This window comes from Aythya ferina, assembly GCF_964211825.1.
Source record: "Aythya ferina genome assembly, chromosome: 9".
NCBI lineage: Eukaryota > Metazoa > Chordata > Aves > Anseriformes > Anatidae > Aythya > Aythya ferina.
The window spans coordinates 25,612,782-25,751,319 of record NC_140305.1 but is presented as its reverse complement, the minus strand read 5'-3'; the positions used below and the strand labels follow the sequence as shown (position 1 = coordinate 25,751,319).

General features: G+C 38.6%; 1 protein-coding gene and 1 long non-coding RNA gene across 3 annotated transcripts; both read left to right on the top strand.

Annotated features, from left to right (window-relative positions):
* Positions 1-51,408: 51,408 nt before the first annotated feature.
* On the top strand, positions 51,409-102,019 carry LOC311441508. 2 transcript variants are annotated; one of them, XR_014695998.1, is made up of 13 exons: positions 51,409-51,616; positions 55,291-55,444; positions 60,907-61,036; positions 62,416-62,525; positions 66,106-66,172; positions 70,675-70,801; positions 77,388-77,442; positions 84,986-85,139; positions 93,220-93,362; positions 95,300-95,423; positions 97,575-97,778; positions 101,437-101,559; positions 101,969-102,019. It is a non-coding gene; the product is annotated as an uncharacterized lncRNA (long non-coding RNA). The 2 variants fall into 2 exon arrangements; XR_014695999.1 differs by lacking the exons at positions 51,409-51,616; positions 55,291-55,444; positions 62,416-62,525; positions 93,220-93,362 and having other exon boundaries at positions 60,905-61,036.
* Positions 102,020-102,557: 538 nt separating this feature from the next.
* Positions 102,558-137,360, top strand: LOC311441507 (uncharacterized protein). The gene is made up of 5 exons (XM_084529757.1): positions 102,558-102,586; positions 116,599-116,657; positions 116,865-116,956; positions 134,984-135,100; positions 135,657-137,360. The coding sequence occupies exons 2-5, from the start codon at positions 116,624-116,626 to the stop codon at positions 135,738-135,740; spliced, it is 327 nt and encodes a 108-aa protein (XP_084385883.1). The 5' UTR covers positions 102,558-102,586; positions 116,599-116,623; the 3' UTR covers positions 135,741-137,360.
* The last annotated feature ends 1,178 nt before the right edge of the window (positions 137,361-138,538 follow it).

Sequence of the window (138,538 nt, the reverse complement as noted above, 5' to 3'; positions counted from 1 at the left end):
GAAATTGCAGGCAATTTACATGTTCTCAGCTTTTCCTGAATCCACAGATGATCTTGTGTTGTGGCACTTTCCCTCCTGTGCCTCTTGACATGAACTATCAGCCAGTCACGTTTTTATTTAATATTTTAAAAAGTATTTTTAATAGTTGAAAAGAAAAGCTGAAGTTGGTATTTCATACTAAACTGTGTGCCTTACCTTAAGCACAATATTTTATCTCTGTAGTCAGAATCTGCCACGCACAATGCTGCTGCTTACGGTGATCTACATGGGTGTACCTACATGGAGCTCAATAAACAGTGTGATTGCAGAGAAATAGGACTTAAAATATTCTTATTGGTTGTGTTGGTCTTGCAAGCTATTGGGAAATAATAAAACAAGCGAGCTAAAAAGTCACTTAGTTCTGAATAATGCCTGCTGGTTAAGAGGTTATAGCTCAATTACATTCAACACAACTGCAATTTACAGTGGTGATTTTAACTGGCGAGTGTACAACAGCTCGGGATGGAAACATGCCAGCCAGGGCAGCTGTTGCTGGTTGTTGGATCCTCAGCTGGCTCTGGTTGGGGAGCTGGGCTGCTTGCAGCCACCTTCTCCCATGTTATGTGGTTAGGGAACCATATGCTGGTGTCTCGTGCAATTTGTGTATGGTTCCTCTCCTTTTACCTAGTCTCAAGAATAAGTCTTGCCTCAAATACTCCTTATACATCAGAGTAAGAAAGCAAAGTAAATCACAATAAAATGTGAGGATTTTTTTGCATGTGCTTTAATTACTACATTCTCTGTCTGGAAATTGCACAGATGAAGGAGGTTGTTAAATGGAAGACAGTGAGATGAAGTATATATTGGAATGAGTGACAAGGCATTATTCTGACTGAAACATGCATTTAGTTGCAGCATTTGTTTGTTGCTAATAACCATGATAAGTTAATGGCTCTTTGTGGAAGACCCAAAATTAAATCTTGGATGATCTTTATGGATCACCTTGGGAATGGTTACAGGAAAAGATACTGCTTAAAATGAGATCCAAGTTCTTACAGCTTTATTTATATACATATATATATATATAGACAAGATTTTTGTATCTCTTCAATGAGCACAAACATATGGGTCAGCAAATTTCAAAGCACATGAGTAGGCTGACAAAACAAGACATGGTTATCAGCCTTCCACTTTTGTATTGATGTTGGTGCAAGCTTTCCCTTGTTCCCTGCAATATGAGGACAGAGTAAATAATTTACAAGACTCAATGTTAGACTCAATGTTAGTCCTCACGGCAGTGCTGAATGATTCTTTCATGGCTTGATAGGTTTCTTCTGGGAAGGGCTTTGAATGCTTTAGGAGCTGTGGTGTTGAGGTGTGTATTCCTTTGGTCTATCTACTTTCAAATGTGTTTTATCCTACCCTTTTAAGATGTGTAGTTATGCAGTTCACTATATCTTAAAGGTCATGCTGAAAATTCTAATTACTTGAGTAAAATATAATGTATTTTAATGTACAGTTCAACTTGTTATTGAAATGTAAGGCAAGTCATTAGTGAGAGTGTAAAGCAAATGTTAACTGAGTCAGAAGTCGCGTTGCTTGTACTTCTTTCTTCCATCTGCATGCAGCAGAAGAGTGATGCTAAGCTAAAGCACATAATCTTTGATAGACCTACCTGTCTGCTCAACCCTTGTGAATTTATTCTGGTGGCAAAGTTTCTGGAGCAGGCTCTCCCTCGTTTGTATCAGACATTCATTTGTGTAAGTGTTGGCATTTCCATGGCTGGTGTGCTCAGATGGTCCCAGTGGCAGGCCTGTAGTGGTCACTGCAGCTCTATGTGCTGGTGACCGCTGTCTGGAACATGGTCACTGTCTTGGGGGTCAAAAAGCGTTTAGGGACATGTCCTGTTTATCTTAACTGCTGCACTGGGGTCACTGCCAGAGAAAGCATGTTTATAGCTTGAATACTTTATTTTAGCGTTGCCCTCCTGAAGGCATCTCTGATTTCTTCAGGTTCATGGGCTCCACAAGACTACTTCTAGTTCCTCTGCTTCAGGCAGAGTTCCCTGACTCAATGCCAATCTTCCCTGACAGTGTTATTCTTCTACATTTACATTGCCCTTTGGATTTAATGTCTGATCAGCACCTTCTGGTTTTGGCACTTTCTTGACACCCTGAGGAAGTTTGAGGAATGATGTGTTTTGGACTATTTCCCCTTGTTTCCTTCCTAAAATCCTTCTATTAAAATAAATACGTTATTTATAGCAGAGCTCTTTAGCCAGGTCAGCCTCTAGTGCTTAGAAATGCAAAGCTGCTGTGAGTCCATATCGTCAGTGGTTCTCTTACACGAAGTGAGGAAGGTGAGCAGTGAAGAGCTGCTGCATCTGCATGGACCACCACCGCCATGTAGCCCTCCCCTGGAGATAAGCCCTGGGACATTTATAACACCTCTTTTGGCCTCTTTTTGGCTGTGGATTTCCTGCTGGATTTTCTGCTTCTTGGGAGAGAAGAGCTGTAAGTTATCTTTGTGTGATTGTCTTGTGTTTCAGACCTTTTTTTCTTAGGGAAATCTATACATGAAGTAAAAGTACATGTCTAGGCAAAAGCAGTGTATTGATGTTCCAGATCACATTCTTGCAATTTTCAAATGAAGGGAATAAACCCAAAGCTTGGATGCATGCTCTAGGATCAAAGCTTTCCATCCTGTGTTTTTTTTTTTTTTTTCCCCAACTCACTTTCTAGATCTACTATTTACCAGTCCTTTCCCTGCCTCCCCTAGGTTTTCTTCCCATTTTTTTCTCTTAAAAAAAAAAAAAAGAGCACGGGGGAAACTTGCTCTTACTGAGCCCAGGAGATGGCAGAACACAGTAAATACATCTTGGTAATAGTAGTTCCTTCTTTTTCTGTATAAAAAAAATGGAAAAAAAGATGTGTGGGTCTCTTCTTCTTAACTTGCATCTCTTTGCTCTTTCTAACCTTGTGTATCTCTATCACTTAAAGAACTTGAAACTATTTGCATTTAGTGCAAAAATTCTCAGGCTCGGACTTCTGACAAATACTTGCTGTTGACCTGGTGATGGAAGAAAGTCTCCATGGGGGAGACTGGCAAGCAGGGATGCTCGGGGTCCTCGGAGCACCAGGGAGCAGATCTCCAAGGGAGATTCTGCTGGGCTGCCTCCAGCATAGATTTGGCTTGAATTTAAAGTGGCTGCTTGGTTCAGAAACCCAGCACTGTGTTGGCCAGCATCCCATGCTTGAACTGCCTGCAGAACAGTATTGTTCAGATGCTGTTCCCCAGCAGTGACCAGATGCACCTACTGAATAATCACATTTGGATTTTATTGCTTCATATTTTTAACTTAAGCCCTAAAACGCTGAGACAGCTAAATGTGTTCTGAGCCACTTCATGAATCCCAATCATTCAAATACATGACCTGTGTTCACTTGGTAAGGATACACTCTTCAATGTTTTTGAAAAAAAAAAAAAAAAAAAAAAAAAGATGATTTCAACAGTATTTTAGGCTAGGATTTACAAGATTTTGTCACTAAAATATGCATTTTTATGCTGTTTCCCCAACATGACTTTCATTTTATTGCTAAAGTGGTATAAATTCTGCTGTGAACACTCCCAATCTGCTAGGAAATGCTTTTTTAGGAAGAAACAAATGTAGCCGCAGTCCTACACTGATGCTTTAGTGGCCCAAGATGAGCTGTGTTTAATACCTGACTATTACGAACAGAAAAGCAAGGAAGGAAATGTTGTTTCGAGTGATTGTGGCTTTCATGTGACGTCGTAGAAGATAATGTCAAATAGTGACTAACAGGACTACCACCTATCAGGATTATTTGAAATAACAAACCAGGGTGACAATAACAAATTGTCCTTTTATGCTATCTCTGTAGGTAGATGAAGCATTGCCAGTCACTATCACTGCGGTGGTGTTTACAGACGGCCATGGAGCTGCTGCTTTAGCTGAGGACTGGTCTTAGAGCTGCTCATCAAAAGATTTGGGAAGGGATGCTGAGCTCAGGAGTGAAGCACAAAGAGGTGGGGTGTTTGTCTCTGGTGCTGCTGTAGTGTTTTGGGAAGGGCTGTTTGTGCCTGGACTCATCAGTATAAATGAGCTCATCTTCTGAGCAAACAGAAGCATTTTTCCTTGCTGTGGTGCTGGAGACCTTAAAGGGAAGAGTGTGGAGGAAAATGTTGGAAGGTTCCCGTGCTCTGTACTGACTGCATGCCTAGTCTTGCATTTTGAAGAGGGATGTAGATCCCCGTGTTCTGCTCATCCCCACAATTATTCAGGTCTTCAACTTCTTGTAGTACATGTTGAAAAAATAGCTGGTGGCATGTCTAAGTGCACCAGTGGCTCTTTTTTTTTCCCTTTCCCAGCTCATCAGGCTGGGGATGGCAATAAGAACTGCGAGCAACAAGCACCACTTGCAGCACCTCAGGTTTCAGAGATCTCAGTTGTGCTGAGGGTTTCAATAATTGTTTGTGGTGGCCTTGGACTCTACAGTCAATTTGTTATTGAACTTCTAAACTAAATATGTGTCAAATATCCCCCAAAGCCTCTTGCTCATTCCACTCTCTCTTCAATGTTGCATAATGGAAGGAGAAAACTGCTGGTATCAGTTCTCAGAAAACCTAGGGCACTTGTAGAAACTGATGATTTTTTTTTTTTTTTTCTTCAGCTAATTTTAAAGTACTTTGTTCTGAATGAATTAGTTTTGGCTGTAGTTTAATATTTTTCTGCAGACAAAAATGGAAAGCAGGGAACTGCCCAAAAGGTATTGTCCCTGGCTGTCCCGCTGATACCCAACGAGTCACCCCAATGCAAGGATGCTGCTCAAAGGAACTTCAATGACAGCTTGATTCATCTCAGTTCTGGGCTGTGTGGGAGGCTCTGTTTCTCTGCATGAGATGCATGGACCAGGGAATGATGATATAATTCCTTCATGAATACTTCTATCAGACTTAAATATCTTTCTTCTTTCCACCTAAGGTGGAAATTTGCCATTTTTGCAGCTATCTTTATGGTTGTAGATACTAAACAATTTGGTGCTCAATGACAAATATTTCTTTATTTCCAAGTGATTTCCTTAAAGGTGGATTTTTTTTTTTTTCTTTCTATATATGTCATGTCTTAGAAGTGAAATCATACCAAATACAGAGCTTTGGATAGCATTTTAATGTGAGTAGGTCTGAGGCTTATGTAGAAATCACTAAAGACTTGTAAGGTTTAACAGGGATCAGGCAAGAAAACTCTTACTAATTTATCATTTCAAAATATACAGGAAATCAATCTAATATGACAGCTAAGTTCAGAAAAAATGCTTATTCATCTTTAATCATAAGATTCCTTTTGATGAAATTTAAAAAAAAAAAGAAAAGAATTTTATACTGCTAAGGCCCTGTAAACTAGTTTCTCTGCAATTTTCGTGTGAAGATGCAATGGATGGATGATAAACTCCATGTTGTGATGCCACAGTAATTGCACAGTTCTGAAGTCTTGGTTGTGTGACTGCAAATAATATCTTTGCCTGTACTTTCTTGACATACTGAGTTTGAAGAGCTCCTGTCTCCAAGCAGTCCATTGCCATGCTGAGATCTGTTTTGTCAATGACTACGGGATGCTTCACTCTGTATGCATATCTGTTGGGAAAGTGCTAATTTTCCTGGCAAGTGAAGGGCTGAACATCTGCCAGTCTTCACTTCCCAGGCAGCAAACAATGTGAGGGAACCACTTTCCGTGCTGTTGAGGTGTCAGTACTGTCACATTGCATATTAATACTGAACGGGGAACATATTCACGATGAAGCGCTGAATGGTCAGTTTGCTGAACTAGGTAGCCTGATTTTGTCAGTCAATTAAACCTTAAATTAATAGTAGTTTAAAACAAACCCAAAGAAACAATTAAATTATAGAGGTGCAAATGCATGAAATGCAGAACTTTCTGCCTCTATCAAAAACCAACAACCACCAACCCAAATCTATAAAACACCACCAACAAAACCCAAGGAACAAGACCCCAGCCACCCACCTCCAGTATTTTCTTTAAAACTTCCTTTCCTTGGTTAAAATCTTCCTTTCACCTGGTTAATACATATTCATGATGAGGCTGTAGAACATCTGTTATATTTGGGAAATAGAGGAAGATGAGGTTGTTTTGGGAGGAGGACCGTGAGGGAAACCCTGTCCAGAGAATACCACCCAGCTGTGTAATCAGGTTTCATTATTACATGCATAATGTAGCATTAGGTGTGGAGGAAGACTATAAAAGCAAATTAAATGGTAGCAGGTTCTTTTATAGCTTGGTTAATGTGACATGTAACCACTGTTACAAACCTCATTGAAAGAGAAGAATCTTTTAATATACAGACTTTACCTTTTCTTTAGTTTTTAACCTACTGACACTTTCATGATGTTGTGCTGTAGAGGAAGTGGGCTCCTCTCCTTGCATAGTGGAGGTTGGGAGTGAAAAATACACCTGCATCTGGAGAGAATGGGTGAGTGGTTCCCACTGCTGGCACTGGATTTTTGGTCTTGCTTCATTTTTATTATGTTCTTTCCTGCTAATAAATAATAAGCGTCAATGGAAGTAGGAGAACTAGCTCAGTATTGAGTGTTTTGCAAATCCCCATCCTGACCTGAGTGACTTAAGCATGCTATTAAATTTCTACATATATAGAGAGAATTCTATACTTAGGTCCATGAGAATACGTACTGCATAGCAGTGACTGAAGCTGGACTCAGGTTGTCCTTGGAGCACAAGTCACTTTTCTGGTGGCAATATTGGATGTTGGCAATATGAAGGACATATGTTCTTGTTACAATTACTAATCAGTTGTAGCTACTACATATTCCCCCCTCTGTGTGTGTGGAGTTGTGACCACTTCAGTTTTGGGAATTTGTAGAATATGTGTGCTTTGAAGTGAAGAGTTTGCAAGGAAAAATTAGCTGCACCTGTGAGGCTCAGGAAAGGAAAGTATTTGCAGTTTATTTAATAAGGTGGTTAATACAAAGCCTTCCTTTCACAAAATGGCAATGAGAGTTTCTCATTTTAGTGGGGGGAGGAAATGTAATTACTAAATCCCTTTTAAGTACTTAAAGGGGACTTGTCTGTCAAGCCTCCAAGCCAGAGGTACACCAAGCAGTTAAGAACAGGCAAATTAAAAAACAAACAAAAACAGCAAAACAGTCAAACTATCTGTCTTTTGGAAACCCTCACAATACCTAATGTATGTCAGTTACATGCCAGCAAAAGCCTTTCCAGAGGCACAGTTCTTGTACAAGTCTGGTGAAGGGCCCAGGTAAGATGCTTCTGTGCATCCCTGCAACTGATGATGTGTGAAGGCTTCACACTTCTCTGCTGCACAGGTTGAAATGCAGAATATGCATCTTTGATAAGATAGAAGGATGTAAACAGATCTGGATGAAGCTAAATGTCTTCTAGGATGCTTTTTTTCAAAGTTCCTATTAGCATAGAGTTGTCAATAAGAGTGCTGCTAGATGGTAAAAGTGATGCTACAGCAGATTTACCAGTGCTTCTCCAACATTTGTTTAAAGTTGCTTAAATAAAATCTACTTATCTTTTGCCCGTGGCCTTCCTTTCATGTGCCTCTCGCATTGCTGCCTGCCTCAAACTTTGTGATGAATTGTGCTGATGGGCTTGTAGATGTAGAAGTCTCTGAATGCTTAAAAATACTTTTTTTTTTTTTTTTTTTTTTTTTTTTCTGATTTCCTCCTTGACCTGGGGAATGTAAGGAGTCAAAACCTTTTTGCTTTAACTCAATTTACTTCATTAAGAGCCTAGCAGTGGCATAGATGAGATACATGAAGCCTAGCTAGTAACTACACAAAGCTAACCAGCACAGCTCAAGTATTTTTTAAAATAAATTTAATAAGAAATATTAATCCTTGGTTATAAAACACTTAACATTAAGATACTACCTTCTATACATAAAATGTTGCAGGAGCAGCTGATAGAACAGGGAAGGTTAGGCAAGCCATTTATATTGAGTACTTATATCTTATATGGCTCATCATTATCTCACAGTATCTGTGCATTAAACAAATACATCTGACCTTGAGCTAAGCCCTCTGGTTCAGGATGTTTCTGGTGAGGTGCATTAGGTATGCACACTGTGAGTAAAGAGGCCTCAGGGACAGTCCAACATACTCTTATGGAGTTTCACTTCGTCAAGTAAATGGCATTGTCAACGCTTTTTTAGAAGGTGTTTCAGGGTCTAAGCTATGATTTCTGAGCTACTGAAGCTGAAAAGGATGTTGATGTTAACCAGAATGAAACCCCGTGTTGTGCTGCTGCTGTGCAGGGCTGGTCAGAGATGAGGGCCCCTCAATGGGTGGCGATGTGACATCATTTCAAGCAAGGAACTGCAACTTCTTTTGATGATGTACAGAACTTGCAATGCCAATACTTACTGGGAAGAGAAGAGTTCTCTCCCCCTTCTGATTTTAACCAAATAAATAATTTTGATGGGGAAATAAGATACTTTAGAGTTTTGTTTTTTTTTTTTTTTATTGATTTCATTTCAGTTCATACGTGACCTGTATTTATGGAACTTGGGGAGGAATTCACATAGATTAAGCTGTTCAATCTGTTTGCTTGATCAGTTTTTCCTCATATGATCTTAAGAAAATTGATTTGCAAAATAGGGGAGGCAAATGAAGTTGTCAGACAGAAAGGGGAACCCTTCCCACATCCAAAATGTGTTTTTTAATAAGTTTTTAGAGTTTTTAATATTACTGCTATTATATTAAAAAATCACAGTGAAATATGAGGAAAATAGATATTCTAGTGATCTCTCATATTGTGAAGCAGTTGCTTTGGGTATTTATACAAACTTGGGAGTTTGATCCTTAGTTTAGTATTAAAGAAATAAAATTGCTGAGCCCTGCCCCAGTGGATTGTCTTGTTCTCAAATTATTAAGATTGACAGTGTTTCTGGTAACTCTGAAGCACAAAGCTTGGGTTGTGTGCCTTGGCATTTGGGTTTGTGCTCTGCAAAGTAGATATCTACCTGGGGATGCTCACAGCAAGATGGGAAACATCCCTGGGCTGTTTTTCATGAAGGCATGTTGACTAATTTTGTTACCTTGAGGAAAACGTTTTGCATTAATTACCAAGTTTGTGCTTAGGCAGCTTATTTAGGAGTGTACTAATGAAATGAGCATGGCTGCAAAAATCCAGAAGTGTAAGAACCTTGCTGAGCAGAGTGTAATAGGTTTTAATTTAAAGACTTGTTTTGAAGCTGTGAAGACTTACCACGTCCAAGAGTTTGTAAGATGCTAACAGTTACCTGACAGTCTCTGGGTGCTTCACAGATGAAGTACATTATGCTTTAGTCTTGAAATCTTGCATATTAAGCTCCTTTATTGAAAGAGAATGCCACAACCCTCAAATGAATGTTATGGTCTCCAGACACGAAGAAAATCTGAATATGTCCTAGCCCTCAAACCTGAGGTGTGTTTTTCCTGGTATTGTTGCCACAGCATTAGGCCAAGGTGACTGCAGGACCTCCTTGCACTCCAATCGACCGCTCTGTGGTTCTGCTTTCGGAGCTGCATTCCCCTTCAGAACAGAGCCCAACTTCTAGATGAGGGGTTATAAAATCATTGCTTATCTACAAAAATGACCTTCCTGAGAGTATTTCGTGCATCCTAAAGCTCAAAGGAGCATCTCATGCAGTTGTCTCTGATCCAGGCTGCAGCATGCAGCACACTCTGCAACCTTGCAAAACCCTTTCTGCAGCAACCCCGACGTGGCTGGAGCACCCCGTCCTCACCACCGTGGTATCTGAATCTTCATGAGATGCTTAGCGTGGGCGTCGGTTAATGTGCTAAGGGATGATCTGAAGCCACAGACGATTCATTGCCTCAATCTTTTGCTTCGAAGATGGTAATTGCTGCTGCTCTGAAACGTCTCCTTGTGGCAGGCAGCCAGGAGCGATAACACAGCACTGCACCTAGCGCGGTCCCAAATGTCAACACGGGGAAATGCCAACATTAAACATGAGTAGGCTCTAGCGCCAAACTAGGCTCACATTTTAAATTCTGAAGTGTTTAAAAGGCCCAAGGTGGTACTTTTATGAAACTTGTTTAATGAATTTAAAATATTTATTAGAAAGGCCCACTGAGATGTTACAATTAAAAAGGAAAGTCTGATTTATATGGATGATCTTTTGATTAGACATATGCTGAACTCTCTGAAAATTGGCTGGTGAGCAGGGCATTGCTAACAAGCTTTTCATGTCAAAAGCTTTTGATCCATTAGAGTATGAAGCTCAGAAAGCTGGGTATGTGAGGCACGTGACTTGCAGTTGGTGTTTTCCTTGGGCTCACTGCTGGGAGAGAGAGAAGGATGAGTTATAACAGGTGATACTATTGAACTTTAATTTGGATAGCAGTTGAGGTATTGGAAAAATCTGCTAAAATAATAGAAATACTACCCTTGGAAGTAAGGAGGAACAAGGAAAGGGGGTTGTTACTTCCATGAGTTTCTGAAGATTAATGCTGGGATGTAGGGAAGAGCTTTCTGTAGCATGCTCTGTAGATGTTAATTCACTTCAACATTATTACTTATAACAATCGGTGTGCATTATTGTTGCATATATGCTCTACCATTGCGGAGTAACTTACATTGCAAACCTAAATTCTATGGCTGCATGGAGGCTCTTTATAAAGTGCAGGCCTCTTTGGAGGTATGGCATCTTGGACCCTGTTCTTACCTCTTTAATTCAGTAATAATTATTTCTGACTTCTCATGGTACTTAGGATACTTGTATTTGAGGGTCTGTTCCAAGCAGTATATATGGCATATAAGAAATTAGAATTAAATAGGAAACTTTAGAAATTGAAGTAGAGTTTAACATTTGATCTCTGTTGTTCTTCTAAATTTCCACAACAAGCTATAGAAACTCCACGGAGGAAAAACAAAAAAAAAATAAAATAAAATGAGAGTGAATTTCCTTTGGAAAAGTTACTCTTGAAGATTCTCTTCCAGAAGGTTTTCTGTGTGGAGGGTTATTCTGATAAGATGAATATCCTTGTGTTATGGTCTTGTGTAGCTTTTAAGTTGCTATTAATGCAGTTAACTTTTGAAGTTGAAAAAGAAAAACTTATTAAAATAGTTCTTCTACAGAGGAAGTTGTGTGTCTATATTCCTATGATCATCCTCTGCATGTACATGCTGTTCACTTTTAGGATGTGATATAACTGAAATGCATTTCGCTAGGCCTTATTTTAGTTGCTTGATTTCCCTTCAAAGTCAAGTGACAGGCTGTGATGAAGCCTGAATTTAAAAAGACGAAAACAAAGAAAACAGCCTCTCTTTCCCTGGTTGCTCATTCTATCTCTGTGTCATTACAGATACTTTTAAAATCCTATTTCACCCCTGCTGAGTGGAGCAAATTTAAACAATCCCACTTTGTAGAAAGCCTGGAAAAAAAAAAAAAGTCCAGTACGTCTATAACAAATACTCCATTTATTAATATGTATGACAGCAACATAACACTGTAACATGAGCAATATAAAAACAGCCATTCTTTCTCACTGTTCCCCATTCAATCTCTTCTGTTAGCCTGTGGCTTACTCTCAACTCTTGCGGAGGGCAAAGGTTTTCTCCCTGGTGGTGTGGCTTATCTGGCTCCCCTGATGCCTTGTTGTCCCTTCTCCCCTGCTCTGTGGGGTGCTGGGCTCCCAGGGTGGTTCCCCAGCCCCTCTGTGTCACCCAGCTCTGTTAAACTTAGAACAAAATTTTTAAATTTGGATGGAAAAATGAAAGAAAATGTTGGGCAAATGCCCCAAATCCCCACTCTGCTGAGCTGCAGCCTTGCATACATCCATCAGCTGCTGCCAACAGCTTTTAGCCGCCTGGTGGTAAATCAAATGAAACCTCTTTAACTCACTTTGACAGTAGAAAGTGCCCTGCTGTAGAGGATAAACAGAAAATACGGTGTTTGCAAAGAGGGGGGTGGCAGCTGAGGAACACCTGGCTTTTTGCGATCAGGGTGTGCTCATGCAGAGAGTGATGGGCAGTGCAGCCTAGGGGGGACCTGGGCCTTCCCCTGCCATCTGACAGGCTGGGAGGGTTCCCTATTTAACCCATACAAATACAGAGCTCTGGGTTATAAATGCGGGATTTTCTGGGCTTAGCCACCATGTTGCAGCAAGAACTCGTGAGCTGGTGTTGGTGAGCAGAAGCAAAAAGTGAAGGCCAATGGGTTCACTATGGGTTAGCCTGCATACCCTTCTGCAGCAGGGGACTACCCATGGGTGAAGTGTGGGGGGGTTATGGACCTCCTTGGGCTCATCTATGTGAAGGAACTGAAATTCAGGACACAATCCTCCTTCTGTGAGAGGTGGCAGAGGATCAGGCTCCCTAGGCCAGACTTGGGCCTTGCACCAGGGCCTGCAGCTGTTCCCTTCTGCTGGAACATTAATGCTGCCTGTGTGGAAAATGGCCCTGATTTAGAAGTTGTTTGTTAAATCTTGTTTAGTCACTTTTTAGTAGTCATTTTTGTTAAGTTCTCTAGAATGTGTCTTCTGTTATTCAGTAAAAAAAAAAAAAAAAACAAAAACAACAAAACAAAATAACAACAACAAAACCCCAACATTTTTTAAACAAAATATCCCGAGTTTGAAGGGAAATGGAAGAATTATCAAGCCCAACTCCTAATTTTAACGTGCTGGTCTTCAGGCTCCTGATTAAACACAAACTATCCTGCCCCCCAAATGAGGCTATAGTCGTGCAATCCAAAGGCCGTGAGAAGGGAATAATGCCACTGTGACTGATGGGTGGAAGATGTCCCTGGCTGTCTGTTCAATATCTGCTTTAGCTGTATAAATCTGGTTGTAGCATCTGAGAGAAAAGTCATTATTTATTGTTGGCCTGGATTTATGTGTGGTATTTTCATGTGAATCTGGCTTAAATACATGTGCTATTTTTAAGAAGTCCCAAGAGTATATGGGATGTGGGAGAAAATGGGGAGGATGATCAAATTAAAACTGAAATTGTAAAATAAAGTGGATAAATGTTAGAATTAGCTGACATGCATAGAAAAAGTCCCTGTAATTCATCATGACATGATCCATATGGATGCCTTACCCAGTACTCCTGAGAAGCAGTTAGAAACTCCCTAAAGTCTTGTTCACTTTGCTACACGGTTTTGTTTTTTCTTTTTAAATTTAGTCACTTATATTTACTGAATTTCTGTTTTTTTTTTTTTTTTTTTTTTTTTTTTTTTTTTTTTTTTCTTATACGTGGCAAAGGAGGTTCCTTGAAGCATACAGGAGAAGTTTGGTTAGAAGAGGCCGGTGAGAAGTACACCGTAGCCTCAGCATGTGGCTGATGGGTGTCTCTTCCATCACAGACAAATGCACGTTAAAATATGTGTTCTGAGAAGCTGATTGCAAGTTCTGTGGAGTGGAGATGCTCTGGTTACACTGTTGACATAAAAGTTCTGGGATATCAAATTAAAGCTATTTAAATGATTTTCTAATGGGTGTCTGGCTGAATAGATATTAACTCCATTTTGCTTTTGGGAAACCAGGGCACAGAGATGAGAGAAGAGGAGTGAAAGCTAGTTTTCTGGAAAAGTTGGATACTGAAACTTCACAACATTTGAAGAAAAACAGAACTTTAAGATTGGGTTTTGAAGTCTTGTTTGTGCCTGCTTCATTTAAGTGATGGCTAACTTCTACTCTTTGGTTTCCCTCTGCCTTGGCCTTGGTCTCTGTTCCCAAGCCTTGCTGGCACCTCATTTTGCAGCCACTAGATCCTGTGGCATGCTGTGCTCTGCCTGCCTTTCTCAGGGACAGCTGGCTGCTCTTCAGGGGGCCTTCCAAGATGAAACATGCTGGAAAAAATAAATAAGTATTATTATTATTATTGTGCAGCTATCATGGTTATGAATGTTTAATTTACAGACTACTGGCTGTGGCCAAGCTCCATGCAAGGAACAAGAAAAGAAAAGGAGTAATTACATGCTGAAATGCCTGAAAGCCTTCTCCAAAGCTTTCTGTACTATACTTGTCAAAGCTGTGCTTTTCTTCTTAAGGTCTGTTTATCGTTAGTTTATCAAGCAATTGAGCAGGATGCTAACCGGATCAACTGCCATTAGGACCAGACAAACATGGAACATGTTTTCTTCAGGTTTTTCATCCTGTCCCCTGGTGTGACTTACAGATCTCTTTTGGGTTTCTCACCCGGTGTGGAGGAGCTGGCTTGCTCCACAACAGACCTCAGCATGCCCCATAAATATTTCAACACATGCTTTTGTTGAATCAGGACATGGAATTGTCTCCAGTATTTTAAAGTTGTATCTCTCGATGTGCCTGAAGTTCTGCCTTTTTTTTAGGCTTTTTTTTTTTTTTTTTTTTTTTTTTAACCTTCCTGAAGTGAAGGAAGGTGGTTTGTGTATGTTGGATGGGGGGTTGTTCAGAAGGGCCGCAACTTAGGCACCATGGAGCATTGCACTAAAATTGGTGTGATGGCCTGAGGGACCTGTGGATCCATGGAAGGGGATGAGAGCTTTTTCATGTGGGCAGGGAGAGAGAAGGTGGTGAGGCATCTCCCCCTTGCGTGGTCTCCTTCGCCCACCTCCCCTCTCCCACCCCACACCTCCTTCAGATGCCTGCTGCTGATGGGTGGAACAGCTTCACAGCACAGCAGCCTTCAGCTAGTCCTGCCCTCATCCTCTAATATATATTTTAAAGATAACCCTGAAATATACCTAGTGAATGCAGCTGTGGATTTTGGTGGGCAATGTTGTATCTAGCGTCTACCCTATGATTCATTCCCGGCATAAGATCTCATTAACTTCCAGCAGAATGACAGGCTGGATACTGTACTCCCACTTCTGAGATTTTTTTTTTTCTGTTTTTGGTAGGTAATATCTCACAATTTTCTGCTTGTTTAAATAGGTAAGGTTTGAATATTGTTTCATGGAGGAAAAATGTCTGTTAGACGCTTCAAAAATGACTTGTCTTTTGTTGCTTTCTGTGTTTACAAACTTCTTTGAGTAATAGTCCTGATCCTGCAGGGGGTTTCCTGAGGAACCTGGATTTCTGAGAGCTCAATCAGAAATGCATTTGGTCAAGTCTTTGGCCCCAAGCATTCATGAGACTTGGCAGAGCGAGTTATGAGAAATTACTGGATATTTTGAAAATGTCTTCATGTCCTATCCCAAGCATTGTTCTGCAATATCTTAAAAATCAGACTCTTTACAATATGGACAACTAAGACTATACGTGGGCTTTGGTTGTGTTTGTGCTGCCTCGCTCCATCCCCCAAATTGTGTGGTCAATAGCTCAATCTCGTATCAAAACAATTTAAGTAGAAAATGAAGACTGATATTCTCTCTGAACTTCTGGTGAGCTGCGGTGTGAGGCTGGCAGTAATCTATTTCTCAAACAGCGAAAATGTTGCAGAACAAAGCTTTATTTGATGCGAAATCCAGAAGGATAATATTGTGGATCATTTTAATAATTTTAATTTTGTAATGCTAATGAGGTTTCTATCTATTCCTTGGTTTTATTTGGTGGGAGAGTTGTAAATTAAGGAAGGCAGATATTAGAATTACAAGGGCAACCATGCTTCATAATCACGACCCAGCAGAGGCTTTTATTTCAGCAACGAGCAGGAAATATTCAGGATGGTTGCAGTAATCTTATTGCTTTAGCAGGCAGGTCCAAATTAACCAATTATAGGCCTACGATGAAGCAAAACTCACAATGGGAGCGCATCAGCTGCACAGCTTTTGCTGCGCCCCAAACTGTGATTCCTAGAGCCTAAAGCAGGATTCCTGAAGGCACTGCTGCTCCTTACTTCCATCTGAAAGCACCTGGATTTGGGCATGTGTTATAGACTTTTTTGTCCCGTATTTGTCTTATAAGATTTTCTTTAATGTATTCAATTAGAAGAAAACTTTATGCAAGTCCACATGCTCCTAGTGCAACAAAGATTTCTGGGGGAAGAAATATGGCTCTTTAAATCAGAACTCACATCTGTTGATGTAGCTGCTTTGTCAGTGCTATGGGGTTTTGTTTTTTCTTTCTGCTCAGCTTGGAGCAAGTGCAGATGGGAAGAAGTGTGGTTATTTCTGACAATGATTGTGTGAACGCTTCGCACATGACCTGACTGAATAGCGAGGAGAGGCTGAATGATGGAGACATAGAAGGATCGAAGGGCAGCCTTATGGCAGGTTCTGTTCTCCCTGACTTCAGGAGTCATTTGCAATATGTGATTATGTTTTATCTCACATCATTTTGAAAGCAGTCTGGGCTTTTTTTTTTTTTTTTTTTTTTTTTTTTCTCCTTCAGTTGTGTTCTTGGAGTGCCTGATACTTTTTTCTTCATTTATTTTTTCTGGAAGTGGTTCAAAAGACATTTGGAGAAGTTAATGAGACAATTTGTAATTTTTTTTTTATTTTTATTTTATTTTTTTTCTTTTGGGGGTGATCCAAAGCCATTTGAAGGTAATAGAACAGTCTCATTGACTCTGAAGAGCTGTGGGTTAGGCCCTCGATGAGAATTGTTGTTAGTCTACTGACAATTAGGTGATATCTCCATATGTGAAATTACAAAATACAAGTACAAACATTATAGCTCAAAATGTTTTAGTATTGCTTTGCAGTTGTGTTTTCCAACATGCTGCAATTGTACTGCCTGCCTGGCCCTAGATGCAGTGGGGCAGAATAGGAGGCTGGTACAGGAATGACTTGGAAATTGTCAGAGATTTATGTTGAGAAGTATTGGTAGCAAAATAAAAAAAAAAATAAGGGGGTTGTGGAGAGAGAGGATAAAGGAAAAAATCCAAAATTCTTATTGTGATGTGGATTTTCAGCAATAGTGAGGACAAGGCTGCTCTTCAGTCCTTATAGGTGATGTGGAAGCTGTATCAGTGGGTGCATATGTCGTTGTGCCTGCCTTGAGACTGGAGGTAGGCTGGCTGACCTCTTACAGCCCCTTCCAGCAGAGCTTTATTTACTTGTTTGTTGGAGCACTGATGCTCCTGAAAACTCTTAACAGCACACTGCAAGAATACACTAATGTGTAATTAAAGATTAAAAAAAAGGGGGGAGGGGTAAATATAAATGTGAGGGAAGAAACTGAGATAGAAACTGAGATAGAGAATGGAGAGGAGAATTGAAGTTGCTCTCACTGGTTTGTAACTGACAAGGCAGTTGGTGCATAGGGGTCCTATGCGTATGCTTGGAATTGTTCCCTGTTGCTGACTTTTTATTTTGGGGTGAATACATAGTAGTTTGGTTACGAGTGTTTGAAATTCTCAATGAGATTTCAATGTGAAGAGGAGGTAAATGTGGCCTGAGACACCCACTCCTGTATGTGTAACAGGTGATTTTTGTACAGCACAAAATAGCTTGGGAACACCCGTAATTAAAACACAATTTTCCCAGATTCCCAGTGTAAAATCTATTTTTTTTCCCACTATTTTCTAGGATGCATAATGATGAGAGAGCTCAGCCCAGCAGGGTACCACGAGAGGCAGCACAGAGCGAAGAGGCTGGTGTGTGTCCGAAGGGAGTGCTGCCCCCAGCAGTTAGCCTCCCCCAGCCCAGGCAGTGTTGTCCCCTGTACCCCAGACTCTGTGGGGTGTTCAGCAAGCCTTTGGCTGTGCAGTTTGTGCCGCCTGCCCTGGGAGATGGCCCAAGGCTCTCAGTTAGATGAGGAAAACATCCTGTGTCTGTCCCAGCTCCACCACCCCTCTGCAGGGTCCCATCCCTCCCTGCAGGACCGCGGTGCTCTGCAGCAGCCTCCTCTCTCAGCACCAGTGTGCTGAGACTGAGGTTTCCTCCTCGTTTGCTTGCTCTTCCCTGTGAAGTTCTGCTAAGAAAGAAGTGCTGTGTGCTCGGAGTTCTTCAGCAGAACTGTGCATAGCAGCCTCAACCTCCCATTGTAAGCCTTCATTTTCTCAGAAGCACCCGGCAATGACTCTCCTGATATAATTTTCTTTTATTCTAAAAGTAACATACAGCTGCTGACTAATACTTGGCCATGATTCAGCTTGCTTTGGTGGGAAGTATTAATGCTTTATAGCATCTCAAGGGTATGGTTAATAGCTTTATCAGATAATTACAGCGCTGGAAACAACATGTAATGTGTGTTCTGTCGTGGGGATTTGAGATGCACCCTATCCCACAGGACTCTTAGTATTAATATCTTTTCTTCTCTCATCCCTTTCAAACAGCAAAGGATGAGCAGGAACAGATGGTTACGCGTCGTCCCGGCTGTGCTAGCCCAAAGCCCAGACCTGCTTGTTCTCCCTGGTACCCCCAGAAAAGCTCTGTTCTAAAGCCTCCAGTAGCTGGCTTTTCTACAGTGCATGTGCCTGGGAGAAGTCAAGCAGGCAACTTCTGAGGGCATGTCACAGAAGTGACTCCCCTGTGCTCCAAGATCCAGGAATGCACGGCTGCGGATGTCACCTTCGTACTCAGCCAAGGCTTTGGTGAATCCTGCATGCTTGGTGCTGGATTAGGGTGGTGGCATAAAAGGTTCCAGCTTGTCTGCACACCCCTACATCTGCTGCGAGGACTGTGTAACTTGGGCACGGAGTATGATGCTTGTGAGCTGCCCTGGGGACTGCTTTGTTGCTGCCTGGCAGAGGGAAGGCTGAGTCACAGTTTCTAAAAATGATTGCAACGTATTAGGAACAAGTGGGGTAATAAGCATTAGGGAAGAAACAAAGCCTACAGAAGGGACGTGGTCTCCTCTAGCCTTTTTAGGCTGCAACCATAACTCACTGTAAGGCTAACAAGTCTTTATTGGAGTGCTCTAATGAAATCCAACCTTAAGTGCTCAGCTAAAGTGTAACCTGCTGCTGCAGAGGTCCCCTGAGGGCTGGAGAATTTCCCTCACAGGAAGGAGCAAGAAGTGGACCAGAAACCCTTTGCCATCCTCTAAAGCTGTCACTTGTGCCATTTTACTGCTTGGTACAACTGAACCGCCAGGAGACTTTGTGCCCTAAAACCAAGCCTGGAAGGCAGGTGCTCAAATGCTGCACTTTGCCCTGTTCCTTGTTTTGAATGGATTAAATGCCCCAGAATAGAAAATGATACTAACAGTATATTTCTGGGCTTACAAATATAAACTATCAAGCTTGCAGAGCCAGAAGATTGATTAAAACTTGTAAGAGGTAGATATAAAATTCTCCTCCATCATCAAAAGAAATGACATCGAGCCATGACCTCCCTGTGTCCAGACTTGCTGTGAGCCAGAAGCAGAATTTAAATGTTTCCAAGGCCTGTTACCTCCCACTTGGAAAGAGGTCCAAAGCTTTAGCTACTACTTCTCAAAGTCCCCCAGTTCTCCTATGTGCTCATCAGGAAAGAGGGATGGTGTGTGTCATGCTCTTGTGTGAGGCATGTGTAGGAGAGAGGTTTTCTTTCCCAGAGGAACACATCCATTCGGATTAGTGTCATGCCACAAAAAGGGACAGAGTTTTAGGCTGCAGGTGGCTGGGTGTTTTTTTGTTGTCATTTCTTTGCTTGCTTTATATTAACCCGACTCTCTTTCCTTGTTGGTAAATTTTGAAAACTCATTGATTTTCTTACTGAACTTGTTATAACATTTCTCTGTTAAAAGCTGCTTTTCCTTTCATTCTGAAGAACCCCATACAGAACTCAGTAATAAGACATACATATCATGGGCTTGAATGTCAGCCTGGAGTATCATTGCTTTTCTTCTGCACCTGCCAGCTCCCTGATTGATCACTGCAATGGTCTCATGGTGAGACCTGAAAAAATGGGAAAGCATCTCCCGACCCACGAGCTGCAGATAATCTTAAAGAATTGAGGTTTTCATCCCTGCTTTCCATTTGAGGCCGACATGCAGTTGGGCTCAGTGTTCACGAGGGTTGTGTAGCCTCATCTGGGAGGATGTTTTGTGAAATTCAGTGTTTTATAACATCAAGGAGATGAATCAAGTTCAGAAAGGCAGTGACTAGCATGATCTTTCACTTACAAACTGTTGGAAAACTGAGGGGGATAATGGTTGAGCTTTTAGTCTTTGCTTCTGAAAGCCTTGAACTATTTTCCTTGGTGAAGGACAAATTTGAAGTTGCATATCATCAAACATCGAATATATTCGCTGCTTATGTAAAAGAGTAACTTTATTCTGGTGAGATAGAGGAGATTAAAACAAGCAGGCTGCATTCCTAAATTCAATTGTTTTCCTGGGAGATGCCATGCAGCTCGGCAATAGATTGACACTGTGTCAAATCCGTTTCTTTAAAATTACACTCAGACAAGTTGCCCTCTAAATGTGTCCCTGAAAACTGCGCGGGCTGACGCGGTGCCTAATGAAATTAGCAAATTAAGCTTCTGAGAAAGTATTATCTGAACGCAAGAAGCTCTTTCAGACCATCATTTGTTTGAACATTAAATTAAACAATCTACCTTCCAAAGAGCTCAGAAGAGCACTTGAAAGGACCAGCAGTATGTCTTCTGCTCCCTCTGGAGGAAAACACATTTACTTTGCCTGTTTGTTTCCCGCTCAATAATTGAACTCTTTGCAAACGGTGTATCAACAATAAATTGACAAATCGGGGAGGACACTGTTTACTAAAGTAAAATTAGACCTGTGTCATAGGTCTTGAAATACATTGAGACACTCGATGAAAACGCAACGGCTGATGCCTGGAGCCAGCGGCTGCATGACAGTGCTAACTGCGCCCCGAGCGCCAGGCAGGAGGTCTGATGATGGCTCTGGGCAAATGCAGTCAATAGCCAATATATTCTCCTGCAGCCAGGCACAGCCCTTGTTTTACTATCAGTCCTTATTGGTCTGGACACTGCAGAAACAGATGCTGCGTGTGTGGGTATCAGATAAGGATTAAAGGCCACAATTTAAAAATATATATATATATAAATAAATCAAATCCAATGTTGGGCTGGCTGAATGGAGGACTGCTAAAAGCTGAATCTCCTGACCACCTGTCAGCGCAAGCCCAGCATTACAATTTAATATGTGAACTGTGATTAGAAAACATAATAAAATGCTAGTACTCCTTACAAATTCTCTTTCTTTCTGCCCTGTCTCCTGGCATGAAAGGGATCATATGAAAACTTTGCTTTAAAGAGGCTTGGCATGGCAAAGCCTGGGAACGGGGCTGTTTAAAGCTGAAGATATGGAAAGAGGCTCTCTTCTCTTTGTGATTAAAACATGAGCATTGCTGGTTGCTTGATTAAACTTTCCAAATCAGAGTACATATAAAACAGCGTGTGTTCAAGTATGTGCCACTGTGCACGTTGAAAAAACAAAGCTATAGATGAGGAATTGTTGGTGTGGAATAGGTAAGTCAAGTGCTCTATGGCTGAGGGGTCCTAATTTGGGGCATTGGTGTTTGTGTGTGAAGGATTTCTAAAGATAATAATAAGGAAGTCAAAGTATCTCAGAACAACCATGTTTTGACGCACTTCTACAGCCTGGGGAGTCTTTATTTAGTTATAAACCCAACCCCTGTCCCCTCCTTATTATCTTTGAAAAGCTTAACAAGATTCAGGGTTTTCAGGGCTGGAAAACATGGAAAGAATGTAATATAACTTCACTTTTGTACACGAGATCTATCCTGTCTGAGCAGCTTGTTAGGGATGCAATTTATATTATTTGTATCAAAGCATATGGTTGTTGGCTAGTACAGAAATAGTTGGGTGCTCTTAAGAATGTATATCTAAAAGGCTTTTGTAATGAGCATTTTTTTCTGGAAGTGCTGCCAATTAGCTTTAATACCAGCAAATGAATGACAACCTGGAGAATACTGTGTCTGAAGCAGATGTGGCAATGCTTTAAAGAAATGCAAAAAGGCAATTATCAAAATTAGCAGCAAAAAAACCCACCTCACTTGACGTGGTGCTGTCAATGAAATCTAAACCTTGAGTTAATAATGGCTTTTGATGATATTTTCCTCAACTGTAAAGTTTGTGGAGAACAAACTTGTTTTTCCATGACTGACTACGACCATCACCAGGTCATGGAAATGAGCTATCATCAGTCTACAATGTATGGATTAACTACCAGTGTTTTTATTGATGAATTTATTTTATTTTCACATTTTCACTTTGAAACAGAGAGGCTGCACTTTCAGCCAGTGTAGATTACTGAGGTCAACAACAGTATGCTGGGGAGATGTATTTCCCTCCTTTTGGGGGAGAGTATGGGCAGCTGGACCTATTGACCAAAATTCCCAATAAATAAGTAAATATCAAGTTTTCAGTCACTGGGTTGTTCCTAGGATATACTGTCATTGGAGGCAGGATGCCAGACTTTCTGCCAAGGTCACCCACATGTGGCTGGATGCCCGCACCAGCTTCCCCAAACCACTCCCTTTCCTCCAGTCTTTGCAAGATGCACTGAAAACCATTGAACATGGAGGTCCTATGAACTGACATGGAAGAGCAGTAGATCAGTAGAAGATGAGTTTGTGTGAAGTAATTAAAGCTTTTCCCAGCTCTGACAGCTGGATTGGTTAATGACCAATGGGGCACGATGCATTAGGTCCTGAACACACCACTGAGCATAATGAAAAGCTTATCTGTGCTTAACTGAAGCCCTTGTTGAGCTAGAGCCAGACACGAACAAGTGTGACTTAGTGCTCATGTTTGACTCTTTCAATCCAAGAAGTGGATTTCAGACAGCAGCTGTCAGTGCCGCCCTCTTGAAGCTTAGAAATCTTTCCCAGAAGAGCCACTGCCAAGGGTATGGTGCAGGTATGGTGCTCCTCCAGTGCCCTGAGACAGCAACGAGAGCTGTTGAGAAGGCTGCGACTCTTAATTGCTTTAAAAAGCATTTTTCATCCATTAAAATGAAAAATCTCACTTAGCAGCAGCGTATACAAATACGGTTTTATGGTTCTGTTTTTAGCTTTCCTCTCAATGAACACTAGCAAAAACCACACCTCGTGGTAGGAAATGCTTGTCACAGCAGAATAAGAACTGAAAAATCCATGCAGCTTAAAATAGATTATGATTTTAATGAAAATGATTCAGACTTGACAAGTTACATTAAAACAGAGGGAGTACACTGGTAGGTTTGTGTATTTTAGCTATGTGAATCATTTGGAGAAACTGTGCTTCAAGCGGATAACAAAAAAAATGTACCCTAAAGACACAGTGGTATTTTATTCTACATGGGTTCATGTTTCTTATCATTAGAAGTTAGTTCTCTTTACCAAATGCCTTTTTCTCTTCTGATAAGCAATTTCAAATTAAAGGTTGACAGGACATGCTAATGAAATAAAGCAATAAACATTTTCTGACAGGTGCAAAATACAGTACTTGTTCAATAAGATTATATTTTTGGAAAATTTTGATTTGTAAATCTAATTTGTGTCAGTTCAATATTGGCTTGAACATCTAGTTCTAATTTATTGAAAGCACCAGAAAGACTATGACCATTTGTTTAGCACAAAGTGTTCAATCTATGAGAACAAACTTCATGAAATTTAATCTTCTGAGCGAAAAAAAAAAAGACTATCAAAGCAGCAAAAACCCATGTTGGTTCTCCCTCTGAACAAAGGAAGAAGCAAAGTGCATTTGAAAGCACAGGGCCAGTGTTAGCAGCGACCTTGCCAATAGCATTCATGTGAAGAGGACTGTGCAGGAGCTCAGGAGAGGTTGCCAGATGTGCTATCAAATTTATACGCAGAATATTGAAGATTGTTTCACATGGAGAAAAACTTGGATCAGCTGTACTGGTATTGCTGCTTTTTTTTCCCCCTCAATACGGGCAGATTTAGAGATTAGGCATGCTCCAAGAGCTCTACAGGTGGTTGAAACAACATCCTTTTAGGATGTGTTTTATTTACCATGAGCTAAATGGAAAAACCTCCATGAAATAAACTTTGATTTTATGTTTGTTTGTGTTGTTACTACAGGTGTAACACACACCAGACCTTTTGGGGCTCTGCGATGTGACAACAGGGGCCTCAGTGCCCTTCAGGCCAGGTTTAACTCTCAAACAGCTTCGCCAGTGCTGCTGTTATCAAGTTATCAGAGCTGTTGGAGACGGGGATGACATCAGGAGAGAACTTCACTATTCCTTTAGTGTTTTATTTATTTAAACTCATATTTGGTTTTGGGTGAGGCTGTAAAGATCAACGAATGAGCACATCAAATACTATAAATGCATATTTTTCCCTACATGCTTGTTTAGGGCTCCCCTTTCTTCTGAGGGTGTGAAAGGGATAGAGTTAACCCTATTGCTCCATGGGTCTGCTTGGATGGCTTTGGAGCACAGAGCCTCTGGGGCTGGGGACGTATGTTGACTAGGAGAATGATTGTAAAGTTGTGTGTTTCAGCTGCCTCTCAAACACTCTGGGGTTAATCTCCACTGCCAGGGCCTTCTGAGGCACCTATGGGACCTTGGCTGATTGAAGAGTGTTGTCCTGATAACAAAATACCAGATGTGAGTTGGAGCACACCCATGGTAGGTAACACTCGGTGCCCGTTGACCTAGAGTCCTGTCTTCTGCTGTGCAGGAAGTGGTACGTTACTTCAGGGAACTTCTAATTCTTTACTCAGTTTGGCCTAAAATCATGACAAATGAAAATTCTTGTGGCCTTCTGCATGGTTGGCACATTTCAGGGAGCCTCTGGTTATTTGGTTCTCGTGACCTCAGGTGAGGCCTCAGCAGGAGAAGAAACCAATGGTTCTGTTTCAGCACTTTCTGTGAAGTTGTGTTTTTGTGCTGTTTTTGCAGTGCCAGGCTCGATGTAGCTAACGGATCACTTGTGTTTCTATTGATTGCCACTTCAAACAAAGCGGCAATAATTGAAGTTAGTGGAGGCCATCTGAGACTTCTAGCTTTCGAGACAGAAAGAAGCTGGCTGCATTGAACACTTTGTGTTGCTTTGTGGCATCATTTGGCAAATGCTGACTTTTGATGATAGCCTCAGACTATTAAACGTAGTCCACATCCATACTGCAGTCTGTAGGAAAGACTGAAATTTTTAGGCTGACTTTAATCCAGGTTAATCAGTTCAAGGAAACAAAAACAGTGAAGACACAGTGGCCAGAACATAATAATTCATAACAGTTGCATCTTGCAAAGAGCTTGTAGAGCCCCATGATCCCAAGGCCAGAAAACTTCATTTTTCTGGCTGTCACGTCTTGACTTTTTTTTTTTTTTTTTTTTTTTCTGCTTAAATTAGCTTTATTTTTCCTGTAACATCTCGTGGTTATATCATAACCACAGTTTATAGATTTTTCAGCATTATAAATGATGCCTTAGAGAGCTCAGTCATGAAATTTAGTTGAGAAGCAGATAAAATTTGAATTAATTCCTTGTATGATAACAAGAAATTGGTTCAGTAATGATGTGGAAAACAGAATTACTATTTTCCATCTAATAACACTTAAAGAACTTAGACTGCTTATACTATAATCAGTATAAAAAATATAGGTATGCCTACCTCCTCAACTTTAGAAGCTGCAGTATCCTTGTACCCAACTATACAGAAGGGGTCATCCCTTCTGTGTGTTTGTTTCTCTAAATCATCAAGCAAAGATCGAATCTAATAATTACCCTGAGCGAGCATCTGAAACCGGGTCTGCTTTGCTGTTGGTGTCAGCTACAGCCTCTGCCTGTGCTTGGCACCACAATGCGAGTGTTTCTGGATGCTTGCTTCTCCTTTCTTTAATGAGTTTTGTGGAGTCGCTGTTTGTAGGGCTGCTAATCTTTATATGTAAAATGATACAATTGAGATAATAGCACGGAGATGATGATAACGTCAGACCCCTGGTTTCTGCTTGCTCTGTCATTTGTATTTATTATGCTGCACGCTGACCTGCTGAAGTTGTAACAGCTACATTAAAATGATTGAACTCCAAATATCACAGCTTTATTATGTTTCCCATTGTGGTTTATTTTTGAGAGGAATATGTAATGAACTGTAGTGAAAACCAGAGGCAATCATCTCTCCTGAGCCCTTGGCTCTTGTACAGGGTTTCAGAAAAGTGTTAATTGGAGGTCAGAGATCATTAACATCGTTTCTGGGGAGGGGGAAGCCTGCAAATGATCTTCCTTTGCCCTCTGACTTGCAAGAATTTCCTTTTTTTCCTTTATGCAAACACTCAGCTAATGACCGAATCACAGTGAATAAATGTAGACCAACCTGACTGCTAATTAAGCATGGTTAACGAGACACTGTTTCTATTATATGCTGTCCTTTGTATTTTCTACTACTCTCTTATTGAATGCTGCACAAAGCTGCTGTTCCTTCAGCTTTATGAGATTTTCCAGAGTTGCTTATGGTGGCACTCTCCTATCTGCTCAGCACTGGACCTCGGCTGCCACCTCCTCGGGTCTGGGGCAGAGCCTCTGGCTTTGCAGAAGACTAATTCATGGCCATGAGGTCAGGGGATCTGCTAGGTTTAAAAAACGTCATTAGAATCACAGGGGTTGTATCTAATGAAAATAGCAAAGCGTGCTTAATTTGAGACACCCAACTTTGTGCTGTGGCGATGCTGGGTCATGAACAAGCACGAAAGATCCGTGATTTCTTAAACTGTGGCTGTCTTACCTGCACAGGAAAACTGTACATCAAAATCGCTCTGGCTCCAGCTGCCCACGCAATTGGATATGAATTGCCATCTCGGCTGAAGAGATGCAGCCTGAAATAGCAGCAGTGTTGCAAGGCCCGGCGCTGTGCTGTCTGGCAAAGTTATGTGGAAAGATTGAAAACGCATGTATGATATTAAGTAATACTTCTGGTGTTATGGCTTTTAGATATTGGTTCTATTTACTTCCTGAACAATTTCAGTTTTATATTTCTGTTAAAGAAAGTGTAAGGGGGATATTTCTCACTTTTATATGGTTAAAGCTCAACAAAACCCATAAAAATTCTCAGGAAAAAAAAAAAAAAGAAAAATCCATATGGGATATTTATAGTCAATTATTCTTCTGATTCTTCCTTTCTTCAACTCGCTTGCAAGTTTTATGTGAGCTTCAGCGTTATCCATTTTACACCCCAGCAGGCTTTGCAAATGGATACTGATGGTTAGGGAGAATTACCGATCTATTCTTAAGCCCAGCTTGATAGGAGCTGTAATATTTGGGCTGTCTGTATCGCATCGATCTGTGTTAGAGTAGAAGCTTGTTCCTCGTTGGCTGCTCATTTATACACCTTTTGAACATATAGTTATGAAGCAGCCTAAACGTTAACATGTATTAAAAAAAATATAAATTGACAGTATTTATCAAACTTACATTTTTTAAAATTTTTTTTTTTTTTTAAACTGAGCCTATGCTCAATTGAACAACTTAGTGCTGCAGCTGTGGAGTCATAAAATGAAGAGCAGACAACTCACAAGAGTCTAATGTGGGTAGGTTTTGCTTATTAAACTTCTGTGCAATGGGGAGAGAATCTTCTCATCCTCTGTCAAAAAGTTCCAGCTGTTATGAAGTTTGGAATTGCAGCAGCATCAATACTGAGTTCATATACACATGTGCTATATCTGTATTGGCAAGCAAAAAGTACCACCTCTTGCTTTTCAGAAATCACATTTCCAATTGTATCATTGTGATTCTTGGATTAATTAGTGTGTGGTCTTTGGCCTTAGGGTTTTGATCCAAAATGGAGTAGCAGTATATATAATATATCAATATTCCTGCCATTTGTCTAAGTAACCTTAGCAGTATCACAGGAATATCTGCATGAAAACATGTTATGTTATTTTTAAGGAGATTAAAGGAGACAGTTTTGGATAAGTGTGATACAGTAAGGATGAATCAGTTTGAAACTGTAATTCATTATATCACTCCCACTACTTAAAACAGCTTTATTTTATTTATTTATTTTTTGCACAGCTTTTCCACTTTTTTTTTTTTTCTCCTTTCTCAGGATGTGTCTTTGTTATGATAAGGCAATACGTAAAACACCTATTAAAATGCAGTTCCACCACAGTTCTGGGTCCTTGAACAAAAATGTCATTGTAATTATATATATTTTTAAACTTTTATTGTGGATTTTTTTTTTCGTATTCTAAAACTAGCTCGAATCATTGGCATCTTGTATGGCAAAGTACTGCCAAAAAAGCCGAATGGAGGGCCTGGCTGTAGTTAGTTCTGGAGCTCAGACCATGTCCCTTTCTCTGTAAGGGCTGGTGTGGTAACCTTAGATATCCTTCTACCCTGGTCTGCTATAAGAGTATGCCTGTGGCAGGGATGGCAAAATTAATTTTAACCACATCTTTGTCTTTTTTGGCTACTTTTGAATAAAAATTACTAGGTTCTTGTACATGACTGTACTCTGAGTGTGCAGTAGCACTTGCAGTAGTCCGAAACACCCAGCGCTTGAAGTAAAGCGATCTTACTTCTGGCTGTCAGGCATTATGAAACGGAAAATGATGAACTTCCAGATCAACACAGACATGCCGAGATAAGAGCCCAGATTCCTGGAAATGACATAGCTATCAGCACTTGTTGACAGAATTGAAGAAGGGAACTTGTAACCTGCAATAATAGACTTGGCTTTCAGCTCCAGCTCTACATAAGAGAGCACTAAGAACATGTTGTCAGTATCTCAACCCCTTTTTATGTTTGTGAAGATGTGGAAAGGACGTAACTGATCTTTCATTTATGTAGTGTTTTAGTTGCTAATTGTCTTGTACATGGGTGCAACTTAATCAGCGTGGACCACACAGTTCAGCTGAAACTACTGCCTGGTGTTTCTAAAGGTACTTTTGCTAGCTGATGCTCTCCAGCCAAAAAAATGATGCGTTTGATTGTCGGGTGTCACTTAATCCTCAGGATAAGAAGCAGATAGAGAACTATGTTTGCTGCTTGGGGATTATTTTTATATAATGAGTCTCTGTTTTATTTCCATTGTGTGGGATTTACCCCATCACAAACAAAGCACAATTTCCATCACTCGCAGCATCCTACCCATGCCACATCTGGAGAAGCGGGATCTGCTTGACCATGCAGTCCTGATACAAGTCAAAATGTTATTCAGCCCTGTACCTCCATCTTTTTTTCTTTCCTCATCAGTCTTGCATTTACTTTATTTATTTACTTTTTTTTTTTGTGCAAGACTACAGAACTGGGCTAACCCATTCTGTAGTAGGATGCAGGACCTGACATCCTCGGCCTGTGCAGCAATGTTTACTTTGCGACATTGTCAAATGCCTTATAATACTCCTGACTTACTGGGTTGTATTTTGAGTAGCATGTGGCTCTGCAAAAATGTTTTCTCTTAAGCAAAAAGTGTGGTTAGTATCACTGCAGTCTCTTGGGAAAATTTCAGCCCTTTCTGAAGGTGCCAATTGCTTTGCCCATTAAAGAAAATTTCTGTAGAAATCACGCAAAACAAACCCTCTCTCATGCTTTTGAGAAAAGGAGTTTTGTTTTCTTTTACAAACAGGAGGTTTTTGTTTTGTTCTGCCCTTGTTTGAAAATCCCTGCTGTTTTACCAAGTATGGATTGGTAAAGCAAAATTCCTGTTTTGCTAAGGAAGCATTTCAAAGTACTCACCTTTGAAAATCTGTAGTTTGAATTTGGAAAGGAAAAAAAAAAACACACAAAAAAACCTAAGACATTTTTGAAACCCTCTGTACGAGGGGTTATAGAAAACAGTAGGACCCATTCTGGCAGCTTCACTAAAGAGCCTTAGAACGAGAGCTGACATGGGGACATCAAAAATCTGGAGGAGCCTGATCCTGTCTGGTCAATGTCGTGGGCAAGGAGTAAAATAGGTCAGCTGGCACAGCAAACATAAATGGGGAAAATGAGCAGAAAACCATCTTGCCCCAGCAGATCTCAAAAGCTGTGACTGGAAATCAGACATTTGTGTCTGCTTGCTTGGCAACACAACTGCCAATGAAAGCTATTATTGGTATCATTATTTAATGCTTAGACCTTGGTATATGGATCCAGGATTTCAGCCCCATTAATGGCCCTTCACAGAATTCCTATCTTTTGATTTCTTGGCATTTGTTTTTGGTTTGCTTGTTTGTTTTGTTCAAGAAATTATTGACAACTCATATGGAGAACACTCGGGTTCTTAGCTGTCACCAAATTTCAAAGTGAAAAATAAGGAACTACCACTGTTGGGCTCTTTTTGTGCAATGATATCTTTTCTTTGATGGGATCCCACTGTTGTCCACGCAAAGGGAAGATTTACTCACTGAACAGCCCTTCCAGAGATCCAAGCAGTGCCTAGGATTACATGCAATACCAAATATCCCAAGAGGTTTGTGTTCTCTGGCTCCACCTGGCACCCAGGATTCAGAGGTCCTCATGACCTTAATGTCGCTCTGTTTTGGCTCTTTCTCTAGAAAATATCTGCTCATCTCACAGCTGTGTTGTAAAACAAATGTGTGTTTACAAAGCACTCGGATGCTGTTGTGATGAACTCCCAGGAGTAAAATAAATACTTATTTCATCAGGGTAATAATGTTAATGGGCAATAAATTGCACTTTTGGCCACAAAAAAAAAAAAAAAAAAAAAAAAAAAAAGTAATGTAAGAATGTAAGATCTGGAGGGTGTTTCCCTTCAGTGGGCATTGCTGCTTCCCTCCCCAGGGTGGAAGGAGCCTTTGTGCAGTATTCACTCATGCAGTTAATGCTTCCTCATAACATGTAAATGTCTTTAAAAGTAATTATGTATATATATTTTTAGCTCTTAGTTCAGGATAGCTATTTAAAAGGTAACGTGTCAATGAGACATATGCAATCACACTTGAAATCAGACTTTCAAATATTTCCGTGCAGAATTTTTCATGAGAGGGGAAAAAAAGGGCACGTGGGTATGTATGTGGGTATACACGTGTATGTATGACAAGCTTAAAACTTATATATAGACAAAGAGTGAAAGTTGTATTTTGATGCACAAACTACCTGAACATGTCTATTTTAATACGTGAAAGATACATTTGAATGCTGTGGTAATAGCACACCTTTATATAAAGTCTAAAATGATAATTGCATTACTTTGAGTTTTCATGGGCTTGTACAGGCATTTAATTTGGATTTAACAAAGCTGATGTATCAAATTAGCAATCACTTATTTGATAGAGATAACTTTAAATATCCTACTATTTAAAGTCTGACAGTCAGGAAGCATCCATCAAATGCACTGCTAACGTCGCACCGAACGTGTGGCCTACTCAAGTCGTCATGCTCCATGTTCCTAGGTTACTCGTTTACTTATTCAAGCTCTCTTCTGAAACTCCTCCTGAGCCTGATTCAGTTCCCAGAGTGGGAGCATTTCCAGTGACTACAGCAGGGATGTAGCCCTGGCTCCCCATGCTATGTGGCAGGGAGGACAGGGTTGTTACTGTGGGAGCATAGTGCCTGCTTGGTTCCCACCTAGCAAAGAGCCATGGAGAGATTGGAGCCAGCTGCCTTCTGCCCCATGGTGTTAGCCACCGTGGGAATGATGTCAAGAGTGTCCGCCCTGCCCCTCCTGTTTCCCAGGAGTAAAAGATGCAAAACCAAATAGTGATGAAAATAAGGAAGCGGGTGCAGAGAAAATAATGGAAAAGACTGTGTCCCGCTAGCAATGTTGAGTGCTGCCCTGCAGAATCCAAAGGAGTCACATTGCCATCGTGGTCATCTGTGATTTTTTGGAGGGGGTGTGTGTGTGTATATATATATACATAAAATATATATTTTTTTAACATCTTATTAGCCTTTATTAAACATTTTGCAATACTGCTCATCTTGTATGTGGAATTCACCTTCAGCATTTTGAAAGGCTTTACCTTAAGCTACCGTGGCAAATCATTGGTGTCCCACTTTGCCCTCCACCCTGCTTTGTTGGTGAGACAGCCCTCCGTGCTCCCCCCTACCTGCTGCTGAGCCCCAAATGAAGGAGCTTAAATGCATCTTGAATTCTATATTTGGCCACATCAGCATCCTGTTAGTGCTCTTTTTCTGTAGGACTGTTCCTTCCCACATGTAGCCATGTAACATTCATGGGTGATGTGAAAAGCAGCATTCTGAAAATAACTTTTTATTTTAATGTAGTAATGGTAATTGCTATTTGCTGAATAACAGAATAGTGAAGTAGAAAATGTAGTCCTAATTCAGAAGTTGCTTAAACATAAGATCCCTAAGGACAAAAACATTTATGGTTTTCTTGGTGTGGTTTGGGATCTTGTGCCAGTAATTTGGGAAGGTCTGTGGAAAAGACTCACTGATTTGCCTTCAGACTTTTTCTCCAAAGGTTGAAGATGCTTTTGAAGGGGGGGGAAGAAACTATAGCCCAAGAGTTTTGTACCCCCAAAATGCTACCTGAATTGCAATGTTTAATCACAAGGTGGCAGTTCTGTTTCACAGATAAGGTTTTGTGTGGTTTTCTGTATTTTTTATTTATTTAGTTAATCTGTCATTCTTTCAATCTAGCTATGAAAATGCTAGTGTGTCTATTCTGGCTAAATTCCTGTTTTCCTATATAGAAATATTCTTTAGGTTTGTGAAAGAGGACTTCTTACTCTGTCTGTAGGTTTCAGCTCTGTTTCAGTCCTATAATGAATTAGGATAGTATAACTATTAATAAAGTGAGGTTGCAAAGCTTCTTTATTTTTGTTTTCACATAGCTGTAGTCCACATCATGAATTTTCATTAAAATGATTTATGTTGAAGTTACTAAAATTTCTCCTATGGGTGTTTATTTATTTATTTTTTTTTATTTATTTATTTTTTTAATTTTGGTCATAGGTGAATTATTTGTTTTCTTTATCTGAATTTGCTGATATAGCCAGGTAATGGTATCATCTTACCTGCAGTAAACTTTTAATAGGATCTGAGTACAGGTATAAAATAACTTCCTGAATGTTATTTCACACTTGTGTTGATTTTTCTATAAGAACCAGGGGCATGTGAAATGCACAACTATTACATGAGCTGTTCTAGGGTCTGTTTTATTTTCCTCTTCTTGAATTCTTCTCAATCCTTCAGGAGCTGAAAACCTTCTGACAGCTCTGTGGCCCCTTTGGCTTTCCCTTGTTTTAGTTTGATTTTTGTGGGGGGAATGAAGTGAATTAGTTGCTATGGCTTTTTGGAACAGAACCTTTCCTTTTGGGATCATCTTCTGTGATTGAATTTTGAGCACAAGAACCAAAATTAACATGTTTCTCCAAGGCACCATAGGAAAAGGCATGTGGCTGGGTCCTGCACACCTTGCTCAGAGACAGAGCTAGCTGTGATAATATGTTGTTGTTGCACTTATTTATTAGTTTCTTCCTCCAAATGCTGGCTTTTGAAAGAGAAAAAAATCAAGCAAAAGTCACTGTGGGAAAGCCTGCAGCAGCTTTTAACTCTGCTCCTCCAGCACATCCCCGTGGCGAGAGCTCTGTTTTCCTCCTTCCAGGGAATTCAGTGTAGTCACAACCATTTACTTGCTACTTAACAATTGTTTAAAAGAAAACCGAAGGTGACCTTTTCCACGCAGCAGAGCTGCCTAAAAGCAGAGCTTAGCATGATGCCCGAGACAGCATCTGTATCCAGCAGGCCTGCACTTAGCAAAAGCCCTCCAACAGGAGACGGCAGGGGGACGTTCAGCCCTTGAGTGTGCTGTTTGTCCTTGTTTGCGGTTCTTCCTCTCTGAATGTGTACATAAAGGAAAGGCTTTCACTTATCATTACCAAACTGCATCATCTTATTACTTGATTTATTTATTTATTTATTTTACGAATGGCCAAACCATCCCTTTCAGCCTTTTGTCACGACTGTCACCTGGTTCTGCTGTGTCATTTTAGCAGCTTCTGCTCACGAGCAGCTTCAGTTTTTCTGATGCGGGATTATCATAAGTAAATGAATCCTTTTCACTGGAAGGTCTGCATTTCTCATGCAGCACAGAAAGAGGTGGTTGGTATTTGGAAGTACACACACTGGGTTAGTTTCAAACTGTACACGCTTTCTTCTGTAGCGGCAGGGGGAATGAGGAGGCTCCGATTGTATGCGCATATATCTGGGTGGTTGAGGCTGGGCCAGAAGTTATTTGCAATGCTTTTTCTTGTGCTGATTCTTACCACTGGAAATTGGGGGTCTTGGTGAAGAAGATTGAGCTTGGGTTCCTGGAAAAAAAAAAAATAAATCCGCAGTAGCTGTTAGTGCTACTAACACTGTAGATATCTAGTTGAAGTGTCACCAGTGATTTTTGTTTCCTTTTGCAAGGGATAAGGGTGACAGAGCTGGAAGGTGAGCTGTGTTTTCTGCAGCCAAAATGTGTGCCCACTTTGTTGAAGTCCTGTGTTCAATTTCTCCCTTTGCCTGGCCATATTTCACGACTTGCAGATGGTCTGTCCCAGTAAACACCTAATGGAGAATGGAAACTCTTGCTTTTTCCTCCTGATGGGTGCTGTCTGCAAATGCCTGATATTCTAAGCCCTTTTGAACATTTCTGTGTGCAGTTCTTGATCAAGTGTGTGCCTGTGCTCGTGCTGAGGTCAGAATGGCTGGGACAGGCCCTTGTGCGGGTGGAAGCTGAGCTCCCAGTTGTGGGAGAGCTGTGGAACTGTGGCCAAGCTGTGTGGGGCTTCAGCACTGTGTGAGCTGCTGCGCTTAAATTCCTACTGGTCCTTTTGGAAGTGACCCAAAAAGATGATAATTTGGTCATTAGACCCTTCTGTTCACATTCTTTCTGAAGAGAGTGTGAATAAGCATGCTAATTATCCTTTATCACGACAGTAATAAATTAAATTGATGTCTTGTTTCTCTTGCTTGGTATATACACAGTACCTTTCCCTCATGTCCCTACCCTGGCTGCTGTTGGCCTGCAACATCAAACTTCCATCCCCACTGATGGAAGCTGTGGACATGATCTAATCTTGTTCGTGGGAAATAGATACAGGCCCTGGATAATTCATACCAAAAACAATTAACTCTGCCTATCTGCAGCATATGTGTTTCTGAGAGGGAGCCAACTCATTTTGAGAGAGGCTTAGCTCAGGGACAGTTTGGTGGGATAACAGACAACCGACAGACAAGAGTCAACATCAGAAGTCAGCGTTGTAGGTGGCTTGTAGCTCAAAAGCTGTCTGACTGTTTTTCTAGGCTTTTCAGACACTTCCTTTTTCTTCAGAATAAATCCAACAGTTTTCAAAGCAACATTTATCTAAACAAAGCCCATGGTGTATAGTTCAATCTTAGTGCACAGCTATACAAAGATTACTTTTTTTTTTTTTTTTTCCCATAATAATTTCCTAAAACAACTTGCGTTCTCTTATTTTGTTTGTGAACTTATTTATTTATTTATTCTTTCAATGCCAGCCAGAATCAGTGTTTTCACCTTATGAAGCTAGGGAAACCAGAAACCCCCCCATTACAGAGCTGATAGCATGAGGTGATGCTGCACAGAGGTGCAATAACCTGAGTGGTGCTGAGATGCCATTCCCAGCAAGCACTGGACCTCCTTCATATGGCATGAAAGCACAAATATAAGATTGTGTTTGTGGTATTTATGTGGTTTTACATCTGGCTGTAGACCATATGTGGTATTTCTACTTAGACATGCATCTGATGTTTTTGCTAAATTGAAGGAATTGACATTTGAAATGTTTTGTGTCTTTGTTAAGTTCAATTTGACCAGCTGATGTCAAGACAAACATCTGATTAGATCACAAATAATGGAAAAAACTCAAACAGAAAACCGAGGAGCCACAAAGTGGTTTTCATTTATCTATGTATTTCTTTATGTTCCTGGAGAGTTAGTTTCCTGATTTCCTCTTCTGCCTAAAAATTTTGTGAGGCTCTGGGTGTTGCAGTATGGATAAAATGTCAATTCCAATAGATTAAACAAACAAACAAAAACCCTCTGTGTTAGCTTTATGCTAAAGCATCCTATTAGTGTATTTATGCTCATCAGAAGATTGAAGTCTGGAAGCGTTGGGCACACCCAACCCTACTCCATGTCAGGGGCTGGAGAAAGCCCTGCTGGCCAGTACCTGCTTTTATAAAACAGCTGATGAATGACTCAGTGGCCTAATCTATACACTGGTATCTCTAAACATTGTTTCTTGGTAGAAATAAATCTATTTTAATGATCTCTTGTGGGTTTTATTGTCAAAGCATTTATTTACTCATGCATAAATTAGTCAGAGGTGTGACTTGCTGCTGGCCTTACAGGGACAGGAGTGAGTGCAGTAGAAAATGTGACTGTTTCTGGGTGCCCCTCAAAGTATCAACAAACCTGAGAACTAATTTTCCATTTTCTCTGCTTTCTGGCCACCACATGTGTGTGAAACTGCTTGGAAATATTAATTACACTTGTTTACATACAAATAAAACAGATTTTTCAATCATGCTGCCGGCACCAACTTTCCATTGATGTATGATTTTTTTTTTTCTGTTTGTTCCTAACAGAATTGGGTGAAGGCGTATTTATTATTTATTTCCTCAAAATCTTATTGCTGTTATGGAAAGTTTTCATCTAAATATCTTTCCACATGTATTATTAAGTCCCTCTTAAAGTCATCAGTCTCCACCAATGAGGCCAAATAGCTAAGCAGGTATCCCTGATGCCTACTTATGTTATCAAGGGAACTCTTATTTTCCTGAACTGTGTGTAGTCTAAAATACTACTTAGTCTCTCTCCCTTTTTCATGGTTTCTTTGAAACGTGTAATAATTGCACTACATAATGCAATCTTCTTTTGTACCTCTTCATGAAGATGTCATGCATTGTCCAGCTCCTCTGTGCTACAACATATGCTTTGCTCTGTGTTTCCAAGACTGATTGTCAGTGTAGGCACACACGGAGTAAATAGCTGGTAAGATAATAATTGTGCCATATGGCTTCAATACTGTTTCAAAACTTGTGATTTTTAAATCCTTCTTTATTTTATTTTATTTTTTTATTTTTTATTTTTACTTAAAGCATATGGTGGTAGTGAGCATGCTAGATAACTTCTGCCATAAAGTGAATGCAGGTTAATGCCAAATATATCTACCATATGTATATTCATGGTATCATCACACAAGTATTAGACTGATAATACACATTTACAGAAATAGCTCCAGCTATATTTTCCCCCATGAAAGAGGCACTCGTTAAAACACTGAGGAGTAATGACTGCTTGCGATTCTCTCCTCTCCAAGTTCCACATAATGGAGTACTACACATTTTCAATATAAGAATAATGTCTCCCCATCTACATTTATTGCAGAAATGACAAATTGTGTTTTCTAGTTTTGTCTAAGTGAAAGCTGGGTATATTGCCTTGGTAAATTAGTATTTGAAAACCTGGTGTGAGGTAGATACTATCATTGTACATTAATAATGGACTATACTGGTTGATGGAGTGATCTTGTTTTGTAATGTTCTTAGCTCATAAAAATAATCTTAGTACCGATAATATTTATATTAGCACTAAGCATCCTGACAGAAGGATGTAACTAAATTGATTTTATTAATAATGCAATAAATCACTGATGACAATTGTGCTTGAAAGGAACATAGAAACACTGTAAATGAGCTTTCCTTCCATCTTGCTTACCATAGTGTCATTTTTAAAATTACTTATTTTATTAAGGGGAATAGCAAGTAAATATGTAATGAGAATGCACACAGCCACCTTATGAGAAGTACTGCAGAGTAATAGTGTGCTTAAACTGAGTTATGTGTGGCACTTCCCTGCCTTTTGTCCTCTAGCAATAGCTTGGCTGCTCTTAGTACTACAGAGAAGGAAGCTTTTTTCAGCTGGCGCAAATCTTAGCCTTAATAATCTGTTTATTCAAACTAATGAAATAATCTAATGTATTTTCAGGAATAACCCACGGTGCCAGTAATATGGCAGTGTGATGCTTTAGGAGGTGACTGGGAAAGAAATCTGCTCTGCAGCCTCCTGTGCTGTTCCCTCTCCTGTGCCTGCGGTGTCTGGTGGGGTACCTGATGTTTGAAAACAAAATATGTAAGCTTGTGAGAAAAAGGCAGCATTAAGTATTAACACTCTTTCTTTGTCAGGTCAGACTTAAAGCCAGGAAAAGTATTTTGAATGTAATGGCATAAATTGGGGTAAACTAGGATGAAGGGACTGATGGCTGTGTATATGAGGCTTGGAGTTCATGGGACTTGCCTTTAAAATTGGCCACTCCTTTTCATGGAGAAATTTATCACATTTAAAAAGACATGAAAGATATTTTGTGCAGTTAGGATTTTTTCCTGTGAACATTTTTCCTACTAAACTAGACCTAGAACTGAACAAAAACGATGTAGGAGCATAAAAATAGGCAAAACAGTTAATTCTGAAACCTGAGCTTCAATGGAGACCATCCACAGACAAGTTTTGACTCAGATCTGCTGAAGGCCAGGGAACTTCTCTTGTGGCTACTGAGATGGCAGAAAACAAAGCCAATTCAAACAGAAAAAGAATTAAATGAGGGGGAGAAAAAAAAAAAAGGGAAAATAAAAGACTATGGCAGGCAGGTGGTGGTGGGGAGACAGCAGGAAGTGGAGGGCTTCAGGAGATGGAAGGATGATAGATGCTGCCAGTGTAGCGGTAAAGGGATACATTAAGCAAATGAGAACTAATACAGCCTTTAGTGCTTTGCTTCCTAGGCAGAAACCACCTAGGCTGGGGAGGGATGCGCAGTGCCTGCGGCTCTGAAAGTCTGCTGCAATAAATCTCCTGCCTGCTTCTTGGAAAAGAGGAGTAAAGTGTGTGGGCTGGGGGAGACTAGATGTGATCCTCTGCCCTGAGCATCAAGAGTGGCCGGCTGTGTTCCTCCAGCTCCCATCTCCATCCTTCTCCTCCAGGGCTGGCAATTGCAAATTAAACAATTTGGGTCTATTATTATAGAAGCTATAAAACCTTAATGTATGGACAGGATTCAGCTGTTGAGCATGAGCAAGGGCAGTAAGTTTTATGTATAGGTAAAAGATCATTTAAACCTTTAAACTGCCCTGTGTGCTTCCAAAAAGGGCTGCAGAAGTGTAGAAACTGAGTAGCTAAAATGCTTGTTGGGAAGGGACTGCATGCACAGAAAGTGCAGAGGTAATTAAAACCAGTGTGACGCTATTGACTATTTTGGGTTAGAAAGGTTCTTGGTTTATAGCCCAAGTGCAGGGGAAACTGAAGAGAGGAAGGGATGTGCTGGTTGACCTGATTTTCTTAGAGCTCTAAAACAGGGAGAGCTTACGAACAGGAAACAAAAGTCTTCAGACTTCCTGAAAATGAAGAGATGTCTTTGTTCATAAGATATGTAATGTGGTCATACGTGTCTTATCTGTTTGTCTTTATATAAACACACTCAGACGCATGTTGCTCATTTGGGGTTCAACTCCTCCAACTCAAGTCTCAGCTCCTGTAGGCTGAATTTTCACAAGGAAACTGAGGATCTCCTGACCTTCAGGAAAAACCTTCCTGATAAACATTGAATTCCCCAAGTAGCAGTGTCGTAGGAGTGGGATGTGCCCAACATCCCCCCCCAGTTACTCTGTGATTCTTTGTGCCCAGCTTGTTCTCATGAGATTATTTTTCCATTCCAGAACTTTGCCATAAACTAAATGTTAGAAAAAGAGAAGAAAAAGGCCTTCAGGAGGTATATCTTTATTATCCTCAAGAAGATAACATTTCAAAAGCAAGGCGAAACAGGGAGACAGGTAAATAAGATTAGTGAAAGACACAGTATTATGGACCTGCACAGTGACAGAGACCGATTATAGTTTAAAAGATTCTGTCCTTAAAAAAGGGGAAAAAAAACCTCTAGCCTTTCAATCAGAACATTTCAGAAATATTACACAAAAATTTACGCACTATCTGAAGCTCTTCTACTCCACATGCTGTCTCTAATCTGCAGTAAATTTTGGTTTTGATTAAAAGCCTTACTAACATAAAAATCTTTTTTATTGGTTTAAAATAAAAACCTCTCAACTGATTTTTTTTTTTTTTCTCCAGTTCTGACTACACAGAAAAATAAATATATTGAGTAAAACAAAACTTCTTGTTTCAGTCAAACTGAGATTTGTTTTTTCCTTATAATAATGTGTCTTTTTTCTCCCACAATATCCATTGTGTCCAAATGAAGTGTTTCCATTTTGAGCATATGACAAGTGGATGGGAATTAACATTGACCCTCTTATATCTATAATACATATATATGTGTGTATACTGGTAGCTATAAATGAATGCACATGTGTATATACAAACAAAACATACTTCTGGAAGACATACTATATAACAAAGGGAAAGAAATGACTGAGCAGCCTGCACCAGGAGTATATTGCAGTCATTAAAGTAAAAAACAAAACAAACAAACAACCCCCCCCCCCCAAAAAAAAAACACAACCTAATGCAAATTACTCTTAGGACATGTGATGTGTGAGTATTACGCTTATGACCAAGATTATCTAAAATGTTAGTAGGACCTATGCACATTTCTGACTACCTGCTGTAGTAGCTCAGCTGGCATTGATCACTGTTGCTCATATTTCCTATGGCTTCTGCACTGTAGTTTAGTTTAAAATGTTTTTTGGCAGCTCACTGGGATGACCTAGCCCACTGGAAAGGAGCTGGGGTGTATCGGGTGTGGTGTGTTGAGCGGATGTCCCTTTTTGCAGCATGCTTTGAAGAACACTCATCCTGATAGCACTTGTCTGTTTGTGAGATGAGAAAAACGCAGGTTTGGGGTAATTTTGTGATTTCCACTTGTTTACCTCCTGAAAGCCTTGGCTAGGCTTTAGATTTTTGTTCTGCTGTGCTTTGCTTAGTGAAATAGGATGCTGCAGATACAACCTGTTTCTTTTTTCTGGTTTCTTTGAACAACGCTTTTATAGCTGCTTGAATGTGAGTTTTGGTGGAGAAGAGGGTTGCTTGCCAACTAACCCACGATATTTGTGCCGGGGCCTGCCGTGTGGCCTCCCCATTTCCTGGGAAGTGTAGTGCCTGGGGCTGTGCTGGTTCACGCTTGCTGGAGTTATGGACACCTCCGCAGAGGTTTAACGAACAAAAATGTCAGCTAAGCATCTTTGGGTGTTGTGAGCATGACCAGGTGTAGGCAGGGGACTGAAGAGCACACCTCTCTGATTATTCACTGCTGGGTTCACACGGTGTTTAAGCAGCACACAACCAAGAGCCAAGGACAGCTCGGTGCAGGCAGATTTGGGAGATGTGAGGTGTTAGAGCCACGTTGGCTCCTCTGTCTCCTCCTGGCAGGTGTCTGGGGCTGCAGCTGGGCAGCTCTCGTCCCTCTCATCGCCTGTGCATCTGGCTGTAGCTGCAGGCTGTGAATTAAAAGAAGCCATTTGAGTGAAATTCCCAGACATCATGAGTGCTTTGATCCTTCACCTCAAACCCTCTCAACTCTGAGAGGGAGAAAAATGCAGGGTGAATGCCTTTCTCTTCGAAGAAACCACTGAGAAGACCTATAATGCTGGATTTGTCCACAAAGCATTGCTGCAGATGTATTGCCTCATGTGGCCCATGGGTGTATCAATCTATCCTTCAGGAAAAGGCAATCACATAAAGGCAAAAAGCCTGGTTTTATGGTATGAGAGCTGTGAGTTCAAATCGTACTGTACACAGTGCCAAGGGAAGCTCCCATCACATACTTTGTGCAATTCCTTTAGCTTTGCCCTTCACCCTGTTTAAAGAAAAGAAAGCAAAAAAAAAAGTACAATGTTATTTTATTTTTCAACACAAGCATTTCCATATGGAAAGGTTCAGTAATTAGCTAGGGTAGGTTTCAGGAGGTGAACTGATTGCTACCTCCTACTTCATCCTCCTGGGGGAAATTCTGATCATAAAATTCAAAGGCTGACCTTGGTTCGAATTTTATAAGGAATATTGCATTCAGCCTGACCTTCACAATCTAGATTGAAAAAGATGAAAGGATTAGCTGGAATTGCACACTATGCCTAGCGTCCAAGGAGGGGAAAAAATAGCTTAAACCCTGGTACCTATAAATTATACATGAGAGGCCTTGTATGCTAATGTTGTAATCTTATGTCACCAGGCTTCTTGCATTAGCTGGATGTGTAGGTGTCTTATTAGGTGAATAGTAGCAGTCGCTTTAAAAATAACACTTGCAATGAATAGTCCTGGCGGGAGGAGATGTGTTTTTTTTTATGAAGTGAAAACCTAAACTGCATAAGATATTTGCAGAAGCCTCTAGTTTTCTGTAAATACAAGATGTGTCGGTAAGCTATAGTACTTTCCCACCTGACTTTTTTTTTTTTTTTTTTTTTTTTTTTTTTAATAAACGGAGCAAACTTTTTATGATTCTGGATTTAATGGGGGAACACACCCCTCTGGTTAACACCATTGTTACCATGGTTCCTTTTCCCCATTTCTGCCGGCTGGGGTGCATGGTGATGCTGTCATGCAGGGATGCAGTGCTCTGTGCCTGTTGGATTTCCAAATTGATTCTCACAGTTTGGATATTTTTTCTTTTAAATGATTTTTTTTTCTCTTTTAACGTGATGATACTTATATAAATACGATATTTATTGAGTGAAGAGAAATATCGGTGTTGAAAGTTGGCAAGTGAAGAATAGCAATTCCTAGAGACTTTCTGTTGGTATGATTTATGGTTTGAAAAACTAGTTTCTGTAGAACTTACTGTTCCTCGTTATAGGGGGAAAAAAAATATGTCAAAACTATTTTGGTGTTGAGCTTTTTCTTCTGTCTCTCTCAGGGTCCACATAGTGGTATCTTGTGATAACAACAAGAAGGACTATTGCTTTCTTTATATACTCATCCAGTGAAAACAAAGCATCATGCCAGTGTAAGAAATCACCTTTCTGTTAATCTGAAGATCCCATCTTGCAACTCACCTGTTAATTTGAAAAATCAGAGCTGAAATTATTGGAATGACTCTTCTGTAACCAAGGAACGCCTATTATTGTAATATGCTAATATTTCTTGAAATCTTTTGCTTTGATTATTGGCATTGATGCTCTGCTCTCCAGAATGTGCTTTCCTGTCCTGAAGCCTTCTGCTTTTGTACTGGTTAATGACATTTTCAGGTCCACTGACATACCTGTAAGTTAGCAGACTTTTTTTTTCTTTTATTATTTTTTCTTCCTTCCAGTCCTCATGTATTTCAATGTTTTATAAAGACTGGCTAATTCCATTCCCCAGGACTCGCATCGCTGATGCTGTGCCTCTGGCAAACTGCGGTGCCTTAGCTGTCACTGCTGGGACTGTTATCTTGGCAGCAAAAACTGGGCAGGCCTGTATCATCTTCAGCATATTTGTGCTGCTGATCTGATTTATTGTTGCTTCTGACACAGAGGTGCTGACTCCCAGCATATAATATGTCTATTGATTAAATCAGCGAGAGACGGCTCCGATGATAATGCGCAAATCAACGTGCCCCCAGGATGGGCCAGAGCTGGATGCTCACCTGGCTCTGCAGAAGCTCTCAAAATATTGAGATACACGTTTTGGGGTTTTGCATATGCTTTCTCTTCCCGTTTTCCATGATTCATTAGAATGTCAGTAATTTTAAGGGCATTTCAATGTATTTTCCAGTTTTAGCTATTTGTCCTACCGCTGTAATAAGGCACTGAGGCCAACTTCTATTTCTCGGTGCAGGAATTCAATAACGTTTTAAAGCAATGTAAAAAGTGGGTTAGTCTGTTCTGTGACCACGGCGCTGGCATCACAAACTTAATGTTAATTAATAAGATCATAATCTTATTTGTTAGGAAGCCCAAGATTTGGGGGCCTCTTCAGTACTCAGGCAGGTTAAACTTTTAGAAATATTCTGAAATGTGCCTTTTAGTTGCCAGTACAAAGTAGCTCTCAGCTTCCTTCCTGGTTAAATGAATCCAAACTTACTGAAGCAGACCCAAACCAAGTCAGGGGAAGCACCTGAGGCCCAAATACCTTATTGTTCAGCTCTCCTGGGTCACAGCTGCTGAGTGGCTGAAATCTTGGTCCTCTGACTGAATCCCCAATTACTTCAATGCCTAATAAATAGCTTGTGTTCTCTTATGCTCACTCTAAGTGGTGCTCAGGATGTTTTGAGTGATTAATGTTCTTTTTAATAAAGTTAACCTTAACACTAAAATAATTAATGCTAACATTCCCTATGGTTGAGAGGGATTTACTGCTCCCTCCTGCACTTGTTGGGATGGAGCTTTTTTTTTTTTTTTTTTTTTTTTTTTTTTTTTTTTTTTTTTTTTTTGCTACAGACCACAGACAGATCTGTTTCTCCTGCTTCTGCTTCCTTCTCCAAAGGGGAGAGCTGTTTCAGGCAGGAACTGAGAACCCACAGGAATCACAGCAATGTCCATTGCTAAAACATTACCCATGTCATCAGCCACTTTCCTGGGCCATTAAAGCTCTTGATGGATAGTTCACAGTAGCCTAATAATTAATTTGGGTGCAGTGATGCCCACTGATCAAGTTAACTTAAGGAGATCTAGACTATGCATCCCACCAAAGTTTCTACATCCACAAAAATCCTTGAGGCTTTACATTGTCCATTAAGTCTGTATGGCCCATGCATGGCTCAGCCCCAACCTTTCTGTATGTCTGCCTTCCTCCAGTAACACCCCTGGGTTTTCTCACACCTGGGAAGCAAAGTGGTGAGTTAAACTAGCAAGGCAGATTTATTGTGATAAAAGGGTTTTTTCTAGGAGAAGCAGTCTGTAAATGGAGTGAGAAGCTGCCATTTATTTCGGCAGCTCTTCCTCTTGTGTAAAACTCTTCACTATCTATATATGAATATACAGATAGATACCATCTTTTCTTGCTCTGTGAGGCCATTCATCCTAATTTAATTCTGAAAACAAAACATGGCACACCTGTGCCATTTTTCTTTTTTTCAAAATACAGCATCTGAAAGATTTGGAGCTGTGCTAGGGGCCTGGTGAAAGGGGATCTGCCAGGCTGTGGCTAGGGTGCCCCTGCAGAAACTCGTGTTGGTTTTTTGACTTTTAGCAAAATGTAAGGGAACTCCAGTAAGTATTTCTTTCAGGTATTTCAAATGGATGAATTATTGCTCCGTACTCATTTAAAAATGTGACTGTTTATTATCATTTTTGAATACTTTTTTAATGGCATTTTTCTTTGGAACTCCATGAAAGGCACACTCAAATCCCACTTGCAGATTGCATGATAGCGAAATTGTTAATGTAGAAGTCAGAGATGAATGACCTTCAACGCAATGTCTATTATACCTGAGAAGAACACTAGAAAATTGAGAGAAAGTATGTATTTTCTCAGACAAAGATTGAAAACCGTTCCTAATACTTGCCTTTATCCATTTAAACTCTTGTCTGGTCTGAAATTTCTTGAGTTCGGAAGCTAATCACAAATTAGTTGTCTTTCCTTTAATGCAAGCAGGTGAAAGCTGCCTTTCATTGTATTAACATAAATCTAAATAAGAATATTATTACTTCTAATAACATTAACTCTGTGATTTGATTTTCAGATTTCCATAATTTGAAATTAATGTTTGTTTGTTAGTTTTATTTCAGATCTCCCTATGTAGTTACAGTTGTTCTCTTTAACGTACATGGTTTCAGGTATCCTGGTACTGAGCCTTTGTACACACCTTTTTGTAGAGTCATATAATTTTTGATTTGCGGGCAAGAACATTTGACGGTAAAGTAATAATCTGCAATTTTTATCTCATCTTTGTACACAAGTCTGACACTGTTTAAAGTAGGAGAAAAATAAGAAATAGTAACAGAATTGTTTAAAGCATTCAAGTTAAAGTTTCTTAAAATTAAAAAAAAAAGAAAAAAAGAAAAAAAGAGGAAGTCACAGAATGCACTAAACTGGACCAGACTTCATGGGGGCAGAACAGTGCCACCCGCTCTACTGCAGTACTCTGCACCTACAACTTAAGTCATGTCCAGCATGAACTTGCAAATGGAAATGGCTTAGTGTCCACAGAATTTGTGATGGGAAAATATTCTTCAAGGTTTCAAGACTGGATTGGATCAAAAATTGTTTGTTATACATCTTCCCTCTTTCCATATGAAGGTAATAAGAGTGTGGAACCAGTCCATTCTCTTTGCCATGATTCCGAAATTCTCCACGTAAATGTATGTAAAAATAAATAATAATAATAATAAAATATATATATATATATATACAATTTTAGTATGGAGAGCTAGAAATAATAGTATTTGCCATTATGAGTTGTCCTTCAAAATTAAAGTGCTTGTAGGAGCAGTTAATTCTCTAATCAAAAAGGTTGTTGATTGGTGGTATTAATATTGTCTGAGATTTTTTTGTGGAGAGCCCAAAGAAACTTGCACTGCTAGTTCATCTCATAGCCACGGTGAGTTGTTCATATCTGAGCAATAGATTCATTTTGGAGGAGATAAAGTCAATGCACAGAGATAAAACTGGTTAGGTTAAGGAATCCAGTCAGTCCAGCTGCCTAAATTCCTGGTTTGTTCCCTTAAAAACTGGTCCAGACCCTGTAATTCTAGTCTGTGTTACTAGAAAAATCTATGGTAATTCATATTAAATTTAACTGCAGTGTTTCCATAGAGATGATGTTTAGCATAAAAATAGCTGAAACATTTTGACATTGATTCTGAGACTGTAGTTCATAACATCTTATTTTACTACTATTACTCACCCTCGGCAATACCAAAGTATAGAAATAAATCCTTCATTTCAATAGGACAACTCGTGTAATGAAATATGTAAAGGTAACAAAAATTAGCTCTAATTTAAAATAATAAGACTTGTCTACAAATTGTAATATGTATCTTAGCTTGTTACAACAAAGGTGGGTTAAAATGAATATTTTAATGCAAATTTCCTCAAATGGGTTAGATGTTTATAGACCTGAAGTCTAGGGCAAGGGGAGAGAAAATGCAAGTTAATGTAGATGTTTGAATTTTGTGGAAGAAGTCAGAAGCATTGATTTTGGTCAGTTTGTATTATTGGCACTGACTGCAGGAATATTTTCAGAATAGCTTAAGGTGTTTCTAGAGGTGAAACAAGATTATCTCCCTGAACAGTCTACTGAGCAGCCGATGAGAACAGAGAGATTTTTTGGGCTTCATCCTAAAAGAGGAGCCAAATCTGATGAACGCTGGTGAAACTGAAGATTCAGTGATTATAATGTCATTACACAGGAAATTTAGTTTGGGTTATTTGCATTTCATGGTAGATTTTAGCAAGGTAGAACTGGAATAGCAAGCTGAAGGAAATCCATAAGTTAAAATTAAAGGATAAAGAACTTCTCTAACTTGGTAGGGGATGAAATGAACCCTGCAGCGTGGTGATGCCATCAGAAGGTGATAACAGGGATGCAGTAACACATCATCCCATGCACAGGGACTGAGCAGTGCTTGGGGGAGGAAAGTCTCCTCTGCAGAGGGTCAGAGGGCTGCAGTGCTGCCTGATGGGGCTGTCCTAGTACCTTGGTGCATGGGGTGGTGCTGAGCAGCCTTGGTGCTGGTGATGACAAGAGGCCATGCTTAGGAGGTTCTTTGAGACTTCTGTATCTGGCGGCATACAGTTTGGGGTACTTCTGTAGATAGTTGCTGGTGCATTTGAATGAGACTAATTTAAAATGATTCAACTGAGATTGAATAAAAAATGAAAAAAATTACTGATGATGCAAGAGGAGACAGTAGTTCTTGTGTGGATGGCCAGTCTGAGATTGCACATCAGCCACCTGAGTACAAGAACAGGGATGGATAAACACCGAATTACTGATAGAAGTACTTTACCATAAATTTTACGTGTAATCCATCATTTGTATGCATCTGGAGAGCCTTGATGAAATTTAACAATGCATACTTGGTTGAACCATGCATATGTTCAACCAATTTCATACAGGTGCAAATCTGGAGGGAGATAGTTTATACTGGATTTGGGGCTGCTATACGCTGCAGCTCCAGTTGACTGTAGCATAGAACTGTTTAATTTGCTTGCATTAAATACCATATGTTCTCTCTTTGTGCCAAACACTATACCAAACATTTGCATGCTGTTGTCAGTGATATTTCCTTTAGGAGTAATGCCATGTCGTTTAAATACCCACTCTCTCAAGCTCCTCTCTCTTTCTGAAAAATGTATTGCTCAGAGACAGTTTTAGCCCAGTAGCAAATTGACTTTTCTTCCTTTTGGGTGCCAAAGCACCTCCATGATTCAGGTTGACAAAAAATGTATGTGGGTATGTCAGTGATGTACCACTGCTACTTAGCTATGTTTTTGTTTTTTTTTTATGTACTCCTGATACAGAATGGCTCTGTGTTCAACCTGAATCCCTTTCCTAAGGAAATGAATGCATTTCCTTTTTAACTACATATTCTAATTCAAGCAAATATCCTGCTGTGCGCAATCCCCCCAAACTTAAAATTAACTGTTTTGGCTTCAGGAAAGGAAGATAATCAGGTGATTAGTGGACTATGCAACTAATTAGGACAGTTGACTTTCATTCCCAGCGAACGCCCATGACCCTGCATCTGTGAAATGAATGCAGCCATAACCAAGGAACTCACAAAGGGGTTGCTAAAACTGCTTCGGGATTCATAGTTAAAAACACTTTAAACCCCATTTGTCCCAGCTGCATTTCAGTGAAGAAGGCAGGAATGGTAAACCTGCTTGAGAGCTGGGTGTTCAGGGACCCACAGGGGAAATGCAAAGTTAAAAGAGCAGGTGTTGAAGTGGCACCTCCTCTAAATTACTCCCAGGAACTGAAATCAAACCTTTAAGTGTGTGTTGACAAAAAGAGCTGAAATACTTGTTCTGCTCTATATCGTTACCCTTTAAACCATTGTTATTTCTTACTAAAAATAATAAAGTTAAGGTAGATATTTTAGACAACTGTGAATTCCTTGTGTTTAATTTGTGTTCTCTACAATGGTTTTGCTTAGTTTTCTGTCTGACATATACGTACTGCTCATAGCCTGTTAGATACCTCTCTTGAAAGGACTCAACAAAGCTATCTCATTATTTTTCCTTTTGAGTCTCCAGATTCTCATGGGGAACTTATTTCATATAATGTGGAAGTTGTTAAGTGGCTGTGCACAACTTCCAGTGAAAATCAGCACTAATTAAAATGTAATTATTTTAAATTGTCATGATGCTTGAGAAACAGTATTAGAAACACGGAAGGGGAAGCCGAATGAATTGATTTCAGACTTGATCCTCATGTCTTCCAGACAATTAGGATGATTTCAAATTTAATTCTCCTGAGACTGCAGTAGATAGGCAGGGGTCAGGTGGTGCCTGCAGTAATTTAGCAGCCCGATCCTGTTGCATTGCAAAGTATTGCTCGGCTCCAGACTAACTAATTGCCATGATTTGTCACTGTTGCAGCAGAGACAATGGTCTGGCAGGTAGTGGTGCATGGGTTGCTTTTCACCAAACCCTGCAGTTAAGAACCAGGGAGCAATAAATGCACTGGGCTTGTTATTAGGTGTGCACAGTGACCATCGCAGTTTGCTTCCCCAGGAAGTGATAAAGGAACATTGCCCTGGCATGTTCCAAAGGGGACTGCACAAAGCCGTGGTTAGCAGCTTTGACCCTTTGGTGTCACCAAAACACCAGGCTGTTACTGGGCTGTCCTCTTCTGGTGACTGTATTCCCTGAAAAAGGGGGAGAAGTTGCTCCTTCATCCACTACACTAAGATCACAGAAGTAATTTCAGAAACCTTATTAGGGAATTTAACATTTACTTCCCTATTATTATTATTATTAGCTGTTTATGCCCTTCTACATATATTTACATCATAATGCAGTCATTAAAAAAAAAAAAAAGTAGAAAATAAGTTATAAAATCTGTACTCATACTCCATGGTAGCTGGAAGAATGATGGTGCAAAAAAAAAAAGTATTAGTACCCATGTCTGTAAGGGCCTGTCCTCTGCCTTGTACCGTGAACATTGATTTACAAGCATCCACTGCTGTATTACTTTTAAAATCACTGTAAAAAGAACAACAAAAAACTAAAGCTATTGGGAAGTGAATTTTAAGGGTATAGCTATCTTACTGGAAGCAAGAGACATCTTGGAGGGGAGAGAGCATACAGGTGGGGGGGCTCTGCTAAAAAAACTCGTTTGGTCCCAGGTTAACATCTCAGGTAAAGTAAGATTAAATGCTGTCTCATTCATGGGAAGATTTAGTGAAGAGACAGGGACATCGTCTCAGTGTTGGTGCTTAAATGATACGTAAGAGTCTTGGGTCAAGTTGTGCACAAGAACTAGGACAAGGTGGAAACTGATCCAGGAGGCTTTGTGATTTATTTGTAATGAAAGTGTGTTAAGTGCTGTAGTAATTGCTGGGATTGTTGTTCCTGATTTACTCATCTGATGTGTAAATCACTATTTCCATGTATATCTATGTTAAACAAATAAGACCTGATACCACTTCTTGTGCTAAGATTTCAAATGCATTTGTTTATGTGTTGTCTTAGTAATATTATTATAGTATGTGTTTTTTTTTTTTTCTTTCTGACATCTTAAAATGTTAATCTACACTATTTTTTCTCAATTTTATTATGAAAAAGTGATGATAACTTTAAGTTTTCTGATAAGTTTTAGGTTGAAGCAACAAGTTACGGTACAAACTGTAGACACCTTAGAGCAAGGAATTTCTAGGAAAAAATATGAAAAGTGTCAGAGCTGTAAGGGTCTGAGGTGCTGGGGCTGCAGGTTTCCCTTCCAGCCAGAGCTTTCTCTTCCAGAGAAAACAAGAGATCTAACCAGAAAAGTTAAGGAAACTTATTCTTGAGGTTTTTCTATTAATCTTGAAGATTGCGGTGTAAACTTGAACAATTTACAACTGCACAATAAGAAACAATTTCTGTGTCTGGAGAAGCAGACTTTTTGTTTCCTTTTTTTTTTTTTTTTTTTTTTTTTTTTTTTCTTTTCCTTTTTTCTTTATTCTTTTTGGTATCTGTTGTTTACGGTACTACAGTTGCAGACATCCAGAGCTCTTTTGAGATAATGGAGAGGAAACCCTGCAGATACAGTGACAGAAATGGCAATTACTATAACACCAGGGCTTAGATGTCTACATCAATCACATCATGCTCAGGCATCGAGAACCACGGACTTTGAAAAGCTGCCCCAGAGGAGGGAGCCTCTGAGTGAAAAGGTCAGCTGCAGCACCCCGGATGGGATGGCAACCTTCAGACTTCGTCCCAAGGTGACAGATTCTGTGCTAGCACAGCTGGGGGGGGGAACAGCCCGGCCAGTGGAATAAAGAGCAAATTGTGTGCAATGCGATGTGAAAAAGGCATGAGCTTTCATTGGAAGGAATAAATGAAAATTCAGAAAGTAATTTTCAGGCTGGAAGAGAAAATTGTTTCTCATGTGACTTCAAAGGTATTTCTGAGAAGTTCAGCTCGATGAAATAGTTCTTCAAAACTTGGGGGGCTCATTAATGTAGGAAATACCCATAAATTCTCGAGTTGGCCCAAGTGATATACATAAGGCAAACAAAGAAATTTCTATTGTAATGAATATAACTGAATTACTTCCAAGAACCTTTTGTTTGTAAACAGGATTTTGTAGTGACTGGAGCAGTTCCTGCCTGCTAATCCAAGCAGCTTTGAAGAATTGTGCATTCCAGAATAATAGCAAAGCACATTGTTTTTAATCTTCTGTTTTGAAGGGCCGTGGTGGAAATTCATTTCTACATGATGCTCGGGAAGCTTCTCTGTTCATGGTGAATTTGCCTTGGACTCCTCTTTTTTCTCTGTGAGCACTGGTAAAGTTGGAGCCGGGGACAGGTAGGCATCACTCTTCAAGAACTGCAGTTTGGTTGAAAAAAGTGCTGGCTTTGCACTTCCAGCGAGAGGCAGGAACTGTACCTGAGCTCAGCCTGGCAAGATACCCACAGCCAACCTGTGCTGGTCCTTCTGCATAATACCGCTTGATAATTGTAGCCCTGAAGTATGTTTTCCTTCTTCTTCAGCTGTGTCTTTTAACTTTCACTGCTTGCACGTGCTGGCATTTCCTTCTTGGGAGGTACGATTTCTGAAGCTTTCCTAGTCTTTTTCCCATACTTTTTTTTTTTTTTTTCCTGGAAGCTTTGAGGGAAAAAAAAGTATAAAGTTTCCTTCTGATAACTGTGTGTAATTTGTGTTAATTTGCAGTCACTGCCTCAGTAATTCATTTGACAAGCTCAGCCTTGCTGCGGCAGAAGCTTCATCTCAGACCTGAGCGTGTCCATATGCTTACATGCAAGTCTGACACACTGCAATGTTCCTGCAATTAACTTTGCTGTTAGATAAGGCAAGTTGGTACCCTTTAATTTGGTGCAGCTGATGCTGACTACTATCAAAAATTTAAAGTGGTAGTAAATAATAAAGTAGCTTTGCTTTCTCTCCAGCTCCAAAGAACAAACAAGGTGGGGACGGGGGCAAGGGGAAATGGGAGCATTAATTTTTAAGCTTTCTTTTCTTGTTCAGCCTGATTGGGAACAGAAAGGGAGAAATGCAAGGAACTCAACCAAGAACTGATGCTTGTCCTGCATAATTTTCTGCATGCTCATCCTGCACTGGGGTGTGAGGAATGTGCCCAGATCTGTGGCTGAGCTCAGGGCTCTGTACATGCCCAGCCTGCAGCCAGGCAGCAGAGCTTCCACAAGGACTTGCTTATGGCTCTTTTGGGGAGAAATTCCTTGTTTTCAGGACTTCTGTCATGCTCTCTTTCAGAGCCAAGATCCAAACTAATTTGACGGGCACAGCAAAAGGAGATTGGGAGTTAGACCTTGACCCAGGAGTGCCTGACAGCCACGGGGAGGTGGGTCGCAGCTGCTGATGTACAGAGCAGGGCTGACCAGGTGGGAGAGGGAACACAGATCCTTCTGTTAATGCTTGCTGTGCTTGGAGCATGAAACCTCCAGAGATATGGTGTGAGCCTGTGGGGTGCTTGTATGTGGCCCTATGCCTTCCAGACCTGAGCCGGCTGTGCTCAGCTGTCCCTCACAGCTCCACTCAGTGCTTTGGTGTATGAGATCGACATGGGCAAAGGGCATAAGCCACCATGTGGGTATGTCCTGAACTTGTTTCTACAACTAGCGTGGTTAAAAGAGACAGCAAATAGATATATGTAAATAAAAAATTGATCCAGTCCCTGTGAATGCCATGGAGAAATACCAAGGCAGTTTTTTACTTTATTCCCTAGTGCAAGAGTTCTTTGCTGTCACGTTGGCCAAGTGCTTCTGTTCCGCGGGGCAGTGGCTGGGTGGCTCAGTGCCCCCACGCTCAGGGCTGCAGGGATGCTCGCTGCTGCAGCAGCCTGCCTGGCTGCAGGGGGCCAGCACCGCAGCAGCACAGCGTCCTGCTTTGTGGGTTAGCCTGCAGAACCGGGCTTTTATCTTCCCTTAAAAGTTATTTTGGCTCTGCTAGAAAACAGGTCTTTTAAAGAAGAAATGAATAGTGTGAAGGAGCAACTGTGGAATGATAATGAGTTTCATAGTCTACAAAGATCAAAGACTGAGAGACACTTTAAAAAAACACACACATCAGGTACCTGAACTTTTCAGGTATTTAAAGATGATGCAGCTGGGGGTCTATCTGAAGACAGTCTCATTTCTTCATAACCAGAGAAGCTGCTCCTGTTTGAAGCATATTGCCCAGGCTGTAAACATGTTTCCACCTCAGGAATTTTTACATGAGCTGCTGTTGGTGTTGCTCAGTTGCCATGCACTGCACACTGCTGCTCGGTGGTTGCAGGCTCTCTTTTCAGTGTGTACGGGTGGTTGTCTGCATTTCCTTCTGCCCAGTGCCTCTACAAATTGCTTTCACTGGAAATCAAAGTGAAATCTGAGCAATGATTTTTCTATTTACAGCCTTAAGGTCTGTGGCCCTCTCTGGGTGTCACACTTGCAATGTCTTTCCTGTGAAGAATGTAAAAGTGCTTGTCTGTAGCCACAGGGAGCTGCCAACAATATGTATGTGCATATAGATACATGCATATGTATATATACATATATAATCCCTCTCCCATCACTAAGAATAAAGATGAGGTGTATTGCTATAGCCATAAACTCTAAAAGTAGCTTAATCTGTAATTTCCATAGTTACTTAGTCCTTATCACTATTTTTGCATACACTGACTGAGGTTGGTAGAAATTAGTTAAGTCTTTAGATTATTTCTGAAAGATTTGAACACTTCCTCTTCAAAAGCAGTGAGCAGGGGTTTTCCTGAGGGGCTGAAAGAGAAACACTGAAGACACAGACACAGTCACAGTCAAGCTGAGGAGCTGTGGTGATGAGAGCGTGGGGCTTGATGCTGGGGGTCGCACCACTCCTTGTGATGGGGATGAGGGGAGACCCATGGCCCTACACCTAAATAGAAATGTAGGGTTTGGTACTGTGCTGAGCTTCCACCTATAAGCATGATCCAATCTGCCAGAGCTTCAACACCTTAATTAGGCAATGTTTAATTACCAGTTGGAACTGCATGAAGGACAGAGACTATGAGAAAAGCCTTCTATGAGGAAAGTCATTCCTTGTTTTTTTTTTTTTTTTTTTTTTTTTTTTTCAGTGGAGCAATTTATTTATTTATGGGAGATGACCCCATTCCTTTAGTTTCATCACTGGCAGCGCTTTCTGAGCACTGCTTTGTGATGTTACAAAATAGGGGCAGTTTTATTGATTAAAATGAGTCGATAAAAATTTATACTCGCTTAGTGGACGGACCAGAGCTTTTCACTTCATTTTTACAGATAGCTTATCAAGGGAAAACACAGAGTGGGCACCATGATCTTGAGCTTCAGGGAGAGTTAAAAAACACAGCATACTCAACAGTTCAACAGGTATCCTGATTTTGTTTGGAGAAAAGTTTCTGGTTCAACAAGTAATTTTTCTTCAAATGTAAAAATACATTTTTAATTGCCACCAATCTAGCATGATTGCTTTTATTTTAGAGCATCATGATGATGAATCTTGCTGAGATAATTGGCTTGAATAAACTGTCCCTACCTATGTAAATAAAAAATGGAAAAATTGGATCTATTCTGAACATGTGTTGTTCAGGCAGGAGGGAAAACATCCAGAGATCCTGAGGTTGAAGGCTAAGATTAGTGCTCATCACCTGCACTTATTAATGCTCCTTTTATTTTACTTCATATGCAAAACGTGCTAGAGAACTTCAGCTTTTAAAATGAATTAAGTGAGCTGTAAATATACTCTTCATCCCTGTTGAGCACTGAGTAAAGTCTAGCATAAGTTCTAAATATTGTGCAATTGTCTTGGTCTGTTATCACTTAGCACACTGTGGGTAATGTGTGTGGGAGACTTACTGAAGACAAACACCACTTAGAGTTTTAGTCTATGATGATTTATTGAAGGTTTTAATTTTATGGGGGTGTATATATAAGATTTAAGACCATCTCTTGAAATTTAATCACAATATATTAATACAATTTTCCTCATTTTTTTTTTTTTTTAAGTAGAATGAGTTGTCAAGGATTTTGTGAACATTCCTGTTTTTCACAGAATTTAGTGCAGCAGTTTCTGATTGAGCCCAAGATGACTTGAGACCAGGACTTCTCTTTGTGTCCCCAATCCCATCTCCAGATGAGCAAATAACTCCGGACCAAGCAATAAGTAATAATTAATAATAAGGGAACAGTTGAAAATATTCCAGATAAGTTATTAGTGAGGGCAAAGAGCAGTGTCCTGGTTATAGCTGTGTTTGAATTGGATAATAAGAAAATTCTGTAATAGGCCATTTTTCTTGATAATATATAGTGTTTTTTAGTGGTTTTTTTTTTTTTTTTTTTTTTTGTTTAAATCTGGATGTCATTATGAAGTGAGTATCTTTAAAACCTGCAATGTGCTACATCACACCTGAAGAAGGAAGGTGTGTTGCTGCTGTGGGTTTGCCCACAACTCTGTAACTCTCTGCAGCCTGACAGAGCTGATGTCCGTGCCTGGTGCTTTTCCCAGGTTGGCTCTGAGGCGCAGACAGGCAAAGAAGAGCTTGAGCACTGCCAGTTTGTGCAGTTAGAAGGATGGGAGGCCTCTATCCTTGCCCAACAAAGGAAGGCAAGAGCTTTGAGGTGAGAAGATAGCCTTGCTAGCCCCTATTGTGTTGCCCAGAAGGTGAGATGTGCAGGGTAGGATGTGTCAGAGAGCATTTCGTTGCCTGGGATGCTGTGCATCCTCCCCAGGCCCCTTGCAATCAACCCGGAGCCACTTTCCCTGTGCTTGTGTGCAGCTGCATACTTTTTTTATTTTATTTTTTTTTTCTCAAAAAATATGAAGTACTGCTGTTGTGTATACAGTACACATAGACTTTTTTCCTGGCACCCCCTGTAATCGCAGCAATCTCTTAACCTATTTCCACATCGCAACTTGCTGCTTCTGTCTGCAGAGGTGAGTGTGTTCCTTGGCATATTTCTCCTTTTTGCTTTTCAGTTGGGAGTGGTTTAAAGTCCAGCTAGATCGTGAAATTTACAAAACAAAGTTGTTACAGAATGATCATCAGAAGTATTAAAACATTATTGAAAGTGAAAAATTAGAGTTAAAAACTTTGATATTCATTTGTGTTATGCAATGATAATAAATTACATTTACAAATTTTAAATCATTATAACTAAATTGTATTTCATTTTAAAAATATTTGGCAAGGAGACAGCAAAATCTCTGTTATTTAGCATAAAGCTAATGAGTTAGACTACCATTATACCTAGAAAAGAATTCTCTGCAGATGACAAATTATTGGTATTAAAGAGAGTGGGTCTTTTTTATAATTATTTTTCTTCACATAGTATAGGAGAGTCTAGAGGTTCATAACACATTTTTATAACAATAAAGGGAAAATTTGAATCCTTACAAATAATCAAATAATATTGCCATATGGTAACATGATAAATGAGGTCTGAAAGGAGAGCTATCATTCTGAGCCAGCAAGCCCATGAAAGGTTATATTCAAACAGCTTAGATAGAAAACACCAGAAAGTCACGACTGTGGGTGGATGAAAAAGGATGAATGCAAGTTACCTGGTAAATGAAAGGGGAGAAATAGGGAACAGGATGAATGGCAAAGAACAAAAAGTAAACTGCAGAGAGCAGCCTGGACTCAGAACAAATGCGAGAATTTGGGTAGCAAGGCATGCTGTGTAGCCGTGCTCTCTTTCCCAGAGAATATGGCCATTGTTTAGGATTTTGGAGCTGTTCTACTGGAGTCACGCCATGATGAAAATGTAAATAGAAGATCACACAGTACTTGAACTTTCCACAGCAATGGACAGCCCAATGCTTGAGACCGTTTTTGCTTTCTATCAAAAATGTGTTTTGATCAGTTTCCCAGAGTGATGCATTGCAAGGAATAAGTGCTGTAATTTAAGGAGGACAAAACTGAAGTCAATGTATGTACTTCAACAGGGTTGAACACCTCACATTTTCCCAGCAGGCTTTATGTCAGAAGGTCTGTGTAATCACACAGGTCAAGCCTAGAGGCCACCAAAGTAAAAGCAATGACTTGTGAAACAGCATCCCTTGTTCAGCTGTATAATTTAATTTTTAGAGTTTGCAAATGCTAGCTGTAATGTATTGAATGCAGAGCTCTTACTAAGAGGATATATACTATTTTCACTTTATATTCCTTCCCACCCTTTCCTTTTTCCTGCTTTTCCATTTCAATGACTCTTCCCTTACGGAAATGAGTGCTAGCATGGTGTGAAGCACCAAGAGCCTGCATCCTCCTGGGTTTGCAGGCATTGCTGTGAGGCTGCAGGAGCATCCCTGAGCTGCTCACAAAATGCACGCATGCTGCAGGATTACATAGCCCAGGGCAGGGATTGCTGCAGAGCTTCGTTAGCCCAGGGTTATGCCTCTAGTGCTATCAGGGCCATTGTGGTTGAAGAGTTGTCTCAGCAGGGTGGCACATTTCAGGGCATGGGGCTGTGCTCCTTGAGGCTTTGCCCAAAGACAAGTGTCAGTGCAATTGGGTAGCCAGGATCTATCATTGAAATATCTGGGCTGATGGATGCTGCGCTTGAGAGGGGGTTGGATATGAGTTGGCCTTGCTCTTTTGCTTTTTTCACCCAAATGGGTGAAGATTTTGGTGCCTCTAAGAGGACGGAGGTGGCTGGTATCCATGCACTGAATGCAAACTGTGTATATTTGAGTAGGGGAGTTAAGCAAAATGTGAAGTTTGCTGTTTTAATCCCACTTCAGAGTCTGTGTGTTCCTCTCAGCTCTGTGTCAGTTCCTTACTTTCAATTTGTGCCGCAAAGACAGAATGGCTGCATGCAGGCTGGGGAGCCTGGCTAGACAATTGTACGCGTTTGTGACTCAGCCGCATGAGAAGCACTGAAATAAACGATTTTTTAATTTGATGTGCTTATTCTTTGAAATCTGAGAATCATTTTCCTCTTTATTCACTGGTGAGCTTTTTTCTTTCCTTTCAGAGACCAAATGAGTAAAGAGCTATAGCAAATATTGAAGGTTTAGAATTCAGAAGATAGTTCATAAAAGTATCTCTCTGAGTTTATAAATCATATTGTCCGTGTGAGAGATTTTGGTCTAATGACTTGAAATAAATTGAAGTCTGAGATGTTTTTGAAGGAACGTTTCTCTGTGAGCAGCAAAATAGGGGTATGAAATACTGCTGCCTTCTGCGGCAGTTAAATGTACCGAGAGGAGAACAATTGATCGTGAACCCCACACATAGCACGCCCTCCTTCAGATCAATGAGGGGATTGCTGAAGATGTCATTATTAACTACAAGTGGCTATACTGCTGTCCCAGAAAAAGTGGTTTATGCAGATTGAATTATTTCAGTGGTGCTCTTTTCTTCCAATTGGCTTAGCCAGCTCTTGTGTATGTTGACATCATTCTTCAGACTTGATGGCAGCACCCAGTGGCTCCAGCTGGAGAACGAGTGTCCTGGAGGCAGAGTCAGCACGTATGGTCACTGCCCATCAAAACCCTAAATAATGCCATAGCGTGACAGAAAATTGCAAGTATGTGAGGTTTATTTAACACAGGATCTGCCTTGGTGATAATTTTCCTGTCTTTGAAACTTGCACACAGTTGGGGATAAAAACCTAAATGCAGTAGCTGTAGGGTTGTGCTGCTGGGGATAAGGCTGCTGGCAGCTGCATGGTGTCAGGATTCCTGATCACAGTTCTTGTTTCAGAGAACAAAGTATAAATAAAATCAGCAGTCCTGATTTTTGCAGCAATCTATGTGTTACAAATTGAGACTTGTTGCAACTATGGCATGTTAGCGTTCCCTGATCCATCCTGACCTCTGTCAATAGGTAGTTTATCAATGCCACCTGCCAGTCAGGCTGCACGTAGCATGCAGGTGGGTGTCTGTGCATGCATGTTTCCTTTTGTCATCATCTTTAAGGCAATCGCATTGGAATAGCATTTCAGACGCATTTGTCATCTGGGATTAAAGTCTGTGCTATCCATTAATGCAGACATACCCTTGACCGAATGCTTTATTTCTCAGATGAAACTGTACTCATGGTGATCGACTGCGTTTACTCCTGTTGTATAAAGTTTTTGAGTGAAATGATATGGTAAAAAAATAAAGAGCAAATTGTTTTTGAAATGTGCACTGACAGCAGACAGAAAAGACATGATTGTGAATAGTCTGAAGCTGCACTAGAAGAGAACAAAAGGATAGATGGGGTTGGCTCCTGAGAGAAGCAACAAATGGGCTAATGCTATTCATGCTGTGCTGTTCATTCTTGCCTTTTTTTTTTTTTTTTTTTTTCTACACAGTGAGCACCTGCACATTATAATTACTTAGCCATATTGAGGAGATATACCTCAAACTTGATTTTTTTTTTTTTTTTTTTTTGGGGGGGGGGGGGGTAGGGAGGGAAGGGGTTGTCTGCTTTTGTCTTGTCTACTTTCATGATGAGTCAGTGATTTGGGACACTAGGATGGAAGTAACAAATGTGTTGACCAACCAGTTCTGCACGCACAATTCTCCCAAGTTTTTTTTGCAAGCTGTTCAGAAGGATGTGTTCCTCAATGTGTTGAGGAACAGAGCTCCACAAACTAGAGGAGGTCATAAAGTGAACTAAGCTGAGGATCATGGTGTGGTCAAGAGTCTGTGTCTGTCATTGTGTTTTGCTTGGTTGTAATGAGGAGGAAGGAAGCCCAGCTAAAAATACTGTAACTGAGCCTATTAAATAAGAGGAAATGATGCCCTGTAGCTTCATGGCTAGTGGGAGGTGAAGCTGAGTGACAACCTCACAGTAGCCAATTAGGTCAACCAGCAGGCTTTCTATTTACTCCTTTTAGGCAACCTTTAAAAGAGGTTGAGAACAAAGATACTTTACGGGGATTGCTGTAGGTAGAAGCTGTAACATGGTGCAATGCAAGGACATAGCAAAACAAAATGATGTCAACAAAATTATCATTAATGAAGAGTGATTTGACACTTAATTGAAGCGGGGTACTGCACAAGTAATAAAAAATGGAGGAAAAAAATAATAGGGCATGGAATAGGAAGATTTTCTTGTAAAAACTGGAAAAATAGATAAGCCTGGAGGGAAGGAGAAGACTGAGGGAGGGAGGAGGAATAGAAAAGTAGACAAGGAGAGAATTGAGGTTATCAGAGTGATAACTGTTAAAACATGACTACTTGTCAAGACCTCCTACTGTAAGATGGCAGAGAAAGTTTTCTGGACCAGGAAATGTTCTTACATTGTTCTGTGTGGCACTAGCACTATTGAGCAGTAGGATTAAAGAAGGCCATCAGGGTTTAAAAGTAGCAAATGTGGAAACATCATGGTATTCAACACTTGTTATCACCATCACTGAGAAAGATCCCAAAAGAGTAAGGGGGGGGGGGGGGGGAAGAAAGAAATAGAGGCTAAATTTAGCTCTCACACTGAGATCAATGTGGGACAGAATAAACCCAGAATAAACCAGCCTCAGGAGACCCTGAGGCTTTTCCAGTGCGTGAAGGATGCCTGATGCACATTCTGAAATTCAGCAGATAATGTTTTCCTTTTGCTGTTATCACTCTAAAGATAACTCAGCTCTTCCCTATCTTTTTCTTGATGTCAGCTCTGATAAGTATACATTTCTTTTTAGAACCTAAAGCAACTTTCAGAAGCATTGGTCTTATATACAATATTTCAACCATGTACCTCTAAACAGTCACAGTCCCAACAGACTGCACATGTTCATGGACTACGACAGGTACTACATCCAGGAAGGGATGGTGAGTTTTCTGTACGTGTTTTGTACGCTAGTCTTTAAGAACTTTTAATGTGTAATTTATTAGATCCGGTAGTGAAAATTAACCACCCTCAGAATAGATAAAATATTTGAAATCTGATGTCCTTGCACAGGACAGAACTGTATAAAGAGGGAAGGGAGAACATAGCAAGTCCTTTTCCTGGGACCACCTCCCTGCTGTCTCCTTCCCCATAAGGTCAGTAACGTGGTAGTGGGTTTACCATCCCTCTTTCCTAACCTGTGTCCTTCTTCCTCTGTCACATACAAGAGACAAAATGCCAAAGCAGACCATGGTGGTCATCAAAGCTTAGAAATGAGACCAGGAATGTGCCAGCAGCAGCTTTTGGGGTCCTATACCCCTTTGCAATAGTTTGAAGTAATGCTGTGCTTTTGTTTGTACTGATGCTTATAAGAAGAGCAGATTTGGTTGCAGAAGAAGGCAAAACTGGACAGGTGGGGATGCTCACCAAAAATGCCTGATAAGATTTGCATCAAGCAATGAACCAAAACAATAAATTATTCACATAGTTCTAGTTCCAAGGCTTTGTCTTCAAATCTGAGAACAACTTGATTTCACTTGCCTGCTCCACAGAAGAATATTTTTGGTATATTTATCTTACATGGGACAGAAGGTGTTTAAATATAGGATTTATGTGAGACTCCTTGTTATATTTTTGTAAACCTAAAATACTTCCGCTATTGTTCAATGCCTAAATAGGCAGCTGAACAAAATTAAAGAGCCCCATTTCTCGCTTGCATCTGTTGGGGAGGAGGTGGTTCATTGGCCATCTGGAAAGCCATTAGAGAGGACCTGAAGGGCCTCGAGCCATGGAGCAGATGTCAGAGCCTCAGAGCCTCAAAGAGAGGCTGGGAGACCTCTGTCTTCCTGCTCCTGGGGAGGCTGTGAGCTCAAGTTAAAGCCTTTAAACCTCTCTGGAACTGCCCAGCTATTTAGAACAGGCATCCTCAAAGAAGTGAAAATTCTTGGCTTATAAAAGGAATTTGGCACCAAAAATACTTCTAAGGAAAGTTTGTTTCCATATTGCCCTGGAAAGAAATAGTTTGTCTGCAGACAGTTGAGGTTGGCCTCAGCAGCTCAGAGCATTCCTTCCAGGTGTGGCACATGCACATCCTCTCCTGATGTGTACAGAGAGGGGAGTCTCTATTTTATTACAATGTGTCTTGCCTTCAGCAATCAAAAATGTTTTGTGGCCTGATAGAAATACATAGAAAATAAATACCAGAAAGCTGTCTTTAAGATACTTTGGAAAAATCATTATGAAGATGTGCTTCATGTTGTTGTTCTGGAAGGATAAACAGCATTTTTTTTTTTTTTCCCTTTTCTTTTTCTGTTTGAGAAAGCATTGAAGAAACTATATGCCTACTGTGGAGATCTATAGAGAGGGTCAGGAAAGGTTATTATCTACTATTATAATTCTACCACTTTTGTTGGTTTTGTAACTTCAATTCAGGTAAGTGCTTGAAATTTTTGGATACTTCAATTTCTTTCTAGACAGTGTTCAGAAAATACATTTATATTCCAAATATCTGCACGCAAATGGGGTGCAGGAAGCACAGCTAGCCTGGCCAACTCCAGAAAGGTGCAAAGGGCTGATTCTTTGCCAGTCTGCAGCAACTGCTTCCCACCACAGCTCCGGTCAAGGGAGGGTGTCCAGCAGTCACCCAACAAAATAAGTTCAATCCTTTCTGCTAAAGATTGAACTTCCTTTTCTCTGTCTTGTTCCTATTGGACCATCAGAACGAATGCACTTTGCTGAACTGCTGAGGTTTTTTTTTCTTTAAAACTAGATATGTGGATACAATATTCTTCCAGATATAGATATACATTATTCTATTCAGATATATCTTCCAGATATATTCTGATATAGTGCTGAATAAAGCCAGTTTTTGCTCAAACAACAAAGATTGGCTTAAAGGATAATTTTCTGGTCAGCTTTAATACTTTATGAGCTATCTTTTTGCATGTATCTGGTTAGGACAAAGGAGAAAGGTATTTTTCTGGAAGGTTAACTTTATGTTGCTGCTAAGCCTGTTTGGCTTTTGTACAACTACTCATAAAAAAAATATTGTAATACAAAAAAGGAGTCTAATTTCTATTTGTGCTTTGTGATTAATGTGTTGGAAACTGATTCACAACTCTCTGAAATCAACGCAAAAATACCACTTTATTTTTTTACCCATTGATTTCAACAGATGTTAGATTTAGGCTCTTGAACTTTCACATTGTGAAACCAACTTTCTTAAATCTTTCAGACAAAAAGAAGTGACCTGTTCTTTAATATTAAGTAGATTTGCTTCTAATATTGTTAGGAAGGGTAGAACATAATGTCCGCTTGCCCGCACACTCATCTCTGTAGTCTGCTTTACTATTTCTGAGTGACGCCTGTCAATTATCTCTGGGCTGCTGCGTTGGCTGACTCACAAATTGCCATTGCAGGGGAAAATACAAAAGCATTGTAGATAATGATATTGATGGGAAGCATGAGCAAATAATAGTGTCTGAAAAATAAAGCTGTACATTCAAACCCCTTAGAAAAGTTTGGTAAAGGACACTGGAACTGGCTGACTACTTTTGCAAGAGAGGGACATTTTGTTCTTGTACGTATCCTTGCACAATAATGTTTTCATTTTAAGTGCCTCCTAGAATTACTTTGACTGGGTAGATATTTGCAACTAGCTAATATTTCCACATTTGGAGTCATTATATATTTTTTTATTTTATTTATTTATTTATTTATTTTTTCCCATCCATTCATCTTCTTTTGTTTGTGTTTGGTAAGACACTTCCTTTTGTTTCAACTTCATACTCTTTTCCCCAGGAGAGTTGTTATATATGGTTTGATTTTCTTGTCTGTTGATTTCCTAAGCTAATTTCCTTGTTTTCTTTCTCTTTTGTTTTGTTATTGTCTTTTCTATTTAGGCTTGCTGTTATATGTATCTTCACTTACAACCTTGCCTTTACCTTGTTTTGCTTGAGAAGAATTGCTCGTTTTGGGTACAATTTTGAGGCCGTGTCTATTCTTGCTTATATTTTTTATTACCATGACAAATCTTTTTATTTAATGGCATCTTGTTAACAGGAAGAGCATCTTGTTATCTTCGTTACTGCATGTCCTGAGTGGGCTTAAGATTCCTCTGCTGAGTTTGCTCATGCATATTGTATTGTCTGCTGCAAGCAGTAACTTGTGAAGTCTGACTTGTGGTCACGAGCCATGAGGTTTCTCTCTAATTTTTCATCTGAATTATGTGTCTTTGAATTATCTGCCACAGTAACTGTGGTCATACAGAGACTGCAGATGTGTTTGTTTAGCAAGTAAGGGAGTGTGATGGCCAAGACACTGAGTCAGCCCACAGTAGGCATTCATGCCATGACGTATGCCAATGACTGTTATCTTCTCAAATTTTAAGCATAAATCTATCAAAATTTTCCTGAAATTTCATTCAAAAAGTTTCCCTTCTTTTAAAGCTGAAAACTTTCCTGGTTAATTTATTTATTTATTTTTTTCTCAAAAAGTCAATTATTAACATTTTTTTCCTTAATTTTGTATTCTATGTCCATTCTCTCTTTTTTTTTTTTTTTTTTTTTTTTTTTTTTTTTTTTTAATTCTCAGCTGTAGCTGCTTACAGAAGGCAATCAAAGCTAGTATTGAACCAGGAAAGACCTTAGGCCCCGCTCCTTTGCTCAGCTGGAAGTGGTGAGGAGACAGTGGTGAGGAGGGGTTAAACCATGCATTTGACATTGTGAAACTCAGAATTTCGAACCTATGAAATATCCAGAGAAATATATCTGGAGAAACTTTCACAAGGCAAAACATACATTTTGAACTCCGAACTCCCATTAGATAGCATTACTGACATTGTTACAAATTTTTGAGTTAGTTATCAGTTTTTATTGTAGTACAGCCTGCAAGTGTATTGTCTGAACAAAATCTGCTCATAATTAGCATTGCCAGAAAAGCTACAGAAGGTGATGTGGTAGCTCTGGTGGCTGGAGGAATCTTTTCACCCAGATTGAAAACCCCAAGAAATGTGCTATGAGATACCAAGCTCCTCCACATACCCTTTTCAAACCATGCACACCTTTATTTTCTGCATGTTTATGTGTTGACCTTTAGGTTTCTAACACTGTTAGCAGTGATACTGTTTACATGTGTGTGCCCTATCTGCTTCTGTCCCTGGAAGTCCCTCATTCTTTGGTCAAACTTAGAAAGAGGTTACAAATGACAGCCTCCACACTTCAGTCGATAGTAATTTTTGGTGCTGTTATTTACTTCTCTGATTTAATCTCGTGTTTAATAGATAACATACTTAGCTGGTGTAAAGCACAGCTCCCAAATTCAATCAAGCTATGTTGTTTCAGATTTGTTAAGGATCTGTCCCAACACATTTTCCCATACCTTGTATTTACCTCAATTTTTGTAACTCACTATCAAATATTCACTTAAAGAATCATGGTTAGATTTTTTATCTGAATGCAACTATAAAGTTGCTGAGAAACTTTTGTGACTCAGCTACCATGAAAATTCATTTATATATGGTATTTTTATAGATAAATATGATATGCAAATAAATGCACTCCTATTTTAATTATTGGCTACTTACAAAGCTCTTACTTTAAAACAGCTACATCTAGTACTAGATTAATTGGATATCTCTCTTTAATGATTTCTATATGCCCTTTCCCACAAATATAAATCTAATCACATACAGATTTTGATAAATTGGGTAGTACAAATAAAATTAAAGCGAATAATCATGTAAAGAAGGCTTTGATAAACAGTGCTTTTAAAGGAATTTTTTTGGGGGAAAAAGTGTTTTTGAGTTACACAGTGAACTACACTTGAACTTAACTTTACTGGAAGTTCATTTGAACATGCCCAGGTATCTTATGCCTCTGGTAGTGGAAATGAGCCTCCCAGGAATTTTATGAAACTCCCAGGAATATTGTAGCTGATTTTGTGACCAAAGCTTTCCCTTTTACATTTAGTACCATTGGTTACAGCAGCTCTTTGCTCTCTGTCCATTCTGCAGCTCCTTGGTGCTCCAAGAAGATCCCGCAGCAGCTGTATGGACTCTGCTCCTCCAGGCTCCATTTCAGGTCAGTTGAGCCCTGCCCAGAAATTAGGCCTGTTCCCTGAATGACAGCCTGGGATACTGTAGGACCGATATATGTGTGAGGGAGCACACCCAGCTGCACATTCCTAACGTGGAAATTGCTCATAAGTCCTTCCCAAAATGAGAGGCACATCTGTCAGACAAGTGTGCGTGTAAGAGTGATGGCTTTGTACCATAGGGCTGCATAACCCACACAGGGCTGTGTCCTCAACGGGATGTGTCGGTATAGCTGAGGTGTCATTGAAAAGCTGGAGCAGGCAATGTGCTGCCAAACCTGAGGGATGCTAACACTTCTGACAAGATTAACAACGTTGGGAAATTGGACTCCCTGCATTGATCATCGGGCTGATGGGAAAGCTGCCATGGAAACGTGAGGAAAATGTTAGTTTCATCTATCAGTCATCTCCCTGGGCTTGACTGGGAGATGCTGGGGCTGCAAAGGCGTTTTGTTTGTGCTTTAATGTGGGATGTTCAGCAAATGCTTTAAAATGTAATTGCATTGTGCTTTGTCCTTTGAACTCTTGCACATCCTGTTGTATGTCTCATTTCATTTCTATTTTGCTGCCAATGTGATTTATAAAGGTGCATTGAATTGCTTTGTTGTTTTTTAATTTCTCTCTGAAGCCGTAGCCATTGGGGCTGGAAGTGTAGGACTCCTACAGACCAAAGAGAAGCTGAAGACTGGAAGCAACCTGTCAGGAGTGAAAGGGGTTTTCTTGTAAAGCCGACAGGTAGAGGGTCCCATCAGTCTGATTGCACCTTCAGAAAAAAACATTAATTAGCACTTGTCATCTGTGACAGTCACAGGTAATTCCCACACTGACAGATCTTTGCATGTGACAAATGGATTCCCGTTATTCCTTTGACAACTGGACCATGAAATCTAATGTTGCCAGGACAGTAAATGGTATTGCTGTTTATGCCAGCTTTTGAAATTCATCAAAATGAGCAGAATGTTCCCACAGATGGAGGAAGAAGAAGCTGCAATGCATGAGGAGCAGAGGAGTCCTCCTCTCAAGACAAGGGGCATCACTCTGACAAGTAGCAACTAGTAATTACAAGCAGAAAATTAGTCTCATTAGATGAGGCTTGAAGTTTCAATTAAAAAAAAAAAAATAATAATAATAAAAAACCAAAACAAATAAAAAACCTCACAATTTTATTGACTCTTGTTTACCTGCAATGAGTTAATAAGTAAGTGAATGCCTGAAAAACAAAGGAAAATACAATATCTGATTTTCATTCCCACTAAATTTAGCATTGGTGCAGTCTCACCTTGAATATTGTACGCAGTTATGGCCTTCCCAACATAAAATGGCTGTTAAGAAGCTTGAAAGCCTCCAGAGGAAGGCAAGAAAGCAGTTAAAAGGGCTAGAGGGCAAATCCTGTGAGAGGCTGAGGACATTTGGGTTGTCCAGTCTGGAGAAAAGGAGGCTGAGAGGCAGCCTCATTCTTCTCTGCAGCTTCCTGATGAGGGGAAATGGGCAGGGAGGTGCCGGTCTCTGTTCCCTGGGATCCAAGGAGAGGACACATGGGAACAGCACAACGCTGTGTCAGGGGAATATGTATTGTACAATATGATTTGTACATGTGTGCTAGGCATGGATGAGCTTCAGGACACTCAGAAGTAACTCCACTCTAGTACATGAGGTCTTCGCAAGACTTAATTATCTTTGTTGCTTCATCAGCACTGACTTTTTCCCTGAGATAGCTTGGTCAGGCATGTATTTTGGAATGCCTCCAATTATCATTTCAATTTATAATGTGAAACTGAGCATACACTTTTGAATCTCAAAGAACAAGCATAGCATGAAGGCTGAAATGATGTGCATGTATACATATTAACTACCCTGACAGAAATGGCATAGGCACAAACTCCTGTGCACCGATGACATAGCTTTCCAGCATGATTTTGTATTTCAGGATGTGTGATGTAAGTAATTGACATTAATGACTTTGGGATATTACATGATCTTTCTGTAAACAGAGATAATATTGACTCTAAAGGGTGAGATCTAATTTGTAGCAGAGCTCTCCTGAGGATTTTTCTGACGGAAGAGTATAGGGGCTCAGCCTAGCTATTCAGAAGGGAGTGAAAATGGTGCAGTGGGATGAAAAAAAAATCTTCAAATATAATTGTAAAGTGACTTTCTGCTGCATGACTTCCCTGTAACCATGATTTCCTCCCTATTCTCCATCCTCATCTATTTCTCAGTGTGTATATCTATATTGCTGCCTTGCGGACTGGTGCTCTGATTCCACACGATGCCTATGACAAAACTAATGATACAACAGTGTGTTACTCCTGCAAGACAGCTGATGCTGGATTTGATATATTTTTTCTACTTTATCAGCAAATACCAATCCCATCTCCTCTTGCACTTGTCATCTTATATACCAGAGTTTCCTGTAATATGTGGTTTCACTATTCCTTTCCTACTTGATAATTTCTACAACTTTCAAGTTTTTCTGGTGTTAAATTTGTCATATTCCATTAGATAGCAACTTTCCACTTTATATTTTAGAGTTTTCTGGTGCTGAGATTGTAGTAGAATACATACCTTGTATTTGTCAGTCATCAGCGTACTGCTGCCTGCCTTGATTGATGTACTTTATCTCTTGTAATTTGTTGTATCTTGCTTGCCTTCTCTCCCCTCCTTTTTCATGAGCAGGAAAGACTGGCTACTGCTCTTCCATAAAAATACTTTATATATCAATCAATGTTATATGTGAATTTGGTCTTAACATCAGTGAAAAGTGCAATACGTTATGATGTTCAGAGAACATATAAAATTGTATAAAAGTTTGTTCCTGTAAGTAGGGCTGTAGGTAGGACAGCCCTGAAATATCCATTATATGTATGTATACATATATTTAAAGATTTACAGTGCTGTATCTGTGGAACATAAGTGCTCAAGTTACTCTATAATATTCTTGGAAGGATTTTCCTTTATCTAGCTTTGATTTGTGTGTGTATGTGTATATGTTGTAAACTTTCTCTCTTTTTGCTGGAAGGCTAGGTAATTTCACTTACATCTATGAGACACATGTGGTTAAAAAAAATAAATTACCCCCACCCCAAATGATGTTTCACTTGCCCCCTACTTACTTTTCATTTTTGCCTTATGCAAGTCTTTTAAAATATCTGTAATGTGGGAAGAAGATATTATTTTGCAAAAGGTGCTTTTCAATTAAGCTTCTTTTTTTGATCAAACTTAGCTCTCCAGGACTTTGTCTCTGCTGTCTCAGAGAAGAAAGAGGCTATCCTGAAAATCATACTCTTCTGAAATTGCAGAAATAGCTATTAACCATAGTATGCAAACTTTAAAAAAATATTTCTGAAATTCACCCTAAACACTGACATACATTTCCAGGCTCTTTGGAGTCAGAGAGTGTTATGGTTGATCTTAGAGTTAAAGCAACCAGATAAGTGTGAAACAGAAGGGACTTCTCCAAGCTTCTGGCTACTGAGAAATAGTAAAATGGCTCATTTAAACTACTGAAAGTTGAAGATACCCAAAGAACCCACAATGAAAGGGCAGGAAAATTGTCTTAGCAGTGATACTGTTTGCTTAGTCTTATGTTAGACTATATTGTGTAAACCAGAAGATCTGAATCTTTATTTGAAAGCAGATTCCCAGAGCATTTAAATCAAATTAAAACAATATCTTTATATGCTAGCTTATGGCTGTACAATGGTTTATTTAAAGTCACTTACTATTTTTGTCCTCAAAAAAATTTCATTTGGGTTACATCCCAAAAGGGTAAAGTATCTCATATATTTCATAGGAACACTAAAAGCAATTGGTTTTTGGTATGGTTTTGACACGGAAACATCTTGGCTTCGGATTATTCATAGAAAACATTCATACATGCTTCAACTCTCATTAAAGATATGTTTTAGTGAGTAAATGTTAACGAGTAAGTGTAAACAACTGGTTTGAAGCATTCAGTCATCTTATTAAGGCTAGCAAATGGTTAATGTATTTGGAAAGGGAAAATGATCTGGTAGCGTTGGATGCACAACTGAATAAGGATAATTAAGGTTATTTTAGTGTGGCTCAGAAAAATTAAGAAAGGCTTAGGCACTTTAAATTATTATACCTCAATTATTATAACATTAGTTGTGAATCAATGGATGTGCACGTTCAAATCACAAACAACTAAGAAAGATGAGCTGCATATATTTTGGTGGTATCTGTGGTAAAAAGAAGGAAAGTTTTTATACTCGCTATGTTTTATAATTCAGGAGTCAGGGGAGACCCAATATGAACGGCAGCAAAAGTAAAATTGATTAAAGGATATATTTGTGCTACAGCAGTGGGAAATGTAACAGATTTAGGTCAGAAACAAACTCATAATCCTAGTGTCTAAAAGCTACACTCAAATCTAGGACAATCATTCTCAGGAGCACATGTAATATCAGAGATGGTCAGTAAAATATTCTGTTTTTTCCACTTTTCTAGTCTCTGTCATCTCTTCCAGGTGTTGTCATGACCACCTTCCTTGAGCAAGTTACTCCCACCTGCACATCAGCTTGTTTTGGTATCCAGTAAGAGAAGATACTAGTTGGCTTGAGCTTTGCTATGAAGACATAAGATTGTCTGCTATTGTGAGTGTGACTATTTCTTACAAACTTTGATTTCATATTTTTCCCAAAAAGATCTCTTTGCTTTGATGGCAATGCAAAGATACCACGTTTCTTGAGCTGCTACAGGTATTCCTATTCTTTGGCCCAATGATGGCAATTGATCTCAAGGAATGACTCCTCCTCCAGTGAGCTGGTGAAAACAGATAAAGCTGAGATTTCTGAAGTCTTACTATTGGATCAAGTTTTTGTTATGATCTAGCTTACTGGATCGTAGACTTAACAATCAGTAAGAGTCATGACTCATGTCTTGGTATTTTCCTGACTATATTCTGTTATTTCAGAACTATAATTTCTCATACTGTGCTTAAAGATTGGCTTTTTAAAATCCATTTCTTGAAATGGTTGGAATGAACATTACTATTTGAGATCAGCCCTTTAAAGAAAACAGGCTTAAAATACATGTAAAAACAAACAAACAAACAAACAAAAAAAAACAAACAAACACGGATATACTACAACTTGAGGTCTTCCAATATATTCATCTGCTGTTTTGAGACTCTTCCCAAAGTCTTTAAGATTTATCCTGGAACATCCATAGAAATTCATTGAAGCAAATATAGAAAATGTTAGTTTGCACTTTATAAATGTAGTGTAGAAGAATTCTTTAACCAAACAGTTAATTTGTCAATATCAGAATTAACCACATTTAATACATTTTGTATAACCTTTTCAGCCAGAGGTCTTGATCATGTCATTTATTAATTTTAACTATGCTGAGTGGATATTCTTTAGTTTTGGAGAAAACTCTGTTGTCTGGTTTCACATATTTCCTGGTACTGTTCCTAAGGGTGCATTTATTATAAACACCTGAATGCTACTTGGACAGCTAGTATTAGTTATTTTTGATTGTTATTGCAGAATCAACTGGTTTTAGAACAATAGAAAGGGGGCAGCTATACATCAAAACTTCTGTCATATTCACCTTTGCCTCATGTTGACCCATCTCTTACCAACAAAATGAAATAACTTTATGTCAGTGTATTAATATACATCAAAATATTCACAGTATTGTTCTGTATTCTGACAGATCCCTTTGGAATATGAATTAATGTGTAGAGCTATGAATACAGATATTGAATTAATGAGTTCACACTGAATAGTTTTAGTAAATTTAGATCTTCATTAGATCTTCTCACATTTGAGGCTTTCAAAGTGAAAATTTAGTACAAACAATGAAACAATTAATGATAATAAAAGGCCCCTTGACCATCCTAACATTCAGATTTACATGAATGCATGCCATAAAGAACTGATACTCTTACCCCTTGAGATACATTTCAAAAGACATTCATCTGATTTATTTAATTGAATCACTTTGTGTTCCATTCAAAGGCATCCTATGTTTCAGGAGGAATGTAAAACTGTAGAATAAATTTTATTCTAGTATCTCCTCCCCATTTTTTTTTTTTTTTTGTAGATAAATCAACTCACAAAGTTATATTTAGCAGATTGCCATGCTTCTGAACTGGTAAAACAAATTTGTTTGGGCTTTCAACAGCACTCAGTAATGATGAAAACTGATGCCTTGAATGCAAATTTTTTTTCTTTTGTACAGTGCACTCTGGCTTTATAAACTCTTGAAAACTGCTATAAATACAGTTGCATAAAACAGAGTATAACCAGAGTAAAGCATAAAGCCATTATATGTATTTTTCTGTTATATGCACTTTGTTTAAAATGGTTATTTAAAAATGTGGATTACTCATTGTATTTCTGTAATTTTCGAAACATGTAAGACAGAAAAGCAGAGACTATAAGGGATTGTCATTTCGATCTGGAATGTCACCAGTCTGAGAGAGAAAAACCTAAAGGGTGAAGACAAATATGCAGCTGCATAAAAATAAGTGTTTTGACCCCTTCATGTGTCAGTCATTCATGCTGTCTATAGTAAAGTAACACACCTGACAAAATGCTGAGTTTTATTGTTCCATGAGGTTACTTTCAGATGCTCCTAAATAACCCTCGTTGTTACAGCTGCCAAGACTCACCTGATGAAACATGTTTTGATTCAGTTAATCATCCCTTTCACGGGGGTCATAAAAGGAAGGCAGCAGTTCATCTTTTTTGAAAGGTAGAAAATAGAGCATAAAGCCTCTGAGTCTGTTGTGTTAGTTATTGGGAAACTGCCATGCCTCATTTGTATAAAATCTGGAAACAATGAGGAAGGGACGGGTATTCCGAAATATTTGCTAACCTGTGCAGTCTTACATATCCTCTGGAAGTAAAGGAGGCATTCAGTCTAGGAAGAAGGGGAAATAGCCCCCCTGGACACCTAGCCCTATATCTTGCCATTCTCAAAGGTAAAGGTTAAGGTATGTTTTTTTTTTTTGCCTTCTGTGGGCAGAGCTGTCCTGAAGCCCTGAGAGAAAGACAGTATCTTGAATATAGTTAACTTTGGGGACACAAATTAGAAATATATGGAAAAGAGGTCAATATTATTATTATTATGAATTTATTTCTTTATCTCCAGCAAGGCACCCTTTTGATAGCTGTCCCTCTGATTATTTTCTAAAATTGTTAAAGGAGTTTGCATCCTTGTTTGTGTAACTCTGCCCTTTGAGGCCATTTCTCCTTGGTGGTTTTGATGTTTCAGGCAGGAATTGGACCTTTCTGAGTATAAGAACACATCATTTGAATTAGATAAGGGTTTTTTTAATCTTCTTAGTCAGGTTGCAGAAGCCCCTTCAATTGGCAGAAGAGATCAGGATAGACAAATGTTACCCGGAGGTACCAGTACAATTTCTGTAATGGGGATGAAGGGGGAAATAAATGATGTCCTTGATTGTCCCCTGGCAATATCAACAAAAAATGTTTGCATTTCCTACATTACAGAAGACTCAGAAGAAGAATTTTAATTAAGTAAGAGCTGCTTATCACATGAGACTTTTTCTTATTTTTGAGAAACATCTTTAATCTCAGTTTCTTTAGTAATTGGTTTACATCTACTGCTAGGGGTAGAGTGTTTTATCCTAGACAGTAAAAACGATATTTATTATTGGTTTTAAATCGCGTGTGTTATTACTGCTACATATTTCTTTCATGATCATCTTGATTTTTTGCTTACACATTTTTGTGCAGTTTTCACTGAAAAGGTTTCCAAAACAGTCATTTTCAAGGTAAATGATGACAGTCAGAAAAAGCTCCTGCTTCAAGGCCAACAGCTGCTTTAGTTCCTGCAAATTTCCTGAACATATTGGATGGTTGCCACCAGCAGTAATGTCACTGTTTAGGTGTATGTGTCTGCCACATTTTCTCAAAACTTATAACCTACAAACTCATTTCTTGTCTGATGATTTCAAGGGATTTTAAATACAAGTGTGTAATTTATTTATGTGCATTTACCATCACACAATTAAGTCCTGAGATTATAAACTCTTCAGAACAGCAATTTCATTTTCTATTTCATTTTCCATTATTACTGAGAAATGTTTCCCATTCCAAAAGAATGTAATCAAATTCTACAAGTGGCCTTCCAAGAGACAGCATTGTGCTGAAAAATAGTGAGGAGAAAATCATTGGCCAACCACAAAGCAGTGCCTCGAGGGCCTGTGCTGGGCTCTCTGTCATTTGCAATGTTTCCATACTTTTTCTAGTGTGAAAGGGAGCACTGAGAGTATTTTAATCCTTTCTTTTTTGATCCATGGGCACCGAGAAAAAGATTAATACAGCCCTTTAAAAGGCAATGTTTTTCCTTGCACTTATATGTGTTCTCTATATACTCCTGTGTAAAAAGCTATTATATTTTGCCATGGATAAGACTAGTGCAGAAATTGTACACTTAATTTGTTTCATTGAGCTAAGTAAGCTGTTTTAAACACTGATGCAGATCTGACCTGCAGATGAGATAGAGTTAAATAAGCATTTCCTAGCATTCTTGGAAGAGTAAGGCATTGTCTGTAAACGGTGTGTCTATTGGTTAGAGTAGTATATTTGCATAAATAACACATGAAAAATGACTGTTTATCTGTTTTCCTCCCACCTACTTGAATCACAAAACCTGATTGAAATTCATGCCTGAATTTAAAAAATGAAATAAAACTGTGGAGCAGTTAAAGTAATTAGAGATATTGTTTTGAGTAGATAAACAGTTATGAGCATTGCATAGGTATTCATAAATAACAACATTAAATTAATGATAACATTTTTTTTTATATAATGTTTTGTTTGTTGTTCTGTATCTGTTATTATAAATCACACAGGATCTTCCTCCAGCTATGCTAAGATACACTGACGTGCTTTTGCTAGGTCATGAGTTTAGGAATTTGTTTTTGCCAAAACTACCTGGTTTACATGCTCACCTTCACCCCATGTGAAAAATGGCAAGAGGAAAACATCATTATCATTGGAGTTGTGTTTAGTTATTTGTACAGAGACCATACCCTTGTTGAAAAACATGAATATTGCCAACTGCAGAAATAGCACAGTGAATTGGAAGCAATGGACTGACATGCTCAGTAAAAAAAAAAGAGGTTGTGGAAATAAAAATTTAAAGATTGAATTCCAAATACTTTCTCCTGTGCAGCAGTCGGCAGGAAGACAAGGGATTAAGTGTGAAGTGTAAGGCTATTGCAATGGAATCATCCGAGGACTTTATTTAAATGTAAGGATGTAAAAGAAAAAAAAAAAAAAAAAAAAAGAGCAGGCTCACAGGAATAAGGATTTCTATTACAGAAACTTTCAGAAAATGTGGTAGTGCAGTATGGATGTTTCTAGCAATGAAGCAGTGTAATAACCCATTCCCAGGGGAGGCGGCTGATGTGGTACTTCTGGCTAACTAGGAAGCATTGGCAGTATTCTGCCAATGTTCTACCAGCAGAAGAAACAACACTGCTATACCCATGGTATGTGCCCATGGTGTTCGTGTTCCCATGGCAAACCAGTGGAAATTGTCTTGTAGGTAAGTGATTCCCTACCCTAAAGGGTTTCATTTCTAGTAATTGAAATAATTGTTTTTACCTTTTATAATCAGATCTTCACATTTCATTTTGGATCAAACAAAGTAATGTAGATGATTGGAAAGTTTTATCTTTTAGGTTGTTTTCCTTATATCATTGTATTTATTTATGTACTTCATATGACTTTCAAGAAGAAACAGTTGTGAAAAAAGTGCTCATAACTTCAGCTTTCATTGACATTACTGTCTTTGTACTAAACTCGATTTTGGATTTACTACATTTCTAGCACTCTGTAAATAGAATCTCCCATTGTAGAAAAATTAGAACAGGTAATATCCTTGTTAGTTTTTATTTTATTTTATTTTATTTTTTAAATATTCGTCTAAAGACCAAATGTTCTGCTTTCAGTTTCCCCTTCACCTTCTGCCTAAGAAATAAGTTTATTGTTACACAAAAAGATGTAATAGGAAAAAGTTTTTACTCTCAGGAGCTTGAAGAAATGTAGCATTGTAGCTGTTTACTGATTTTCTCATATCTCAAATGAAAAGCCTGGACTGATTTGTAGAAAACGAAGCAGGAATAGTTCAAGAAATGATCATTTAGATCCTCTCCATTCCAAAATATACATGAGCCATAATATGATATTGGCCATGCCAGTGTTTAACTAGGTGCAGACAAGGAATGGGAGGAAAGGTTTGAGTCTTCTGAAACAATGGCTCACTATAATGACACACCCTATTTGCCTAAATAAGAAAACACTCCAAAGCTGCAAAAGCACCCAGGTTTTGGAAATTTCACAGTGACTGGAGAAGGGCAGTGGGTGCTACAACGCCCTTGTCATGGCACATCCCCCCACCAGGAGGCTGGTGATCATACTGGATGGTTCACATGGAAAGCTATACTGGGGTTCCCAAATGCCAAATGAACATGAGCGTGTATGAAGTCCTACAGACTTTTTCTTGTAAACATTTTCTCACAGTTTCAGTCTTGACCTCACTAGGATCATTTTTAGGCTTTACCTAAAAGCAATCTTTAGCAATCAATTAGGTTGAAACAAGTCAATGTGTTCACAAGTTGTAAGGGGAGGGAGGCAGGAAGACCTGCAGGCAATGCAGCATGGTATAGACAGATAAGATATGAAAAGGTATACATTGAAAAACAGGGCTGGAAAATGACTGAAAAGCTTAACAGATGCTCCTCGTAGACCAATATACAGATTTTAGCCCAAATTTCACAAAGATCACCACATACAGAAAGTACATAGTCAGCTGCAGAAAAACTATTTCATACATAAAGCGATTTCCCAATTAAAAAGACAAAAGGCTGAAATAACAGCACTGGGCAGATGTTAGTCATTGCTAAACTGTCTGTTTGGCTGTTGGGTGTTCTGGTAATGAGGAGAAACTGGAATTTTACCACTTTAATAAAATGATTTCTAAAAAAAATTTTTGCAAATTTTATCCTAAATCTGGATACAGGGAGGGTTTCAGAGGGAGCAGAATCAGGCTGCAAACAGCCAGGGAGCTGTTTTTGAATAGTCGGTTCCCATGTGGGTGGTAAGCAGTATTGGAAATAACTTTCTCTAAAACAAAGCAGCGCCATGTATGAAATCAGAATACAGCAAAATTTTTTATTTTTTTAATTTTTTCCAGAAATTTCTACTCCTACAAAATAATGAGGACAAAAATATTCTGCTGAGGACTTCAGGTACAATGCACAATAACAATTAACTTTCTTTGTGGGAAATAATATGAGTAATGCATCATTGCTGACTACCACAGCCAAAGTTTATAGTGGTTTCTTTTTCAACCATTTATAAACAGGCTAATCATTAACATTCATTACTGAGAAATGTATTGGATATTACATTATTGAGTTATTATTGCATTATACTATTGAGTTGTTACTCTGAATACACTGCATGCTAAATGTGGTATTTAATTCTAAATTACTGCTTCGTTGCTCCATATTCTAAAGGTGCAGTGCAATATCTCATAGCTTTAGTGTGTTATATCCTACACTTCAGTTCTCCGCAACACATTTCTGAAAAATTCTTTTTTTCCATAGGGCATGTATAACTCATTCACTCCAAATCACTATTCTGAAGATAACTGTAACTAAATATGGGAGGGTGATAGATAAATGTTTCTCAAAATGATATGCAGTGCTTAGAAGAATCACAGGACTTGTATTTAAGAACATTTGTACATGTTTCCAGAATTGTTTTTGCACAGAAAAAGTGAAGAATTTAATAGATGTTTCTCTTCAGGGAGATGAGCAATATTAGTGCATATTGGCTTTTTGTGGAGTGACAAACTGATTGCTTATTTACTTACAACAGCATGATTTTAAATTACTATAAAAATGTAATGCACTGTTAATATTTTTTTATAAATATATGTCAACTGATAATTATGGTACATTTGTAGTGAGTAATGGCTTTGAACTAAAAGAGGGCAGGTTTAGATTGGATATAAGGAGGAAATTCTTCACTGTAAAGATGGTGAGGCACTGGAATGTGTGGCCTAGAGAAACTGTGAATGCCCGATCCCCGGAGGTTTTCAAGACCAGGTAGGATGAGGGCCTGGGCAACCTGACCTAGTGGGTGGCATCCCTGCCCATGGCAGGGGAGTTGGAACTAGGTGATCTCTTCCAACCAAAGCTATTCCATGATTTAAGATGGGGCTAAGGAAAAATTCTGCTTCACTGTCAACAGGATACTAAAAGTCATTTGGTTTCAGGCTTTAGTTCAATTTGGGTATAAGTAAAACTCAATAAAGTGGGCCATAGAATGACAGTTGAGTGCCTGGAATATGGGCTGCAAATTTCATCCTTGCAGTCTTCGCAACACAGGAAATTTACTCCGGTGTGGGGAGATATTAAATTTCTGAGCTTAAAAATTGATTACATATCTGCATAAGGGAATATTAAATTCAATATACCATAAGGCCAAGGCTCTTAGCAGCTGTGTAAATAATATGACTGCTGTTCAGTTGCTCATGTTAACTGCGTTTATGGTCGTGGTCCAGTTCTTAGCTCTTCACAGGAGCTGGGGTCACAAAACCACATGTCATCTCTATGCCTTTTATCTTGTCTTTCATTTCAGCAGGGAGGAGTGCATATGGAAAGTGAATTAAGGTACTTATACAGGAAGCTGGCATGGATAGTGATGAATCCAATACACATCTGTTGTGATGTGAGGTTTAAATTGCCTTCCCTGGGGAGTCAAGCAAGAGAGATTAATCTCAACCCAATACATACAGCATTTTCAAGGTCTAGGAAATTGACACAGTTGACACTTAGATTTCATCCAAAAATACTCTCAGACTGGAGATCCAAGCAGCAAGAATACTGGAGGCAGCAGCAGGAAGGTGAAGGAGTTGGTGGAGCTCAGACCTGTACAGTCATACCTTTGCTTCCATCTTAAGTGAGTACTGAGCTGAGGTCAGTGAAGGAGCAGAAAGGATCAAAAAGAGGGTGAAAAGGAGATGGTTCTGGTCATAAAAGTGTCAGGAAAGAGATTGCAGTTTTACTGCTGTAAAAATCGCTGGGAGCCTGAGCGACTTCACTTCTTAGCCAGATAAATCTTCGAGATATTTCTGAAAGGGGTGTTCTTCTAAATGAAAGCACCAAACTGTGAAATGCTAAAAATATATTTCCTTTTCAGTCCCTTATTTAACTTCAAGTTTTCTGTCTTTGGCTTAGGTAAATTAGCTATGTTTGAAGCATTTGCTGCTTTTTTGTCTTCTGCACCACGTCCATGGGAGGTCTGTTTCTTAAAAATATGAGAGGTTAGGAGAACAAGAAAGATTTTTATTTTTGTTTGCTTATCCTTTTTTACAGGGAGTGTATTCCTGTTGTCCTGCAGCTTTTCAGGGTATGCTCCCCTTGCACAACAGGGATGTGGATATGGAAAAATATGCTGACAATAATGTCACTGCCATAGCTTTGCAAGGGGACCAGACTCTCATTGTAAAAGCTCCAGTGTCGTCAGCCAGTTTATTGTATGGTCACACAGTGGAAATCTGGGACAATTTGTATCATGCCCTATAAAAGCCTGGCCCCGGGTGGCACAATCTAGCCCTAAGGTAGGAAAAACTATTGAATACCCAAAAAATGTTCAGGAGCATCTTCTCAGTGATTTTCTGCCTTTCTCCAAACCCCATTATATTTTAGTATGCACTTTAATACAGAAGCCAACACTCCTTTTCCCCTCCAGATAATCTGAGCTCCTTTTTTCCAAGGTAAGCTCTTAGAAGTCGCCTTGTTTTGATATTCTGTATATAATAAATATCCCTATATGCTAATGGCACGATACTTCAACGGAAATGAACTACTGATGCATGAAAGGCTGTTACTTGCAGTGCCACTTGCAGAAGCTCCTTTTCTTTCAAGAAGGCTCAATTACCTTTCTGAAACAGCTGGGACATCACAAGGATAATACTCCCTTTCAGGAGTCTCTCTTTTCAAGCTTCCTACTGATGGAAGCCCTGCATTGCTGAAAGGTGGCAATTAATCCTTAAACAAAGATATATGGCTTGTTACAGGTTCCTGCTGGTTCCCAGTTGCACAAGAGTCATTTCTATCTACTCAAATCTGGCTTTCTTACGTTATTGTCTACTCCTGTTGTATAAACATCTGACATACATTTTCTTCCAAATAAGTATTTCTTTTTCATTTTATCATTATGGCAGCTGTAGGAGGTGTTTTTCATTTCATAACAACTTCCTTGGGGATAAAGAACTAATAGTGAGACTAAATTCCCCAAAGCAATTTTCTTTGATATCCACACCCTCTCCTTGTTCTATTGGTATGATCAGAAGTTAGAAATGGATGAAAGCTATTCAGTTTCAAGTTCATCTCCTGTCAGTGCAAAAGTTGTTCTCTGTAGCTTATTTCCAGTGTTTTGACCACTCTGTTATTTCAAATTATATTATAGCTGTCTGTTAAGAGATAGAAGTTTCTGCTGGTTTTCAGCCTAAATTTTCTTTGTCCTTATTTCATCACTTTATTATTTTTTTTCCCCATTTTCACTTGCAACTTGAAAGTAGAGAATCAAACACCATTAATACAGGAATGTTGTTTTTCCAGAAAGAAATAACTATTAGTGGAAGTCTCACGCAGTTTGTGAAGTATTAAATTTGTAAAGGTTTATTTTTGAAGTATAAAATTTGTAAAAGTTTATTTCTAAATCTTAAGATACAGCAGATATCCTTCTAGGAATGAAAAAAGATTGCTGAAACAAAGTACAGACTTATGATCTTGCTGGTCCTTGAATGTCTCTAAGCCATTTTGTCTGGCTGAGCAATGTAAGACAAATCAATCTTACAACTTTTGGCTTCTTGATGGGTTTTGTAGGGTTCACTTTCTGTTTGCGTGAGATTATCATTTGTTGTCCTCTTTTGGTTATAGCAAAACTAGTGATACGGTACAAAAACAAGAAGAGGAGGAGGAATCTAGACAATTGTGCTTGCCCCTTTCACTGGCATTTTTGGGAAAAGCAGCTGCCTACCCCACGTGTAAGACAGGACAGGTCCTTTTTATGTTGAAAGCTTGTGAAAGCTTTTGGAAAACAAGGTTGTGGAATATACCCGCAGCCATGTGCCTTCCAGCTGAGTCACTTTAGGAAGGAGCAGGGATGCCTTGCAAGACGTTCCTCCAGTGCAGGAGGATAGATAGACCCAGTTACAGGCTGAAAAGTAAAGCCTTGTGCATGGACAGCTGTATAGTGGAAACATGGGTCAAATAGGAGTTGAAGAGGTTAATAAGGAGTAAGGGATGAAAGGTAAGATATCAAAGTACAAGGAAAATATCTATCCTTTTTGCTCCTTTACTTAAGATTTGCTAGCTCTGGTTGGTCTACTTTTTTTTTTTTTTTTTTTTTTTTTTTTTTTTTTTTTCCAAATCTATTCATAGTGATTTACTTCTGTTTGCTTTAAAAAATGAAAGTACATCAAGGCTAAATATAAGCATATTTCTAGGTCTTTTGTTCTCTCTTATAAAGGCTGTAGCTAATATTCTTCGCTACCTTGCACCTTGAGGTACTAATTACACATGTCAAATGAGGTGTGGACTGCTACCACCAACATCAGAGGAGAATTTTGTTTGAAGTCTTACACCTTCCCTGCACAGACTGAAATACCGCCAGAGGTGCAAGACCTGCCTATCCACCCGCATGTTTATCTTGATTGAGAGCTTTCTGATTAAAACATGAGAGCAAAACAATGCACCTGGGATACACTCCTTGCTTTTGACATGCTGTTGTCATAAAGTAAGGCAAGTTAGTTAACTCCTCCTGTTCCAATCCACCTCTGTGAAGAGAGGTCAGATGCACACACAGCATTTACCCAAAGGCAGTGTGTGAGTTCAGTTGAGTTACAGTTGGGATATTCCTTTGTTCCTTTAGCACAAGGGGTGGTAGAAAGAGAAAACCTTTAAGGCAAGCTTAACGTTTTTTTTTTCCACTGATTTCAGTGTATACTGCCTCCCCACGCTGCTTGTGGTGTTGGAGGTAAGCACAGTCAGCAGTCTTGGGACTCCAGCTTGTACGTTCCTCTGTGAGGGACCTTTTATTTAAGCACTCTTTATGCCTGTCTGCACTTCTGCATAAATAATAAATAATAACAAAGGTGATCCTGTATAAGACGTTTCCCCTTGGAACATAACATCCTGCGGCACAACAGAGGCAGGAAATAGCAAAATATACAGTTGTACTTAGAAAAAAGGAACAAAACTGTGTCTTGATAAAACATCAGGGCCATCTGTGTGTGATACGTTTACCACGGGTTGTTATTAGCCTTCAGGAAATGCGTGTATAGTTCAAAAAACAGGTTCAAAAGAGACAGTAGTTACAGACCTGCAACAATTTTATCATTGTGTAATGAATACTGTAAATATAAGCTGCCATTACAAAATGTAGTAATTGTGATTTCCAGGAGTTATACTTTCTTGTTTTCTCCTGTTTTTTATTTTTATTTTTAAATTATTATTGTATTATTTTTTATACTCAACCAAAAACTGCAGCAATGTAAAAATACATAATTTTTTTTCCAACATTCACTAATACACTGTGTAATTCAAATTGTTTTAAAATAGCTTCCTAAATTCTGTTTCATTTTGTTATTTTTGGATTTATTACTGCTTTAGTTCATAAAACTGCTGGATTCCAAAATCTGAATTGCAGTCCCTCTATTTTTCTTTACTACAATAAGTTGTACACAAGTATTCTTGATTACTTTCCTTTAGTTTCTCGTGAAATAATAAAGTAACAGCTTTTTATGCTCTATTTAAATTTTGAGTGCCAGCCAAGATCCTTCTCTCCTTGTTTTAGCATCCATTTAAAGTGAGTTTTCTAATCAGCTATGCCCTCCACATCATAAAGCCTCTCCTCACTATCTTTGCTGATAACTCCAGAGATTTTCAGGCTGGGAAATTATTGGTCATGCTTCCCTAGTTATGCTTCCCCCAAGAATCTAGCCCCTAGGAAATTCATGCTCTGAACTCCCATTCCCTCATCTCGAGAAATATATAGATTTCAGGAGCAGATGGTTACATGTAATTTTGAAGGTCAGCATTCAAGGAGGTTAGAAAACTTCATCTGAATACTTACATGTTGGACAACTTTGTTCACCTTTGTTTCAGTAAATTTATTTATTTGTTCTGAAGCTATATTATTATTTTTTTTCTATGAATGGTGTCTCTTAATTTTCAGTAAAAGCTCTGAAAGGACAACATTCAATTTTAAATGCAAACATTAAAAAAACTTAAAAGGGTTTTGGGTGACTAGCCAACCTATGTGTTCATTAAATAAGACGAAAAATTTGCATGCCTATGACAAGATGGCAGAAACCAGACAGATATAAGCTTGCATGTGCGTGCACATATCTGTACACATGCATGTAGTCCAGGAACTATTCCAGATGAATTTCCACCCTTAACCACAGGTGTTTCTGCACACAGCTCTGCTGTGCTGAGGGAGACAAACCCCTTTTCACCCTTCTTGGGGCTCCTCATGATCCCAGTGTTTGCTCCTCTGGCAGCATTCAGCAAAGACTGTACTATGCAGCATCTCCAATTCAAGTCATACAAGGTAAAAATAAGGCAGAGTGACTCCAGAAACCACAATATGAGTGTGATGGCTCAAAGGATGGGGTAAATAATACAGAACTCAGAGTAACTGCTATGTCAGGAAAACTAGATTCACCCTCAAAAGTCTTCTCTCAATGTGAATTTCAGAGAAATAATGATAATAAAATGTTTAAATAAATTGAAAGCTAAAATTCACCTCTGTGTATCCTCTTTTTATTATATTCCCTAATGGGAATATAATCAGCCATGGACTGATGTTACAAATGAAAAATGTGGATTATAACTGTGGAAATAAACTTTGCAGAGAATCAAACTGCATTCAGACTCAAAAATGGTACTTAACTCTGGTGGTAAAAGGAAAAGACAGTCAATAATACAGAGAGCTCATCATTATGAACTCGATTATTATGCTCATATTTGAACATTATCAATGCTCAAATTTAGATGCAATTTCTAAACATGTCCATAAGCCTGTGCTCTTAGAGATGGATTTACTTTTAGAAGACACTAAGACAGATATATGGCCACAACAGTTCACAAAGATTTTTACTCATAAGATTTTATTAATTTTTTTTTTTTTTATGTCTTCTGAGATATGGGAGAAATGTGTCTATGCTAAATATGATATCAGAAAGTTGTCTTCTGGAATCAGTGTGGTTCAGCTGTAAGGCTGAGTAGGTATTAAAAAAATACTCTTTTTTTTTTTTTTTTTTTTGAGTGGCAATACTTTTAAGCAATTTTCCTTGATTCTACTACTTTCAAGGTCAGTTTTCTCCATATTTAGAGAACCAAACTTTCTAAAGCCTCTCCTAACAGGCTATCGATTTGGGAGTTTATTTGTTTTCCTCTTAATGGAAATAACATCTTTATTCTAGCCCAGTTTTGCCTACACTTCACAATAATTAGAGTATAATATAATACATTTATAATTCATTGGTGTATAAAAATCTATTCTAGGTTATCACAAGGAGAAAAGCTCTCCTTGCTTGTGCTGCAGAGATAGGGTTAAAATGCTCTTCGTGCAGTGTGTTTTGCTGTAACTTGCAGTTTTCACCGATACTTGGTCGCTGCGGTCTTTCACTCTCTCCTCTGCTGTCTTGTACAACTCTTTCTCTTGCTTCAGCTAGTTTTATCCCTTCTCTTTTGTCTTTTGTGTTTGAAGGCAAGGTCAGCAAGCCGCCTGTCTGCAAGGGCTCCCAGCAGAGCAGGAGATGGCTGACGTGAAAGCCACCGCTCCGAGCTGCATGGGGGTACAGAGGACACCTGAAAATGTTCCAACAGGAAAAAAGAAAGCTGGAAGGACCCAGAGGTTTAAGGTATAACCCTTTGGAAACAAGAGGTCAGATGAAGGTTTGAAATTGTATATAGGTTTCTTCTGGCTTTGATGGAAAGTTCCTTTAGAGCCTGGCTGGAATAAAGGGCTCAAAGTGATGGGAGGGTTGGAAGAGCTCTGATTTTTCTGCCTTATCATCAGTATTGCACACTTTGCAATAGCTGAAGTCTTTTCCTTTGCTGTTCAAAAGTCTGTGAAGAGAAGAGTAAATTATACCCTTCAATGACAAATTGACTGTATGAGTAAAGTGCACACACAGAAAATTAATGATAGCAACGTTAACTCTCAAGTGACTTTAACTTCCTCCTTCCCTCCCCCAAAGAAGGATGGAGGTAATGTTGCCCACACCACCTCGCAGTGTGAACGTATTAGTTCTCACTTCTTGGAGCTACAGGTTGTACTTTGAGCGTAGGTCAGCTAATGAGGAGAAGTGACTGTTGGAGCTGGCTACCTGAGGTGACTCCACAACTTTATTGAGCCTTACAGGTAAAACAATGTAGTAAGGTGAAACACATCAAACAGTCACTTTTCTTTTCATTAAAAAAAAAAAAAAAGTAAAAAACAGAACTGCAGCCTCTTTTCACAAAAGACTCTACTTCGGCAACCTTTTTAGTTTTCTTTTTTTTTTTTTTTTTCTTGTTTTCTTTATTTTTATTTTTTTGGCAGCACAGTTGCAAAAAAAGCAATACTCTGACATTTTACAAAGCAAAGTAATCTGGTTTTCTGGTTCAAAATTAATTTTGGTTTCAAATACAACCCAACAGAGATACAAATCTTACTTAAACTTGTCAAATTCTGGACAAAATATTTCATTTGATGCAGACTGACATTTTAAACAAGATGTTTGATTTGTAGAAATGTTCTCAGTTTCAACTTTTTCTTATGAACTGCAAACAAAATAGTTTTAGACATGTTGCTGCCTAAGTGAACAGTGATTCACATGATCACTTTACACGTGCAATATATAACTTAACTAGATCATGTAGTTTTAATTGTTCAGTTTTTCTAAATGCAATAACAATATTTTAATTATTGAAAATTTTGAAGTGGTGCAGACCATCTGCATTACAATATTCAGAAGTTTGACAGTTTCCTGAAATCAGCTGAACAGGAAGCCACTGTTTGTTTATTTTGCATTTCCTTTGTGAGAATTGCCAATTAATAATTTATGTATAAGTTTTTTGGTTTCTCTTCTGAAGTGTAACTATTAAAAAAAAAAAAGTTGGGAATTATGCATTTTTATTTTTGGCTGCTCTACAAAAATATCTTATAGGATTTAAATCAATCTCAAGGAGGAAAAATTTAATGTGTCCGAGCAGACAGCTTGATATGCTCTAGAACAAATTATTCCAACCCACTGCAAATGTTTATAATGAAAATGATAACTGAACCTTAGCTACACTGGAGCAATATTGGATATGGTGGTGCAAATACACCGTGATAGATTATATCTTAAGAAAACAAGATGCATACCGAACATAGTTGTAAGGAGTATGCAAAATGTGCCATTTCATTTCCACTAGCAGTAATGTGATTGTTTCTGGACAATTTTGGGGTGGAAATATGAGGCTAGGTGCCCTTTGTTTTCTGCGGCTGTAGGAGGTGGGTGCAAGGCTCAGCAGCAGGGCTGGGGTAGGGTTGTATGTTCATGCCTGTGTTTTGCATATGCTTATGCACAAAGTCAGAAAGTTCAACTGTCTATTAATGGAGAACTAAACTGATGCTTTTAGGTAGTACTGCTCAAATTGTTCTTGATAAATAAGTTATTGGATGAATTGAGCCCTAAATTTACATATCATGTCTAATCCTAGCTTATGCATTCATTATTCACAAGTGTTTGATGAACAGTTTATGAAAAAATCCTAAACATTAACTATGCATTTTGTGGTATGATTGACTCACCACCAGTGAAAAATTGTTGTTTTTCCATAACTGAACAGCTAACCTAAAAAAAAAAAAAAAAAAAAGCAGCTTAGTCACAGAAATGTTGAACCCTGTTATGCATAAGTGCCTTTGTTCAGACAACTAAAAATATTTATCTTATGAAAAAACAATTGTCAAACACTAATGAAATAAAGAGCCATCATAATCACAGCTATGGAGTTCATGACCTCTGTGAACATGCTCACAGCGTAGAGCAGCTAGGAAGTGAAATAAAAGGCTGGTGCCCATCAGACTGTATAACTGAAAAGAGAAATTGCAAACAATCACAGCAAACTGGCTATAAACAACATGGAGACTAAAAAGTGTTTGCTTTTGAAACTGCTCCAGGCAAACTGGACTGTCCTCAAACTTATCCACTACTAATCCTGAATTCAGTTCAGCTGACTTGTCTTCCTTTGAATTCAAACTCCAAAGACTCAAAGGTCTGAGACTATGGAGGAGCCATTGATGCAGGTTTTGTGATTATGTCATCATTGTTAAATTTGGGAATTTTAATTAAGTTTTAATTGAAGTTTGATATATATAAATATTATAGCAGGACAGATTTATAATACTGCTAAGACTGACCAATGTCACAGAGCCTCAAAAGCTGCATGTTCAGTCCTCCTTCAGGTCAGGGAAAAGATGATGCAAATCTGCAAGACAGTACCAGAAACCCTTAGGAAAACTCTGTTACTAATGGCTAAAATGCCCCAAATCATGCGAGGAAGTAGCATTAACCTGGCTATATTGAAAAACCTACAGATAACATCCTTAAGCAATTTTAATTGATTGTTTAGTCACCTGCAAATGATGCCCCTGGCTATGAGATGCTAATTTGCCTCAAAATAGTATATCATAGGATGAGAAAAAAATGCCTGCTGTACTTTGAATCTCAGTAAGCCTGGCTTGAGAACTGTCTCCTCTGCACACTTCAAATTATGTATATGGATATATAAATAGTATACTTATACAAATCATATATTTTAAATGTAGACATGATATCTATTTACAAGTCACCATTTTAAATGTATATAAATAGACCATTCTAAAAGGTAGAAAAGATATAACACATGAAATTTTGCAACTAGGTGAAAACCTGGACATTAGCCCGGGACACGTACTAGTTCTCACTTTATTTATGCATCTGCACTTGGTAAACATAGGCTACCCACTTAGGAGATGAAAAATGATGTGAGCCTATGATGATGAGTCATGTATTCTATAGAAAGACCAGTGAAGTACCTAGAGAATATTTGCTGTTCACTGCTATGTAATGGGTATGTACAAACCCTTTCTTGAGTTCAGTAGACATTCTCTGGCTAAAGATATTTATTCATGAACTGGAGCCATTATTGTTTACTGCTGGAGGGGGAAAAAGATACCAAATGAGAGGCAGCAAACAGACAAGTTTTATGACTTGTTTACGCAGATCATCCTTTATAAATTATCACCAATGTGGAAAGAGAGCTGTAGAGCATGTACTGTAAATGTTGATTCCTCTAGCTGACTTGCAGAGCCATACAAATTGGGTAGGAGGGGACTTTTGGAGAGCTGTGGTCCAGTCTCAAAGAGTGACCTCACTGCTGGTTCCTACGTGTTCTGCTCGGTGCATCTTCATGCCCTTACATTGTGCAGTGCCTGTGTACCTTGAGCAGTGCTTGGAGTCCCATTTACTACAGGTGGCAGGGTCCTCTGCTCCACCTGTGTGTCCTTCGTGAACACAAAAGCTCTGTCTTCTGCTAATTTGATAAGGGCTAAAAAACCTGCAAGTTAAAAGCAGAGATACGACTTTTGCCAGTGTTTATCTTCTGGATAATCTTCTAACCCCAGAATTTGGTACATGTTGTAATATTTTTTTTTTTTCTTTTTTTTTTTCCTAATCATAGATTAAGTTATCTAAATTTTAGGGCTGACACTTCTTCCCTTGAGAGACTATTCCACAATCTAATATGTCTCACTGTCAGGGAGATTTCTCACATCGCTTTAAGCTATACACCCTTAGGTTACCCTACATATCTTTTTTTCTACTTAGCTCATTCATCAAATATTTGTACGCACATAGTGTACCTTCTTACTCATTACTTAGCCAAATTATACATACTTAGCCCATTTTCCAGTGTTTGAATATTTTTCATAAACGTTTATTTTAGCTTAAAATATGATTTGATTGCTTTAAAAAAAATAAATATATTACCCTAAATGTATTAGGGCAATATCTGCACTTATTTATACCTCATGCAATGTTAGTGAATTTGGAAGTATTAAATAAGTACAAAAATTGGTCTGTAGGGCTTGTATTGCAATTTGGACAGCACTTGGTAATCTGAAGTGACATCCAGCTGAAAAATAGCAAAAAGCAGTGAGGCAGAATACTGTGGCTTTGCACAGGCATATTCCTTCTTCGTTTTTTGGTTACTGAAGTGGCAGAGAAGTATGGCTGGTCTGTGGTCATCCTGATTTTGGCTGAGATAGAATTAATTTTCTCTAATGTGGGGGGTGAGTGAGCAGTTGTGTGGTGCTCGCTGCCTGCCAGGTTAACCCCACAGTGGTGTTGACCGAAAGACGTGCACACAGATTTGTACATAAATATCTTTGTATGGACATGTATGGACATAAGGATAGTAGAGAGCAGTGGAGCTACTTGCTGAGAGAGAGGGTCAAGGATAAAGGAGTAATTGGTAGTAACTAGTATATTGCACAACTTTGCATTAATATTTTTTCTGTTCTTTTTTGCTGCAGTTAGAAAGAGAAATGCATATGTTTTATATTTTATATATTATAAAATTGTTCTTTGATGCCAATTTTAATTGTTCTTTCTGTATTTTGAGCATGGCACCCTTGTACTGTGCTCCAGCTTATTCAAAACCTTTTAGAGGAAATCTTTCTTATTGACTTCATTGGCACCTAAGCTGCACACAGCCCTCTGCTGAGCAGTCCAACTTCTCCAAGTTATTCATGTCCTTGAATTTGTGGGGCCCTGGTGTAGCTCTTTGGTGAAGGGGACATGCACAGTTCTCAGGTTTAGAGGTCTTGTGTTTCTTTGTAATTTCTGCAAATCTTAATTCTTAGCTGTGAAAAACTGGTTGGGGGAAATGCCATGTAGACAATCTGCCAGTGTTGCCTGGAGTTGGATCTGCTGCTGAAAGCCCACCCTGAGTCTCTTGGGATGAAGGGAATAAACTTCTGTCAGTTACTTCTGATTTTAAATCCATTACTTTTTCAGGCATACAACAGTTTTAATATTTCTCCAACAATATCTTGTAGGAAGAGCTGGAAAGCAAGCCATTGGGCATAGAACATCTTAATTTACCAGGCAGTTGGAGTCACCACAAATACTGCCTCATTGTCATGTCTCTGTGATGCTGTATTTTCCTTCCCTTGTTTGATATCTCATGTTTGGTATCTCTGTTGTTTTTTTGTTGGTGGTAGTGGTTTTATTTTTACCCTACAAGAGCAGCTATACTGCCAAGCTCACAGCTAAGTCTGTAACTAATATTTTCTCTTGACAGAAACAGTAAATAAAAATGAGAAAATGTTGGCAGTGTTGTCAATCCTGATCCATGTAAATTTTCTCTATATGTTTAAAGAAAAAGAACAACCCACCAACCAAAGGAGATACAAAACAAAACAAAACAAAAAAAAAAAAAAGGAAAAAAGAGAGACCTTTAAGCTCATGTCCAGACTCATGATAGGACCAATGCTTCTGGACGGATGGGGTGCAGCAGCTCCCTTTGGGCTTACCCTGCTTCCATGTCTTGTACAGCAGCACGTGTTGTACTCTGTGCTCAATGGGGGATACTTTGATAGCTCAGTGAAAAACACATGTAAGCTGCAATGTATGATAGTGTTTTATTTTCACAAATGATTATGCGTATTTGTATCCAAGGTAAAAATTAAGATATGATAAAAAAAAAGTGTTAAAATTCATCTAGATGTAAGAACAGATGAGAATGTAATTTCATGTGTTTGATTTCCCCACCATGGAAAGAATGATCAAGGAAAAAGGGCATTGTGGAGTTGAAGAGGAGTGCATGCTGCAGGGGGCAGGAAGGGAATAGGCTTCAGAGTAAGTTATTTCCTCCATTTATCTGGAAAAGGACAAATGGAACCTGCCACAGGATATTGGCAACAAACTATTTTCTCAGATCTTTTAAATAAACAAAGAAAAAAATCTACAGATACAGATCAAAAGATAAGTGAGAACAAGCAATAACTATTTTATTTATTTATTTTTAAACAACCTACTTTTCTCCCTTCTTTTAGGGGAGACCACACAAGAAATAAATATAAATAAGTATGTTAAATTCTAAGGTTGTCATGGCAAATGTTCAAAGATTCAGAGATGGCTGAGCTACTTTTATATACATGTACTTTTAATTCAGCTTTTTCTTACATCTGAGTTAAAATAGTCTTGAAGTAGTTGCTATAGTACAAAGACTTTTATACATCTTTAGATCAGTTCTCCACCTTTTGAGGTTTTGATCGCCTGTAAAACATCAGCTATAAATGAAAAAAATATAGCCCTTTCAATTTTGAACTGGGTAGGCAACATTTAAAATGCTACATAAAGCTTTTGAGCATGATATTTCTAAAAAGAAAGATAAATAAGAGAGTTTGGAAGAGTGCAAATAAAAGAGTGAAGGGTTTATAATGTCAGACTGTGGGAAAGCTGAACATATGCAATTTAGGGAAGAGGAATGACAAGAAATCAACAGGCTGCACATCCATAAAGTGATTTCACGGGGAGGAGAGAGTCTAATTGTTCTCATCAGTCTTCAAGGTTAAACAAAGGCATTATGGGACTAAAAGAGAGAACATAAAACCTAATTCTGTGTGGGACTTTTCCCTGCTGCTCCTCCATATTCAAGAGGTTAGCTCTGGGCAAACAAGGTGGAGAAACTGGGAGTTTCATAGGAAATATCTGCCGAAAATACATGATGAGGTCCTTCTAAATAGGAAGCATGAGAGCCACCGGGAAGACCTTGGCAGCCTGGCAATGCCAAACAAGAAGCATTGATGCTTCCTGCTACAGTAGTGAGTTTTCAGTTATTAAGAGCTTTGCTGAATAGTTACACCATGCATTAGATTATTTTCTGATGTAACTGTATTGTATGGTTCAAGATATTTAAACAGTAAGTTTTAGATGAAGTAGCCCATTTTCAGCAATGATTAGGTAAGAAGTTAAAGGAAGGAGAAGCTATTCTTTAGAAGCAGTGGCTGCACATATTAAAATGTGTTGGATGTGTGCCTTAAAATTATTTGTAATATTCTTTCTGTTTAATTAAGAAAGGCAAAAAAATAACAATTCTTTAGGGGAAATCAAGAAGATATCTTTCCATATTTTGAAAGTGCTCAGAAAGTTAGGAAGCAGTAATAAAGCAGAAAAAAATGTTTTCCCTCTTTCCCCCTTTTTCTTCTTTATCTTTCTCAATTTTTGGATCCTTCAAAGCTTCCAGGGAAGCGTATTGACAGTAAACATGCTTTTCTTAGTTACCTCCAGAGCCTCGGTAGTAATCCGTGGCCCCCTGGGGATCTGAAAATCATGGATTGAAAACAGCTATCTAGCTAATAAAAGCTGCAGGACTCATTTAAAAGTTACTTTGCAGAAATTATGATTACTGAGTCTTGCAGCAATATACATATGAATTGTCTCTTGACTTCGATGGAGTCAATTAAAGCCACTTAATTAGTGCAGTTAGTAATCATCTTCTAAAATTACAGACTTTTGTTTCTGTTATGATTAGTCTATTTTAATACATTTTTTTTAATGACCTTGTGTAGGCAAATTTAATTAAGCATTTTCTTTTGTTTGCAACTTGTTTTTACACCAAAGGACTACTTTTAAACAGTTGGCAGGCCTCCTAATATTTAGAACTTTTAGGGCAACATAATTTCTTGTGCGAGTCTCTGTTTTTCTACTTGTTTATGGTTCCTGCTTTAATTCCTTGTTATCACTCACACTTAAACCTTCTTCTGGACGTACATCCATTTTCCTCAGCTTTTACTTTTTTTCTGATAAATTTATTAATCATGAAAGGCCAGAAGCCTTCCGTTATAGGAGACCATTGTTTGATGTACTAGACTAGACTCTTAGATTGCACTTTGATTGTGCAATAAATCTGTTCTCTTTCAAGCAGGTCTGGTACAGGGAAACCTGATAATCCTGCATGTAACATATACGCCGGGGAAGAAGCAGACCCTGTAAATCCCCCTTGCCAGCTCTGCTCTGGAGATGTAACAGGCTCATTTCTGCTGGGGAGGTTAGCCTCTGCAACATGAGGTAGGAGGGCACTCAAATCCAGCCAGGAAAGGGAATCACAGTAATGACGCTTATTGATATTGATTCCTCTTAACTTTTACAAGCAGAAAAAATGTTTTCACACTTAGCAGGGATGCTGTTATTATACCCAGTCTGAATGCTTATGTCTAATGTGTCACCTGTAGCATCTCCAAATGGGCAATTATTCCCTGAGTAGGAAATGGTTCTTCAGAACACAAAGCACTCCTGTCAGATGTGCCTCACGTTTAGTTTCTGGAGTTGATTCTGTGATGACAAATTCCTTTAATTTTGACTTGTTCATATTCATCAAACAAATGGGAATCCAAAATATTGTAAGAATTATTTTCAAGCAAAGCATTTGTTTTGACAGTATTGAGAAAGAAAAAAAAAAAAAAAAAAAAAAAGAAAGAAAGAGAAACAACAAAACACAGAAAAAGGGAGAGATATTATCCTGTGACAATATATCCTTTTATGCCTGAGAGACATTGATTTACAGCAGAGGCATTTACAACTCTTCACATGCAGTACACTCCTCAAAAATTGTTTATGAGAACAAGAAACATTTGCTGAGCTGACCTGTGAAATTCTGAGCTTTTTCTCCTGTAACAATTATTCCATATTCATGCATCCAAGAAAGAATGAGGTGGGTGGAAGAATGCTTTGAACCACCTCTGCTCTCCTACTCTTTAGGTCCCTCTTGGTATCAGACCAGTTTTATGTACTGACTGCACAACCCAGGAAATTACTGTAGCAGATCACAAGGGGATAAGATCACAATAAATGATGCAGCCTACAAGTTTGAGGTGCTCATGGGTGAGGAAGCAGAAGGTCTCTGAAAATGTCTGCACAACCAAAGAAAATCTTTGTCTCCTTTTGCCTTGGAGTGCACCAAAGTATCTCCTGAGTGAGCTTTGCACGGTTTCTGAAATACAAGATGAATGAGGATTAAAACAAGTCCAACATGCATGGTGTGAAGAAGATGCAGCAGTAATTTTATGGTGCCATTTCACCTTGGCCAACTAAACCAAGCAGGCAGGGTTTGCTTCTTCCTGGGAGGCTGGCGACACATTCTGGCTGCATGACATATTTTACTGCTTTGATGATATTTCAGAAACTCTTTTTTTTTTTTTTTTTTTTTTTTTTTTTCTAAAAAAGGTTTGGAAATAACATCCATGTAAAAAGAAAATGGTGTAATGATAGGGGAAGGACATGTAGCTTTCTAGGCCAACATATTGGACTAATAAACAACCTAAAAGAGGAGCAACCAGATGGGAGGGGATGTTCAGAAAGATAAACAGCATACTTAGGGGGATGCTACTAAATAATATTTAGTGATACCAATAAAATATCTAAAAATCTTTTCTGAAATATTAGTATACACATATACAATACTGCATTCCCTGTATATATATTCACTGCATCACCCTATAAATCCCTGTTATCTTTACTAGCGCTCTCTGTGTCTCTCTTTCTCTTTTTTTTTTTTTTTTTTTTTTTTTTCTAACCCGTACTTGTGACTGACAAGCAGAAGTAATATAATCTTGGAAGCTATAAAACATTACTTGATGGTTCAAGAAGTTGCTCCCAATACATCCCATAGAAGACAGCATAGCTGTGTTGTCAGCCTTTTAGTCACTTATCTTCCTTGCCTCTAAATTATGTGAAATAATTTTAATAAAACCCATTGTGAAATAGATTGGCTTTCAGCAAATGTACATCTCAGCCTAAGATATCAGTGGAGAAAATTTTTTGATGCAAACATCAAAAGATATTCATTCTTCGATTAGTTTGATATTGAAATGAAAACTTACGCTTTGTTTTTATAAATAAAATGAAGATATTTAGTCACTTCCCTCATTTAGGTCTTTATAGATACAGGATGTTAATTTGGTGGTAGTTAATGATGTCACTATAACTGACCTTATCTGCTTTCCCAGTAAATTGAATATAAGCATATAATGGTTGTGTCATTTATGCAAAAGACCGAGGAGCACCAGCTGGAACGGAGGGAATGAAAGTGCTGCCAACCTCCTTCAGGATGAGCGCTCCTCAGAGTCCTTGGTGAGTGAGAATTTCTCAGGTCATTTAATGCAGCTCCAAACCATGGCACTTACCTCCACACCTTCCCTTGCTTTTGCAGATTTGGTCCCGGAGTGCAATGCAGACTGAGGGCCTGCTCTCCGATGAGTGTGCTGCACTCCCTGCCCGTCTGCAGGGCCCATTAGCAGTAATGAGGCGGCTGTCTGCAGCCTCTCCCCATGCCCGCAAAAGGAAAATCAAACCCTTTCCTCTGTATGGTCCCCACAGGCAAGAGCTGTAATTCTCTCTCTGAATAAATTCCTGGCTCTGACCCTGTACCATGGGGACAGATCAAGGTTTAATGCCAGTCATTTACAAGCAGAACACCAGGGACACCGATGAGCACGTACCATTGCAGATAACCGAATGAGCTCCAAAACTGTCTGAGCCTTCTCCTCCCTCTCATCTTGCATATTAAACCCAAACTACCCAAGCCTGGGGTTGCAGTCTAGTGTCAGTGCAGATGCTCATCTTCTGCAAGTGGAGGAGCCCTGAAGGTGTAGAGAGCATGCCATCACCAAGGTCTCTTGCACAGCTGTGGCCATTTACAGCAGTAGGGAGAAAAGAAGGACTTTATAATTAAATATGTTGCCAAACTGTTGTTCAGGCTGCATTTCAAGTTTGTAGGGCTCATGTAAACCACTGCATTTTGTTGCTGTGACCAGTCTGCCAGTGGTAGTGGTAGTGCCAAACTGATGTTTCTTCCCCCAGGTTGTTCTGCGTGGTACCTTCCCACTCATTCATCAAAAGAAAATGAAAGAAATTTATTTTTTAAGGTGTAAACCTATTAAATTCAGCAGCTGCATAGTTCCATAGCTGCTCAAAATGATCTCACAGGAGAACAGACCCCAAGTGATACCGAGTTTTTAATTACTCATCCATGCCTGTGAAATTTAATGGCTGTATCCTGAGAGATCCCACTGTAAGTGACATAAGTGTGGCTTTGGCTGAACTGCTTACTCCTGCTGCTTCTCTGCTGTGTTGCTGTGACACTTTCCAAGCATCTCAAGGATTCTGGACAGCACCAAGCATTCTCTCTATCTCATACATTAAAATGATAAGCATTTCTAGTAGTGTTGTTATAATCTTTGTAAACCAAGGTGCCTGCATCTTCTCAAATATTACTGAGTTTGGTAAAAGGTTCTTGTATCCCAGTGTCCACCAGCAAAGGAAAATGTAATTATTTTTGTATATCTCTTGTTTTAAAGGTTGGTCATCAGTCATAGCTGTTTACATGTCAAATACAACATCTCAAGTCCCCAAAGTGCACCAAATAACCACATGTAGTCAAAATATCTTTGAAAATGTGAAATATGCTACTAAGATACCTCTAGATTATGTCAACAGATATAGTACAGAGAATAACTCTTCCTATACAGTAAATGTATTATATAAGCAACCATGAAAAACTTTGAAACACAAGGTATTTGAAATCTCATTTGTGATGCTTCTTGCTAAAGCAATTTCTCTCATAGAAATGTGGATCTAATTTGCCAACTGTGATTTCAAAATAGAAATATATATAAACCTATTTTTTTTTCCCCTTCATACAAGGTAGATTTTACTCCAAAGGGGGGAAAGAAGTATTCACTTCTTCTCTTGTATTAATACTTCATCAAAAGCTCCCTATAATCAGATGCAGAGTTACATCCTCTGCAGATGCAACAACTCCTCCATGCATCACCAAATGGTTTATCTTTAAATTCCATTAATATTGTATGTCATGAACCATCTCCTGATAAAATAGGGCTGTAGCCAAAGGCTTCTGTAAAATCCAGTCATTTAGCTTCCTTACAGATTCACTGTAGGTATTCTTTTTAAAGGTACAGTTTTTAAAATAAGCTAGTAAGAAGAGCATCTTGCCAAATGTTACATCATTTTTCTCCATATGGTAAATATGATGTAGATCACAGCAGCCATATTATTCATCTGCACAACAAGTTAACATGAGCAGGAGATAGCAAAATTCAGTAGAATGTCATGCACTGAGAAGTGTCTACGTGAGTCTGTGTTTTGGGACTGTTGAGACTCACTTTGTGTTAAAAAAAAAAAAAAAGAAAAGTATTAATATAAAACACAATGGAAATATTCAAAATTATGTTTCTTAATATTTTTTTTTTCTGTATTTTCCAGTGGATCAAGTAACTGTAGACAGGCACACCTTCAGAGTGGCGATTTCCAGATTTTACTGCCTGAAGCCACTAAAATAAGATCTGCAAGCATTTGTCTCAAGTCAAAAGAAGTTGCATAACTAAAAGAAAGGTTTCTCTCATATTTTGGAGTACAGTTCTCAAGCCTGAATTTTTAAGAAGCTCTTCTGATCAGATATCATTCACGGTAAGGTGATGCTGAGTTATGTCCTCGTAATCTGTTATTTTAACGATGGTGCTTTGGAGCCTTGCAAGCTTTCCATTGTTACAAAGTCTAAGATATGAAAGAGCTGGCTAGGAATGACAGGGATATTAATGGACCCAGAAACCCATTGGAAATCTCTGGCTCCTACTTCAAGGGCTTAACACTCATTTTGTACCTGGCCTCACGAAAGGAGCTGATGTCCACCTCAGAAGGCAATATTTTGTTTGCAATATACTAATGGGAAGGAACAAATCTACAAGTGGTTGTTAACCTTAATAACTCATGTATAAAACAAAACACTATTATTTTTTGTGACTGAAAGTTTTATGTACAATACTGTTGCTTCTTCCCTTGCAAAGTCTATCATTTTCTATGTGGTTCAGTACTAAAAATAGAAACAAAATCTTCAGCTCTTCCTAGGAAATCGTCTTTCAGGTTTAAGCATTCTCAGACTGTGCCTATTACTCCAGCGATGTAAATACTTTACTTTGCTGTTGTTCACCTCTGATATTTAAGTCTCGGCTAGCTTTGATACATAGGAAACAGTGTCTTTGGTTGAAAGCACAGGATGGGAGTGCAATACTTGCATTTTTGAATCAAAGTCAAACTGCATTTATTTATTTATTTTTAATTCAAACTCCATGTGGTATTCTGTAGCTCAAGGAAGAGCTTCTTCATGTTGTTAGGGTTTTGCAGAGGCCACCGGAGCCAGATTTGCTCACTAACTTTGTAGTAGCAACCTCTGTACATCCTCCTCTCTTCTACAAACCAGATGAGTGCATGAAGATGGGCTGTTTCCATGCCACATTAATCATGGTATTTTTTTTCCCTATATTCCAATTCCATAATGTGATATAAGCAAAATCAATAACTCTTGCTTTTAACTTTAAGAGCAAGGCTGAATAAATAATTCATAAGTCATTTGATCAATGTGACCAGAGAATATCCACAAGCAGAGAACAATTTTCTCAGATATACCCATTATTTTAAATTATATGACTATTGTCTTGGGTAAATATTTAAGTCCCTATATTGACCAGAACACATTTTAAATAACCATTTGCTATATGTGCTCTGCTCCTTATTTATTTATATCAAAACATCCGTAACAGGCACTGGGCCCTAGCACAGTCTGGTTCAGCTCACAGATCTGTATCTGTCACTTTGCAATGCTTGTTAATGGAAATGTAACCAAGCTCTGGTTTGGACTCTGAGGGTAAACGTGTGTTTAATTCAGCATTAACTTAGGTCAAAAAGTTCAAGATCTCACAAAGTCATATTCATTGGCCTTAAGAAGTATCGGTAGTAAGATAGACAGCACTGTGGCCCAAACTGTTCTCCATTATACCTTCCTGTGTCACTCAGCCTTATAGTACTCAAAAAGACAGGCATGAGTATGGAACATGGCAACTTCTGAGCTGGTTTTATATTATTTTTCCTTAATTGCTAGCTATACATTCATAGCATGCACTTCAGTGGGAAACCTGACTGGCTGAAGGTGATCTTCCTGCTTAAAGGTAGAATTGTACCTGGAAAGACAGAGGTTAAATATTATTTAATTTTTTCATTTGTTTGTTTAATCTTTCGGACATTTGTATTCCCAAATTTTGAAACTTTCTGAGCATGCTGTGGGCAGATTTATGGCACATGCTTTACCTGGACAGATGAACAAAAAGTTTGGGGGTAACTGTGCTGTTAAAAGCCATGCCTTGATGGTAGGTTGCTGTATATTATAACCAGCATGTTTAATTGTATGTTCACAGAAGCATATGAAATACAATGTCTTTTGTGTTATGGCACGGTCTGCTTGCTCTGCCACCATCAGGCAGACAGTGGATATGTGAAGGGGTAAAGAAATATTCGTCTACCAAATGCAAATGCATAATGGTATAGAAGGATGAAGGCCTGTAATCAAAGTGCTAATAACAGTGAGGCCTTTTTTAGAAGAAACAGTGGAAAAAAAAAAAAACACATGAAAAGACACAAAGTTGTTGTCACACATCAGAAATAGTAATTGAATTTTTATCACTTCTGACCCCCTGTAACCAGAATAAATATAGTAGAGTTGCATAAGTGCAATTAAGATTGTACTTGGGGCTAAAAAATAGTATCAGTACCATAAAACTAATGCTTAAAGTTGGTTGACTGAGATGGGATATTTCAGTACGTACACTGGAACATGAATATTTATTGAAGGCATTTATGCTTTGAATAAAACATCTGAGTCGTTAGCACATGAAGCTTTAAGCATCCACATTTTAAAATCCATGTTGAACACAAACAGTTAAATGTATGATTTCAACTTAAGGTTGTAACGAACAGCAGACAAATCATGCCTTCACCTTGGGAAGCAACACTTTGACTACTGATCAGACTTTTGGGTGCCTGCAAGCAGTAGCTGAGGATATGTGAAGGCAGTATTTAAATAATGCAGAAAAGACCTGTTTCTTTAGCTGCCTCCCTCATAGACATCGTCGAAGAAGTGGGAGGTACCACAGGAGATACAGAAGAAAGCAGTGATGTTCTGATGTGCATGTGGTCACCTGGGGCCTGTTTTGCAGAGGTGGGTGCCACTGCTGCCATCTTGTTAACTGGGTGTCCTTCTGCCACTCTTTTCTCCAAAGAAAAATAAATAAAGAAATACACAGCTCACGTTTTTGGATAGTGAGAGAGGGCAAGAGAGAAGTCCCCCAAGACCCATAAGCTTGTCACTGTTCTAAAGCGGTGCCAATGTAATTGGCTCAGTTAAAGCTCCTCGCTGGATCCCTAATGAACCTGCTGCAACTAAGGCGAAAAATAGGCTGTTGCTGTCTGAGGGGAATAAGCCGCTGAAACTCCTTGAATATTGAGTAGAAGTGAACTCAGGGGGATGCATCACTGCAAAGCTTTAATTACATGTGAACACTTTGAATCAACAGGATTGCATGTGTCTATGGTAAATGAGGACGGGCTTCTCTATTTCAAAAGTCTTGGCCAAACATTGAAAATGAAAGAGTTAGTGATCCAGCCATTTTTTCATTGATGGGTGAACATATAGGTTTCACATGATAAATATGCAGACAATTGTCTGATAAATATGCAGACAATAAAATCTGGTGTATGTTTGGGGAGAAAGATGTTAGTAAATCAGATTAAAGAAAATTGAAACTAACTTTGACATAGATGATGGTCAATATGGGAACTGAGTGCTAGAGATTAGGTAACAATACCTAAGAGAAGTTCCTCCACTAAGATCTGTGACCACATTGTTTCATTAATGCAGCTCCAATTCGTGAAAACATTTATGCAATAGTTTTGTTGTATTTTAAATGTCCTTGCCACTTAATGAGACTAGTGCTTATCAGTTCCCATGTGTGAACCAAATACGTGTACCTTAGAAAACTCTCCTCCAGCTCAAAATGTCAAAATAGATTCACTTTCTTGAAAAGTGTCATATGAATGGAAAAAATATCCATGTAATTAAGAGCAATGCAGCCACTTTCAAATGATATATTTTCAGGATATATTATCTTGACTCGTAATCTGTTATCCTACTTATTCTTTATTGCCACTGTGGAAACAATAGTTACAAATGCATTAATCTTACTGCACTCTCTTTTTAACCGTTCATTCTGGAGTATGTAATACATTTATCTTTCAGTCCCATAGGTCTGATCTGAAGACTATTGAAATCAATGGAACAATTCACAGTGCTTTCAGAGAATACTGGAAATGCATTAAAAGCATGTTGGGGCACATTCAAGTTGAAGATATTTCCCGCAAGGTAAAGTTCAGCAAAATATCTGTGAATGACAGAAGCCACTGTCAAAAATTTTTACCTTAGAAATTAAAGATTAAGTAAAGATGAAAGCAGAGTGAAATGGTAAAAAAAAAAAAAAAAAAAAAGCTGTCTAATATTCATGATTCACTTGCAGAGTTTCCAAATGAGGTATCTAAGATGTCTCCATTACGTAAGTCTTGTCCACATCACATCTTTTGTCCCAGTCACATACTTTAGCCTGCTGACAATAACTTTCCTTGTCCATTTCTTGGAGTATGTAATCTAGTTCTATGATTTTTTATTTTTTTTAGGCTTTCCATTTTCAGCTGTTTCAGAAATAGTTTTCATCCTTTCTAGTGCTATTAGCAGCATATATGCCACTGCATTTATTATTTTCCCTTCAACTTCCCAGGTCTCATTCATGCTACAGTCACACCAGGACAACAACTCCAACATACAGCAAGGAGGTATTCAGCCATGAAATTGGTTGTGCCGTTGTGTGCCCATGTTCTCATTCTCTTCTTTTATACCTCTGAAAACCATTTTTTTTTTTTTTTTTTTTTTTTACTAAAATACATATATGTTAAAGAGGAGCTAGGCTGCCAATGCGCTCCGACCACTTGCTAATCCTGTTGTCTGACCTGTGTTCTCTTGTTTTGTGTACTCCTGTCTTATCATTTTTTTGCCTTCTACTTAGGGAGCAAATTTCTGGGCCAGGGAACTTTTTTTTTGTAGGACACCTAATTCTTCATGTCCCTAGTCTATGAGCAGTTCCGGGCACTGTATTTATACAGATTATAGATAATCTGTCATATGACCTTATATAATGCATTCTAATATACTTAAACTGGGGGAGCATTTTGTAAGTTATATGTAGGAGCCTCATCATCAAATCCTATTTGTATTTTGGATTTCTGTTCTAATTCCCATGAATCCCTTTGTAAATGTCCTTTTCTTCACAGACTAATGTCAAACAAATTTTCTGATTGCTGGGTATTGTTTCTCCTGGAACATGTTGGATACCTCTGAGGTAGGATTTGTCAACGTCTTTACATCTCCATCTCTTATAATGACTGACAGTATTAGAAATATCTGGGTTTTTACATACTTTCTTTCTCCTTAGTTTCCTAAAATCTTTTCTCATGTTGAACTCTTGGGGTTTTGTTAGTTAGATATCTGATTTTGAATGCTGATCTGGAGTTTACTGTGATCTTGAATGTCTCAGGTTTGTTTGAACTCCCCCTTTTGCCAAGTTTCTCAACATGATTTTTAGGGTGTAGCCATGGTAGTCAAATATTAAGACATCCTGGTATACCTGCAAAAAAAATATTTTGCCAGAATAGTTCACTTCCCTACTCAAAATAAAATAAAATACAAAAATAGTAGGATAATTATTGGTACAACTAGTCTGCAGCAACACTAGGAATAACTACACAGAGATCTGCACTGTGAATAAGACTTTAACTGTATCTGTATCTCCATTTCCAGTCTATAACATGGAGACTGCCTGTAGAGGAAGAGCATAGTTATCAACAGATTCATTTATGTATAATTGGGTAGCCTGGTGATACATTAAAAAACAACCACATAAAATACTAACCACAGAATTGATACTGAAGAATGGAATTATGTTCTGCATCATTTGCTTTCAGAAAAACACCCATGTTGACCTGGTCAGCACTAAGACAGTATGAAATGCTACTATGCAAAGATAATCCAGCTGTCCAGTGACAGAAAATGTTCCCTGCATTGCTGTATGAGCCAGATTGTTCTCTTACATGGTTGCAGAGCCACTAAAACTAGTGAAGTTCCACATTGCTGATCTGTGGAATGTGGGATTTAGACCCCTTGGAGAGCAGTATTGGTAACTTGTTAGTTAACCCAACTTGTTGGATAGCCCATATTGTTTTGAATTCAAACAAAGATTTACTCTTTTTACCTATAGTTTATTACTAGTTCAGGGCTATGTACCTAAAGAAATATAATCTGAATAGCATGTGTTATAATTTTCTTTTTGTCTCATCTGGGTTTGCTGACTCAGGTCTCTGCCAGTGTAGACATCTCCGTTGCCCAGTGTGGACATGCCCTGTGACAGTGGGACACATCCAAATGTTTATATCGTCTTTTATTCCCTGGAGTATGCTGTGCCATAAGCCTTCAATTTATCTGCTACTTCAGGTATTTTTAATGTTTTCTTTAACTGCCCCAGTATTTGGCAGACCTCTACATCATCTTACTCTGCAACGGTGATGACAATTCAGAGAACAAAAATCACAACCTACATTTTATAGTTTATACTGTTTCTCTCAGGAAAAAAAAAAAAAAAAAAAAAAAGATTAAAACTCTGTTCTCACTGTTCTGAATACTTGATTTATTTGTCTTTCACAGACAGATTATTTAAAGTCCCTAATATTCAAATGTAAATGTTCAAATATAAGTCCTATTTGCTGTAGATCTTAAAAAGAAATCTTTGTTTCTTAAATCTTTGCTTACAATAGTGGAAAGAATTTTATGAAAAAAAAAAAAAAAAGCAGTTCATCATTGGGATAAGACTATTACAAAGCTATTTGAGGCAAAATCCAACATTCAAAAATGCATATTTCATTGCCTCAGGTATATAAAGAATGAATTACGGGATTTGAGACTTACTTATTTTCCATAACAGCTTAAGAATGTTAAAGAACAAGTTAAAAAGTAGTCTCTTGTTTCTTTGTTCATGGTTTTGTTGTTGAAGGGTTCAGGGCTTTTGTCTTTCTCTTTTTTTTTTTTTTTTTTTTTTTTTTTAATCTTTATGAAACCAGAATATGCAAGTAGGTCACCGCAGCACAGGAAGGGCCTTGTACAGCAGAAAACAACCACAGGGCCACCAGGGATGGAGCTACACAAGGAATGCAGTGGCTCACTCTGTTTTCAAAGCTGGCTCTGCATGAGCATCGCAGCTCAACAGATCCACCTCTGGAGCCTGAAGTGTTGTTACCCGTACGGCAGTGAATGGCTGGCCAACTGTGCAATGCTGCTCAGCCATTTTGGTACCCAGAGGCCAAGCCAGCCTCATGCAGTGCTTGGGGGCAGACACAGGACCCCGGTCTGCTCTGCTGAGCCAGGACACCCAGAGAGAATAAGCTGGTCTTGTGCAGGAGCTGGTCACTGGGGTTTGCAGACTGTCAAAGCCTGGTCCTGCTAACATGCAAAATGCTCTCCTCCATCTTAGTTTTGACCTGAGATTTTGGGAGCTGAGTGTGTGAACTTCCATGTTGGTCTAGAAAAGGCAAGCCTGCGTATTGGCAAAACCACCAGTGTCTTGGAGCAGGCAGTCAGGGGTGAGTTGTTTGTTGTTTTGTTATTCCTTCCTTTTTCAAAGCCTGATATCTATAAGGTGGATGAAAACTCTTGGAGAAGACTGGCATACAGGAGAGCTAGTTAGCACCATTTAACCTTGGGACACCACCTCACCTCTGCACAAAGCTGCCTTACCTTTGGTGTCTGCAGGAGTCTGGAGTTTGAAAAAGAGAGTAGAGCTTCTTCTGTTGGAAGTCTACGTCCACCAGACAAAACCTTAGGACATTGTTTTAAATGCTGAGAGCAAGGAGAAATGCTGACATGACACACTGCTCTGTAGACTTAAATTGTGGAGTTTACAGAGGGTGAGTGACCTCTCCCTCTGTAGGTGGGGGAACAGAATGCTCCCTTAAAATCTTGCTGTGGAGCCAGATTCTTCACTTCACATACCCTCTACAATGAGGGATTCTTTTCACAAAATTTCATATTCAGCATCTCTGATAAAAACTGTGTTGTGAGTGCCTACTGAAGACAGATGCAGGTACTTAATAAGACAGCTCCAAAACAGTTTGTTCTATATATAAACATGAAGTCCCTCATTGCAAGTGGAGGTAACAAAATGGAGACTGAGTTTTTTTTTCAAACACACCAGCCTCAAGTTGAATTATAGCTTGTTGATAGGCTGAACAACAAACAGTGTGTTGGTAAAATAAAAGTAAAAGCCAGTAACTCTTCAGACCTGCACCATGTGTTTCTGCACAGAGTCTGTATCCTTCTTGCTTGCCTAGGATACTCTTCCAGATGCCTCACATAGCTATGGGTGGGCTAAATGTGGAATTCAATTTGAAATTTTAATTTAACCTAGAAATTTTAACAGTAACATTAATGGTAACTATAAAAGTGAATGGATTTCACCAAGGGCAAGAAGCTTGGCATCTGTATTAATTTTTTCATCTAATGCAAAGATTTTTTTTTGGAAATATTCCTGGAAACTCCCTGTCTTGAAGTAGTTCCTGGTAAAGATAAATTAAAGGTCCAGTTCTGTTGCATTTAACAAGCAGAGTAATGTTTTATGAGCATGAATAAATGATCAGTGAATTTCCTATGTTTTATTTTAAACATGTCTACGAGTTGGGAGAAATGAAAGAGCAGAGTGACAACTTTATTTATATTAAGTTTTAAAAATTTATTTTCATATGGAATCAATTTACATATTATGTTTTCAGTTCCCAGAGTATGATTGTCACTTCATGAACATTTAAATTTAATCACATTGAATGATTTATTGGCAAATTATACCTAAAAATTTAAATCCTTTTCCATGGATGGACCATGTTCTGACTCACTTTAGATGCCACACACAGGAGCCACCCTGTATCAGATTTTTTTTATTTGTTTTGTTTTAATGTGAAAGAGTGGACATTTCACTTAACCTACTTTTTAGTTTAGTTTTAATTTTAGTTTGGTTACTTAGTTTAATTTAAAAGCATACAATTTTTTTCTACTTACAGTTAGAAAGAAGACAAAGCATCAAAAAAAAACCCAGTATTATTCTTTTGTTTGTCTCAAAATTGCCTTTTAAGATTTGATTTCATGTTTTCAAAGGAAGGAAATATTTTAGTCCATCTGCCTTCTTGTCTTCCTTGCTGAGATTGTTGATTATTTTATGGACACTTGTCCACCAGCTGCTGGACTGACACCACCAATTAATCTAATTAATCTAATTTGTGCTCCTTACTAGCAGACACAGCAGACCCACATGGAGAAGAGGCAGCAATCTTGCTGTGAAGGGCTGCTGGTCCCCTTTGCCTCTCTCCTGGAAACATCAAGGTCCAGGACCTCAGTGAAATAGCAGAGGAGACCCTGAAAGAGGAAAAACAGCACAGAAGCTTTAAGTTTACATGATAAAAACCCTTGTGTTGTTGTGAACATGTTTCAAGTTTAATTTCACAAGTTCAGACGCATTTTCAAACAATTATCATCAGTATCTTGCTGTTGCATTCAAATTTGTCAGTACAGTTGACTCTAGCCAGTTTCTATAGAAGCAGATCATCTCTGTTTAGTCTTCACAAAATGATGTAAAAAGGGGAATGTCTGAAGTGATGCAATTAGTGATGTTTAAAACTACTTGTGGTAGTTTTAACACACACACCTGACATGCCATTAATGAGATCATTAAAAATATTCAAAAATTTTGTTTCATCTGAAAGTAGGAGTATTATTGTAAACTGCTCAAAAATAAATTAAAAATCTTTGAATATAGTAATATACTTTCAATATACTTTTAGTATAGTGTAGTAAATACTTTTAGTTTGGTATAGTAATGTACTTTTGTAATATGCTTTGAAAATACACAGAGAATTGTACTCCCTGACATGAGCTACAGAACAATGCATATGTGAAAGAAAAATATTAATACTTTAATCAAATTGAATGGCAGGCTCTAACTTCTCTCATCCATGGAAATATTTCATGTACAAACTGTGCAATTGCTTGCCATGGGAGTATACAGAAATCCTCTTAGGGATATTGTGATGTGGAGACTGCAGGTCCAAAAGTACAGCGATTCCTCCTTGTAAAAACACAGTCTTGCTGAGTCTATTGCTCAGTTTTGCTCTCAGAAATTCATAGAAGTCACCGGACTGATTGCTGCCTCAGTATGTGAGAGCCTCGCCTGGTTACCACGGCTGCTGCTCAGCGCCGTGGCCGTGCCAGACACAGCTCTGTGCGCTGGAGCAAGCTGGTGATCAATGGCTGCTCCTCACCACAGTGCTCCGGTGGAGTGAAGGGCAAGGAATCGGCTCGAACACACCTGGTCCCTGGCCCAAAGGGCAGCACCCTGTCTCTGAACGCGATGGCTATTCATTTGACAAAGCCTTCCCCATAATCTCTCGGCAGACTCTTGCAGCTAATCTCTCTATTGATTTTTGCTTAGAAACACCTACAGCTATTCAATCACTAATAAAATCTGAAGAGTTCAGTTTTTAAGATGTTTAACTCCTTTGGAGGTAAGGCTTATTTTTCGTCTGATGGGCAATCGAATGCCTCTGCTCGTTTCCAAGTACGGGGATCATACAGACGACTGACAACTGAGACAAAATCCACCCTACTGCACCAGCCCAGCGACTCTACTCAGTTTGGGCCTTTAGCCTTCACGCGTCCTCCTTTTCCTCATTCTACTTTTCCAGTTCTTGTGGTTCATTTTCCCAGTTTGACTGGGAGAAATTCTCCGGATATCTTTCTGAACCCACCTCTCTCTAGCAGTAGACACTGCATCAATACTGCATCATCAGTACTGTGTGGAGAAGATAGTGTGGAGGCAAACTTTCTGGTTGGCTTTTGATTTGTTTTTCTTGACTTCCTTTTTGTTACATCCCTCTTCTGCCCTCGGTCAGGCCGGCATGTCCCTCTCTGCCCAACTGGAGGTTTTTTTTGCCTGTGGCTCCTTGAAGAACTGCCACGAAGCAGCCAAGGTGAGACAAAGCCATAGGTGCAAGGGCTGGGGTGAGCGGCACAAGGGGGCTTCCAACCAGGGCAACCTCCCTGCATCTCCCATAATCTGCACTGGGAAAATCTCCAGACAACAAAGGCAGAGTCCACAGGGAAACAACACCACAGCATCTCTGTCTGGGGTAGAAATCATTGCTGAGAGAGTCAGCAGGCTTAGATGTGTAAACGGAAAGAATATGGGGAAACTTACTGCCTTCAGATATTTTTTCACCTTTAATTAAGGCCACTTTCTTTTTTAGTAAAAAATAATGTTTTATTTAATTGTAAGTCCTCTGGGCCCCTGGTGGAAAAGCTGTAATATTTCATTGCATAAATCACATACCCAAATCTATTTCTGATAATGCCTCCACTTTCTATTTATTCAAATGATGAAAGATGGTTTATTATGCCTAAGATAATTTTCTGACTTTTTTCTTCTAAGTTTTCTTAATGGGGTTGACATTTTAGACTAGGAAAAAAAAAAAAAAAAAGGAAAAAAAAGACCAACCACCAATAAATGGTTTTATTGGTTAAATCTCAATGTTATTTTTAAGCAAATAATGAATTACCTTGACTAATAACTGTAGAGCCAGACATGATTCATTCTCGTAATTAGGTTGACAGTCACCATCAATCCTGTAATTTCAGTTCACGTGGTTATAAAATTTTGTCTCCTTTTACAATATGAGATCTTACCAAGCTGTACCCCACAAAATATGCTGGGGCTTTGCCTTCAAATTCTGCTCTGCTCGTGGAGTCCTCAGAATAACTCCTGCAGTTATGGAGCTGTGGCCATGGGGGGTCAGCACCCAGACGAGGTTCAGGCCGGAGCCAAAGCACAGGGCGTATTGACAAGCTGGAATAGCTTTCAGCCTTTGCAGACCGTGGCTATTTTTGGAGAAGACCTAAGCTTAGGAAGTTTCGGATGCAAATCAATCACTCTTGGAGGAGCAAAGCACAGCCAAAGCACTTGTACTTGTTGAGCATGTGCCAGCAGCCCCCTGGGGGCCGAGGCAACATCATGCGCCATTTAATTACGGCACATGTGGTTGAAGAAAAGAAATTACCTGGTATGTGGTGAGAAACCTTCCTGTGTTCTAGGTAAGACAGATGGGTGGTTTCTCAAATGCTGGCCTTTATGACACTGAAACAAAAAGAAAAAAAAAATAATGCAAAGAATTTTTTATTTCTTCTTTTTAAGAAAACTGTATACCCAGCAATGATGTTGAATATTTGAAATAGATAGAAGTACTTGATTATAAAGAAATTGATTACAACCATTTTATTTCAGTAATTTCCCTTATTAAATATTTATTTTTAAGAAAAATATATCCATGTACATCAAGATGTTGTTAATTCTGTAGCTACAAATCTTGTAGCTGCCTTTGATCAGGCTCCCAGCAGTAAGAAGTTATTTGAACCTTCATGGGTGTTCCCATGGTAGCTTGCAAACTATTTGTCATATTGATGTGTAGGAATAAACAGTCATTTACCACCAAACTGTATGCCTCTTTTTAAAAAAAAAAAAAAAAAAAAAAAAAAAAAGATTGAGAGAATGTTGGTGAGTACTAACAGTACATAAGCATGTCACTTGATCACATGCTAGTGCTGGGAGCTGGCTGGCTGCGAGGCAGCCAACTTTCATTGCTCCCACTGCAAGAAGAAACACTCCTCTTGTAACAACTGGGTCACCTTCTCAACTCTGTTATTATTCTGTAGTTCACACTTTTGCTTGTTGACAGATTTAGAGCACTTTGTGAAAGCAATAATTGGCCTGGGAATGTAGCTGGCATGCTTCCGCAGAAAAGAGCTTGAATTAGATTGCCTTAGGTCTTTCATTAACTGTTAAAACTAACACAACGGGCTGCCACCAAAAGCGTGCCGAAATCCTGCTGCAGGAACCAGGAGGGCAGCATGCGCTGCTCCCCTCCCTGCCTGCACTGGAGTTTTTTGACAGCTATTGCAAGCACTAATATTTTTAGGAATCTACACAACGCTTCCCCTCCTGGCAGCTCCGGAGCATCCTTGGCTGCAGTAGGGGCTGCTTTGCTTGGGGGATCAGGCTGGCCCACCGAGGTGGCTTATTGCCCATCCGAGCATGTCAGCAAGAGTGCAGAGACCTGTTACCCATTGGGGGGACAGCCCACCATGGCGTGCAGGGGGTTTCCTTCTCTGCAGTGCTCCCCTTCTCTCATTGGGAAAGAAGACAAAGACATTTGGCCAGTAGTAAAGACCGTCAGATAGGTTTTGCTTTTTTTTTTTTTTTTTTTTTTAATACCGGCTATTTTATCTCCAAAAGAGTAAAATTGCCTTTCATGAATCTGTAGAAAGATGCTTCAGGAATTTAATGCAATAGGGTCATATTCTGGCTATTAATATTAATGCTTTAATCCTGGATTTGGAAGTGCGTTCTAGAATGAAACTAGAAAATTCTACACTTTTTGAAGACTTATTAATAATACAGGAGGAGCAAAATGTATCCCATTTGAGTTATATATGTGGAGAGCTCCTATCTGAAGAAGCATGTCTGAGATGATTCAAAAATTCTGAAAGAAATCCTATATGGGTAATCTTTAGATTTATTGTTAATTATTATCAAATAGGTACCTGAGGAGCTAAAGATCTTTATCTGTGCAATTGCTGTACCTTTCAAAATGAAGACAGATTGGATAGAAGGCAATGGAAGGGTAAAAATAGAATTATTATGTAAAATTGTTTCGGAAAGAAAATAAAGTGTTTTTCCATTTCAGACATCCCAGTTTGTTCCGTTTGCTGTGATTATCTTTCCTCTGGAAGAAAAAAAATCAACTGATTATACACCTTATGCCTGGTTTCATTCACGGAAAGTAATTATAGGAAATTAATTTCCCTCATTAGGTTGTATAACTCAATATTAAATTACTGAAATGATCTAGGGAAGGCAAGGTAGAATCATCATTAGATATTAATGTATGTCAGTAAGAAAGCCTGGAAGTTTATTGTTTCTGTCAGTTGGGAGAATTTTGTTAAGGTGTCTGATTTGAAGGATGGTCTATAAAGTCCCTAATAAATATCCTTACACTGGAACACTTAAACATTTTAAGACTGCTATAGTATTACCCTCACAGATATGCAGATATGAGTGAATTAAAACTAATTAAAAGCCCTTTGGTTAGGCCATGTCTCTAACTCAGAGAAAAAAAAAAAAGTCCTTTATTCAGGAAAATCATATATATAAAATATAATTTGTCCTGAAGTGCTCCTGAGACCTATCTTACTCAAACAATAGGAACAACCAAATAAGAAAACCAAACCAAACAAGAGTTAATCCAGAATATATTTCTGGAATTTTTTAGAAGGAAATAAAACACAAATATTACTTGTGATCACATTTGGGAGTGAATTTGTATTGAATCTGTATTGGTATCAGTAAGCTTTGTAAAGTCATATATCATAGAATCATAGAATATCCTGAGCTGGAAGGGACCCTTAAGGATCATCAAGTCCAACTCTTGACACCACACAGGTCTACCCAAAAGTTCATACCATGTGACTAAGTGCACAGTCCAATCTCTTCTTAAATTCAGACAGGCTCAGTGCAGTGACAACCCTGGGGAGCCTGTTCCAGTGTGCAACCACCCTCTCTGTGAAGAACCCCCTCCTGACATCAAGCCTAAATTTCCCCTGCCTCACCTTAACCCCGTTCCCGCGGGTCCTGTCACTGACCACTGTCAACTTACATTACAACTTACTATATGTAAGTTGTAATGTAACCTTGTTAACCATTGTTCCTGGGGAAGAACAGATGTTTATACTGGTGGTTCAGCAAGTAAAACTAAAGTAGTAAATTAAAGCAAAAGTAGTGATTTATATTTTATTAAAGAAAATAAGACCCCAGGTTTGCTGTCAGCCGTCTGTGACATACAATATAAATATCTTCTGCGTGTTAAATACTTCAACCCATCAACACAGAGGCGGGGTGTATGATAAACTATTCAAAATCTTATCTGACATAACAGTTGAGATTGCGTGTATATACCTATAATTAGGTCCCCAGAAATTTTATACTCATGTTTTTAAATATTTTTCATAAATAATAAATAAATACCAGCATAAAATAATTATTCCTGGCTTAGAAATTATCATGTAATGTATTTACATGATCCCAATGTATTTACTGAGATGGAATCTGATCCTGAAAGTTATCTAGTTATGCAATGACTTTGATTTTAATAAGTGATTTGCACATGGAAGTACATTATTAAAATTTTCAAGTCCTTCCTAAAGATTCTCCTGGTAAGGGTTTTCTACTCCAATAGCCCTTGTTGGGCTTTTCAACAAAGAGATTAATAGTTATTTTTTGGGCTTTGGAGAGAGTCTTTGTTAGAAGTCTTTCAGAATAAATATTATGAAAGCTACCGTGTTGTAAGGCAGTTTCATTGCAGATGAAGAGGTGTCGTGAAAAATGAGGAAAAAATTATCCTCACAGCAAGACACAATGAAGAGGTTCCATTACTAATAGTGAGATCACAGCATTTGTAACATACAAATATCCTAATATTTGACAAAGGTAGACAATGTTAGAGGAAATTAAAAATGCAAGGCAAAAAGTCAGTGCAGAGGCTGATATACTCATTGCTAACAATCACACTCACACATATGTTTGGACATCAGTACAGGATCCTTATTCAACGTGCACCAGTTTTCAAACCAGCCATCAAAGTTTGTGTGCACAAGCATAAACACTGCAGTACAGACCAGGAAATAGATGCTATTCTGCTGACGAAAGCTAGGTGCTCATCCAGAATATTACATTAATTGCTATTCAGTCTGTCAGAAAGAAAAAATATAAATATATAGAAAAAATAATATTGAGGCATTTAAGGAATACTGAGGCAGGCACTGTGAAACACTGGATTTCTCAGAAGACGGCTGCAAGAGCTGAGTGAAAAGATTGAGGTAAGCTGTTCAAGACAAGAAATAAATCAAAGAGGGTATGCTTAAGTTATATTTTCCAGTAATAAACCTGCTGCTGAGAGTAAACTATGTGCTGATATTTGCTCTTTTAATAATACAACGAGAACAGTAAGTGGTCAAGCACACAATTTAATGTAGGAGAAATACCAACACATTCCAAAAAAAGAACCCCACCAGTATTGAAACCCTTTGCTGTAAGCCTATGTACATCAAGACCCAAAACTGAACTGGGACGGAAAGCAATACCTGGATGCCTGGATCTGTCTTCAGTTCTTTTGAAGAAATATGCATCAGTGGTCTTCCAGGCACATTGCACCCTCCAGAACTGGGTTGGTGGCTAATTTCCTCTGAGGAAAAAATAAAAATAAAATAAAATAAAATAAAATAAAATAAAATAAAATAAAATAAAATAAAATAAAATAAAATAAAATAAATAAAATAAGATAAGATAAGATAAAATAAAATAAAATAAAATAAAATAAAATAAAATAAAATAAAATAAAATAAAATAAAAGTTTGACTGCACTTGCCTGTGACTGGGGAACTTCTAATTTTCTCTAATAGATTTGTCATTGCCCACCAGAAGGGATAGTGAGGTGTCCATGACTGTGCTGTAGCAAGGAAATTCTTTTATCCTGTGATATATTTCTTGAATAGGAATAGTAGGTTTGGTTTATATGTAGACTGACACCATATTCATTTAACTGTAACAGAAATGCTGATATTGGGAGCAAAGATTTGCACAAATTCAAATATCTTATATTTCTTCCTTTCATTCGCATTTAGATGGAACTGTAAAAAGTAAGCTAGCCAAATATAAATTGCAAATCGGCAAAATTTGAGTTTGGTGTTTCAAACTTGGGTTACAGGCAACCCTTGACTGTAAGGAACTGCTTGCCATTAACATGTTACCAGACCAGTGTTGTTAAAACCTTGCCACTAGCTTAGAGAGAAAATGGAAGTGATTTCCATGCTCCCGAGTATATAAATCTCCTTACTAACTCCTTTCTGCTCAAGTGACTTCTCATTGGGACTCATAAACCTACTTCATGAGATCAAGCTTGTGGTTCTTTCCTTTGAAGAGAACAGGCTGCTCACTACAGGATGTCCACCCTTAATCCCAGCCCCAGGTCACACCAGGACCACAGTGAGTCACACAGGCCAAAATTTTAATCACTGGATGTGGAAGGGTAGCTACTGAGATCCAAAAGATCCAAAAAACAACAACAACAACAACAACAACAACAACAACAACAACAACAACAAAAAAAAAAAACAGACTGTTTTAGCATAAAATTCCATCAGTAAAATTCAGGACCTTTATGCACATGGCACTGGAGTGCCACAGATTTCCAAGGATAAAACAAATTTTGCAGTGGGTTTGCAGACACATATCTGAGAGAAATAGCCATTCCCTTGTTAAACTGCTGCCTAAAATCTTAGTAAAGAACCAGGACTTCCATGACAGGAGTACAAGGAAAAAAAGAAGAAGAAGAAAAAAAAAAAAGATACTTTTGACAGTAAAAGGTAGGGGAATGACAGAATTGAACTTGAGGTCTAAAAGTCCTTGCAGGAAGGGAGAAGCTTATTAGTGATCTTACATTGCAGTAAATAATGACAGAGCTTCAAGAAAAACAGATTTTGCTGAATATGCTTTTCAGTGTAAGAAATGAAGCCACAAGTCAAGAGTAGAACATTAAATATACATAAATAGTGAGAGCTGGGAATAAAAAAAAAAAAGTAAAAGACAAGTTAGTGTGTTACATAAAACATGAACAAATGGTTAGCAGTGTTTTACAGTTAAAAGGAGAAATTTTGCTTAGCCTGTGTGGGACGTCCTTCTTCATTTTTGAAATCTATGGCATGGATGGTTACCATATTCATTCATCTGTTAAATAGGTGCACACACATTTCATATGGTCAAGTATCACAATAAGAACTTCTCAGGCTGGGACAAGACATAAACCATGACATTTTCACTCTTTCAAAATTCTGGGCTTTTACTGGACAATGCTTTTAACCAAAGGTTCTGTTAGTGCTAACTTGGAGGATTCTGCATATCTTAAAGTATTCACATAATATACATATATCTGAATTTGAAGCTAAGAGTACCTTTATGCTCATATTTGAACATCTCATAACTTAACTACAAACAACTTTATGAACTTTATGTTCTGTATCATCGTGAAGCGTGTTTGACCACAGGCAATGACAAGCCCATACGAATATGGATAATTTATTTATTTATTTACTTATTTATTTATTAATTAAGGGTTTTTAATATTGCTGCCTTGCTTTTAGTAAGGTAGACATTTAGACTCTTGCTTAGACTCCTAGCCTTCAGTCTGGGTTGAAAAACTCTCAGGTAAAAATATTGACTTGTATATTTGCTACCACAGGTAAAGTATACAGATGTTTTCTAATCTAATGCCTTGATTTTGACAGCTTAATAAATAAATAAAAGATTTTATTTATTTATTTATTTTTGCTACTTCAACAATGGTTAAAAGAGCAAAAGAGATAGAAACTTAAAAGATGTAGAAAGATTGAATTAAAGTATTTCCCAGCATTTTGATGAGATTTGACCATTACAAAGAATAACTCATTTTGCAGCAATTGTGGACAACTAGATTCAACTGAAGCTGAAACTGTTCCACTGGGAAATGTGCTAAAAGAAAGGAGGAGTCAGAGTTCTTTATTTGTGCAAATAAGGGAGGTGAAAACCTTATATTCCTTAGAATCACCCCCTAGGACTTGTTCCTGCAGGATATTTTTCACAGAACCCATATAGGTTTACTAAGGTGCCCAGGCAATTTAAAAAAAAAAACACCTGCTTGTTATCAGCATTTTCTCTTGGACCAATATAAGCATCCTGGTAGTAAGAATCTCTTTTGCAGGATTAGATTTAGGCTGCAGAAGGCTGTTCTGTGTTTCACCTTTGTTGCTGCTTCACAATGCAGTGGGACAACTTTCCCTTCCAGACCCAGCTCTTTTATAGCATATTCCCAGGGTGCCACTTGAGGCGTGTCATGGAAAAGGTTTGTAAATCCTTTGAATGGTTTATAACTTGGTTGGAAATTTTCCCTTCTTTTCTTTCATGTCTTCTCATTTCCATTTTATTCACCAAGAATCCTTAAACAAATGTGGATATTCTGCATTGTTCTCAGAATTATTTACTGCCCTTATTAAAATTTTGTCACATGAATGAAGAGTTTAATTCATCCCTAATCATATATCAAATGGCAAGCTATTCTATCTCTGCAACCTTTAGAGTGCTCTGTAATTGGATTAACTTGCAATTGTTCCCTCCTTGTGCAGCCTCAGCAACCTGCGAGGAAGGGAAATGGTTGGTCAATGGAAACACAGCATTTGGAAAGGTTAGTGTGGTTAGTCAGACCTGGGTTTTGTTCTGCCTGCTTGCTAAATCAAGCATGGAGATTATTTTTTTTTTCCTGTTTTATCCTCATGAATCAAATTTGAAAAAGACCAAACCCAGGACCAGCACAAATCAATCGGTGTGGTCATGGCTGTAACAAGAAGGATAAATAGTGACGGATGCTTTTTTTCTCTGCTTTGTATTTCAGGTGTGTGTTTGCTACTAATTAAAACTCATTGCCTGGGCTCCAGCTGGTGGCATTACAAATGGGAGGAGGGCTCCTGCAGCACGGTAGCTAAGGTAATGTCTGTTTGAATTTGGAAATGTTCAACCTATTTCAAATACCAGATAAAGTATTTTATAGCATATGATCATTGGGAACACTTGAAAGTGACTTTCCATGTCAGAACACTCTTTCAGTGCATTGAAAGAGACATTAAAATGAACGGGAAAGCCCTGGGCACCCCTGCTGACCTGCCTCAGAGCCACGCACAGGATGGCTGCTGAAGCAAACAGGTACCAGAGTCCCGGCTTTTGTCGAACTAGAAGACATGCCCCCTGTCCCTGAGTGCTGTTAGTGGGTACTGGTGATTGAAGGATGCTGGTGATGGAAGCTTGGCTGTGTCTCTCTGTCCCCATCAGCTGCAGGAAGGCAAGGTGGTTGCTTCTCAAGTGGGCAGGGCTGGGGCGATCCCTTCTCAGCCCCCAGTGCGTGGAGGGACAGACGGGTGGGTGAGGTGTGGGACCGCTCTCCTCCCACCTAACTCCGCAACCTGGCTTTGTGCTGCTCTGGGCATGTCCCAGTGCTCCTCTGGCAATCGTGTTAGGTGTTTCCTACGTGCTTATAGGTATATTTGTCTGTTTACAAGCTACTGGCTGTAGGCTCCTTTAAATAACAGCGCATGGAAACAATTAATTGGCATCATACACATTCATATTTTACAGCTACAACATATAGGCTGTGTCTCTTGTACATGCAGTATAAGAACTATTTCAGCCCTGATGCAGAAGGAGTTCTCATATTAAATCGTGGTACTCCGCTAGGGACATTCATGTACTGTAAAGTGTCTTCAGGATCTCTGTGCTGTTACCCTTCAAACATCAAAGTTACACCCCAAACAAGGCTGCTCTTTCTAAGAACACACTGAAACATCCTGACTTCAGTTCTACAAGTATTTCCCTCCTGATCTGAACACGGAGTGTATTAGTGACTGACTGAGGGTAAAGCTCTGAATATTTCAGTGCAGCCTCAAGCCCAGTAGTCACATTCAGTGAAATCATCTGCTTAACTGCGTGCTGGTTGTGTTTGACTACATAATTAGGAGAGATGGTAAAATACTTAAGTGCTTCTGGTCATCTTTTTCTCCAAGTTGTTTTGTACTAAATTTATCTTCAGCGTTGTGCTCTAGGCTGCTACAGGACAGGCTAGGGACCCTTTTTAGAGCACAGCCCTGATTTCACCACAGATGAGCCTACATGTTGGAAGTTTTTTCTAGGCTAATTGGACAAACAATGACACTTTGAAAAATTAGAGGTTTTGAAAGTTCTAAAATTAGTCCTGGGATATTTTTGCTCCCTCCTCATTCAACAGCAGCTTGATCTGAAAAGCTCTTCCCTTGCTGTGCTGTGATGGCATTTCTTTGGGCATGGTTAGTGCAAGGGAAGTGCTCTGGAAACCCAACTCCAGCATGCTCCGCCTCTTCTCAAGGGAAAAGTATTTTCTTTACCTACACCCATTTCAGTTAATAAATAAAATTCTACTTTTTCAAAATGAAAACCCTCAATACTCAAAATAGGTGAAGCCTCTTCCTCTGTTTGTGTCCCATGTGAGCCCTATTGAGGGCTGCAGTGATGCAAAAGGATGATGATCCCATTTATCTGGGGGTAATTTAAGAAATAATCCAGTCAGCATATTTTTCCAAACATAGCTTTTTCTTTTCATTTAAAAGTGTGTAATTTCATAAACTCAACTCAGTAGAATATTGTGCAGTGCAAAATGATTCCACTTACATGGAGTTTTGTTGGTCCCCTTTTAAATGTTTCCATTCAAGGAGGAGTTTTTTTATCAGGTGGTTTAATATGTGATAGTGGTCTATGATTTTTATTCTCAGGTTCTGTCCTTTTCTTCCTTTTGCTTCAGTTTGTCCAATATGGGTGTTTCCTTAGAAACCCTGGCTGTCAGATGCCATTGTAAAAATGACATTGGGCTGTCATTTGGGGGAGGTAATTGTTACAGAAGCAGTGTTTTCTGCATTGGCTTTAGTCCTCTTGTTGACAGCTGTTAGCTTTCCTCAAAATTTAGGAGAGGGAGGAACATGTCTCTGCTTTCCTTTTCATACCTTGCTGAGAAAGACCATTGCTCCGAGGAGCACATCAGTATTATGTGGAGTTATAAGGAGTAGATCAGTGCTATGCGGAGTTCCAGCTTCCTAAATTGCTGGGCTGTGCTCCTGATGCAGGACGAATTTAGGAGACTGCTTTCATGACAACAGAGTTGCATAACTCTTGTGAGTTAGTGTACAAGCTCTGCCAGGGGTGATATTTTATCAAACCTCATGACAAAACTCTCTGAAAGCTATCAAACTCCTATTGAGCGATTAAAAATTGATATTGTGCTTGGCCAGACATAAGCTGGGGCTGTCTTTTGTATTCACGTATGTAAGTTATAGTACTTAGAAACTTCCAGAAGATTTTATGAGCCATTGGTTTCCTGAGCTGTGATCACCTGTAGGTCCTGCACTAGCATGAGTCGTGAGGATGCTAAAAATATCTGAGTATTCCTGCTGAGCCTTTCTCTTTACAGGAGGAAATATGGTACCTGGGGATCTCACACTGATTTGCTATAGGCTTCATATAGTCAGCCTAAATTTGCATAACTGGAAATGGTTACTCTGTTTTGGTAAAGGTCTTTCCCATTCTTTTCCTATCAATATGTGAATTTCACTTAGAATTTTAAATATATTTATATTTATTGGAAATTTAACTCCTTTGTTTTTTTCTGTTGTTACTAGTTGATTTTTTAAAAGTTCGAATCTGTGACCATCAGGTACTTTGCCATAATCTAGAAAATTTTTGCCATTGACCATGTATACATCTTATTCATTTGTATTTTATAATAGCCCATAAAGGGTTGGATTAATAAGATATTAGTCAGATTCCAGCTCTAAATGAGCCCTCCATGCCTTCAATGTGATACTTGAGATATCCTTGAAAGAGCAAAATCTCACTGGAAATCATAGTATGGAATAAACCTGGAAATTCACTGTACAGGCAGGAGAAGCTGCTGGAGAAAAGCACTTCATCAGAGCCCATAGTAGCCGCAAACATGAAATATGTAAATATTTGTAAAGGTAGACTGCATGCAGGGGATGAATTAAATGTCTGAAACATGCTACCCTGAGGAACAAGCAGGGTAATAGGTGGTCCCAGGGGTTTTCTTATGCTTGTAAATGTGAGCCAGTTATACCAGCAAAAGCATGGTGGTGTAATGGTGCAGCTATGGCTGGAGCCAGGTTTTGTTACCTTACTCATTCCAAATAATGAATTTTTCACAACTTCAGAAGAAATTCTTAAGGAATAAGACACCACAAGCATGATTAGTGTTTAACTGCATACCTTTATATGACACGAGGATGCAGCCCAGTCTCTGAGAATTTAAAAATAAATTGAATAGCAGTATTTCTCATTTAATACCTCCATATATACAGAAATTCTAGAAAACCTCATATATTCAAATCTGTATAACAATTTCAGAACAGTTGAAAAAAACAACACCCTACCATCTACCCAAGAATTGCCATGCTGAGCCAGGCTGGAAGTACTCTTATTTTAACCTCTGTTTCTGATGGTGGCTCCATAGGGGGGTGTGAGAAACCCATCACAAGCAACGAGGGAATGATTTTCTCCAGGGAAATGTTTTTTTTCCTTACCTGATCAGTTAGCAACTGACCTCTGGCCTGAAGCATAAGGCTTTCTATCTTTGATACAATTATTTTTATCCTAGGTAATGCAAAATCTCAGACCTTTCTAAAAGCCTAAGAAAACAGATACACCTTGCAATGTCCCTACAGTACAAAAAGGAGAGTAAAGCATATTTCTTTCTTTCAGCTCTTCCTTAGCAGAAAATTCAGATCAGAAAGAACCTGAGAAAAATACTTGAGGAAAGGTCACTCTACCAAACTTCTTTGAAACTCAGATAAAAGAATAATGATAATTCCATTGTAGAGTAGCAATAGATTCTTTAATTCAATCCCATAAAACAGAGCCTCTCCAGGGGACTTTTCAGCTACAGACCACACAGAGGCTTGCCCACCCACGCCAAACGTAGGAAGTTTCTGTGCCAGGAGAGGCGATGATGGTGGCACCTCGAGCTGCCTGTGCTGCACAGCCAATGCCAACCTGTCAGCATGGTGAGAAAGGATGTGATGATTTTTTAGGGTGATGGTAGGGGAAAAACTTCATGAACAGGGTGATGCTGAGGAAAAATGATTCTATTCCAGAAGTGTGATAGAGAGCTTTAAATAAAATAAGTAAAGTAAATAACAGCTGCTTTAGACATACTTAAATTATTTGTGCGTTTTTTTTTTTTTTTTTTTTTTTTTTTTTTTTTTTTTTTTTTTAAACACTTGTTTAAATTGAAAGGGCTTATAAACCTTTGGCTGTCCTGCCCATCCTGTTGGGATGGCAAATAGAGCAGTGATGCAGTGCCAGCCCTGCTGGTTGGATGTGGTGAGGCAGAGTGACAGATCTGTTATTTCTCATTTGGATAGTTAAATTCTGTACTTTCCTACATTATAAATCTAAATTATTTTAAATATTAAAGCTTCAGTTCCTGTGGCACAAAATCTATGCCAGTGTTATTTGGTCAAATCCAATGTCCTCTATTTATGTTTATTTTTTAACAGAGCAATAAGGGTCAATTCTGTTCTGTGACAAAGTTCATTTTTCTGTGAGTAGACATTGATGGAATAAGATACAAAGGGCTTCAACCTTATCACTCTGAAAAGGTCTCTCTTATTATAGTGCAAATATTATGAATTCTTTCAATTTTTTTCCTTCTCTTTGAATTAGAAAACACCAAGTGCAGCTATCTTTGGCTCTCTTGTCTGACATGGCTTTGCAAGTCTGTAAATTTTCTTTCAAATTAGTAGATCGAGTTTTCTTATCAACCCTTAGCCAGTTGCAATTACTGTCACTCTTTTCAGCTGAGTTAATAGGTTTGTGTCAACTAAACAGAACTTTTTGTCATAAATTGGGATTTTACTGAGTGCCCTGAGCTCACTGATATTGTTTTAAACATAAGAACTGTTTTAGAAGTAGAGGTGGCAGTTGTAGCTAAACTTTGATATTTGACTTCACAAATTGCACTGGACAATTCAACAAAAGCTGAGTGTATAAAGGATTATACTTCCCTCGCTTTTCTGAGGGATAACATTTTTGCAGAGTAACAGTTTAAAGTAGAATGAACACAAGAAAATGGCACAAGATGAAAAGTGTGTATTCCAAATTTGTAGCCTATTGGGAATTAATGTGATGCCATCTGAAATGGCACTGAGTGTTACTACTCACATATTTCTGTGATGTGCTGATATATACATGTACAGCACATACACCAAAAAAAATTACTAATGCAAAAATATATAGAAATAAGAAAAAAGCATACATGCTACAGCACAACTGGTTCTCCCTTGCCATGTTTTTGGGCTACTATTTGTGGGAAAAGATCGTACATGGCAAAGAATGTTACACAGGGATGTAGGTACGTTCATCTGAAAAGATGGTTTAAAATCTGATCACAGCACCTGGTCCCACTAAGGATAAGTCTCTTTCTAGTGCTTCCTGCTGATAAATAGCTTGGCTTTTCCCTGTCTTGGGGTCTTGCAGATCATAGGAATGTGTAACCTGTGCGGTGTGTGGGATGCTCAGCAGTAACAGATTACAATTCTGAATGATGACTTGTCAGAAAGGCTGGGAGTGCTCTGGGCCAGAGCATTTGCTGTAGGAAATAAGGGTTTTCAAAAAGGTTTAAGAACATCTTCATTTTGGGGGCAGTGGGATAGCAGAAAAATGGTGGCTCCTCTTTTGCCTTGATCATCTTCTGCAGTCAGCTGGGGCACCTGGCAGGGGGAACTGAAGGCATTTTCAGCTGAAAAGATACTGACATGTAGTGTGTGTATGTGTATGTACAACACAGTGCATGCATTTTAAGGTTGTTTCCACCTCAGTTTTGTGGACTGTTAAGTAACTGAAAGAAAGGATATTGTGTGTGGAGCCTGTGCATGCTCACCTGCCCTGACAGTTTTCCACAGGGTAATACAAGCTTTTTGTTCAACAGGAGCCAAAGCAGCAGTGAGACCTCCTACCCCTGGGGGTGGCAGCCTGTGACGGGGAGATGCAGACTGTGGGAATAACACTAAGACCAATGACCCATCTTGTCCTGCCACTGGTAGTGGCTGGGAGCGGATACCCAGGGCTGTATTATAAGAGGGAAAACACAGAGACATAATTCCTCTGGATGTGCTCTCCTGGCTTCCAGTGATCTGCTGTTTAAGGGCTTACTGACCTGGAAGTGGCAGCTACATTGCTGTGTCTAATAGCCCTCAGTGGGCCTTCCTGCTGCAGAGCTTACTACAGCATGCCCTTGCACAAAGGGGTACAACAAGTTGAACAAGCAGTCCTAAATCAGAAATATCTTCACTTCTAGTGCTGGGTTATGCCACCTCAAAAGCATTCTTCTAATATGAGTTGATATATTTTACATTATATGTTCTCGTGTGGGTAGTCATGCATGAAAACCCAGCCTCACAGCCCCTCTGAAGTTAATGTCACTCTAGTGTTGTTGTTGTAGATCAATAATCAAAATACTCAGCAAAATGCCTTTGTTCCTGGAGTCTGTATCTGAAAAGCATTCATAACCACAGCACAAACTGCTGGAGTGGCTCTCTGAGTGTTGCTGCTGTGTGGCACTATTGGCTATTGCAGCTAAGTGAGGAAATAGTTAATATTTTAAAGGCCAGTGGAGATTTATTTTTTAAAATAAATTCATATTCTTTTTCTCTCTTACCACTTGTGAATCATGTAGATACAAAACATCTGTTTCTTTTGAAAAGAAAAAGAATATTTAGTGTGAAGGAGAAGCATAAAAATGTGAAGGGACTCCCTCGGCAGGAATAAGGTACAGCAGATTATATTTTGACATTGCTGTGCTCTCCACAGATGTTTTTAGGCATAGGTGCATATAGAATCTCATATAGGTTTTGTTGCCATAGTCACAGATATAAAAGAAAATACTGCTTTTCTCCCACACAAAGCTCTGGCTCTGTGTTTGTACTGGAGAGGGGTGGGTAGATCCTGGCTGCGCTGGACTTTGAGGCAGAGTGCATCTGAACCCGAATCTCCAGAATTGACTCCTTACTTGCGTGTATATATATATATATATATATATATATATATATGCATATATATCTTGCTTAAATCTTACATCGAGTCTTCATTATCTATTAGAAGAACACTAATCAATATGCTGATTTGACAGAAAAGAGACAAAGTTGGTAGGGTTGCAGTTGACTCTACTAACTATTGTCACTGTCCTTCCAAACAGGAGTTGTGCTACCAGGGCTCTTTGCTTTCAAAGTATTAAGGGCAAAAGTTACCAGAAAGAAAGATGGTCTAAACTGCTAAAAATGCACTGTTCTGGGGTTTAAAGTCACATCTATGCTTCCAACAGAGAAATTAATTTGGTTGTCACTGACAGAGACTTTGCTTCCCTGTGGATGTATCTACAGAACTGTTTCTTCAGGGGACAATTAAAACGTACAGTGCTGAGAATAAGGGAGAAGTGTATGGACATAGTATAATAATAACAAATAACAGATTGTGCCTAAAATGTTCCTTTCATTACTTCTCTTCAGATCTCCTTCCTGGCTTGTCTTTTTATTTGTGTTTGTTTTGCATCAGCAGGATGCAGTCTCTTCATGAATATATTTCCCCAAGTAACCTCACCAGAAATAATCCACATTTGATCATGCAGAACATGTTTTCATGGAACCAAAATTCAACTGAGTGATGAACCTTAGATCCACAATATAAGAGAAAATAATAATAATAAAAAACTTAAAAAAACAACCTCTCCCACCCCTAGCCCAACACTCAAAAATTGAAGTTCCTGCTGATATTCTACTTCTACCCCTTCTCTTTTCCTATATTACTGGTGGCTTCTAAATGCAAAGTAAATGATGGTACTGTTTCAATCAATTTTGGATCGGGCTCCTCCTGTTCCAATACAATGCTCAAGTCTGTTGTGAAAATTTCATGGGGCTGTTCTAGCTTTTTGGCAAGAAAATCTCATTAAGACCTTTGCAAGTGAGTAGTGAGGACATTCTGCAGAGAGGGGATCAGATTTGTCCTTGCCATGGTTGCGTAGCTGGAGAGAAGTTGCCGCCTCTTGGAGCTTCGGTATAGGCTGGAGCCCATTGCTTGAAGAAGGATTTCCATCTTCCTTTCTGCTGCAGAAACTCTTCAATATCTCCATGCTCTTCTCTCTTTAAATTCTCTTTTTATGCCAGTTACTGTAGTGAGGATTTCAGTGAAATGTTGTTGGGAATGAAAAATTTAATTAACTTGAAGATTGGTGGGCAATATTTGCACTCTTGTATGTTCCTCTATGCTCATCTCACTTGAAACCTGCATGATTGAGCTTTCTGTCACCCCACAGACTGCTCTCTATGTAAGTCTTCATCGTCCAGCTTGGCCAAGTGAATACACAGGGTTTGTCACACCCCAAAATCATTAACAACTTGGTCATGCAGGTTGGTCTTCAACCTGGTGCCAGTGGCTGTTCTGCCCTGGGTGGTTGTCCCTAACGTGGTGTGGTGGCTGTAGAAATTGTTCATTTATTTTTATGTTCTTTGAATTTATAGGTACAAATGTTTGGCTTTTTTTTTTTTTTTTTTTTTTTTTTTCTGCCTTTTTTTTTTTTTATTGCTAAAAAGGAATTTCAGTGGCTAAATAAAATAAAGCTGATTGAGGCTAGTAACATATACTTGGCTTGCAACTGCCTTCTAAAGGGAATATTCAACATGCAGATGGGCTGAGAGAGAGGTTACCTAAGTTCAAGTGAGAATTTAAATGTAGATTCATAGATTTTAAGGCCAGATGGCAGCACTATGATCATCTTGTCTGATCTCCTGCATAACACAGGCCATAGAATTGCACCCATTAATTCCCACGTCAAGCACAGTGTAACAGAAATGTGTTTCCTGCAGATGTTTTACTCCTCCTCTGTTAGGCCAAACTTTGAACTGACCTTACATCAGCCTCAAAATTAGTACCATTAATAACATAGCTCACCATAACATTAGAGAAGCTGGAAACTTATCAGTTGCAATTATTATTTTGTATTTATATCTATACATTTGTAAGATAGATGGAGCTGTACGGATGTTATTTTTTTCATACTAAATACCACAAAAAACAACAGCTCTAGAGGGAGGATCTGACAACCTTGCTACATGATGTATTGGCATGTCAGAACAGCATATGGTGGAAGGAGAAAAAAGACAAGAGAGAAGCCCAAACTAGAAATTTTTAGAAATATACTGAAAATTGGGTCAAGTTTGGTCTCAAAATTATTTCCCCTTCTCGCAGAAAATCATCAGCTTTTGCCTGCCCACTTTAGAAGCTTTTTAATGGAAATCGTCAATTTTTCAACCAGGGTTTCTCACTTATCAGGGGAAATAGTGAATCTGTGCAGCTTTTCCATGCAATGAAAGCAAACCCACTTTCTGATGAGCCCTAGCCAAATCCGAATGTTGCTGTGTCAGTCATCCAGTACAAATGTTTGACGAAATACTGTGAGCCCAGTTCCTTGGTTCTTGTTCACACAAAACAGCATTTGTTCTCTTGAGTAGTCTTATTTGGTCTGACAGAAGCTAGGCATGTGAATAAAACATTATGCAACATGAATAATGATTGCAGAATTAGACGTTAGGCATGTAGCTGTTTATAAGAAAGAATAAAAAAAAAAGTGCAAGTATTGTTAATGATAATTTTTCAGTATTAACTGAAATGAGCTACAGTGGATCTGTCTCAGATGTGGGAACTGCAACCTTCAAAGCACTCCTGCTAGATATTGGGGTGCTTCAGCACCATGTTGGTGTGGGGCAGCACTGGCTGCTGACCCTACAGCATGGCAGAAGGGAAAACACAGACCTTTAAATGCCTTTTGGAGCCTCAGCCCTCAGTGCCTTTCCTTGTTTCTCATCTCTGTAGTGAGAGTTTATGATTAGGGTAAAAGGCCAGGTGGAAGGTGGAGGGGAGAAAACAGTCTGGCACACTGCAGCCTCTCATGGCTTCAGATGAGATCTAAATTCTAATCAGGCATCCTGAGTGTCCTTCACAGATGGACAGTAGCTAATTGTGGACTGCCTCTGGTTTTGTACGGCTTTCAGAGAAGAATTGCTGAACATGAACATAAATATAATAAAAATAAATAAATAAAACCCATGGAACAAAATCAGTCCACAAACGTGTAAAATATTAAAGATATTCTAGGCCTGCCTGGGGAGGGGGGTGGTTTATTGGTGAAGATCTTCAGAGACAAACAGCTGAGGCCAGAAATGCCTCAGTATTCTTCATTTGTTTCCAGGTCAAAATAGAAAAAAATTAATTCACAATGCATTGAATAATCCATATATCCTATAAACTGTCTGTGAGCAAAAAGTACAAGCCATCTGATGTAGGAAAACAGTCCTTTAGTGTTGGTCCACAGTATTTACAGCTCCTGACAGAATGCCTTTTAGAAATGAGGGTTTCAACATGGCTTAGCACAAGCACTCTGTAATTTGTCTGTCATTTCTCTGAAAGTTCATTGGCATTGTCAAGTCATGTTTAACTCAGTAGGGAAATATGGATTTCATCCTTGGTGATTTCATGAAGCATTTTGGTAGCCTTAAGGTCTCCTGCTAAAACTGCAACATTCAATCTCCTCCTCAACTCCTCGTGAATTACTGTTCTTTTATGACTTTATTATGCAAATGATCCAAAATGAATCATGAATGATTCTTTCAAAAAGTGATTGTTGTTGAAGGGATAAAAAGTCTGGTCGTGCCTGAATACCTGCCTGCCAGGCACCCCTCTGACCACGTGTGTGAGGAGGTGTCCCTGATGCCACAGCCAAATCACGGGCGCTGACAGCAATCAGCTGCTGCGTTGGTGCTGTCACGGTGAAAGACAGCATAAACCCAGCACGACAGAGAACGTTACCTGCACTATTGGGACTTGTCAAGAGCAATACAAGAGCAGGATTTGGACTCTTGTCTTTAGGGAAACTCTCTTTGCAATGCTGTGGCTTTTGGAGTTGGTCCAAAACCCATCGACAGAAAATCTCAAACTCCAGTCAATGAGATAAGGCTGGTGGCCAGATCTTCCTTAATGCGGCTGTTGCTACAGGCCTCAGATCAAGTCCAATAATCTTTGTATGTCTGGAGAACATTTAGTTTCCCACTCAACTGTCTAGCTAAACATGTTTGCAGGCTTCGATAATGAAAATAAAAGCTGAGGGAATAAAAGGAAATTCATTAGCTTATGAGGTGTGCTCCAAACTGAAACCAGTACTTGGTGCTGGTTCCCCAAAGTTCTAATCTGAGATGGGCAAAGAACTGCCTGTGGTCTTGGATAAGTAAATATTCCATTGCTGTGTCAAAGTAAGAACGCTTGTTTCAAAGCCTTGACTTTCACTCTTCTACTATTTTTCATTTATTTAAAATCTAATTTTACATGCTTACACACAAAAACACACCTTTTTATGAAGTCCAGAGTATATCATTTTACCTGATAAAATCCAAAGGCAATTTTTATAAACAAAACATAATGCCATTAAGAAAATCTGCATTTCTTCACAGTAAGAGTGAGTGTAAATAATTGCTTTTAAGAATTCTGTCTTGCTGCTGCAGTCAGCATGATGCATGACCCAGGAGCACTGCAGGCTAAGGTTCTGAATCCTGTTCTTGCAAAAAGAGAGAAGCATTGTGTTCTGTTACAACTTGTGGACAACTTTTAATCATCCGAGACCAACAGGGTACCATACTGACATCATCTTTCAAACTGAAATGTTACCAAGTTGGCGGAGGGGTGAAAGAATGGAGATTTTTTTTCCTCTGCTGTTTGTGCAAAATTCACTGTTTGCTAAACTGCATGAGTAGATTATCATTGAGTGTTTTTGTCTAACTACTTAGACTAGACAGAGCTGACTGTGGGATATGGGATATGACAGAGAATATTACTGTTAGCTTTCAGTCTCGAGTGCTGGTTTCATCTGGAACACAGAGTGCTCTTTAATAATGGTGTCTCATACTTTGACATGTGCCTGCTTCTGCTTTGATGCAGATTTGAGAAGATACCATGCTGACATACTGCCAAAGCATTGTTAAAGTGGAAGAAAGATATGTGGTAACATGACAGATATGAGGAGAAGCAGGACTCCATGTGAAACAGTTGTAGGGCAGCACCAGGTGCCACAGGTAGAACACTGTAATTTGGTGTTTCCTCATGTATTTATCTAGTGTTCCAGTAAATCATGCAAATCTTTTTTTTTTATTTATTTTTTTTATTTTTTATTTTAATGTATATATATATATATATATAATTTTTTATTTTTATAAAAGATTTCTTTGGAGAAATTTGGTAATACAGGTAAAACCTGTATTATATATTGTTAACAATTCATTAATCTGGATATAAAACCATAAAAAGAGCAATAGGTCAAAAAGTCCTAGTTAAGATGATTCGTGTCAGGGTACTGCAGTTCAGTCTGCTGATCAATTGTAAATCATTGTGCAGGACTTGCAGACAGAGCCTTCACATCTCCACTTTGCCTTTCTGCTTTTACTAACAGCCCCCTCCAAAACTGAAGAATGAAAAAGAAGTATCCATCCAACCAATTCGGAATAATCCCATAGCTGTCTTGCTAATACCCCACATAATTAGTGTTTATTCTTATCCTAGCAGATGAAATAACTCCCGGTAATCCTTAGGTAAGTATCTAATTTTAGATAGGCACCTGGATTCTGGTGATGTGTGCTATAAACTTTAATCACATTTCAGAAGTGTATTTCACAGAATCATAGAATTTAAGGGGTTGGAAGGGACCTTGAAAGGTCATCGGGTCCACCCCCCCGCCAAAGCAGGTTCCTTAGAGCAGGCTGCCCAGGTAGGTGTCCAGATGGGCCTTAAATATCTCCATAGAAGAAGACTCCATAACCTTTCTGGGTTCACTCTTAATCTATTATTTTTTGTTAGTCACAAAATACCATTTCTGCTCATTTTGGACATATTTTTTTCCTTTGTTTTTGTTTAAATAAAAAATGTGCAAGCAAAGTAAAGCCTGCTGACTGAGACAAAGCAAATATGTATGGAATAATTCATATATAAGATCAAAATTTTTCTCTCCTTCTCTGTAAAGATACAATAATTTTGTAAATCAAAATCTTAAGTTTCATGTTACTATAATCTATTCTTAAAAAACACATGCTAGCCTTATTTCACAACTGCTATTTTAGATATTACAGTACTCCAAAGCCTTATTTTGCTGTTATTCCAAGATCACTTTCTTGAGCTTCAAATATCCAAAGAAATACACATATATTTTAATTTAATGTAGGTTTCTACCAATGCAATACATAGACTTGGCTTTCAAATCAGAATTAACGTATGGATTTCATTATTCCTCATGTGAAACTTAAACATGCAGTTTAATATAGGCAGAAATTGAACCTTATAATCTTAGTCTGAAGTTCCCTCACTAGTAACATCTTGACTGAGAGGCTCCATCAAAAAATTTAGCCATTCAGATTGGGTGCTTTAGTTTAAAAGGACAACTCAAGAGTTCAGATTTAAAGCAAGGACAGCATGTTGTTTCTGAAAATAAGCTCAGTAGTTTTAATGAGTTTTGTTTGTTGCTGTATCCAATATATATATCCTTTTTTCTTCTTACTATTGAGTATTATCTTTCTACTCTGGTAGTTGCAAAAATACCTGAAGTTTTGTGATACACAGGCTTTGGCAGAATTATTAAGAAGTTCTTCTCTCCTTTATGTTACATCATATTCAACCCCCAAAGTAAGTTGATGGATATATTGTATATAGAGCTGATACAATTTATTTCAAGAATGGATATTGGTTGGAAGAAAGGATAAATATTCTCTCTCTCTTTTTAGGAATTATCTAATGTGATAAAACTCTGTGCCTATTTTAAGAGTTAGGCTGATGGATACCTCTTAGAAGGAATTACATCAGAATTCTGATCAGAATTCTGCACACAATGCAAAGTGACTGGATTTAATAAGCTGGGAGGTTCTATGTTCCCTATATATATATGTGTGTGTATATATATATATATATATTATTTTTTAATTTAATTTTTTTTTTTTTAGGGCTTTTTACTCTGGGGCTACTTGATTATACTGATAGTAAGAATAATCCCCCTGTCATTGCTTTGATATACCCAACAGCCAAGTAAGTCTCTTCCATCTATTTCTACTCATTGCCAAGGACCCTACAGTCAAGCTGACTGCCAAGGTATAATTAATTTATACTTTATACCCTAAGGAGAAGCAGCTGAATGTTCATCAGCTTGTATGTTCTAACACTTCAATGCCTTACTAGCAGGGATCTTATTAGTGTTTATTTGAATACCCATAATAAACAAAGTTGTATCCTTTGCCCTTCATTTCCTTCCAGAATGTAATAAATCAAATTCAGGCACTAATCATATTACATCCACTTATTATTATGGTAATTCTTACTAATAAAGGACCTGACCTTGCTGCTCCCACTGCTGTTAGTTGGGAGGGGAGATGGTCACCAACTGAAATTGTAGAATCAAATACCAAACATAATGCCTGAGTAGAAAGAATTGGCAGTGATTTCAAAAGAAAATATCAAACTGTCAACTAGTATATTTTAAAGTATTTCATGATGCAGAATTTCTGCATGGGACAACAGAAGCTGTACAATTCTTAGTCCAGCTCATAAAAACACTTGCATGTTGTCTTGCCAGACTGAACTTTAGCTCTTCATCTGAGAGCTTCAATCTTCACTGTCAGAGAATGCTCAAAGCAATGATCTCCTGTTCAAATTAACAAAAATATTTTTCCATTATTTGTTTAGCGGTTTAATGAAAAACGTAAGTTTTAAAGTAGTTTTAATTTTGATTGAACAGATTTTTTCCCCCAAACCAGTGACTATTGGTACAATTTTCATCTTGAGACTTTTATTCATTTTACTCCCTTCTAATCTGGCATTTCAGTTTCTCTTCCAGTTGTAAATTGAGCTGTTATAAAGTTAGCCTGTATTATCCAGGAAGAGCACAGAAAGAAAGAAAGAAGAAAAAAATCAGATTTCTATATTCTTTTATCTCCTTAACTTACAAGGAAAACTCAGTCTGCTCCAGAACTTCAACAGGGAGAAAATATGACTATAAAACAGCACACAAAAAGAAAGAAAATAATAAATAGCTATTAAATGTATTATTCTGTTGGATTAACATATGCATAAAGTAGTAACGATTCTTGAATTACATATACATATAAAATCCCTTATATTCCATCAGAAATGCTCAGTAGCTGAGTGCCACTAAACAGCGGCAAGGTTGTGAAGGAGCTACAGAAATCCCTAGTCCAAAGTCTGGGTGCAACAAGTGTCAGCTCTGAATGTCTTGAAAATCCTTAATGTGAGATATTAGGAAATTGTCCTATATGAGGCCAAAGTCACATGGACCCCATCAGAATAAGTGATTCAGTGGCTTGGCATGTATGCAAAATACTGTCAGCTTGTTTGGGAGAATTTTCCATACAGTATATTTCCTATATAGTTTATTTTTCTATATTGTTTATTTATTTTATATATAGTTTATTTATTATAAACTAATTGGAATTAGTAAATGAACAGCAGATTATAGAATTCCACTTTATCCATGAATTAGAGAATTAACAGCGACTCATAAAGTGGAAGAGTAGATGTATGGGTTGTAGCACAGACCCTGCAATATGGGATGTTCCTGCAAGCCATTGCTGTCAGGACATAGCAACTTGGCAGACACCCTGTGGATGGAATTGAGGACTTCAGCAATGTCCAGCTCCTTCTGTGTCTTCCTCTCTCTCTTGCTTTAGTTTCTTCCTCTGGAAATCTGTACATCTTGTACAAGTGAGTATGGTAATGTACCACCCTGTAGCCCAATGCACACAGGTAAGTGCATGCGCAACTTGTTCTGATCCAGAGAAAATATTGCACCTGTGCTGAGGCAGCATGATCAGCACAGCATGGTAAAGGAAGCCCCACTCTCTTCCTGAAGGACTGCCTGGGAGTGCTGTTTGCCTTGAACATCTGACTGACTTGTACTTTCCTAGTCATGTTTGCAAATGACAGTGCCTAGGAGCCTTAATTCCCCTTTCAAGAGGACATCAACTGAAGTCAATAGCCAATAGCATAAGCTTGGTGTTTATTTGTCACAATGAAATATGTTATTTACTTACTTTCTATTGTGATAATCAGAGAAACTTTTTTTTTTTTTCTTTAAAATAATAATGCTTGGCATGTTTTGCTGAACATTTTATCGCATATATTTTTAGAACTTAATTCAATATCACATTAGGAATACAGATATATATTAAATCCCCAAGTCATGTTTCTTTTTTTTTTTTCCTCTTCACATGCATTTAGTAAAAGAAACATTTCCAAAATTCCCATCTGTTCTGCATGTAAATTCAGCTAATTATACACTGATTGACAAGGCTATAAAAGGACATTTTTGTGAGATGATAGGTTTAGCGGCCTGCTGCACTAAAAATTAACATGCGTAGGCATTCTGAAATTTTCCCATGGAAACTGTATGTAGGAGTCAAGGAGATACAAATACATACAACAACATGTGCTCTGCCTATCACCCAGGTAGCATGCTAAGGGGTTTGAGATTGCTTGCAAGTATTCACCCATACTAGAGCAAATGTGCACCATGGGAGGGATCAATAATCCAGTATTAGTATTTCAGAGATTCAACAGAAACAGAAATTGGCCTTGACACCCCTTACCTGCATCAGCAGATTATAATTCTTCAGAATTCTGTTGTTGGCTTGAGTGAAAGCTGGAGACAGCCCAGAGTGCTGTGGATGGGTGCACAGGCATGTACGAGACGGTCAGAGCAGATGAGCTGAATTCTGTGAAATCTGGAAGCCCAGCTGGGAATGTTAAAATAGCAGGAAGAGCTAGCTCTCTTTTGAGACAACATGGAAAAGCTAGAGTTTCCACCACCACCACCCAAAAAAAAAACCAAAACAAACAAAAAAGCCCCTAAGATGTGCCTGGTCCTTTGTTCTCTTAAAAATACATATACAGTGGTAGTGATAGTAAGATAAAGAGCAAAGTTGGAAAATCCTGTAGTACCTAGAGAAATATTGTCCTTTATTCAACATATAATCCCATTGATAGTGATCATATCTTATCTAATAGGACTACGGATTCAGCAGTCAAGCACCTTGCATGTACTGAAACTGAATACTTTTGGCTGAAATAATAAATTCTGGGTATGAGCAAATGTCCTGAAATTGAACTTTTACTACTTGACTTCCATCTGAATATAGCTGCAGTGCTAGCTGAGCAATTTACCCAGTTATTTGACAATAAGCCACACACCTTTTAAAATAATGCCTTTATTACATTTCTTTGTCCTTTCAGTCTATCCCTTGTCTCTCTTTTTGGATTTGGTATCCAGGTAGACCACTTTCACTCTAGGCAAGGACAAGAGAGCCTGAATTAGTATATAACTGTCAGGGGTATTAAACCTGAAACAGCCTGTTCTAGAACAGCAGGGGTGTTGATGAGAGAATCTGGGAGACACATTATCAGAAAATTTTGAGAAAAATGGAAGGAAACTGAATATAAGAAAGGTCAAACAGGAATCAGAAAATCTCTTGCTTGTATTCTTAACAAGGGTAATTAAGCATTGGAACAAATTACTAATGGATGTGGTTCGTGCAACATCAATGAGACTCCTTAAGATTGAATCTCTTTCTAAAATGTATGATCTAATTTCAGCATGAGTTATTGGGATAGAGGAAGGAATTGGAAATAAAATCTGTGGCACATAGGAAATGGTTACATTGCTTCTGATGGACTAAAAATTTCTGTTTCTGGAAAAATCCATTAGAAGGAAATATAAATGTGAAAGGATAATAAAATAATGTTAGAAAATGAACACATTGCTTATGAAAGCTTTAATTATACCCACGATAAAAGAATACCATAAAATATTCACTTTTGTCTGTTCCTTTTGAGTTGTTGGGACAGGAGGAAGAACTAATCCTTAGAGGCAGTACATTTAGGAGTAGCAAGGGCATTACCAAGTTAGACTCTTGCAGAAAGTGCCCCGATCTCACTGGGAAGAGGATGCAGGTAAGATATTTTGCATACACAACATGATTCAGTGTTCACAGAGCTACATTCACGAGCTGCTGCCCTCATTAAAATTTGAAAGTACGCAGGATTTACACATCTTGAAATGCCTGTACTCCCATAAATCTTTTTGATAATGTTTTAGCCTAGCCCATAGAGTAATACTAGTTTAGGGGAGGCTTCTTTTTTGAAGATTATACAAAAAGAGATTCTGATGTATTTTGATATTTTCTGCTTTGGACACAGTGCTAAAATAATACTCATCAATCACGTCAACCAGGTGTCCCAAAGTTTGCACTGACACAGCATTATTCTGTGGCTAAATATCTGAGCAGCAAATCACATATTTTGTTTTATTCTTCCTTCCTTTCCCCACCATGTTAAAAACAATAATTTTTATTATTTGTTTTTAAATAGCCCCCCTTTTTTTTTAGTGTAATTCAGGAGCATAATTTCGTCCTCACAGTAGCAGCCCTCATGGGAAAATCTGAAGCTTGAGATGGTATGTTTTAGTAAATTAAGTACCTTTTTATGAATCAAATGGTTCGTCCCTCAGCAGGCGACAACTGAAAACTCTGCTCCAGATGGAGAATGTCAAGCTCCTCATTTTGTAATTAATCTAAAACAAACTTCTAGCTAATTTAATGAGTCGTAGTTCAGAGAACAATGTCAATAAGACCAAAACATTGGCTAGGATCTGTGGGGAACCTTAAATCAGAGAAAACTAATACTATTAGCACCTTGATAGCACTTCTACAGAAAAGATCAACAGTAACAACTGCTGGAAGTCAATTCAAAGCTCCTATTAGCTTCTCTGATCTCATGATTAACGTGACAGTACATTGTGCTTTCTGCCTACAAATGTGGGTAACATTGTGTTTGCAATTCTACATGAAAACGCTTCTCAGAGACCACATGTGGTGACATAAAGAAGACTCCAAAGGACTGTGATGCACTGAGGAGGAGGAAAAATTATGAAATATTTGCAAATATCGAAACCAATAGGAAATGTATTATTAATTTTCAAAAGAGGAGATCTAAAGACTGATATCAAGTGCTGAAAGGAGCAACACAAACATTTGCATACACTGCTGCCCTATCGAACTATTGTCCATGTTCTGTATATAGACTTCTATCAGCTTGTACATTCTAGCTGCTGTATTTCATGTAGCACATAAAATAGACTTTAACCAAGAAGGAGGCTCCAAGCACCTTTCCATAGTGGAAACAACTACTGTTTCAGTGCTGTTATGGCTACAGCAGACAAAACCTGTACATGAAGAAATGATTGGCACAAACAATAGCTGTCTCTTTAGCAACTGTCACTTCAATTTGTTAGTAGCAATTCACGCTGGTTTGGTGATAGTGATTTACAGTAACTTCCCCCTTCACAATTGAATACATCTATAAAATGATTCCATGACAAATAAAGCGTAATGGTTATTTTTTATAGGAAGCTTGTTAGAATGTTGAACCATCCTACCATCAAAGAAGCATCCTAAGTATAGGGCACAGTCAAACCATACATTAGAGGGAAAGCACAAAATAAGTAACAAAACTGTCAAAGAGAGTGCTAGAAACTGGGGACTGAGAAAGGAGAGACAGAGATCGATTCTTTTCCCAAGTTAATATCTCCCTAATATTTTACTTTGTTTTACCCACTTAAAGAATTAAGGTTCAGTCCTTCTTTGCTGGGTAAGTTTTCCCTCTGGAAGGACAGAATCTTTCCTGAGAAAACTTGGGTGGGAAGAGAGCTGTGAGTCCCATACCCCACACAACACACGACTGACACCAACATCAGACGCAAGTTCATCACCCTATTGAAGGAGGGCATGGAGATGACGAGTACGGGCTTTTGTGTCCATCACCTCTTGTATTTTTAGAAGGACAAGAAGTGGATGCAGTCGTCCAGATGGGGTCCTGTGCCTCCACATAGAGGGGAATAGTTTCATCCCTTGACTTGCTGCCTGTGCACTTGCCCACATGCACTAAGTGTGAATGAATGCTTGGGAACTCAGTAATGGCTCTGTGCAAAGACATGCAGGAGAAGAGGACCTTTCTGCCAGTGCACATTTCTTCTTTCCAGCAAACAGAAATGTAGGAGCTTCCCCTTCCCCCTTCCCTAAAATTGCACTCTCCTAGTTCCACAGCATTGTTTCAGTGCTCTTTATGTTTGTTTCAAAGATTTCAGGGAACTACAGTTTTTGAAGTTTTGTGGTTTTAACACTGTGAAAGCATGTAGCATGTATGAAAGCAATAAATGGAGGGGATTTCAAAATAATAAAACTTCTGTGCAAACTTTGTTTTAGTTTGGCTTCCTTATAACAAGGGGTACAAAATTTACAAAATCGTTTTTTTTTTTTTTTTTTTTTTTTTTTTATCCCTTTTTGCTTTTAATTTAGATCAGAACCCTTAGTAAACACTGTTTAGTCACCAGGAGGCTAAATTAATTTAAATCAATATCTAATTAGGTTCCCTAATGTATTACCTTTCACTTCGGAAATTTAAGAAATCTAAGCAATTAAGTTTGTGCACTGATATCCTACTGTTTTCTTTTTGTTTCTGCTTGACTAAATTTTGCATGTAATTGATCATTTCTAGATCCCAGTATCACATTGATTTCTCTAGCCACTTGCTCTACTTGTGTACTTTTAAGGAATGAAATAATTATGTTTTGGAGTGGAGAAATCTTTCATGTTAACTTTCATTTTTCCAGAAAGTGAAACATAATATTAAAGGGTATGAAGCATGAAATTATTAAATGACAAGGCAATGCAAAGGTGTGTTTTCCTCTTACTTGTACCTTGAAATTAATTTGATTACAAGCAGAAATTGCTTCCATGAAAAAGAGTATTTTTAATGCATAGAAATCCCTATTTGTAGGCAAAACAGAATATATTAGGAATTTCTTACTGCAGTGGGGTCACTGTAAGTCATTGTATGTAGTACTACATTTGATACAAAATACTTAATGCAAACTCTCTTTTTAAAATAGAAAATAAAAATAATTTAAATGAATTTAAAAATAACTAAAAAGTTTACATAACTTTTCTTACAAGAAGGATTGAAGGAGTATAGTAGCAAAATTAATGCCCCCCTCAAGTATCTGATAAATTAATTTGTTAGTGTACAGAACCAAAATCCACCTCCACCTCACTGTGATTGCAGTTCAGGGAAATTTTAAATATTAAGTGTATGAAAAAAAAAAAGAAAGGAAAGAAAAAAGAACTAGAACATTATAGTCTTATTTATGTGTGTGTGTCCATTCCTTTGTACTTGGTTCACAATCTGAACAATACCCTTATTTACCCATAAAGAAAATAAAGATTCTCAGCATGGTACTGATTATGAATTATAACTCTTCCATGAAAAATGAAAGTGTTGTTTTTTTTGAAGTGTATGAAAAAATGAGCAACCATTTTGGGAAGAACAAAAAAT

Coding starts and splice junctions, on each gene's coding strand:
- LOC311441507 (XM_084529757.1), top strand. CDS start 116,624: ATGGTTGGTCAATGGAAACACAGCATTTGGAAAG. Junction 116,658..116,864: donor GAAACACAGCATTTGGAAAG/GTTAGTGTGGTT, acceptor TTTGTATTTCAG/GTGTGTGTTTGCTACTAATT. Junction 116,957..134,983: donor CCTGCAGCACGGTAGCTAAG/GTAATGTCTGTT, acceptor GTTCCTTTTGAG/TTGTTGGGACAGGAGGAAGA.